The sequence below is a fragment of the Pleurodeles waltl genome, chromosome 5 (genome assembly GCF_031143425.1).
Source record: "Pleurodeles waltl isolate 20211129_DDA chromosome 5, aPleWal1.hap1.20221129, whole genome shotgun sequence".
NCBI lineage: Eukaryota > Metazoa > Chordata > Amphibia > Caudata > Salamandridae > Pleurodeles > Pleurodeles waltl.
The window spans coordinates 1,824,932,703-1,825,076,881 of NC_090444.1; positions in this window are offsets into that span (position 1 = coordinate 1,824,932,703).

Below are 144,179 nucleotides of genomic sequence, written 5' to 3' on the forward strand. Positions count from 1 at the left end.
CCTCTTTGTAGTCCAGTTGGAAAAATATATATGAAAAGACCACCTATATAACCCATGTCTGCCTTTGAAGGAGCTACATTGGGAATTCCACCTTGATATGGAAAGGTACTGAAGGGCTTAGATTGTTCCATGAATGGCTTATCAACACATTCAAGGACATCATGCTTACTCTGAACTCAGCCACTAGGCAGATTAACTTTTTTGATAATATACTCAAACATGATGAAAGCGTGGTCTGCAAATCACAATATTCCAAGGCAAGTGATAGGAACACTTTATTTTTTAGACCAAAAAAAGTCAATTCAACAACAGGAAAGGAGGCATTGTGATACCACATACAGAAAACAACTAGGTAAAGACAATCATTCAGAATACTTAAAAAACTTCTCTGTATGTAGGATTAATTTCCTTCTACAAAAGAACATCTAAAAAGATCAAGCAATAGTCACCAGAATAAGACACTATTAATCTGAAACATGTGTGCCATGCAATTAAATTCTGAATGGCACTAAATTAATTGGCAGAGGATTTAAGATCACAAACCAGATTTACAAACTGCAACACTAAAAATGTCATACGCATTCCCTCTGGAGTGATATTCTTTGGAACAGAACTACAGATCCAACAAGGAAAAGCAACAATGGGGTAAAGCCCATTGGAATGACAATGGCATGGAACTGTGATGGGGAGGAAACTGCATTTCCCATAACTTTGCTCAAGAGACCCGGCATGAAAAACTACCAAAATTCATACTATCAAAAGGGTTCAGGTTTGACTTATGGTGCAACAAAATGCCAACCAAGAAGCAATATTGAAATTGGAAGGACTCAATGGACAGGAGGCAAATATAAGTTCCATTTGCAAGGGAACATCTTAGCAAAGGTTGTCAGGATGTCACAAAGACACAACCTTAATGTAGATGAGAACAAACTTTCAATACTGCACCTAGGCATGCTACTTCACCAAAGGAGGGGAGATAAGATAAGAAATACCCGACCTGGCAGTTCAGGAAACAATAACTACACCACTTTTAAAACAATACGAGACAGCAAATCTCAAGACCGGTGCACAGCTTTTGAATGAAGAAAGGAAAGGCACGAGACATGCAGTGATATCCAGAGGTTAAAGCATATTTGCGGATTCACATTGGGAAAATATTAGGCTCTCCACAATTATCATAGGATAGCATTGCATCAATGTTTAGTAATAAACATGCAACTCAAAACTGGTCAGTCCAGAAAAACATACTTTGTTTTGCAGGCCCAACAAGACTGACAACCTGTTTACCCCCTTCGCTGCCAGGCCTTTTCCCCCTCCTGTGCCAGGCCTTTTTTTGCCTATTTGGGGCAGTTCGCGCTTAGGCCCTCATAACTTTTTGTCCACATAAGCTAACCAAGACAAATTTGCGTCCTTTTTTTCCAACATCCTAGGGATTCTAGAGGTACCCAGACTTTGTGGGTTCCCCTGAAGGAGGCCAAGAAATTGGCCAAAATACAGGGAAAATTTCGTTTTTTTCAAAAAATTGGAAAAAGTGGCTGCAGAAGAAGGCTTGTGGTTTTTCCCCTGAAAATGGGATCAACAAAGGGTTTGCGGTGCTAAACTCAGCAGCTTCCCAGCTTTAAGGAACAGGCAGACTTGAATCAGAAAACTCAATTTTTCAACACAATTTTGGCATTTTACTGGGACATACCCCATTTTTGCAATTTTGTGTGCTTTCAGACTCCTTCCAGTCAGTGACAGAAATGGGCATGAAACCAATACTGGATCCCAGAAACCTAAACATTTCTGAAAAGTAGACAGAATTCTGAATTCAGCAAGGGGTCATTTGTGTAGATCCTACAAGGGTTTCCTACAGAAAATAACAACTGAAAAAGAAAAATATTGAAATTGAGGTGAAAAAAACATAAATGTTTCTCTACGTTTTACTCTGTAACCTTTCCCTGCAATGTCAGATTATCGAAAGCAATATACCGTTACGTCTGCTGGACTCCTCTGGTTGCGGGGATATATAGGGCTTGTAGGTTCATCAAGAACCCAAGGAAACCAGAGCCAATAAATGAGCTGCACCCTGCAGTGCGTTTTCATTCTATACCGGGTACACAGCAATTCATTTGCTGAAATATAAATGGTAAAAAATTGCTATCAAGAAAACCTTTGTATTTCCAAAAAGGGCACAAGATAAGGTGTTGAGGAGCAGTGGTTATTTGCACATCTCTGAATTCCGGAGTGACCATACTAGCATGTGAATTACAGGGCATTTCTCAAATAGATGTCTTTTTTACACACTCTCCTATATTTGGAAGGAAAAAATGTAGAGAAAGACAAGGGGCAATAACACTTGCTTTGCTAATCTATTACAAGTGCCTACCTGTAGATTTTGGCCTCTAGCTCAGCCGGCACCTAGGGAAACCTACCAAACCTGTGCATTTCTGAAAACTAAAGACCTAGGGGAATCCAAGATGGGGTGACATGCGGGGCTCGGACCAGGATCTGTTACCCAGAATCCTTTGCAAACCTCAAAATTTGGCTAAAAAAAACACATGTTCCTCCCATTTCTGTGGCAGAAAGTTCTGGAATCTGAGAGGAGCCACAAATTTCCTTCCACCCAGCGTTCCCCCAAGTCTCCCGATAAAAATGATACCTCACTTGTGTGGGTAGGCCTAGCGCCCGCGACAGGAAACGCACCAAAGCCCAACGTGGACACATCCAAATTTTTGGAAGAAAACAGAGGTGTTTTTTGCGAAGTGCCTACCTGTAGATTTTGGCTTCTAGCTCAGCCGGCACCTAGGGAAACATACCAAACCTGTGCATTTCTGAAAACTAGAGACCTAGGGGAATTCAAGATGGGGTGACTTGCGGGGCTTGGACCAGGTTCTGTTACCCAGAATCCTTTGCAAACCTCAAAATTTGGCTAAAAAAACACATGTTCCTCACATTTCTGTGGCAGAAAGTTCTGGAATCTGAGAGGAGCCACAAATTTCCTTCCACCCAGCATTCCCCCAAGTCTCCCGATAAAAATGATACCTCACTTGTGTGGGTAGGCCTAGCGCCCGCGACAGGAAACGCCCCAAAGCGCAACGTGGACACATCCAAATTTTTGAAAGAAAACAGAGGTGTTTTTTGCGAAGTGCCTACCTGTAGATTTTGGCCTCTAGCTCAGCCGGCACCTAGGGAAACCTACCAAACCTGTGCATTTCTGAAAACTAGAGACCTAGGGGAATCCAAGATGGGGTGACTTGCAGGGCTCGGACCAGGTTCTGTTACCCAGAATCCTTTGCAAACTTCAAAATTTGGCTAAAAAAACACATGTTCCTCATATTTCTGTGGCAGAAAGTTCTGGAATCTGAGAGGAGCCACAAATTTCCTTCCACCCAGCGTTCCCCCAAGTCTCCCGATAAAAATGATACCTCACTTGTGTGGGTAGGCCTAGCGCCCGCGACAGGAAACACCCCAAAGCGCAACGTGGACACATCCAAATTTTTTAAAGAAAACAGAGGTGTTTTTTGCGAAGTGCCTACCTGTAGATTTTGGCCTCTAGCTCAGCCGGCACCTAGGGAAACCTACCAAACCTGTGCATTTCTGAAAACTAAAGACCTAGGGGAATCCAAGATGGGGTGACATGCGGGGCTCGGACCAGGTTCTGTTACCCAGAATCCTTTGCAAACCTCAAAATTTGGCTAAAAAAACACATGTTCCTCACATTTCTGTGGCAGAAAGTTCTGGAATCTGAGAGGAGCCACAAATTTCCTTCCACCCAGCGTTCCCCCAAGTCTCCCGATAAAAATGATACCTCACTTGTGTGGGTAGGCCTAGCGCCCGCGACAGGAAACGCCCCAAAGCGCAACGTGGACACATCCAAATTTTTTCAAGAAAACAGAGGTGTTTTTTGCGAAGTGCCTACCTGTAGATTTTGGCCTCTAGCTCAGCCGGCACCTAGGGAAACCTACCAAACCTGTGCATTTCTGAAAACTAGAGACCTAGGGGAATCCAAGATGGGGTGACTTGCGGGGCTCGGACCAGGTTCTGTTACCCAGAATCCTTTGCAAACCTCAAAATTTGGCTAAAAAAAAACACATGTTCCTCACATTTCTGTGGCAGAAAGTTCTGGAATCTGAGAGGAGCCACAAATTTCCTTCCACCTAGCGTTCCCCCAAGTCTCCCGATAAAAATGATACCTCACTTGTGTGGGTAGGCCTAGCGCCCGCGACAGGAAACGCCCCAAAGCCCAACGTGGACACATCCAAATTTTTGGAAGAAAACAGAGGTGTTTTTTGCGAAGTGCCTACCTGTAGATGTTGGCCTCTAGCTCAGCCGGCACCTAGGGAAACCTACCAAACCTGTGCATTTCTGAAAACTAGAGACCTAGGGGAATTCAAGATGGGGTGACTTGCGGGGCTCGGACCAGGTTCTGCTACCCAGAATCCTTTGCAAACCTCAAAATTTGGCTAAAAAAACACGTTCCTCACATTTCTGTGGCAGAAAGTTCTGGAATCTGAGAGGAGCCACAAATTTCCTTCCACCCAGCGTTCCCCCCAAGTCTCCCGATAAAAATGATCCCTCACTTGTGTGGGTAGGCCTAGCGCCCGCGACAGGAAACGCCCCAAAGCGCAACGTGGACACATCCAAATTTTTGGAAGAAAACAGAGGTGTTTTTTGCGAAGTGCCTACCTGTAGATTTTGGCCTCTAGCTCAGCCGGCACCTAGGGAAACCTAACAAACCTGTGCATTTCTGAAAACTAGAGACCTAGGGGAATCCAAGATGGGGTGACTTGAGGGGCTCGGACCAGGATCTGTTACCCAGAATCCTTTGCAAACCTCAAAATTTGGCTAAAAAAAACACATGTTCCTCCCATTTCTGTGGCAGAAAGTTCTGGAATCTGAGAGGAGCCACAAATTTCCTTCCACCCAGCGTTCCCCCAAGTCTCCCGATAAAAATGATACCTCACTTGTGTGGGTAGGCCTAGCGCCCGCGTCAGGAAACGCCCCAAAGCGCAACGTGGACACATCCAAATTTTTGGAAGAAAACAGAGGTGTTTTTTGCGAAGTGCCTACCTGTAGATTTTGGCCTTTAGCTCAGCCGGCACCTAGGAAAACCTAACAAACCTGTGCATTTCTGAAAACTAGAGACCTAGGGGAATCCAAGGAGGGGTGACTTGAGGGGCTCGGACCAGGTTCTGTTACCCAGAATCCTTTGCAAACCTCACAATTTGGCTAAAAAAACACATGTTCCTCACATTTCTGTGGTAGAAAGTTCTGGAATCTGAGAGGAGCCACTAATTTCCTTCCACCCAGCGTTCCCCAAGTCTCCCGATAAAAATGATACCTCACTTGTGTGGGTAGGCCTAGCGCCCGCGACAGGAAACGCCCCAAAGCGCAACGTGGATACATCCAAATTTTTGGAAGAAAACAGAGGTGTTTTTTGCGAAGTGCCTACCTGTAGATTTTGGCCTTTAGCTCAGCCGGCACCTAGGGAAACCTACCAAACCTGTGCATTTCTGAAAACTAGAGACCTAGGGGAATCCAAGATGGGGTGACTTGCGGGGCTCGGACCAGGTTCTGTTACCCAGAATCCTTTGCAAACCTCAAAATTTGGCTAAAAAAACACATGTTCCTCACATTTCTGTGGCAGAAAGTTCTGGAATCTGAGAGGAGCCACAAATTTCCTTCCACCCAGCGTTCCCCCAAGTCTCCCGATAAAAATGATACCTCACTTGTGTGGGTAGGCCTAGCGCCCGTGACAGGAAACGCCCCAAAGCGCAACGTGGACACATCCAAATTTTTGGAAGAAAACAGAGGTGTTTTTTGCGAAGTGCCTACCTGTAGATTTTGGCCTCTAGCTCAGCCGGCACCTAGGGAAACCTACCAAACCTGTGCATTTCTGAAAACTAGAGACCTAGGGGAATCCAAGGAGGGGTGACTTGCGGGGCTCGGACCAGGTTCTGTTACCCAGAATCCTTTGCAAACCTCAAAATTTGGCAAAAAAAAACACATGTTCCTCACATTTCTGTGGCAGAAAGTTCTGGAATCTGGGAGGAGCCACAAATTTCCTTCCACCCAGCGTTCCCCGAAGTCTCCCGATAAAAATTATACCTCACTTGTGTGGGTAGGCCTAGCGCCCGCGACAGGAAACGCCCCAAAGCGCAACGTGGACACATCCAAATTTTTGGAAGAAAACAGAGGTGTTTTTTGCGAAGTGCCTACCTGTAGATTTTGGCCTCTAGCTCAGCCGGCACCTAGGGAAACCTACCAAACCTGTGCATTTCTGAAAACTAGAGACCTAGGGGAATCCAAGATGGGGTGACTTGCGGGGCTCGGACCAGGTTCTGTTACCCAGAATCCTTTGCAAACCTCAAAATTTGGCTAAAAAAACACATGTTCCTCACATTTCTGTGGCAGAAAGTTCTAGAATCTGAGAGGAGCCACAAATTTCCTTCCACACAGCGTTCCCCTAAGTCTCTCGATAAAAATGGTACCTCACTTCTGTGGGTAGGCCTAGCGCCCACGAAAGGAAATGGCCCAAAACACAACGTGGACACAACATATTTTTTCACAGAAAACAGAGGTGTTTTTTGCAAAGTGCCTACCTGTGGAGTTTGGCCTCTAGCTCAGCCGGCCCCGGGAGTGGGGGGGGGGCTGAAATGCCCTAAAATAAATGTGACCCCCCCCCCAAACCCCCCTGCCCGGGAACGACCCTTGCCTACGGGGTCGCTCCCCGTGCGTGACATTGGCGCCAAAAAACAAATCCCCGGTGCCTAGTGGTTTCTGCCCCCTTGGGGGCAGATTGACCTAAAATTGGCCAATCTGCCCCCAGGGGGGCAGAAATGGCCTAAATACAATTTGCCCCCCAGGGGAGCGACCCTTGCCTGATGGGTCGCTCCCCATGCGTGACATTGGCGCCAAAAAACAAATCCCCGGTGCCTAGTGGTTTCTGCCCCCTTGGGGGCAGATTGACCTAAAATCAGCCAATCTGCCCCCAGGGGGGGCAGAAATGGCCTAAAAAAAATTTGCCCTGGCGCCTAGAGGGTTCTGCCCCCCCCCCTGGGGGCAGATCGGCCTAATAATAGTGGGGGCAGAAATGGCCTAAAATAAATTGCCCCCCCCCAGGGAGCGACCCTTGCCTAAGGGGTCGCTCCCCTTGCCTATAATTCACGCAAAGAAAAAACTCCATGGTGTCTAGTGGTTTCTACCCCCCTTGGGGGCAGATTGGCCTCATCAAAATAGAATGGCCTAAATATAATTTTCCCCCAAGGGGAGCGACCCTTGCCTAAAAAAAAAAAAAGAAAAAACCTTAAAAAAAAAAAAGATGTTTTTTTTATCCCTGGTGCCTGGGGGCAGATCGGCCTAGTAATAGGCCGATCTGCCCCCAGGGGGGGCAGAAAAGGCCTTACCTAAAACATGCCCCCCCTGGGAGCGTCCCTTGCCCAAGGGGTCGCTCCCTTTTGTCAATATCAGTGAAAAAAAAAAAAATCCCTGGTGTCTAGTGGGGTTTCAAAAGCCGGATTGCAAGCAATCCGGCTTTTGAAACCCTCGGAGAGACTTGAAAGGGAAGGAAATACATTTCCTTCCCTTTGAAGCCTCTCCGGGCCTCCCCCACGTGATTGAAAGAGAAATGCTTAGCATTTCTCTTTCAATCGCGCTGGAAGCTCTGCTTCCAGCGCGATGGGGGAGGCCCCTGTGACTAATCAGCGCGCGGTCGCGCGCTGACGTCACAGAGGGGGGGTGGGTGGGGGATCGGGGAAGGTCTTCCCCTTCCATCCCCGGCTTGGGGGGGAGGGGGGTGCACGGGGGGCGCGCTAGCGCTCCCCCAAGTTCCCCTGTGCCATGGACGAGATGATCTCGTCCAAGGCACAGGGGAACTGTAGCCTTGGACGAGATCATCTCATCCAAGGAACAGAACAGGTTAAGCTTGTACTAAAGGCTGTGGCAACAAACACCACACAGGTAGAACAATTATTAAGGTGATACTGCAGGATAAAGCATTCAGATGAATTTATAAATATTGTTTGAGACTAAGGGCCTGATTTTGATATTGGCAGATGTGTTACTCCGTCACAACGGTGACGGATATCACGTCCGCTGAAAATCTTAATCCCATAGGCTATAATAGGATGTATTTTGGTGGACAGGACATCCCTCACCACTGACACAGAGTAACTCTTCCACTGAAATCTAAATCAGGCCCCAAGACAGATTTTATCTTCCCAGTGCTTCAGATAAGATGTGAAGGGTAAGAAACATTTTAGTTTACGAAGGAGGTAGCACTCTGCATACGGACTCACCAATCCACAAGATACCAATGGATACTTTTTTTTTGTCTTTTATGAAACCTTTCAATTAAACCTTCCAATAAACACTTTAAGACAGATGTAATTACAGACTGTATGCCTAATGTTTTTTCTTGATTTGTAAGTAATAAGCAATTATAAAATAACTAAAATGCCCCTTTTCAGTAAAATGTAAAAAAACAATATCACCTCCAACAGATAGATTTTAGATTGCAGTCCTGATGAAGCACTTAGCAAATATTGTCCCATATGCTTAAGTCAAAGCGTGCCAAGATAATATTGCAATGAGGAGGGGAATAAAACAAATATACCTTAAACTGGAGGTTGGTGCAACAGTTTTAAAAGGAATAACAGCATGTAGTGCAACACAATATCCACTCATAGTGGATTACAACTTTTTATGCCATAATAGACAAGAATTCTGAAGCAGTAGACATATTCCAATATAAGATTCATGAAATATTGTAAATTTTGGACAAAGATTTTAAATTTCATTTTAATGAAAGATTTGTATATGGAGTATTGTTCACAGGAATTCAGACAGGTTTGAGCTGACAGGTAGAGGGCATGGCACAAATGAGTCTGAATGTTAAATGCATCACATTGAAAGTTGAAAAAGAACAATATTCAAAAACAGGACAGAAAGTAACAAAGAAGTACATCAATCAGGGGCTGATTTTATTGTGCTGAAAGAACTTAAGCACTCTGAAAGAAAACATTCTGAGGGTGATGGACTAAAGGCTCTTGCATCTTTTTGATAATTGGCTCTAGGACTTCTTGGTGCAAGGAGCACACTGGTGTATGCAGCCTGAATGTGAGCGATGGAGGTTTAGGAGCAAGAAGGTTTCAAACAGGAGTCAAGCATTACAGTTTGTCCAAAGAGCAGTCCATTTAAAATACTAAACATAATGCGCAAGGTCCACTTACAGATTCCCCAAAAGAAATATATAATAGAGAGCAGGAAGCTCTGTATTATAGAGCAGCACTCCGATTCCTTCTCAACGCATAAACTCTGAAGGTGCTTCAGAGTTCCAATAAACTCCAAGACAAAACTGGAGATGGCGTTTGAGTGAAAACTTTAGTAATGCTTTAAGTGACCCATCCGTCAGCATTAGGTGAGATTTATATTCATGTTTTAAAAGCTTAAAGTAGAGAAAAACTGCACTGACACATATTTTTAAAGTGCTCACATTTTATTTGTGGCAGACACCAATGTGCCTACCAGAACTGACAATGTGTAACAAGTCTAAAATAATGTTGAAATATATTATATACATTAGAACAACTGTAGTAGTGAAATGGATTTGATTTATAATGTGTAATGTGATTTATTAGTATAAATTCATGTGTGCAGAAAAATAAATGCACTTCTCTGTCAAATTGAATGTGATGTCTTAACAAAGATTGCAATTATTAATTAAATGTTTTTGCATATTCTGATGATACATTATTAATGTTGAATTTATAAGTTTGCATATTATGGGGGTTATTCTAACTTTGGAGGAGTGTTAATCCGTCCCAAAAGTGACGGTAAAGTGACGGATATACCACCAGCCGTATTACGAGTTCCATAGGATATAATGGACTCGTAATACGGCTGGTGGTAAATCCGTCACTTTTCCGTCACTTTTGGGACGGATTAACACCTCCTCCAAAGTTAGAATAACCCCCTATGTGTGTTCTATTAATAATGATATTAATGCATTATAGTTCTTCTGTTAGCATAACTAGGCCTGAAGGCTTTGTATTAACAGTCATGTAAAAGTGATGAATCATTTATTTTCCTAACATGAACTTTTCCATTAGACTGTTTCTCATGAATAGTAAAGGGTCCCATTGTTCAATGTACAATGTTTATTTTCCAATGACCTTGATTCTGGAACATTTAGGCTTGTGGACTAAACGTTAAAGCAGTTGATACTGTTAACCTGACCATTTGCATGAGAACTGTTGAAAGCCTCTCACACCTGTTGCAGTTTCGATTTTTGCTCAAATTCTAATTGGATGTTGCCCCTTTTGCATGATGTGGACTCATCGTACTGACCAATCAAGCTGTTTTGAGTATTTCTACTGTAGGAAGGTCTTTGTAAGTTTTCAGTCAGTCCCCCGTAGATTCTTCTTCTGGTCCTCGCCCCTTGGATGTTTACTGATTGTTTTCCCTGTGCAGCCCGTGTTCTGCACTTTCCCTGATGGTGCTTCTAACGGACTTTGCTGATGATCCACATGCTTTGCTGATGAAACTGTAATGGATACTGATCCTAGGAGAGGTATATTGTATTGCAAATGTTATTTTCCCTGACCTGCATTTCTTTAATAGAAGTTAGCATGCTGACACCTTTTATTTTTCTAGTTAGTCTAACTTGACCTGAGACAGATTTTTCAAATTTTATTTGTCTCTTTTTTTTACTTTTGTCCACACGTGTTAGCCTGTTCTCACACATGCTTGTCTTACTTTAGTTAGCAGTAGGGACAAACTACATCCAAATCCTGATTTCTAAATCTTTGTATTTTGATTTGACTAATGCCTTCACATTCTGATTTAAAGTATATGTCTGTTTCTCAAATGGTGTCATTAATGATATGCATTATTCTTCTTGAATGTTTAGTGGTGCAGATTTGAGTAGATTAAACGTGTTTTGTAGATGTGGTCAACAAATGATATTCATTTATCTTTACATTTTGCTCACTAAATACATGACTTTGGTTTTGCGATTATAAAATAAAGCTTTGAAACAAACTTTTATTGATTGAAGTTTTCTTTTTTGGCCATATGGGTCATGGTGTTTAAATTTGTTGTTGGATTTGAAAGGACTGTGTATGTTTAACCACACTCTTCACTGAGTCCAAAGATCCCTCAACCTCAGTGAGACGTTTTTGAATCCTGTGAAGGATGAGAAAATTGTGCAACCAGAAGTGCCATCTTCATAGGATCATTGGGTTAGGTTTCTTAGACAGACTGCTCTAGTCACTGCTCCTTGTGAGTGGACAAGTGTGTACCTCCCCTGCATACCTTCCCCTCTTCCCATGTAACTCAGTCCTGGAATTTTATTGAATTTTCTTGTTATATGTATGGGTGCTCAAATCTCAAAATGCTCAATGTAATTCAGTGAAAAAAGAACATGGATTTGTCTGGTTATTTTCCTTGTGTACCAGATTATAAACGTTTTATGTATGGCATGGTATTGTATAAAATGAAATAAATCCTTGTTCAAAAGATACTGTTAGTGCACCCAAGCATTCTTAAGTTTGCCTCTGTACAGTACAACCACATGGTGAAGGGTACCGGGTCTTCTCCACCATAGGAGTCATGGCAGACAACCAAGAGGCCATTCTTGATATGGTACCCATCCATTGTCATTCCGGCAGAGCCATTGGCAGCCTCTCAGAAAACCACCTTAACCCAAAGAAGGGAGTCCGATTGGAGGTTTAATGAGTAATCCACTATTTTTTGTAAAATGGTCCATTATTCCCTGCCTTTAAATTAGGCTGTCTGCGAAAACATCAGAAGATCTGGTTGAAGCGCACTATGTATACTGGGGGAGATTGTGTTCGGAAGTGGTGGCCTTGCATTTTTGTTGTATTTTTGTATACACCTGGAAAAATATACAATTTCTTTCTAAAGAAACTTCCTAAGCAAGATAGCAAAAATAGACAAAATGTTAATCCAAAAGTCACAAAAATGCAGAAAATCAGATGGAGCAATCAGCGATTGTAAATAACTCTATTGGAAAGCACAGACAATGAATGTAAAGTGATGCTGTAGGAAATGCACCAATTGTGAAAAAAGAAAACTTCTCTATATGTAGGTGGTAGACACCTGATGATTATAACTAGCAAGGGCTCAGTTAGACCCTACTTGTGAATATGGCTTATCAGCATCCCGGGGGTACCACTCATCTCTATCATTCTATGAGTGGTCCATTTTCTCTGGACCTAAAATTGACACATCCAAAAACATTTCACCCGGTTTTGTGGGTGCAGCTCTGTACTTGTAAAACCTGCGGCTGGAGAGTAGTAAGGATTGCAGGCAGAGACACAGCCTGGCTCCAACCTGCCCGCTCTAGTACCAATGGGCGAGCAAACAATGCTCCCGCAAGACAGGCCACAGCCTACCCTCAACCTGGACGCCCTCCTTGACCCGTGCCTCCACCCTCTGACCCTCAATCCCCCTGGATGACAATGTGGGTGGTAAATGTCAGTGGGTTAAAAATTGGGGCAAAGAGGATGAAAAGGAACCAAATATTCTAAGGTCAAATGGTTAGTCCCCATGCAGGGGACAAAAACATTACATGGGTGGATTTATGGGAAGGGTTACTGGCTGAAATAACAGATTTTAGGTCGCCAGTATCCCTGCCCCTAAATTCAGCCAACAAAAAATGAGTGCCTAGGTCGTATACACTGACAGGGTGCTTCCACTGTAGCCTTGAACTTCTGGTCGGAAAGATCAAGACCGGAAGTTGAGTTAGTGGGCATGCCTTTCTCTTTAAGCAAGCTAGCAAGTTGCCTCCTGCCCTCTAGAGCATGTTTTCCAAAAGGTCTGATCTTTTCTCACAGTATTGGTGTCAACGCCACCTCAATGACAAGTCCAAAAATCATCAGGATGGATGCATCATACTGTGGTTCAAATCACACAGTTGCAGGGGATACCAAGATCTAAGGGCCTGATTTTGACCTTGGAAGAGGGGAATACTCCGTCATAAGTGTGACAGATATCTTGTGCGCCATATTATGATCCCATTATATTCTATTGAGATCGTAATACAGCAGACGGACTATTCCATCTGCTGAGATCTAAATCACGCCCTAAGTTTCAAAGTCCACAAGTAAAGGCTCAGCTCTATCCCATATTTTCTATTTTGATATATCCATCTCCTGGCTTACCCCAATATCATGGCTTTGTTTTTTGATAGATTTGCCAAAGACATTCATTTCTTCCTGTGTGCTTGATCTCAGCGAATTCTTGTATGCACTATAAAAGATTCAAGCGGAGCAAACACAATACATGTATATTGTTAATCTTCCACAAAACACCGAATTGCAAAATGAGTTTAAGAATGTATAATTGAACAGCAATTTGGAAGGGGCACGTAAAAGACTTTCCTTCCAAACTGTGATTTGAAAGGTTCTGTATCAATAGTTTGTGACTGTAACTGTGATTGTAAACCACTGATGGATTATCGGCTCTTCCAAGAAGATAGCAAGCCATTCACAAAGGGAAGAGCGTGCTGCTGAGGAGTGGGCAAATCTTAAATAAACCTTTTATAAAAAATATTAATGTTTTTCCAGAGTCATTCCCTTAGGGAAAACAGGCTACATTTACAAAAAAAAACTCTTTACGTAAATGTGATCATAGGCATTGTGTTCAGCTGACCTTATGATGGCCACCAACCATAGTGAGTTGAAATTTATGACTTAGCTCATGAATTTTGATGAGGTAGGTCTGAATGTGACCCACAACAATTAGGAAATTTGTGAACCGACCTATTACTACATATTTTGGTTCTCAAAATTCCAGACTGGGTGCAAAAATACTAGTCATAATTTTCAACCAGTGTTTTGCAACCAGTGTTTCATACATCTAGTCACCAGGGGCCACATGTACTAACATTTGTGTTTGCAATTTCCAAATAATTGATTTTTGTGAATTGCTATTTGGTAATCGCAAACACCAATGTACAAATGAGTGTTTTACACATTTTGCAATTCCCAGTGGGTCGAAAATAGACCTATCTCATTAATATTAATGAGGTAAGTCTTGCTTTGCGACCCTTTGGGAATCTCAAAACGCACAGGGATGGTACCCTGCTAGGGTCAGCAGACCACTGTGTCTGTGATTGCTTTGCAATAAAGCTAACATTTTTTTTTTAAATGCAGCCCGTTTTACTCAAACGAGAATGGGATGCATTTCAAAAAGAAAAATGAACAGTTTTATTTTTTTATTTTTTAAGAGTAGGCAGAGGTCCTTAAAAATATTTTTACAACCATTCTCCAAGGGGAAGGGGTTCCTTTTGGACCCCTCCCCATTTGCAAACGGGTTCCCATCTACTTGAAGTTTGTGGTAAAATGTGAACATTTTGCAACCGCATTTCAGCTGCAAAACATTCAAACAAACTACTGTGATTTGGTATTAGGAGGGGATGCCCTAAAAACGCCTGGGAGAAATGCGGCTGCAAGCTGACTGGGGAGTGAGCCCTGGTCAAGCAACAGCCACAATCCCTTGCAAGGTGAACCACAAAAAGTCACTAATTTAACCTGTACTTAATCCTGGGTATCTTGGCACACAAAGCAGTCAGACTAAGCTTAGAGCCAATGTGTTAAGTATTTATGTAGTACACAAACAGCAACACAGTGAAAACACAACACAATAAAAATCCCAAACTAATTTAGAAACACAGAGAACATTTTAATGAATGATTTGACACCAAAACCATCAAATTCCAAGTAGCAGAATTGTTTAAGTTTAAGGTTCAAAATAGCAAGTCCTCAGTTTTGAAAAATGGCCACCTGGGCACCTTTACCACCACACCCAAGGGTGCAGGAATAGACGGAGACCTCTTGGGGGTTCAGGACTCACTCAGGCTGGATCCAGGTGCAGGTTCAAGATGGTGGAAGCCTGTCATGTCTCTGTAGCTCTTAAAAAGAGGCCAGCTAAACTAGCCCTTGGAGTCACTTCTAAAATCTTGGGTGCAGGTGAAGATGCAGGGCTCCCCAGCAAGGCTGGCCTCTGAAGGTTCAAAGCAGGTTCCAAGCAGCAAAGCAGTCCTTCTAGGTACAGCAGAAGTCTTGTAGAGTGCACAGCAGGTCACAGCAGCAAGCAGCTCTCTGGGAGTCCTTCCCCAGGTCCAGTGGTAAACTGAGACATAGGTCTGAGAGCCCTATTTTTATTCCCTGGTGCCCTGTTCCTAGAAGTTGGGAGAAGTTTCAAGAAGTGTTCTCTGAAGTTCCAGGAGTTTCATACCTCCCCTGCCCGGGGTCCTAGCTGGCTGCACTGACAACACAGGGCCAGTAAGCCTATTGTGTGGCAGCAGAGCCCAGCCTATTCAGGTGTAAGTGGGGCTGTCTTAGCTCCACCCCCCATCAAGTCAGTCAATAGCCCATTCAGGCTCTGCTAATCCCAATACTGTGTGACTTTCTGAGGGAATTAACAAAGTCTCAACTGTCAGTCACACCCAGTCATGTCACCTAAGGCAGGTTGCAGGTACAGAGGTCTACGGGCAGGATAATGCCAACTTCCAAAAAGTAAAAAAGAACAGATGATGGACAGAATGCTGAACAATACAAACATTCGCCCCCAGTCACAATGATCTGAGTTTAATCCATTGTTTTTTTGCCCACCACGCCACCTCAGTTTGGATGCAGCCATATGCAAATCAGTTTTGACCCTGCTCCCCATGGGAACAGTCCAGACTGAACAGCCAGGCCAGGTCCTCTCTGGACTGGAATAAAGCGTACTGGTATTGGGGGATCACCCCAGCTAGCTTCAATCCAGTGGTGCAATGAGCACGGAACCCATGTCTGGGCATACCATTCCCACTTAGGGCAACAAAGGCAGAAAGAACAGATGATGGACGGCATGATTAACAATGCAACATTCACCCCCGTCACAGATCTGGGTTTAATCCATAGTTTTTTTGCCCACCATGCCACCCCAGTTTGGATGCAGCCATTTGCAAATCAGTCTTGACCCTGCTCCCCATGGGTACAGCCAAGCCCGAAATGGCAAACCAGGTCCTCCTGGGAAAGGAATTAAGCATCCTGGGTCTGGTTTCTTGGTCTCACCCCTCATCAGCCAGGTTAGCTTCAATCCAGTGGTGCAGTGCGCAGGCAGCGCAGTTCCTACAAGTGACATCTTCAAACATGTAATGATAAATCCAACTTTACCATTAAAGAGGGTTTATGATTACAGGTTCAAAGATACCACACGACACGTACACCACCTCTGGTTTCAGAATTCAATGGAATCTCAATGTTTGTTAACCTATGGCAGTTGTTCCCAAACTGTGTGCCGTGGCACCCCTGTGTGCCGTCAGAACTAGTCAGGGGCGCCGTACCCCAAGCACAGAGTTCGGGGAACCACTGGATGATAGCAGGTGTCCGAAGGGGAAACATTTTCCACTGACACTGGTCAAAATCAGCAACGCTGACATTGTTCCCAAGATGGCTTTAACAATATAAAATGTTCACCTCTTTTACATATTTAATCCATTCTTAGCAACTCAACCTTGTCTAAAAAATTAATTTTATGGACACATACACTAGCACTTGAGGGTCAATGCGAAATCTGATGGAATGCCACATTCAAGGACATTCTTTCAGAAACTCGGGAGCTATAAACTGCAAACCAGAGGACTACTGTCGACCTTTCCATCTGTTGTGGTTTGTTTTCTTTTGGCATGTGGAACTCTTTCTCGATTTTGTACTTTAAAAAGCGAATGAGAATGTATAAGGAACCAGACACTTTAGTCCTTCTATGAAAAAAAACAACAGGAAAACGGCGTTGTTTTCCTGTGTCTTTTTTAATAGCATCTGGATGTGAAAAAGATGACTGACTAATCCCTTTTGGTTCAAAAGGCAATTAAACACACACAGCCACCTACACCCTATGGCCGGTGAGGAAACGATTTGTACCAACTACCTAGCCCCCCATTCCCTTACGGTCCCCCTCCCATCACATCTCGCCTTTCAAAGATTTAATATCAGGTCTGCCATGCATAGTTAGTGTCTTAAACTCCTCAATACGCTGTCCCCATTAATCATGATCCCTAAGTGTTTCAGCTAGTCCTTTTGCTTAACTACTGCCAGGTTTGCTGTGACTAGTCAAAACACTTCTATCTGTTACCCTTAATAGTGTAGTAGCGTGGCAGCTTTCATACGGAACACACGCCAACAATCCTGTTACTCTGGCAACTGCGAGAGGCTGCAATGTCACTTCCTCTGTGGAAACTCTTCCAGGGTTCTCGCGTTGTCACTACTGCTCCACATGGGGTTGCTGTGCATGACTTGCACTTGACAGGAGGCTGTGACGCAGGATGGCTGGGGAGGCAAGCGCGGATTATGGCCGCTGCCTCAGAGTGTCAGAGCAGTGCCATCGGCTGCCACGAGAATAGCCTGGGGTTGCTCACTACCAAGTTTGTCACCCTGTTGAAGGAAGCTAAAGACAGCGCGCTAGATGTTAAAGCGGTCATTTCGACTTATGTACACACTAGCGAGGCACTATATATGTGCAGGGTCTAGGAGCTCTGCCTTCCCAAATCGCATTTGTTTGCTGGTGGGTTGCAGTCCTAAGGAGCCAAACTTTTTTTTCACCTGTGGCACGGCTAGGAGAGGGTGGCAAAGAATGAGACACCTGGAAATTGCGGGTTCTCATCTCAAGTGTTGCTTTTAGACCACAGTAATTGTACATGACAGTCTTTCGTGGATCCACCCCTTTGCTGTCTCTGTGAGGTGCTCTTATTTTTTCAAGCTGCTTAGGCCCAGAGTTGGGCAAAGACATATGTTTTTGTGGGGTGCCCATGGGAGCCAGGTTGACCAAAATATAGGCAGTTCCATGGAGGCAAAATGCTGAGCTTGCCCCGCAGCATGCCCTTACTCCAATGTCAATGGAAAGGACCAGGAATTAAAGAAGTCACCAAAGCTCAAGAAAAATAAATAAGCAACTTATCTATCAATTTTGTGTGGTGCCTACCAATCAACCGGAGGCATGAGGGCACAGACAGGAGTCATGAAAAAAAAGACAGGAGGCAAAGACAAACAGACATTAGGCGAGAACACACAGACAGGAGGCAAGAACATAGACAGGAGTCATGGGGACACAGGAGGCAGGAACACACAGACAGTAGGCACGGACACAAATACAGCTTCACCCCCATTATTTTCAGAGAGCAAAATGGAAGTACTCCTGAGGCCGGGCTTACATCCCCCACATGCCAAACAAGAGTAACATAATGGGGAGCCAAACAAAAGTAACATAATGGGGAGCCGCGGTCAACGGCCAATACGTCAAGGGAGCCGTGGGCCGAAAAAGTTTGGGAATCACTGACCTATGGGAAAGGTAGGCCTCACAGAAGTGAAGAAACACATTTGGGAGTTTTTCACTACTAGGACATGTAAAACTAAAAAGTTCATATCCTACCTTTTAATTACACAGCACCCTGCCCTATGGGCTCCCTAGGGCCTAATTTAGGGGTGACATATGTAATACAAGGGAATTTATGGCTTGGCAATGAGTTTTAAATTTCAAGTCGACATGGCAGTGGGACACTGCCATCAGGCTGCAATGGCAGGCCTCAAACGTGTTTCGGTCCTACACAAGTGGGCGGCATAATAAGTGCTGCAGCCCCACTGGTAGCATTGAATTTACAGGCCCTGGGTATATGGGATACCACTCTACAAGGGACTTACATGTATAGTAAATATGCCAATCAGGTAATTGCCAAACAAGCCATGTTTAGATGAGGGAGCACAAACACTTTAGCACTGGTTAGCAGTGGTAAACTGCACATATTCCCAAGGCCAACAAGCAAAAATCCAGAGGAAAAGTAGGAGGAGGAAGGCAAAACGTTTGGGGGTGACCATGTAGAGAGGGCCATTTCCAATAACGTCCCTTCCTAAAACCGACTTCCATACCCAAACTGCTATTCTGTAACAGGTTACAGAATTGCAATTTGGGCTTGGTACATACTAAAATGCCTTTTTGCTTCGCGATTCTATGAATCGGGCAGTTTCAGAATGAACAAGGCATCATGCCTGTGGCCCAAAGTTTCTAACTAGTAGCTCAGACTAAGCTCCTTATTTCTGAATTGCAGCATCAGCAGCCTGCTGATCCTTGAGCAGGGCACTTACAAGCTGCTCTGCCAATGTACATTATAGCCTGTACCCCTATCTCTGGCATGTCAGTGTCGGACCATTACAAGCAGCTCTGACAATACGACTCACTCCAGCTCCGGCAAAGGTGAGTTTGCAGCTGTCCCTGCGTGTGTTTCTTGCATCCTGGAGGCTGGAAGTCTGCAGTTTTTTTCAACAAAGAATCATCACATCACCTTCCTTGCACTATCCGCACTCTTTTCCTTTCACAACTCTTCTTCTTATCATTCCCTCCTTTAAGCTGAATTAAAAAACACAACAAAATGGTGATTTGTGGTACCTGCCTGTTTTTGTAGTTGTATGGGTGAGTAAAGCAGCTGTTGATGCCTGATCTACAAAACGCCACCAGAGCCCTCACTATAGTCCCCTTGGCCAAGCCCAGCCCCTCCCCTCCCACCTTTCAGACAGCAACAAAATTACAAAATACAACACTAATACCAAAGCATGGTGAAAGCAGTATACTAGTTACTGCCCTTGCTACCATTCACAGAGGATTCATACCCAAGGCCCTCACCTCCTTAGTACCTAATATTCTGACCCAATGACAGAGAGAAAACAGAAGTGCACCAGAAGGAAAGGGGTTTTATGCATTCACAAAACTGAGAACTTCAAAAACAACAAGCTCACAACTCAGCTGCTTTCAGATGGCAATCTTGAGGGGGGTGGGGGGGGTCAATTCAAGCCTAAAAGAACATGTTGGGTTAGATGTACGAAAGGTTTCTGCACTCACAAATGGTGTGAATAGCTATTTGTGAATGCAAAAGCCCCATTCGTAATTTACAAAAGACACTTTGGCTGCTTCAAATTGTGATTCCTTCTTTCTGAAAATCGCTATTTGTGCTATTCCAAATAAGGAATTGCAAATAGGGATTTCCAAATTGTGAATTGCAATTTGTATGTATGAAGCATTTCCTAATTGCGACTAGCCACAAAAACAAGTTTTAGGAAATTAAATTACCTCCAATTTCACTCAAGTGCTAATCAGGTTGGAAAGGAGGATGAGGATTTTGGCCCGTATGCAGTGGAGGAGAAAGGAGAGGATTTTTAGGGTTGGGGTAATCCTGTTCAATCAATGTGAGGAGATATTTGATAAATACAGGCTCAGAAGTCAGGTCATTTTAGAATTGATTGCTAATTTACATCCACATCTACAAACCCCCACAGATAGAAGCAATGCTATTTCTCTGCATGTGCAGGTACTGTGTTACCTACACCTTTTAGCATCGGGAAGTTACCAGGGAGTAATACAGTAGCAGGGGGTATCCCAAAGTGCATTGCCATGTTTTCCATTGGTTTCTTGATTTTATGTTGTCTACAATTAATGAGTACAGTTATTGTCCTGCATCTCAACAGGACTTACAACATGCAAAAATATCATTTTATCATCTGGCACATTTCCCAACGTCATAGGGTGTGTTGATGGTAAACATATTGCTTCCTGTCCACAATTTGCTAATTAATTCATATTTAGGAACCACAAAAATAGTCACTCCCTCAATATACAGGTTGTGTGTGATGCATCCTGAATGATAACAGTGCAATTTCCAGGCAGCACTCATGACTCATATATGTTTCACCACAGCTTGATGGACAATAGGCTGTTGCAAGGTGATTTTGGCAACAATTTTCTACTGAATAAACCCATATAAATCTTTTACACAGTTTAACGTGCAAACTAAAAAGCCATACTAATTTCTTTTTCTTAATGTTTTAAGAGACAGTGCATATACATTACGGCCTTGAATCTTGATAACTTATTTAATACCAAATACGAGGAGTGAGTGGAGATGCAACTGTGCTCACAAAACTACAGCCTCGGTCATAGGGAGGACATTTTTAATCCTAAAAGGTCCTTTCAGGTGCCTGCACAGGGAGGTGAAGCCCTCCGGTACTGTCCAGAAACATGTTGCAAGATCATAGCTACGTGCCCAATGTTGCACAATCTTGCCATTAGGAAGGGTTCAGACAATGTGGAGATAAAATTGGATTCTGATCCTGAGGATGAAATACCACAAAAAGAACACCAACAGGACACCTCTCGTGCTGCAGAGGGTAGAGCATGTCATCCTGAGATTACTAATAATTATTTTTAGGGTAAGTAAAAAGGGAATACTGAAAATGAATACACTACCACATGTTTGATTATGGTTTGAAATCAACATGTTCCTTTTATTCAGGATGCATTCTCATCTTGTGTTGAAAGATCAAAAAATATACACCATGAACAACCTTTTTCACAATTGTTGAAAGCAAACATGATATGAAATGAAATGCATATGAACAGAAAATAAACAGATTAGTGCTTTCTTCTACCTCTGCTTACACTATGTTTCCTGGTAGTGTAAAACTCCTGAATTTGTTTTTACACTACTGTGAGGCCTGCTCCCTTCATAGGCTAGCATTGGGGCTGCCCTCATACATTGTTTGAGTGGTAGCAGCTGATCTGCAAGGAGTAGCAAAGGTCACATTTAGTATGGCCAGAATGGTGATATAAAATCCTGCTGACTGGTGAAGTTGGATTCAATATTACTATTTTAGAAATGCCACTTTTAGAAAGTGAGCATTTCTCTGTACTTAAATCTTTCTGTGCCTTACAATCCACGTCTGGCTGGGTTTAGTTGACAGCTCCTGGTGCATTCACTCAGATACACCCCAAATACAGGATACTCAGCCTCATTTGCATACATCTGCATTTTGAATGGGTTTTCCTGGGCTGGGAGGGTGGAGAGCCTGCTCACACCCAAAGGACTGCAACACCCCCTACTGGGACCCTGGCAGAAAGGATTCAACTGAAAGGGGACCTGGTGCACTTCTAAACCACTCTGAAGTCTCCTCCACTTCAAAGGCACATTTGGGTATTTAAGCAGGGCCTCTGCCCCTACCAACTCAAGACACTTCCTGGAGAAGAAACTTGTAACCAGAACCTGCCTCCTGCCAAGAAGAACTGCCTGGCTACCCAAGGACTCACCTGACTGTTTTCTGTGAAGGACTGGTGCCTTGCTGTTGCCCTGCTGCCTTGCTGCTCTCTGGCTGTGGTGAAGAAGTGCTCTCCAAGGGCTTGGATAGAGCTTGCCTCATGTTCCCTGAAGTCTGAGGACCAAAAAGACTTCATCTCTTCAAGAAGGACTCCTTGTACGGCGAAATTCGACGCACAGCCTGCCAGAGATGATGCACAACCTGCACCACGGTGAAAATGTCACCGCACGCTGACATGGAACGACGCAGCCTGACTTCACAATGAGAAGATCGACGCAGCGCCAGCGTAGAGACCGGAAAATCGACACACAGCCCACTGGATCGATGCTTGGCTGAGCCGGAACGACGCAGTCCGACTTCCAGAGAGGAATCGACGCAGCACCTGCCGTGTGGTAGAAAATTCAAAGCAACACCCACCGGATCGACACAGCTCCTGTGACTTCGTTCTGCCAGCGCAGGAAATCCATGCACCGTCCCTGGGGCGTCTAAAAACCCCACAACCCGAAGAGGCAGAAATTGACGCACAGCCGTCCCTGTGTGGAAACTAAACGCCGCATCGCCATGTGCGGCCCGAGAAATTGACACACACCCCGCTGTTTCCACGCTTCTCCTCCTCTGCGGCCCTTTGCGGAGATTTTTCACCCAAACCAGATACTTTGTGCTTGAAAGAGCCTTTGTTTGCTTTTAAAAGACTTAAGACACTTTGGGGGTCATTACAAGCTTGACGGGTGGCTACCGCCGCCCTCCAAGCGGTAACCGCCGTGCGGCCGCCAATGCGACCGCACTCCCGCGGACCCCATTACAATATCCCCGCTGGGCCGGCGGGCGCAAACCTAGTTTACGCCCGCCAACCCAGCGGGGATGCGGCCGCAACATAGGAGCCGGCTCCTAATGGAGCCGGTGGTGTTGCGGCCGTGCGACGGGTGCAGTAGCACCCGTCGCGCTTTTCACTGTCTGCTATGCAGACAGTGAAAAGCTGCATGGGGCCCTGTTAGGGAGCCCCTGCACTGCCCATGCCAGTGGTTTGCACCGCCAGGAAGAGTCTGGCGGTAAGGGGAGTCCCCGCCGGGGCTAAAACGGCGGAAAACCGCCGGCCCCGGAGGTCCAACTGCGGCGCTACCGCCGCGGTCGAAATACGGGTCTCGGTACCGCCAGCCTGTTGGCGGTACGGACGCCACATTACCCCTGGCGGTCGGAGACCACCAGGGTCGTAATGACCGCCTTTATATCACTTTTCAGTGATATCTCTATATTTACTTATTGCATCTTTGATCGTTTTGACCTGCATTTATCCAGATAAATATTATATATTTTTCTAAACAGTGTGTGTTATATTTTTGTGGTGTTATTGTATGATTTATTGTGCAACTACTTTACACATTGCCTTCTAAGTTAAGCCTGTCTGCTCAGTGCCAAGCTACCAGAGGGTGGGCACAGGATAATTTGGATTGTGTGTGACTTACCCTGACTAGAGTGATGGTCCTTGCTTGGACGGGGGTAACCTGACTGCCAACCAAAGACCCCATTTCTAACAGTTACCAAAAGCCACTTTTCCTATTTGCAATTTCCTAATACTGATTCACAGATTTTGCAAATCCCTTTTAGTAAATCGCGAAATAACAAGTGCTACTCTTTCTAAATCGCTTTTTGTGTAAGGTGTCCTTTCATACTTTTCCTAATAGTGATATGGATGGATTCACTATTTGGAAATCGCTAAGCAAAACATACTTACTTCTGCCTCTATATGTTCTGCTTGTGTCCTGACCTGTTCTGAGGAAAATCTTTGAGTATCATCTGGGGGCCCCTCCTACTGTCCAAAGATGCCTTCTCCAACCCGAACTGCCAGGCTCTGTCTCAAAGAGTAAGTCACAATTTGACACTTTATTTCTATTCAGAAAGAGCATGCTGCTGAAAGCATGTGAAATGGAGAAACAAACACAGTACAGTCCAGTTGAGGGGCCTCCCTACAGGGCTGGGAGACTGAGCCCCTCACCACCGATGGGGCTGCAGGGACCTGTATTAGGCCCCTGTCTGAGGTGTATGCCAGATCATCATGATGGGTCACATGCACTTTCACTCTGCCAACTGGGATCTCAAAGGAAGCACTACCCATGAAGGCCCTGTTGGATTAGGCAAAAGCAAAAGTAACAGATAATGGCCAGAATGCTGAACAATGCAAACATTCACCCCCAGTCACAGATCTGGGTTTAATTCATTGTTCTTTTGCTCACCAAGCCACCCCAGTTTGGCCCAGCTGTATGCAAATCAGTCTTGACCTTTCTTTTCATGAGAACAGTCCATCTCAAACTGCTAGCCCAGTTCCTCACTGGACCAGAAACAAGCATCCTGAGACCAGTTTTGGGGTATCACCCCTCATTAGCAAGGCTAGCTTGAATTCTGTTGCACATTGAGCACGGGACACACACCTCAGCATACCCTTCCCAGTTAGGGTGAGAAAAGCAAAAACAACAGATGATGAACAGAATGCTGAACAATGCAAACTTTCGCCCCCAGTCACAGATCTGGGTTTCATGCATCATCTTTTGCCCACCACGCTACCCCAGTTCAGACCGAGCCTTATGCAAATCAGTCCTGACCCTGCCCCCCATGGGAACAGTCCAGCCCGAACTGACAGGCCAAGTCCTCCCTGCACCGGAAACACGCATTATAGGAGACGTTTCAGGGTATCACCCTTCATCAGACAGGCTAGCTTGAATGCAGTGGCATAGCGAGCACGGGACCCACTTTTGGGCATACCCTTCCCACTTAGGGCGACAAAAGCAAAAATAACAGATAATGGACAGAATTGTGAAGAGGGCAAACATTCACCCCCAGTCAAGACTGATTTGTATATGGCTGGTTCCAAACTAGGGTGGCATGGTGAGCAAAGCAAACGAATGAACCCCAGATCAGAGACTGGGGTGAATGTTTGATTTGTTCTACAATCCGTCCATCATCTGTACTTTTTGCCTCTGTTGGATTGGCAAGAACAGTTTATGATGCATTGAAAATACACCCCCCAAAAAAGAGGCGAGAAAATAGTATTTCAATAAGAGTAAATATAATGATTGTGTTTTTTATCTGTTAAAATCAGAAGTACTTACAAGTATGTAAAAATGCAAGTGTGGTGTCAATGTATTAAATTGACACATCAGAATGCAGCGCATGTAAATTTGTTTTCCATGTAAAACTCTTTCCATGTGTGACATGTCCTTTTCGATTTCAGTGTTAAAATAAAATGGCAAACACTTAAAACATTTAGTAAAAATAACCACTGGCTGTGATACTGAAGTGCAATCCTTTTCAAGAGGCTGTGCGCATTTGATGGAACAATATGCCTTCCTTCACGCTTAGGGCTGCTACCTTCCAAAAAGAAAAATACTGCCTATTTGTCCATGTTTTAAGAGTCTGCAAAGGCCTGGGTATACTTAATAAATATAACTTCACATAAAATCATATGTATACATTTGTAACATGGCTTTTCTGATTTTGGTTACTTTACTTGTCAGTCAAGGATCATTAAGGTAGCTGTATGGTGCTTTCATTCTATATTTCCTGTTTTCAATATGTACTGATAAGAGGGAAAATATTGGCTTTTAGGTGATTTTTCTAATTTTTGTACCCATTGGGACTATATAATACTGACCGGGTGACAACCCTACTTGAACTGTAAGATAGTCAACTGGATGAAGTGGGATGGCCCATTGCCCCATTCTGCAGTGGGCGAAGAAAAATGTGAATGACGCTTGATCAGACCAATGGATGAAGAGAGGCTAAGGTTGTCCCTAAGCCAGACCTAAAAATGCATGGACCACAGGTTTTCTGGGAGTCCACCACTGGCAGTGTCAAACGCCGAGGTTGCCTCACACCAAGGCTGCATGGCTTAATCCCTGTCATGCCTCTCTCTTCCATCACTCTCCACTTCCTGTACCATTATCTCAGTAGACAGTTCTTTCTCATCCCTGCTTTCTCCCTTTGTTACTGTTTCCTATTGTTATAATCTTCCCTCTTCCTTCCTTCTCTTCATTTTACATTCTTGTCCCTGGTGCTTAATTTGTAAATAAAAATGTGCCAGTGCACAACGCTTTCCTTCTAAACTTGCGGCTTCTGCAATTAAATGTGCAAACATGGAATACTGAGGCAGCTTAATCCTGAAGCCATCTCGAGCGTCTTCAATCCATTTACAGTCACTCCCTGCCCCCTTAGCTCACTCTTGCAGCTTTCTGCTTTCTCACTTTCTGTTGCTTGTTTTTCTCTTCCTCCGTCTTTCCCATATGTGTCTTTTGCTCGCAGCAAATGACTGAAGCAGAAAAAAAAGTGCCAGCCCTCAAAAATAAGTGCCGGTACCCGGCACCGGAAACCACCGGCTCAAATTAAGCACTGATTAAGTCCTAGTGCCAAACAATGAGTGATTGTGCCCAGCTCCAGCCACCACCAGAACAAACTAAGGACTGGTTATAGGCACTGATAGGTAACTGGCACTGATGTAATCAATTAAGAAGCGAATACATTAATAACATGTAAAAGTTGTTGAACTGGTGAGCATCTTCCACCTAAGCCTGCTGAGCATGAGAAACAGACGCAAGGAAGATTAACAACGTCGCAGTGTGTAAATGCTGATTACCGCTCTGGTCTCCATCATTAATTACGTTCTCATTATTTAGGAGCGATGGCCTGCGTGGTCCCTATTAAGGAATGAAACGCGAAAGTTGATCAATGGTGGATTTGACGTACTCATTTGTATATTACACTCTGCAGTTCGGACTGCCCATTCTTGTTTTTTGCCTTTCGGACCCCCCCCACCCCCCCCCCCATCATTTTTTCCAGTGGGCCTGATTTCCGTGAGCCTATTATTAGTGCCTCTGATTGTGTGAGCGCTCCCCTAGCAAGGCACAGTACTCAGTCTCACGGGTGCGATGCTCGAAGTGCACCCCAGTCACAATGCACGGTGGGGTTTCTCCTCTGAAAAGACTTGGGGAGTCTGATTGTTGAATGTCTGAATTATTAAACTACTTGCACTACTTACCTCTAGCTACCCCTTAAAGTAACCATCATGTCCTTCAGTTCCTTTTCTGCATCGTGACATGTTCAGCAGGCGCTGTGTTTGTTATCACAACAATTCCAGCTGTGTGTGCCCAAAGCAGCGCACTCAGAACTAACCGTGGCTCTTCCCGGCTTGTGATTACTTACCTTTGCCCCCTCGACAACACATTCCTGTATCTCCCTGTTATCCCCTTGGGGGGATGCTGGGAGCGGCCTGGCAGGATGCGCCGGGCAGCTGAACTTTGCTTCTCAGGGTCACACAGAGACGCTGCACTGAAACCTCTCGAACATACCTGAGCAGAAGAGGAGAGTGCGGGGCCTCCTGGAAAGAGAAGCCTCGTCGCCAGCGGATCTACAAAGCTAAACACACGAAGAAAGGCAAGGATTTCATGTCCCTTTAAGCCACTGGAGTCTCGTGAGACTTGCAGAGTGTGGTAGCCATCTTTAAATGGTGAGAGCATAACTTCCTCGACTCAATAGTGCCCTTGCTAGCAATCATGACACGTGGTCGCTGCAGCTGGGACTTTGTTAGAAGTTGGAAGCCTCACATTCTGCTATTTCTTGGAAGTTGATGAAAGACAGAACTTGCATCATAGACGTATTCTACCACAACTCTTCAGTTGAAGAAAATAGACTTTATGTGTTGTAATTCCTTATTGACAATGCAGAATATGGATACACAAAGCCTCGCTCCAGGGCACTTAAAGAGTGAGTAAGGCGGGGGGGAGGTAGTACAGCGGGGGAGCGGGGGGGAGGCATGCTTGGTCTAAGGTGGCTGGCAGGGATCATGGGTGCAAACGGTGTCAGTGGCTGGGGGAGAAGAGTAGGGGCAACCCATTCGGTGGTATGGGGAAGGAGAGAGGTACTCCTGGCCAGCTGGCAGAGGGCGGGAATAGTTCACTTGGAGAGTGATGGGGATACCAGCCTAAAATGGAGTAGCGGAAAGACTGGGGACAGTGGGGAGGAGTAGATGGGGCGCGGAATCCCAAGATGGGGTCTGCAGTGGACACTCACCAGAGGTAGCCCGTCTGTCCTTGGTCAGTAGTTTGTGGGTGGTGGCGCAAGGGGAAAGGATGACAGCGCAGGTGGAGCAACGGGGTGGTGTGCATGAGTATGATAGGTCCAGAAGGTTGTGCAGAATCAGGGTGGATCCAAATGGGGGGTGGGGGGCAAGACAGGGGGTTAGAAGAGGGAGGGGAGTGTGGGAAAGGGAAAGAAGGGAATGAAAGAAGGTGGGGTTGGTAGGCGGTAGGGAAAGGTGGCAGAAGTATAAGCATCCTCAGGTCCTGGACAGGTAGAAAGTTAAGGGATGAAAGCGGAGAAAAAGGACAGGGAGGAGGAATAGCAGGAAGAGTGGGGGGGAGGGGTCAGAGACAGGGGGGTCATGGGAGAGGGGGGTAGGGTACCGGCAGACGGCAGCGTGGGTGGCGCTGGGTGTAGCGTGGCGGGGGTCGTCCGGAAGGAATGGTACCCATACCTGCGAAAATGTTGTAGATTGATCTAGTAGTTTGGAGAGGACACGCTTGTGGGACACTGTTGGAAGCATTGCCACCGTCCAGTCATCCGGCGAGGGTGGGGCTGGGCAGCGCCATTGGCAGAGAATGCAGATTTTGGTGATGGCTAGGGGCGTGTGCAAGAGGCACTTTTGTGGACAGGGGAGGTCCGGGGATTCTCCTGTGTCATAGAGAAGTATCAGGGTGTATGGAAGGGACATGTTTAGTGGCACTGTAGCCTCCAGACCAGCCCCCACTGCTCGCCAAACGGGTTGTACCGAAGGGCCTTCACAAAGTATGTGGGTTAGGTCACAACATGAGGTTGGGCAACGCCAGCAGTCCGCATGAGGCAGAAGGTCTGCTCTATGCAATTTAGCTGGAGTCCAGTGCTATTTATGGAGCGTCTTAAAAAGGCAAAATTTAATTCAGGCTTCTTGAGTGCCCCTGTCCAGAGCCTCCATGATATCGGGCCAATCATCCGTCTCTATGTCAGTCTGAAGCTGGGACTGCTATTGGTACGTAGACTGGAGAGGAGGGCCAATGAGTAAAGATGACATGTTATGAGTTCGTAAAAACCTGACATCGCGTCCTTGAACAACCCCAAGTCCTAAGGTGGGACAGCACTGGTGAGGTCTGCAGGGTCCACGGTCGGGCCCCTGGCATCACCGTGGGCAGTGTTGCAGCTGGAGACGCTGCCACTCATGGTTGGTCAACAGGCTAAAGTCCTCCTGCGATTGTCGAAATGATTTGAGATCGCCGGTGGATAGCGCTTGATCCAGACTGGTGATCCCCACCACGCACCACTGTTCCCAGTGGAGGGTCTTCCCCCAAACGCAGAGGCAGTCATCATCCCATAAGGGAGCGTGTTCGCGCAGGCGCAGGGGACACTGAGGCGTTGGTGGAAATACAGTTTAAACTTGAATATTATTTCAAGACTTCTTCATTAAAGACTGTGATCTCTTTTATGGTATTAAAAAAGGTATTGCCTTAGATGAGTATATCATCATTAGTTGTCTAAGAAGATTATATGATATTACTGAACATTTTTCATGTTACAGTTACAAACCAGTTGCACTGAAGATAAACAGAACTGCCAACCAGTATCACCTAACTTTGAAAGTATTTCTCTTTAGCAAAAACAAATGTTAGGTCGTAGTATTTTTTGCATATGTTATGTAACATTCAATTGTGTTTCAGCTGTAGGAAAACATAGAGCTTCATTTAACTATAGGGATTTGGAACTACAGAGATTGTCAAAAGGTATATTGTATGCAGCATCAGGCATTAGAGGCCATAGCCATAAGAATAACAATATTAAAAGTCTTCTTTTGTCCTTAGCTTTCATCATCCTCAGTGCTTAATTTGAGCCAGGGGTTTCCAGTGCTCAGCACCGGCACCTAATTGTTAACACTGGCAGGCTGCCACATGGTGGCGATGTTTGTCTAATTCAGAGATAAGCATGACAGCGGATGTTTATAAGTACAATATCCTTTAAAAATGACTAAAACCGCCACCTAAGCCATACCTATAAGTTTGGGGGCTCTGAATACTCTGAATTGTCACACTTGTGGGAGTGTAATGGTGAGTAGTTGTGTTGTCACTTTCATTGGCACCAGCGGCAGCTCCTCCGCTAAGGCAGAGGAGTGTCGACCCCCTGGTATGTGCAGTGAAGAAAAAGGAAAAATAAATTGATAATAACGCAGCGTTATTATCATTTTATTTTTCCTCTGGAGCCAGGTTAGGGCGGGCGGGTCTGGGCTGGAGGAGGAGTGCACATGACCGTTTGGCCGGCTGTGTTGAGCCGGCCAAACGGTCATGCACACTTAGCATTTCTCCACCCGGCTGTATTGCACAGCCAGGTGGAGAAAGTGCCCAGGCTCCCAATCCCTGTCCGAGTGCCAAACCAGGCCGCTCAGACCAATCACAATGCTGCTGTAATGCTGGTGACAGCCGCGTTGTGATTGGCTTGGGGGTTGGGGGGTCTGTGACCCTGTGTGCTTCCGGGAGTCAAGAAAGAGAAGAGGACGAAGAAGAAATGGAAAAAGCTAAGTGGTTTTTTTAAATTAAATTTTATTGTTTTATACCTCCTTGCCCACCACCCCTGTTGAGTAGTAGCCACCACTGATTGGCACTGAAGGTAGGAGCAATATGTGGTGCAAGCTGCAGTGGTCTCCTGACAAGGGCCCTCACACTTATTATTTTTTTTTCAAACTAAGCACTGATCATCCTGCAATGAGGATCAAGTCCAGCTGTGCAACAAAGCAGTTAGACAATTTACAGGTCTCTGTTTCTCCCATTCCTCTTCTCTTGGGTCTACTTCTAACCTACATATTGATAGTCTATGTCTGGCACTGGTTTTGGAGAAGTTGGAAGCATACATCGTTCCTGTTGGATATGTATTGCAAGGTTAGTGCATCTTGGCACTGGCTAGCTGAAGACATGTAAGCTGCGTCTCTTCACTGCAGTAAGTGAAGAAAGTCCTTGTAGATTGTTAGACCTGTCACTACTGGTGTTGTTTCCCCGTCTTTTTGTTTCTGGCCTCCTGTTGTGATCCTGTGATGAATTTCACTTTGGCTGGCTTTACGGCTATGGCCAAAGTGCAAGTGCTCTCTTTCTAAATTGTATTAGTGATTCTTTTATCCATGATTGGCCAATTCGATTTACTCATAAGTCCCTAGTATAGTGCATCATGTGTGCCAGGGCCTGTAAATCAGATGCTACCAGTGGGCCTGCAGCACTGATGGAGCCACCCTCATCAGTAGTCCTGTAAACATGTCTCAGACCTGCCACTGCAGTGTCTTTGTGTGTAGTTTTAAACTGCTATTTCGACCTGACAAGTGCACCCACTTGCTCGGCCCAAACTTTCCCTTTTACCACACATACGTCATCCTTAAGGTAGGCCCAAGGCAGCTCCAAAGGCAGGGTGCAGTGTGTTTAAAAGGTAGGACATGTACTGGTGTGGTGTACATGTCCTGATAGTGGAACAATGCTACATTCAGGTTTCACTATTGCAAGGACTATCTCTCCCATACAGTAACATGGGGATTGCCTTGCAATATCTTTTAAGTGTAATTTCCCATTTGGCGCAGGTAGAGATTTTAACTCACAATTTAAAAATACATCTTTTGGTGAAGTTGTTTTTTAAATTGTAAGTTTGAAAAAAACACTTTTAGAAAGTGGGCATTTTCTTGCTTAACCATTCTGTGCCTCTGCATGTATGTGGTATACACGTCTGTGTCAGGATGACAGATGGACTGTTTGTGAATTCACTCTAGACAGTCACACAAAGGGAACTGAGGTGTGCCCTGCATATCCTGCTGGGTCTTCCTGAGCTAGAGTGGTGGGAGGAGCTGACACTTGCACCAGGAGAGGGCTGTGTCTGTCCTTACACAAAGCAGGCTCCAACCCCCTGGAGTGTGTCTGGGGCCAGGACAGGAAAGGCAGGGTTTTGTGCACTACAGAGAGTTTTCTTCGAAGTTTGCCTACTTCAAAGGCAGAAATTGGTATAAGTACTGGACGTCTGACCCCACAAAGTCAGAACATTTCTGGACTGAGCATATTCTGCCAGGAAGAAGAGCTGGATCCTGTAGGAGGGACTGCCACTCTGCCTGTTGCTTTGTTGTGCTGGCCTGCTGCTTGCTACTTCTGTCCTGAGAGTGAAAGGACTGGACTTTCCTTTCTATATCCTGCTTTCCAAAGTTCTCAGAGGGCTTGAGTTGAGCTTGCCTCCTGTAAAGAAGTCTAAGGGACTTCAAAGACTTCACCTGCCCACACCTGGGCTCCTCTACTGTGAGCCCGGTCCTGCCAAGTGGTTTTTGGTGCTACAAGGAGAAAATCCACGCATCAACTAACTTTGTCACCAGAGAGGAGTCCCTGCTTGATGCAACAACCATGGTTTTCCAGTCAGGCCCCAGCTTTCCATTGCAGTGGTCAGAAGAACCACCACTGCATGAGTTTTGAAAAACGCATCACTGAACTCTGTGACACACTACCTTGACTCCAATGCACCACCTGCTTCATCGATGTGAGATCGATGCATCGCAACTTGACTTCCGATGCATCATTGACAAATCGTCCCTGGGTGCCATTTTCTTCATCGACACCGAAGTAAGGAACCATCGCTTTATGCTGCTAACGATGCATCACCTCCCATGTGGCAGTAGGAAGCTGACACATCACCTCCCCTGCATAGCAGTAAGGAACCAACGCATCACCTTCCCTGCAACAGTAAGGAACTGACGCATCTCTGGCTCCTTCAACGCATCACCTCCCCTGCAGCCCGCATTGTCCTTGTTTTTGATGCATCTGAGGTACTTTGCCTCAGTCAAACGCTTCATTGATTTCAAGGAACTACAATTACATTTAATCTTTTAAAAGTGATATCTTTCCTTGTGTACATTTGATTTTTGGCGTTATGGTCTTGTTTTACTCAGATAAATCTTGGGTATTTTCCTAAACGTGTGGAGTCCTTTTGTAGTGTTTTCACTGTGTTACTGTGTGTGTGTGTCTGTGTGTGTGTGTATATACACAAATACTTTAACACATTGCCTCTGAGATAAGCATGACTGCTTGCGACAGACTACCAAGGGGGTCAGCAGGGGTTATCTTAGCTGTGTGGCTCCCTTACCTTGACTAGAGTGAGGGTCCATACTTGGACAGGGTGCAAAAACACCACCTACTAGAGACTCCATTCCTACCATACATTATGATAATTCAATCTTGTTTAAGTTTTATTTATAATTCTTGCAATTAACATTTCTAAGAGCCACAGACATTTCCAGTGGCCATTATTTTTCAGCTGTATGTCACATTATCATGTACAGAAACATTATCTGCCTTATTGTGTGTTACATATCATGTGCTTTGCTAATGAGGCAATGTTTTGTAGACTGATTTTATTGCATGCAATTATGGTGTCATACTGTATCTGAATTCCAAACTTGCTCAACTTGCATACTGTAAGTGTGACAAGAGTTCAAAGGGAATATTCTGGTATCCAGCTGGAGTGCTGTGAAGCCTATAGCCTTGGTACACCGAAGTTAAGCAACAGTATCCCCTGGACACTTTTTGGTAACTACCGACATTCCATGACACAACTATAAGTCCTCACATTGATAGGCAAATAGTATGGATTTTGCTCCAAACTACCTATAGTCCAATTGAGCTCACACTGATGCTCCTAAACTGCTTCTTCTTTCTGTTGCAATGTCAGACTGTGACACAGTGCTACCCAGATCTTCTGCCTCTTGCTCCATTAGTAACCCTCCGTGTCCTTCTTTCCTGTCTCAGGGCCGCCTTGAGTGCCTGTCTCTTGTGACATCAAGTTCCTACTCAGCCCTGCACAAATCATATTTTGATTTATTGTGGCATTGCTTGGCTTTTACACCTCCCTCTTCTGCTTGGTTCACCCTGCAACTATACCAGTGCTGTACTATTGCAGGATGCTGTAGTCATGGACTCCATTGACTATGGGTTTCAAAACCAACTATGTAATCTGCTGTGAAAAGTCAACTGTTCCTAAACATTTCTGCAATGTCTCTCTTTGTTACACAAGAGGTTGCTATATAATGCCCATCAATAAGTATTTATTTCTTAACTCATGAGCTATATAAAGAGTTAAAGTTGCAATGGATAGGTCCCCTTGAGAAATCTCAAGGTTGATAGAATTCAGGGCTCAGAAAGGTACTTTGGTCTAATTATGAATGATCTAGACGTCCCTCTTTTTTCAAACTAGTGCATGCAATAATTGTCTGTAACACAGCTCTGTCTTCTCTACTTTTGTTTATTGAGGTTCTTTCTTTATCTCCTTATCCATTGACTTCTAGAACAAACAGCTCTCCTGAACCGAATATAACCTGTCTCCTCTCCACCACGTATTCCTTCCCTCCGGTGTACTTAGTGCTTAATTTGTAAAAGAGTGAGGGCTGGTGCCCAAAGCTCTGTCTCAAAAGCCCTCACCCATGTTAATACATGTCAGAGAATACCAACACAGTCTTGCATTCACCCCGGGCCTTGTGAGAAAAAAGGGCACTTTGCAGATGACCCCCACTTTTTGACCCCATTTGGACTCCTAGATGCTGGTTTTTCTACTTTGATAGTGCACTGAAACCTGCCAACCAGACCCCAGTGTATGTGTTATTTCCCTGAATTATTTGTCGACATGGTAAATTCCTAATTGGCAAGAATTTACCCCCATGCAAAACCTTAGTAAATGGTATCCAGGTCATAGGTGGTGAAGGGGTCCCCAGGGCTGCAGCACAACCTTGTGTCACCCCAGATAATCCATGCAAAATCTTGATGGCAGGCCTGCCTTTGCAGACTGCCAGAGTGGTGCAAACTGCTCGAGTTCAACTAGTTTCTATCGTATCTGTACTGTGTTTTGGTGTCTAATTTTATATAAAAATAAGCACTATTGTTATAAATTGATGTTCTTTTGAGTTGCATCAATTACTTATCATCCATGCTTGTGCTGTGAAATGCTTAACACATTCTCCTCTAAGAAAGCCTGGCTGCTCTTTTCCACGCGACCAGGACTGAGCTAAGGATTTACTGGTGTGGATCCAAGGACCATCTCTAGGGTATTGTAAGAGTATTACATGGTGAGGACTAACCCCCACACCACATAATACTTCACTTTCCTACAGGCCTCTTTAATCCACTGCCAGACACAGCTGTCCCTTTACCTCACTCTGCAGAGTCCTGTTTTCTCACTTTGTGACGGTTTTTGTCTTCTTTCTCCTCTGTGTGTTCTCAGTCTCTTGCTCTCAGGAAATGTCCGCTCAGGAAAAACAAGTGGCGGTCCCCAAAGGAGAGTGCTGATGGCCCTCACCAGCAACCACCCGCTCAAATTAAGAATTCAAAATAATCTTTCTCTTACCTTCTTGGGAAGTGCAGTGTGTATGGGGGGAGCTGAGAGAAAGTACCACTTTGTACTTTGAACATACAATACAGCCTACAACACAACTCAATAAAGTGATAGACCTATCTTGTCAGAAGTTTGGCACTGTGCATGTATTCACATGCACTGAGCCAAATGTCTGACACAATGCCCTTGCTGAGAAGGTGGTAAAGCCCCTGTCCACACATGAGCCCCGGAAGAAAGACAGGAATACTATTTATGCCAGCGCGGTCAAAGATGGCTGACAGAGGAGGGGCTGGTCTTCCGGATAAATAAGGATTTCACAGATGTATGGCTCAATGATAGTCAAGGCTCTCAAGCAGAGGACAACTACACACTCTACATTATCCTTTGCTACGGCACCTGCTCATAACACTTCTGCCTCCCCTCAGTCCCCTCTGTCTCGCTATCACTAACGCCACAACTCAAACTAAAAAGGTGCGACTTTGACACACGCAGACGGCCTGGAGAGGGTTTCAGCGACAAAAGCTCAGAGTGCAGCTAGAAAATGATGAAAGAGACGAGAAAGAGGCTTGTGACATGCTGCTAGGCAAGGAGAACTCAATAAGTTTGAGTTAGGATTTCAGGCAGTGAAGTCCACCACATTCACAATTTTAGCAATCGCCATGTCTTGTACAAGAAGTACGTGGAGTAACCAAGCTTCAAAACTGATGGAATGGAATGCAGATGGATGTTATCGTCAAGGCAGTTAAACTCACTCTGGTGCAGCAGTTTGAAAAGGAAAGGAGCCATTCTGTGATTTTTATCAGTTTCCTGTTCATTCCCATGAAACAAATGGGCTATGTAATGTAATTTGACGTGGATTAGTAGAGCGCAAAACATGTCACCTATGAGGGTATCCAGGTACTGAGAAGGTGCAGCTTCTGCAATCAGGATCAGTAAAAGACCCAGAGTTTTCACTTTCTTGTGGAAATCCGTAAGTGACACAACTGTCCTGATGTGCTGGGGGAGGTCGTTCCAGGATTTGGCTGTCACATAAGAGAAAGCCCTACTTCCTGTCTTGATTCTATGGATACAGGGGTTATAGCCAAGTGCGAGTGATGCAGAGCGAAGGTTCTTAGTTGGTTGGTGGAAGTGAAAACGGTGGTTGAGGTAGGTGGGACCCTGTTTGTAAAGTGCCTTGTATGAGTGGCTGAGCGACTTGAACTGGCAGCGCTCCTGAATGGGGAGCCAGTGTACTTTTCAGAGGTGAGATGTGCATGTGGCGAGGAAGGTTGTGAATTAATCTGGCGGTGGATGTTTGCAGCTTGTGTAGAAGGTGTGCAGAGATACCGTAGTAGAGGGTGCTGCCGTAATCCAGTCTGCTTGTGATGAGGTCCTGGGTGACGATCTTTCCGATGTCAGAAGGAAGCCATTTGAGGATTTTATGCTACAAAATGTTTGGATAGAATGTATCAGGAGTAATTACCGACTGTTCAGATTCATTCAGGCATCTATCTACATCTATCACTGTTTGTGTTGGCTGAGTGAGTTGACTTAGGTGGCGTGGGCTTGCTTGCTGTCCATAGAACCGAAACTGCAACACCCAATCTGATTTAGCACGGATGATCTGAATACAACGGGAATTAACATAATTAAAAGTATTCTAGATCAATTCCATGTGGAACATTATGGTGTCTAATGCAAAAGAATTTGACATTATTGAATACATGCTTTGCTGTTGTCTGTCCTTCAAATGTTTAGGGCCATACCTATTTCAGTGTTGCATAGAAATGCAGATGGGTGAAAACTCCAATTTGTGCAGTGGTCCACCTCCCAGCAGTGGTTGGACACTGAAGAAGAGCACAACACGGCAAGGACATCTCATGGCAACGTTAACATACTTGTTATTGTCTTCAGTGTCAAAAGCAACTCCCTGATCTGCGAGGGGTGTGATGGGTGTAGGAAAGTTCACACACAGCTTTAAAAGTTGTGCCCTTCTGCACAGGATATTCTACCAGCTAGATGTTTGATTCCTTAACAGTAAATGTGAGCAATATTGGCTGGCAAAGGTCTTCTGCTCATGCATGGCCAAACACTTACAAGTCTCTCAAGACCACAGTAACTGACTTACAGGCAGGGCCATCTCCCCTTTTGATTCGCTCTGGTGAAATTTTCTTGTGAAAAGTACTTAGGGACTGATTACAACTTTGGAGGAGGTGTTAATCTGTCCCCAATGTGACAGATATACCATCAGCCGTATTACGAGTTCCATAGGATATAATGGACTCGTGATACGGCTGGTGGTATATCCGTCACTTTACCGTCACTTTTGGGACGGATTAACACCTCCTCAAAAGTTGTAATCAGGCCCTTAGTTATTTATAGATAATCTAGGATTTCATGCGGTGTGTTGTACACTTCAATTTTACTAAATAAACCAAAATGAATAAGTAGTGGGTTTTGGCAATATGCTGACCTCTGCAGAGCAGTAGTTGTAGCAGTAACTTTCTTGATCATTGTAGGCTAACTTATATACTTTAAATCACTTTGGTGGTATAGGCACTAATGTCAATAATTCACTTGCACCAGCGTTAACCCCTTAACTGCTGGCCCTTTCCTCCCCCGTATTGCCTTTTTGGAGTGGTTGGCACTGAGGGCTTCAGAACTTGTTTCCACATAAGATATTCACGGTAAATTTCTGTCATTTTTTCCAACATCCTTGGGATTCTAAAGGTACCAAGGGCTTGACAATTCCCATGGAGAGGACACAGAAAATAGACAAAATATAGCAAAAGCTTGAGTTTTTCGAGAAAAATAGGACAAAAGTGCTCTGAATAAATGTGTCTGTTTTTTCCTAAAAATTGCATCAATAAACGGTTTGCTGTGCTAAAGTCACCCTCTTTCGAGCTTTCAGAAGCATGCAGAGCTGAATCAAAAACCTAATTTTGTACCACAGTTTTAGCACTTTTCCTATTTTTTGTGGTTGCAACGCACTTCCAGTTTATGGTAAAACCAGTGTGAAAACAATGAGCGATCCAAGAAGGCTACAGATTTGTGAAAAGTGGACCAAATTCCGAAATCAGCAAGAGGTCATATGTGTAGATTTCTCTAGTTTTTCTAAAGGAAAATGCCTGTTGAAATAAAGAAATATTGAAAATGAATAGGAAAAAACAGCCATTTGTGACAACATTTTTGTCTTTCACTTTTTGTCACAATGCCCAATTTACAACAGTAATATGCCATTACATCCTCTAGCCCCTTCTGGTTGTGCGGATATATGGATATATAGGGTTTGTAGGCTCAAGGTACCCAGAGCCAACATCTGCGTTGAACCGTACATTGATTTTCATTGAGTACCAGGTACAGACCAGGTCATATGGTGAAATATGTTGAATGAAAAATGGGTATAAAGGAAAACTATGTAGTTCCAAAATGGGCACAAGATATAGAGTTTAGGAGCAGTGGAAATTTGTATATATGTTTTATAGGGTATTTTCCAACATGTCTTCTTTCTTATACACTGGCTTACATTTGAAGGAACAAAGGCAGCAAAATCCAATTGGCAATACCAAATGTTCTACTGTTGTATGCTTCCACAAGTCTTCCGATACATATGGTACCTCACTTGTGAGTAGGCCTAATGCCCGCTAAAGTATACAGACCAAAACACAACATGAAATTGTCAATTTTTTCAGTGAAAACTGACCCTTTTTTTCTAATGTACGTTGCTGTAGATTTTGGACCCTAGTTCAGCCAGCATCTTGGGAAACCTAGAATACCTGTACTTTTTTTTAAACTAGACACCTAAGTGTATCCACGTGGGATGACCTGTGTGGATCTCCCATGTTAATTTTACCCAGAAGCCCTTGCAAATGCTAAACTTTGGTAATAAACACACATTTTCCTAACACTGTGTCAGAAACTTCTAGAATCTTTGGGGGGGACACAAGTTTCCTATCACCCCGAGTTCCCATATATCTCCCAATAAGAACAGTACCCCACTTGTGAGGGTGGGCCAGGAGACCACAAAACAAAAGGCCCCAAAGCACTACATTGAGAAATAAGGAATAGCGGTTGCTGCTGTATTTGGGGCCATGCCGTGGCACCACCAACGCAAACCTATGAACCAAAGACATTTTCATAACTCAGTATCAGAGTGAATGTGGCACCAACGGGTTTAAAACTGTAGGTGAAAATGAAGTGATGACCTGTGTATCTGTACTACCTTGACTATCTGCTTTCTACCTATGGAATAACCCTATGAAAGCACACATATCCTAAGCTTTTTCTACCCCTTAATGACTCTGTTCTCATCAAAGTCCTGACTTATCTCATATACTTGCCAAGTGAACCCATACTAACGCCTTCCATCGCTAGCTAATTCAAGCCCAAGAAAATGTGCCATTCATGTGCCTTCAGCACACTCACTGTATTAAATCCAACTCCTTTCAGTTTGTGGATAAAAGTTGGGGGTGTCCGAGAATGCCTCTGAGGCCTACATTTCTCGAACTGAGTGAACATATTTACCTTTGAAACGAAGGCAAACATGCTAGGGAATACTGCCTAAGTTCCCTAAAGTAATAAGCCAAACAAATGTCCTGTAGGACTTATTCACAAGACATCTACTTTTTCTTTGAATGTGTGAAAACTCAATTAGTAACTTGTATCTTAACCAATGTCATTGTGTTCAGGACACAATATCTTGTACAATGATTGTTTTCACATTTTTAGTATAAGGGCAGTGTGCATTTCATTATGTATCCAAGTTAGTGCAGAGGACACAGTGGTAACACAGCGAACAAGTATATATACAACAACATAGAACAAGACACTGAACAGATTCAAAGGTTGCACAGGATTTTATATCAAACAAACAAAAGCTGAGATCCATTCTGTTTATATATGAATCATAACATTGAAAGCTACCAAGGAAGGGGATTGGTAAGTCTTCCTAGATCACAAAGTTGCCACACAAGGTTAGTTTCTGTAGTTTTATTGTATCCTGGTGGCACCAACTCCCAACGTTTCCTCCTACTTTCAATAGTCCAAATTCTACTACCCAACACATTGTATGCTTGTGTATTCACTTCTAGAAGGTTGAAATACATTCCAACATGAATGACAGAGAAGGTCATAACACAACCCCCTTACACTGACAATAAAAGCAATAGAAATGGAACTGGCATAAGGATTCATAATGATCCCAGAAATTCAAAAGAGAAGAATAAATCAAATAACTCTAAAAATAAAACGATAAAACTGTGAGTTAAAACATAGTTACATTTGTTAACCTGATATTACATATGATAGATAACTCTGTATCATCTTACCCTGTAACATACACAAGTCTTCAAAAGAAAAAGGTTTAAGATTAAATCTGGTGAAACCTAGAAAACAAAGTCAGCTTACTCCCACTTAGACCTTTCCAATTACATAGTCCTTCCCCCACTTAGGTCTGTGTGCATATCTAACTTTTCTGCCATCATAAAACATTGCTGGAGTCTGGCTGGGGTTATCAATGACCAGTGAATGATTGCTTCAGGAATTCTTTTCTCACTTTACTAATCTGGACATGCTCCATACATCATCATTCTCAAATTCCACCATATTTTCCTTACCCTTTTAATGACAAAGGGTCTCGTGAATTTCAAAAATCCTTTCTTCACAAACCCTAGCTTCTTCACCAAAGCTAACACACCAACACACCAAGGTACTGTTTTCACACATATGATTTGTTCATATCTTTCCATATATTTGCTCTGGTAATAACTCTTTCTCAAGACCTTACCTTAAGCTTTTCAACTTCTTAAATAAGTGTCATCATACAATCGTACTGAATCATGAATACCATCATTCTTCCTAGCAGGATTCAAGTTAATATTTCCCACTCTTCCTCTCATCCAAAAGAAAGGAGATTTGAGAGTTATTTAGTTGGGAGCATTGTGGCCTGCCTGCCACAACACATCCAAAGCTTTGGTTAAGGGCATTTTGAAATAAACAGCTTTTCGCACACTTGACCTGACCAACCTGCTCATTCGTTCTGCCAAGCCTTTGGCTTGTGGTGAGTATAGTGCTGTTTTAAGATGTACAATGGATAGCCCTTTTAAAAATGATTGTATTTCCTACAGGCATTGTTTCTAAACTGACATATATTTTCCGTCCTTCTACACCCAAATTGTGCAACAGTACATCTTGTTATCTTGCTGCAGAGAACTTTTCACCCCAACAGCAAATAGGTATGAGTCAAAAAGCCTCTTCTATCTTTTCCAGATGAATAGAGGTTCCCTCTTTTCAGATACAAAAACAGGGGGTGGAGGCGGATTGGCAGATCCCACTATCTATATTCAAGGTTGAGTGGTATGGCTACTGACAAATTACCAAATAGAACTCTGCGCAACACGTATAAAATGATACTAAAAAACTAAAAAAAAAAGTTCAGCAACCAGCAGGAAAGGGTGCTTCCTTATCTCCGTGCCGTCTGAACAGCGTTGATGGAGATATAAGAGAACTAGTACAGATACCGGGCAGAGTAACTGCTTGAGAATACCTTAATAATAATTATAAATAGTACCCAGAACACAATTCTGTGAACACACAACTGTCAAAGTACTTGTTAATTCAGGAAATATATTTTCTTATTTCTCATGAGATATCCGTACGTCAGATTCCAGATTTGTCCTTTTATTTAACATTGTGTTGCTGCATAAAGATGTGCAACATCGATATGGGGATGTTGCTCTAGATCCTGGGGGCATAGATGGAAAAGGCCTGCAGCCTCAATTTTCCTTTCTTACACCTCTTAGTCTGCTAAGGGCCTCGCTGCAGGTATGTTAAGAACCACAAAAAATTGTGAGGTTGTCTGAAAAATATGCATGGGTGCTAGTCCTGAAGGCTTTGTAAATGATGCAGCTGCTTCAGAAGATGTTGTTGGCCGGCAAGGGGAGACAATGGAGTTCTTTCGGGATAGATGTGATGTGATCATATTCCTCAGGCCCTAGATTAGACATGCTGTGGTACGTTGGATGCCCTTTAGGAATGCCAATATGGAGTTTGGGAGGCCATGGAGCAGCATCCAGATGAAAGAGTTTGATAGTTTGAACATCAGTTCTCAAATTACCTTCTAGAAGAAATGGTTTAACTTTCTTTAGAAGAGATTGCTTGTTGGGGGTATGTGAACACGACCCAGAGGCAATGGCCACATCCTTAGCAGAAGAATGGATTCTCCACATTGCAGGTACTTTCTTGCAGCAGAATGCTTCCAGAATGAGAAACAAGTGGAGAGCGAGTCTGATATCGGGCCAGCCTATAGAATTTTTGGGAAGTCCTTGATCAGGCGAGATGCTTGCTGAACGTGGCGGTTCTCGGGGAAACAGCTTGCTGATGCGAGGACTCCCATTTTGAAGAAGCCGACTCACTATCGGGAGTCTCAACTCCACATAAGTGCTCTAATTAATGCTACTATATGCTGTTGTATACAACAATACTAATCATAATTAGATATTTTCTGCCACTTTTTTGAACCCAATGGTGATGTTGGGCTACACTTGGTAGGATTCCTACTGAAGTTGTTCTATCCATTGAAATGGTATTTTATCAGTTCCCATCACTAAATAAGTTTAGTTTTGCATTACACCAACACAGTATTGACTTTCTTTGGTAGTATATTTTACTTTAAAGGATTTTGATTGGGTTTTGTTCTCCAGCAGTGATTGGGCTACGTTTTTGGTAAGATCCAACCAACAGTGAGGTTCTCTCCTCCTACTTCATGTTACTTGCTTCTTCCATTAAATCCTACCAACAACTTACTGTTGTAGCATTCATACTGATAATAAGAATCCCTACTGCACTTTGGTTCTAAGTTATACTCATTAAGCACCAACCTCAGCAGTAATGGTTCTACCTCTATGGAAGAATTGTGTTACTAATTGTCTCCATCTAACAACATCTCATTGTAGTCACATAATGTTGTGTGCTGACTATCCAAGGTGCTGCATGGGATAAACACCCATCTGCTCGACTGGTAACTACATTCCCCAATACTGCTGTATTGAAAGTTGACATCTGAAGAATCCCAAACCTTCTGGTAACTGAGTCAATAGTGTTCAAAGCAATATGGCTGAAAAAGACCCAAAGGTGAAATCTGAACATTCTAAAGTGGAACCACCATTCCCAGGATCGCCTATCAAAGCTAAACAGGATGACTCATCTTCAGAAGACATGATCCTTAACAAACAAGAGGAAGTCCATGAACTGGCAAAATCAACTAAAATGCATACTAGTGCGATGCAATCAGACCCCAGCACTATGAAACAGGAGATTCAACAAATAAATAGCGGAATCACGGACAGCTAAAATAGAATTAGTAACTTGGAAGATAGAGAAATATCTCAGATCAAAGAATTCTCTCTTCAAAAAGCAGTATTGAATTTGGAGACTGGAACAGATGCGGTAATCTATGAATTTTTGGTATCCGAGAAGGATCGGAAGGAAAAGAACATGATGCCTGCATAAGGTTTTCGGAAGCTTAGATATTGAAAATGACTGTAATCTCCTTCGAAAAAAATACTTGCAGTTGGAAAGAGCCCATATTCCACCTCAGTTACCATCACAAGGGAAATGACTAAGACCCATAATATGCAAACCTCTCAGATATCAACAAAAAGATTTAATTCTCCAATATGTAAAGAAAAGCAATCACACCCTCCGGGAGATGAGTAGATGGGTCTTTGGCCCATGTAGCACAAGACTATTCCAAAGCTACTGTAGATCGGAGAAAGAGATTTTTAGCTCTGAGGCCCAAAATAACAGGCAGACAGATTATATTACCTTTTGCAGGTCCGTCACAATTTAAGATCTCTCTGCATGGCCCATCACGTACTTTTCAATCGGATTCGGAGCTTTAAAAAGTTTCTCAATGACTTGGATGGTTCTGAAATGGATACTCATGCCACGGGGAGCTCTCCTAAATAATTCAATATTTACCCATCTGCTATGCAAACCTACATATGGGATATATGTTTAGAATCTTCATTCAGCTCTTTACGGTATTTTGCACACTATTCTTCTGTTGTTAGAGTAAAAATGAAGTTACTCAGTTTCAATGTCTTCTTGACACCCACCTATAGTTGTGAATGTGACAAATGTTCTGTTCTAAGGTATTCAGATGTCTAGCGGTATACTAGTTAAATGGCTTTATAATGATGCACTAATAGTACTTTTCTTAGAGATGTTAGTTTTTATAGTTAACAACAATGTTTGATATTAGTGTTCACTGACGGAGCCTTTTTCGTCTTTCCCCACATTACCAATTGTTGTGACAGGTAATGGGAGGGGAAGGTGGGATTGCAAATGGGAGATATTTTAGTTTATGTTTCATGAAATAAAGATTTTAAATTAAAAAAGAAGAGATAGTTTGTTTTGGCTGTGCTCCTTGAGAGTGAGGTTAGTGTTGGTATCCAGTGTGAATCAAAGTGACATGGCATTGTATGAAAGCTGGGATTCAAAGCTTGTGAAAGTTCATATCATTGAGCCAGTTAGTATTGTTTCTTGTCTGCTGTTCTTGGCAAATAATAGAAATTCTGTCTTCTGATTCTTCAGATGAATTTTGGGAGAGTGATGGGCCACTAGCTGGCGAGGTCATCAGGGTCTAGTGTAGGTTTAGTTAGAAGTGATAGGGTCGGGCATCATAGTGAAATCGTAAGTCCACCACTTCAGGGCACAGAAATGCACCTGATACAGCTTGGAAAAACGTTGCCTTATGCCAGTGGTAGCACTGACTATTATACATAAGAAAAGCAAGGCACATATTTCTTCCTTAGCTATACAAATTCACAAGCTAATTAGTTTAAAGTACAGCAACACTTGAAAGTCTGAGTTGATAAAATACTACTTTAAATATATAAATTCTTCTTCTTATACATGTATATTCTCTCTATATACTTATGTATCTGTATATTTATTAACCTACTCCTACTGTAGAAGAAAAAAAAAGTTTGACTCTATCCGATACACTATTCTACATCTCACGCTATACCTCTCTCAATATATCCTCTGCCTCCATTCTCTGACTCATCTCAAACCTTATTTTACTACTATGATCTCCAAAATAACCCTTCCTAGACTCTTAGTACTTGTATCACTCTAAACCTGATTTTATTACTGTGATGTCTCAAACAACCCTTTCTAAAATTTCCCTAATGTATCCCTCCTTTGACTCATCCTGAACCTCATTTTACTAGTATTATCACCCTGATTTATTTTAGAGACTCTTCCCTTCTCCATCTCTACTTTTTACTCATCACAAACCTCATTTAAATACTATGATCTCCTAAAAAAACACTTTCTAGATTTTTCCCTCTTCTATCCCTACATTATCTGATTCAATCTAACTAACAGACACCTCTCAAATCAACTCATGTTTCCCTCTACTAATCCAATACTAATCCTTTTTAGGTCCCACAGTACTGTCCTACTTGACTCTTACTACCCCTCGTCAGGAGTAGTAAGCGCTTAAAAACTTAAACTTTGCACTCGTATAGCACACTTCTCACCCGTTAGGGTCCCAAGGCACTGTACACATACCACTGTGGAACCCCTCCTGGCTTTTCCCTGTGAGGCACCCACTCCTGGGCAATCCCCAGGGGGAAGCCAGGCATCCAAGTGCTGTCAAGGCTGTTGTGGAGATTAAGCAAGCTATTGCCCAGAGTTACAGAGGGGGACCCATTAATTAGATTATGCACTGAGGTGAGAATTACCTGGTCCAAGGGGATTGAGCCCAAGACCCACCAAGGTGGGAATTGAACCCTGGCCCCAGGCCAGATCTCTGCATCAGGGTCTTCCACTCTAACCATTGTGCCACACTTCTTTACTGCTGCACTGTATAAATACTATTACAACTACAAAAGTATTCACACAGCTTTCGGAAATTAGGCAACTTGTTGTTTGTAAATAGTGTCTTACTGCTGGCAAGATACGGCCAAAGAAAAATGGCGTTACATTGCAGCAGAATGGCGTAGTGAAGGTGGCGCCCAGAAAATACAAGGAACCTCTAATGACACCATCTGCTGCTTTAGTTGTTACCACAGCAACACCCAATCATCATAGCTGCAATTGTTGCTGATGTCACTTGTCGTGTGAGCCAGTGGTAGGAATGAACGTTTGGTACCCTCAGGTCTGCTTGCCACAACCGATTCTTACCATGACGATGTCCAAGTGCAGCCACTATCAGAGCCAAATGCTGGTCATCTCAATATCAAGTACTCACCGCTTCCGCATCAATATAATGGAACTGTCTCCTGAAGTTACAGTACACCCCCACTGCACGTCATGTACTGATAATGATGGCGGTAATAAGGGCTCAGGAGAGGTCGGTGATCAGCATGTCTGTACCCTCCCAGGTAATTTGTCAATCTTCTTAGGATCACAAAGTCACCTCAGGAGGCACGTTTCTGTAGTTTTATTGTATCCTGCTGACACCAACTGACAGGAGCAGTTCCTCCCTCAGTGTTTTTCCTCCAACTGTCAACAGCCCGAGTTCTACCACCCACCACATTCTATAACTGTGTATTCACTTCTAGAAAGTTGAAATACATTCCAACATGAATGGCACAGAAAATCATAAGCGGGATGCTGACATTTCGACCTGTAGTTAGACTTTAGGTCTCATTAGAACCAAAGTCGCCTGACAAAAGTTCCCTAAAAATCATGGAATTTTGGGGCCTTCAATTAGGCATCCTGCAAGCAATTCGTGCAAGGAAACCTTCAGACAGAGTCTGTAATGCATACTGGGCCGCTCGGTTAGTTGGACAGTTCTGGTGGGGTGAACAAATTATTCAGGAGAAGTACAACTTTGTAGAAAGTGGTCACACCTACACATACAGGAGTATTCCTAGGCAAAGCCAACAACGCAAAGGGGGCTGCTTGGTTCATTAGACCGTCCCATGGAGATAAATGGATTACTCAGGAATCGCAGATTGTATCAACCGACCTTAGCTGCAGGGGGAGTTTGTTACATGCAGAAGGCCCCAAAAGGAGAAAGACCTTCCCCCAGCTCAGGTGCAGCAAATCTGAGTGGTTCTGGCCAGGAGGGTGTTGGCTGATCACACATTTCTTGGGTAGACATAGAAACTAATTCTTGTCCTAGGGTAGCCTGCACCTGTATGGTGGAGTGCCTTGTGGACCAGAGCAAGTGTTTTAAATAAAATGATTTTCTTTATTGGTAGCCAGTGAAGAGCACACAAATGTGGGGACCTGTGCGCTCTCAGAGGAAGGCCCAAAAGCCATGATTTCTGGACCATCTGTAATCTATGAACAATGTGGGTGAGAAGACCCAGGTATAGGGCATTTATGTTGTCCAACCTCGAGGTATTCATTGCCTGGACTGCCAAATTCCTTGCAGGGAATATAAAAGCTTCCTTAAAATATCCAGCACCTCGAAACATATACCTACAACTGCTCTGTCCTACTAATCTGTGGTTGAAAGGACAGACAGTCATCGAATTTGACCCCAAAATGCTTTGCTGTAGCTCCCTAAGGACCTGGGGGGAGTATCATCTAACCAGAAGATCTGCCACGACTCTGGGGCGTTAAGACCTTAGAATAGTGACCCGGTCTTGTCAGCATTGCATTTAAGATGATGGGAGGTTAAACAGTGAAAGGCAGCTGTTACGTAGGATCAGATGGATCACCTCAGGATCTCTGCTTCCCTGTCCCAGGAGAACAACAACTGACTATCATCTGCATAAGAGATCACTTTTGCTCCCAAGGCTTCAGCCAGCTGAGCGAATGGGGTAAAATATATACTGAATAAAGTAGGGATCAAGGTCAAACCCTGTTGCACTCCCACTAACATTTCACAGGACTCAGAAGAGAAGAAAGAGATCCATAACTCTTGTCCTCTGCCCTCCAAAAAGGAGACCAGACAGTCCAAGGCTTGACATACTATTCCAATGGATTGGAGACACATTGGGAGTTTGGCATGGAGGACTGTATCAAAGGCAGCTGACAGAGCTAATAGGTTGGGAGGGCAGTACTCAGCAGGAGATCCTGATTTGAGACTACACAGTGCTGCTAATGGCCCTCCCAAGGAGATGTGTTCGAAACTAATGAGAGACGCTGTGGTTGTGGTAGCTATGTTTGGTTGCATAACATGCAACAAAACCACTTCAGACTGACAGCAGGAGGAAAAGCTAGCTTGGATGAGCGAGATCTTATTACAGAAAGAGGAATCCAGCTGCTCGTACCACTCAGCTGAAGGCTGTTGAAGTCTTGAACAAGCCTCAGTGGACATAAAGGGGGTGATTCTAACCTTGGCGGACGACGGAGGCCGTCCGCCAAGGTACCGCCGTGAAATGACCGCACCGCGGTCAAAAGACGCGGCGGCCATTTAAACATTTCCTCTGGGCCGGCGGGCGCTCTCCGAAAGAGCGCCCGCCGGCCCAGAGGAAATGCCCCTGCAACGAGGACGCCGGCTCAGAATTGAGCCGGCGTAGTTGCAGGGGTACAACGGGTGCAGTTGCACCCGTCGCGTATTTCAGTGTCTGCAAGGCAGACACTGAAATACTTTGCGGGGCCCTCTTACGGGGGCCCCTGCCGTGCCCATGCCATTGGCATGGGCACGGCAGGGGCCCCCAGGGGCCCCGCGGCACCTCCTACCGCCATCCTGTTCATGGCGGGTTTCCCGCCATGAACAGGATGGCGGTAGGGGCTGTCAGAATCCTCATAGCGGCGGAGCGCGCTCCGCCGCCATGAAGGATTCCCCCGAGCAGCGGTAAGTCGGCGGGAGCCCGCCGACTTGCCGCTTCTGACCGCGGCTGAACCGCCGCGGTCAGAATGCTCGTGGGAGCACCGCCAGCCTGTTGGCGGTGCTCCCGTGGTCGGTGGCCCTGGCGGCCACCGGCCGCCAGGGTCAGAATGACCCCCAAAGTGTTTAACAACTTTAAAATGTCCCTGTATTTATTTCAGGCTCTCTCTAGTCTATCTTCCAGGTGAGCCTTCTTGGCTTCACTATAATATAGCTTCACTATAATATTTTTTAGAGCTTCCTTGTATATTGCCTTGGCATTTGGGTTATAATGTTTCCACCATTGTCTCTCTAAGGTTTTTCATCGTTTCTTTTCTTCTCTGAGACTATCTGTGTACCATGAGCTGGACAGCTTAGTTCTGCACATGTGTAATGTATAACTGGTGCAAGGCTATAGATAGTGTCGCGGATCCAGCTGTCCAGAAGACAAGCACTCTCTTTCCCTACACCCGAAAAAGATGGAAAGCTTGCTTCCAGGGACCTACTGAACTCCACAGGCTGGACTCTATGAAATGCTCTGGAAGCACATAGGGTTTTACCTGTTGCGGGTCGCGCTTTTACTGAAACCGGCCAGGCAAACTTAACCAGGGAGTGGTCTGTCCAGACTTGCGGAACAGGTCCATCCATTACCAATGTAACGCTCGAGAAGATTTAGTCCAGCACATGACCTGCTGGATGTGTAGGGCTGAATGCATGTTGAGTAAGTTCCAGGGAATGCATGACTTCAAGTACTGCAGCTACCTCACTATCTGTTGATGTGAAGTTTAAAATTCCCCAGTGTTATGAAATGAGCATATCTCAGTGTCAGATGTGCTAAGGCTTTGCTTAGGGAATGGAGGAAGGGACCCGCAGTGCGCAGAGGTCTTTATATTAGTACGCTAGCCATCAATTGATGGGGAGACAGGATGAGGCAGAAACCAAGAGCCTTAGCTCCTTCCAGATCATCAATAAGGAGTGTTAGGCAGTCATACTTTCCTCTGTATACCATGGCTACCCCTTGCACTCAGTCAGTCATTTTGTGTATGTTGTAACCCTTTGAAATGGCTGAGGCGATTCCGAGGTTGGGTATCTCAAATAATCATGTTTCTATCACGAAGAGCATGTCTGGAATTTCCTCACTCAGAAAATCATAAGTATTGGGCCTTTGTTTCTACAGTGAGCGAACATTGATCAGGGCTGCAGAGAACCATGTATTCCTACTTATCCCAATCTTTGGAGCGAGTGTGAGTGCCTTGTCCTGTATTGAAGGTTTTACTTGAAGCCCACTTTGCAAACAAGAGTAACCCTCGCTTAGTGCGAGAGATGGAGGTTGTAAAGTGCATTCCAGTGCAGAGGCTAGACTGAGCCTCTTATTATAGCAGATATGATGTTTACCTTCTGGCAAGGCTCTGGCATAGTGGCTGGCGCTGTTCACTTCCGGGATGCTAACGGCAGGGCTTTAAGTGGGATGAAAAAACTGGGGGGGAGGGCCTCAAAGGGGCGTGGTCGATGTAATTAAGGGCGTAGCATAAAACACATAAGCTAAAAATCTGTGCTTATCATAGTATGCCGTCTGACTGGTATTTTGCTGCTTCTTTCTGACTTTCCATCTAGATATATCATACAACAAATAACATTACACCTACAACATGTCAGGACCATTGGCTTTGTCAATGGCTATAAGTTCCATAAGATAAATAAGCAACGACAGTGGCTTCTTTGAATAAAATATTTTAAATGCTTCAGTTCTAAAATAATGAGACTGTGAAGGAACTATAACAAGTCTCTTTGAAGTTACATCAAAGACAGCTTATGGTGGTACTTCTGCCGCGTTAAGGTTTTTTTGTTCACTCTGAACGTACAGGAAAAACAGAAAGCCCGATAGGGACCCGGTTCGGTCCCTGCTTTTCAGAACTGCCGGTGCTGAGCACCAGCAGGACCCAGCCCAATTAAAGCCTTGGCTAATGGTGCAGATGTGCTTGCATTAGGCACCTTCAGCGTCCGTGCAGCGTCCCCCGTTAAATACATATGGCCTTCAAAAAATCTAGGTCACGCACTGCCCAAAAATGGCGGTTAGAGCCGATGCTTAATTGGGAATATGGTAAAAACATAGGGGCAGGTAATTTTAGCTGCACCCAACCTCCCTCGTAACCACTCCGTAAATGTGAAAAAGTAGATCAATGTGCAACAGCTCAATTCGATACAAATTAAAACAGCTGTTAAAAAAAAACAAGTCAAAACAGATTTAGTATGAGCAGGACCATGTAGTGCAGCCGCGTCCGCGCAGAATTCTGTCAGGACCGGAGGCTCAGATTATGCTTTTCTTTCTATGCTTTTTTTTCAGCAGCCAATAACAATAAAGTTTAAGAAGCACTACATTTCCCAATGAACCTTCTCAGTCACATGATCAACCATAGAGCTGACCCTATGTATCCTCCTGCCTTTAGGAACTCCTCCTTTTTCTTTGCTGCTTCGCAACCAGTTAAGTGTCTCTTTATTACTTGATGTGTTTTCTCGTTCATTATGTCTGCAAAAGAATGTTGATCTTGCATAAAGCACAGCGCGTTTTGTTTTTCCTGTAATTTCTCAACTCGTATGTCAGAAGCGCGCGCCCACCTGGCCAGTTTATATGTGCGCCTCCCTTTCAGCACGCAATACTCGCTGATAACTTATCTTGGAGATGGAACCTCCTCCGAGCGAGGTGCTGAGCCGCCTTTGCTCTAACATCTGTGGAGTGGGAATTACTGGGAGCCAGGACGACGCAACCGTAGGCCACATTGACCTCTTTCGACTGCCACGTTCGGGACCAGCCCGCGCAAGGATGACCTGATCCGCAGCCATTGCAAGTTTTTTCAAACGCACAAATGCATCTTCAAGCAACCGTTGAGGTGGAAAGCTCCGGAGAGGCCCTGACGAGACAGAGTTCTGCATGGTTGTAGTAGAAATTTTGAGAGGCTCTGCCCAGAGTGTTTTCAGGCCTTCCCTTCACTATCTAAAACTATTAAACCTGGCCTCACTTAGGGTACAAGAATTTTCTAATTTCAGCTGCAGTGCTCCCCATGAATACTCCTCTTGGGGTTATAATATATAGATTTTTTGCCCTTTATTAAGAGGGCTATCTTTTAATCCACTACAGTAACTCTGGTCCTATAAAGCAGTGTGAACAAATAACGATGTTTGAAGATTATCAAGAAGGGGATGATAATTATAATTTTGAGAAGGACCTTGCTGGGTCATTTGAAGAAAACCTGGCCCACACCCTGGAAGCAGGAGTACGCCAAACTGTTAATGACGGCTTATGAAGGCCATTGCTCCCTTAAAACACCATCTTTATGGTTTCGCTCAGCAACAAGGCTGGTTGCCCTCTCCCCGGACATGCTCCAGGACATGGAGAAAATACCAAAACCTAAGCAAGATAAAGCACTCCACATGCATTTGAGAAACTAGCAGCATCCCTTGCAAGTGAACACGCAAATAGAGCCCCTTCAGGCTCCCAGGTTGATATGTGCACAGAGGACTCCAACTCCTTGTTTCGGAGCTCAGATCATAAGGACAACCCAAAGCCAGGTAAAGGTAAGAGCAAGACGCACCACCTGACATCACGTAAGCAACCTAAGGTTCTTACCTTTGAGCTTGCGGACATCATTAACCCCAGATCTACTACTTGGGTCCCACCGTAGGAAGTGGTGGATTATGTTACAGCACACATTTGCCAAGATTTCGATAAGGAAGTACGTGCCCGACCATGGTTGGAGTGCCCCAAACCCGATTTACAGGACAAGATGGTGGATACCCCAGAGATGGATCCCACCATTGTCACTTACCGTAGGAAATACGCTTAGGACCCAAAGAAAGGGCTGGGCCAGGAATTGTGCCAAGACCAATTCTTAGACATGACAGGCCCCCTAACTAAGATCCTAGAGATGGCCTATCACGCAGAGGACTTGAAGACCCCCATCGATGCAGAGGTTTTAGTAGTATGGGCCCAATGGGCGATTTGTCAATTAGGAAATACCAGCTGAGCCATATGTAGTGAATGGCACAGGTCCATTCTGATGAAGCTAGACCCTAAACATACAGATCTAGCCTCTCTGGAGGCAGGTTCGGCTGCTCAAGGCCTCCTCTTTAGAGCCTGAAGGACCTCCCAAAGTTTGTGGCGACATACTCCAATCTGGAGAAAGCACAAGGATCCATTAAGAAAGTCTTCCACCCACTTTTTGGCAGGGCAGGACGCTTTAGGGGGTGAGCGTTCAGCTGGGAGTACCTGCAAGGCCCATAAAGAGACTACTCCCAACGAGAGTACTACCAAAGAGGCAGAGGTGGTTATCAAGACCGGTCCACCACCTTCTACCTATTCAGAACTCGCAGCTTCAGAGGGCGCTTCCAAGAAGGGTGAGCCAGGGGTGCCCAAAACTCCTTCCAAGACTCTGGCGAGAATCATTCCTTTATCAGAGGTATTGTTGGGGGGAAGAACAAAGCTGTTTGTACACAACTGGTGGAGAATTTCACAGGACCTGTGGGTTCTAGAGATTATTCAGGGTTTCAAACTGGAGTTCTACAAGACTCCAGTACAACTCAATCCCCCAGAAGCAATGTATTTTTCCCATCTAGACCAGAACTTTATAAACTCAGAAATTCAGTCACTAATTCACTAAGATGCCACGGAAATGACAATGTTACATCCTTGCGGCTTCATAAGCTGCATATTTTTAGTTGAAAAGAAGGGAGGAGGAGCAAGATTGGTACTCAGTCTTTGAGATTTCAAACAATGGATTGTTTTCCGTCATTTCAAGATGGAAGGGATCCATCTTTTAAGGGATATTCTCCAAGAGGGAGATTGGATGGTTCGGTTAGATCCAAAAGATGCTTATATGACCATTCCTAATTTTCCTCCCCACGTCGTTTCCTGCAGTTTCAGTAGAACAAAGTGTGTAGCGAGTTCAAAGTCCTTGCCTTGGGACTCTCCTTCGCACCTTGGTGCTTCACAAAGATCATGAAGCTGGTGGTGGAGTTTCTAAGGTCCCAAGGGATTTGCCTCATCATTTACATGGACAACATTATCATCATGTACCAGTGTCTGCAGAGGACCATGACTCACCTGGAGTGGACTATCATTCTGCTCCAGGACCTAGGATTTGTTATCAATGTCCAGAAATTGATACTGAATCCATCCCAATGTCTGGACTTACTGGGTTTCCAGACAAACTCTAGATCCACTCAATTGATTCTTCCACCTCGGAAGGTGAAGAATATCAAGAGAGAGTTCAGATCAGTTTTGTCCAGGAAGACCACATCCTTGAGGTCGATAGCCCGCCTAATAAGACTCCTGGCATCATCAATATAGGCGATAATATCGGGCCCTCCAGCACCTAAAACAGCATTTGAAAAAGGCCTTTCCTATGCTCAACAGGTTTCTCTATCAGTGGATGCCAGGACAAAGAGCTCTTGCCGGCTAGACTACATGGAGGCTTGGAATGGCAGAGTAATCTTTGGCTCCACTCCGGAGTTGATTATAGAAGCGGATGCCAGCCGCTGGGCCTGGGAGTCTGCTGTGGACAGATCTCCACGGGCAGGCAGTGGTCCTCGACAGAACTGGACCTGCATATCAACTGCCTAGAAACCGTGGCGGGTTAATTTGCGGTTCAGAGTTTTTCAGTGGGGAAAACAAAGTGTTGCATTCTACTCAGCATAGACAACATCTCAGCGGCCCACTGCGTGAACAAACTGGGTGGGACCAGGTCCAAACTTTTGACAGAGATAGTCGAAGATTTTTGCCACTTCTGCCTGCAGAATCACATCTCTGTGACAGCGGAGTACCTTCTGGGTCAGCTCAATGTAATAGCAGATGGGGAGTCTTGCAACCTTCGAGACTTCAGCAACTGGAGACTTCATCTGAAAGTCTTTCAAGTGCTGCTCCACAGATGGGGACCCTGTGAGATAGATCTGTTTGCTTCTTGCCTAAACTGCCAGCTTCCAACGTACTTTGGCACCCAGATCCAAAGGCTCGAGTGACGGACGCTTTTCTCCTGGATTGGCGTCTGTTCCGGGCCTATGCCGTTCCCTGGTTTAGGATGATACCCAGGGTATTGGCTCAGCTGAGACGGCAGGAAGTGGAGATGATTCTAGTGACTCCACTATGGAGGGCACAGGCCTTGTTTCCGAATGTAGAAGAGCTAACGTGTTCCCCTCCACATCTCCTCCCATGGCACTGGATACTTTTGTTAGATTGGGGGGGGGTCTTCCTCATCCATTGATCCAGACAGGTCAACTGTCATTGGTAGCCTGACAAGTTTCGGGAAAAGATGGAGTATCCCAGGCCTTTCGCGAGAGGCTCAGAAATACATTAATCAGGCATGGTCTTCAGGGACCCACAAGAGATACGCATCTGCATGGAGAGGTTGGTGTGATTCATGCAGTAAACGGGGTGCAGGTCCTGTTACAACAGATTGCAGATAATTTTAAATCTTCTTTCTTCGCTAGCAGCGTCAGACATGACCTATAGATCGGTGAACAATTTCCAGTCAGCTATTTCAGCTGGGCACTCCTTTATAGATGGTAGTCCTATTAGACAATTGCCCATTGTATGCAAATTACTAAAAGTTATCAGGATGTTAAACCCCCCCCAGCCAAAGTATTTAACTTTATGTGACTATAGTCCTCAGATTTTTAGATTCTTGTCCTAGCAATAAATACCCATCTAGGACACAGTTATCAGCCTAGTTAACCATGTTGTCTCATCTCTTGTAAGAGAGTGTCGGATGTGAGAGCACTGGATCTGGCGGGAAGGCAGTTTTCCCCTGAAGGGGTCACTTTTATAATCTCCAGGCGAACAAAGAGCAATTCCTGATTAGTATCCTATCTGGCCTTTCCAGAGAACCCTAAATTATGTGTGGTTCAATGCCTGAAAGCATATGAGGTAAGTATCGCTGAGTTCAGGACTGACATGAAAGGTCAATTATTGATTGCACTACAGAAGCCTTTTCGTCCAGTGACATCAGCTACTTTGGCAAGATGGTTGAAATGGGTACTGGCTGAAGCAGGTATCGATATTTCTAAATTCGGGGCGCACTCGACAAGAGTGGCATCCACATTTTTTTCCTTGGGATCATGATTAGAGGACATTTTGAAAGCTGCTGACCGATCCTCTGAATCTACCTTTAATACTTTTTATTACAAACCTATAATAGATGTAGCTTCAGTAGTAATGAGTCAGCTTTAAGCAAGCATAATCCAAGCCTCTGGTTCTGACATAGTATATAACACTTTCTAGCATTTGCGACAAAGAATTTTCAACTTTATGAAGGACACAGAGGCAAGCATTAGCCCACCCAGATACAATGAAAACTTATTGCATATTTTATACTACAATGTACAATGGGTTGAAATGTATTGATGTTTCATGGTTTGCCCTCCCTAATCCTGTAAAATTGATAAATGGTTTTGAGGAGTAAAAAACAATGTTTATGGCACAGTATATCTCTTCCTTATAGGACAAGATGGCAAATGATCGGAGCATCTTCCGCTTGCCCTGGTTTGTAGGAATTGATTGGGACCTGATGACTTTGGTCTTCCTCTCAGGAGGAGTCTGCATTCAAGAACTGGAGACTCATTGCTCTTAAAGTTGGAGGGGAGTTGTCCCCGTCTCAAGTTCTAGACTTGTATGCTTTTGGTGGTTACTGTCTCTCGCATGGAGCAAAGAAAGAGAAGGGGTTCCTACAGTCAGGCGGTTATATAGGGTCAGCCCTATGTTTGATCATGTGACTGAGAAAGTTTATTGGTAAATATTGTGTTCATTAAACTTTATTGTTATTGGCTGCTGAAAAATTAAAGCAGAGAAAGAGAAGCATAATCTGAGACTCTGTGTCCTTAATAGAATTGAAAATTCTTTGTCACAAATGCTAGATTTTTTTTATATCCCACATTAAATACATATGGACTTGGAAAAAGCTAGAGCGCGCACTGCCCAAATGTGGCACCCCTAGCTGTCCCCGAAAATGGCCGAAAGATACAGAAAGGTATTTTTAGCTGCTCCTAACCTCTCCGGTAAACTGCCCGGAAATGTGAAAAGAAGTACAAAGTACAACAGTTCAACACAAATTTAATTAAACTAATGGCTATAAAAACAAGTAAAAACATATTTTGTGCAAACTGACCAGGACCGTTTAGTGCAGGCCCATCCGTGCAGCATTCCCCTTTAAATACGCATGGCCTTCAATGGGGCCTCGGGGGGTAAGAGGAGGAACGAGGATTTTCCCCCCCCGGGGTTTTTGGGACAGGTGGCACGACCCGGGACGTGGTTGGGCGTCCGGGGTGCCAATTAAGGTGGGTGGGCTAAGGTATTTAGCCGGACATTTTGTGGCCACAGGCACCATTTTGGGAAAGGTGACCTGGTGGCCAGGACGTAGGCAGTGGGCTCCGAGTTTTCTTTCACGTGGTTGTTATTGTGCGTAGTGTGTTGATAGCGAAGTACAGTGTTAGGTGGAAAAGGTTGAGGAAGGATTAGCGAAGTACAGTGTTAGGTGGAAAAGGTTGAGGAAGGATTAGTTGTAGCTTACCTGGTGTTGTGGGAGTAGTCCGGTCGTGCCGTGAAATGGATGCTGACGCGAAAGTTCTGGAGACCGTGGCGCTGCTAAGGCAGGCCGGCCGCATGGACTTACTGAGAGAGGAGGCCCTGGCGCCGGGCCGCCCGGCGCGCAGGGCCTCGGCGGGAGTCACCGCGGCGGTTGCGGCCTACTCCCCGCCACGTGCTATCGGAGGACTCCAGGTAAGAAGTGGGTCCCGCGGGGCGGTGTTGAAGGCTGGTAAGGGTGTGTCCGGGGCGGGAAAGGGGAGGGCCGGGAGGCGGGAGTGTGGGCCGGGATCCCCGAGGGTTTCCCCTGAGGCGGGGCCTCGGGCCATTAGCGCGAGCTAAGAGCCAGCTCGGCAAGGCGGGGCCGCGGAGTGTAGCGCGGCCCCAGGGGAAAAGAATGAAGAAAGCCGGAGTGCTACAGGTGCGCGCTGCCAGCAAAGGCAATGGGCCGAAGGCGGAAAAAAGAAGGGTGGGGCCTTGTCAGGCCAAAAAGGATTGGGGTTTTCGGCACGGGGTCGGCCAATAGTGTCGGTGTGCCCCGGACGGCGGAGGGAGGGGCACAGAGGCCGCGTGAGGGGTTCGGGGAGGGGGCCCAGGAGGGGACGCCTGGAAGGGAAATAAAACGGGACCCTAGGGTCCCCGTTTCTGAAAAATGGCCAACCATGCTCCAGTGGAGCAGTGATGACGAAGGTGAAGGTCCTGTGGGGGGCGAGTGCTCTGATGGGGAGGGCCCCTCAGCGAATAGGTCTCTGGGGGCCCCCAAGAGGGTATATGGGGCTTATAAAGCAGGGAGTAATGTGCTGGCTGAGGAAGGTGGATTTGAGGAAGACGTAGCAGATGGGGAGGGGGGCGTAGGGCTCACAGGGCAGTGGGGAGTTTGTTCTTCTCCTGCCACACCAGACCTTGTTTGGCAGGGGCTTTTGGATTATGAAGAAGACGACCCAGGCGAGCAGGACGCGGCTCAGACACCCTGGTAAGAAGCGAAGGCGGGACCCAGGGCGGCTAGCCGGATGCCATCAACAGGACGGCACGGAAGACGACAGGGGGCTGCGGACGCTTCTGCTGGGCTGTGTGGAGGTGTGGGTTTTGCGCCCCCCGGCGCCGCGGCCTGGGAGGAGCAACGTCCGGGCCTGTCCAGGATGAGGTCGAAGGACAGAGGGGAGTATTCGGGTTGTGCGAGGTGTGGTGGCTCCGGTCAGCATGCAGATGAGGGTATGATTGCGCGAGAAGAAGTGGCGTCAGATGGGAGTTTGGAAGAGGGCGAGTTGCGCAATAGTGGTAGTGAGGCTGAGTGGTGGGAAAGGAAAGGGCGGGGGGCTTCTAACCCTGTCCGTCAGTCGTTACAGGTGAAGCTTGCGGTTCCGCTACCGGGGGGAAGTCGCAAGGAGCGTACGGGAGGAGAGGCGCAGACGGTACAGGAGTGGCCCCCGCTGCTATCGCCAGGTAAGGTTTCATCCTGCTCGATGGTATCAGTGGCGTCGGAAGCGAGAGAGGAGTCGGTGCGATTGGTGAAAGGGGTGTACATGCACGACACGGGGGTGTCCACAGAGAGCGGGGCAGGCGAAAAAAGTGGCAAAGGTGGGGCAGACTTCGAGTTTGGGTAAAGAGGGAGCGGAAGGTACAGAGGTCAAAGGGGCAGAAAAAGGGGTGAAGGAAGAAAAGGAAGGGGAGCCGGCGTCAAAGAGGGTGAAGTTGCCCTATATGGGCACGGCAAAGCCTCTCGGGCGCATTTAATGGCAGCGACGAAAGAAAAGATTTGGAAAGGGTAATATGTGGATATATTAAAATTGTTACATCGGGAAGTCAGAGCAAAAGAAGGCTCCAAAGAAGAAGAATGGGAGCTTTCTAAGCAGCCAAAAGTGCCAGTAACAATAGAAAATTGGACGGTGGCATTTTTGATATTCGCTAGCGTTTATTGCGAGCGATTCCCAGAGAGGTCCGTATCGTTGTTTAAATATATGGACATCATAAGGAAGGCTCAGCTCAAATATGGCGGTTATGCGTGGCGCCAATATGACGAAGAATTCCGGGCGCGCATGGCCGCGGATTCCAAGGTGCAATGGGGGGAAATCGATACGGACCTGTGGCAACACACTATGGGGCCAGCAAAGTTTGACAAAACGGTTTTCACGGCCAGTGGGTTGCCCATAATATATCGGCCCTTTCGGGAGTGCCCCACCCAAGGGGTGGGGTCCGGGGGCTCCAGCCCCAGTAGATCTACCAGTGCGGGGCCGGACGATCAGGGCCTGCTGGGACTATAATAAAGGATTGAGTACCAGAGATTACTGTAAGTTCCGCCATGAATGTTCTAAGTGCGCGGGACGACATCCGGTCACAGTGTGTAGCGGGCAGCAGAACGCAGCCGGCGCGGGGGGAGCTACGAGTGGGAGTCAGGGTGCTAACTATGGAGGAAAGGAAGGACAGCGCCAGCGGCAAGGAGTTACAGGTAAAGGCTATTACGCCGGTTAAGGTCGACCGTCTAGAATTGTGTCTGGAAGGTTATGACAGACCAGACGAGGCAGAGTTGTTGGTCCGGGGCTTTCGGGGCGTTTTTCGTTTGGGGTACCAGGGCCCGCGGGTGCGACGGTGGGCGGAGAATCTTCGGTCAGTGCGCGGGAAAGAGGAATTGGTTCAAGGGAAATTGATGAAGGAGGTACGGGAGGGTCACATGGTGGGTCCTTTTTTGTTTTGGCCCTTGCGAAACCTCATCGTGTCGCCTATTGGCGTTGTACCAAAAAAAGAGGAAGGGCAGTTCCGGTTAATTCAGCACTTGTCTTGGCTGGAGGGAGTGTCGGTCAACGATTTCATCCCAGAGGAATTCACAAAGGTGTCTTATGCGTCGGTGGATGTAGCGGTACAGATGGTGGATCAGCTGGGCCCTGGGGCCTTGATGGCAAAGACTGACATTAAGTCAGCATTTCGGCTACTTCCGGTGCACCTGGACGACTTTGAGTTGTTGGGCATCCAGTTTCAAGGGAGCTGGTATGTGGACAAAGCATTGCCTATGGGGTGCTCCAGCTCGTGTGCGCTGTTTGAGCGATTTAGTACGGCTCTGCAGTGGATTTTCGGAAGAATTACGGGTCACCAATGGGTAACACACTACTTGGATGACTTTTTCTTTGCGGGGCCGGCGGGCAGCCCACGTTGTGCGGCGGTGCTGAGCTGGTTTATGGATATCATGGGAGACCTGGGTGTGCCCCTGGCTCCTGAGAAGACAGTGGGGCCAGCTACAGCGCTGTCATTTTTGGGGATCAAACTGGATACAGTGGCAGGTATAGCCAGGTTGCCAGCCGACAAAAAAGTGGACATGGTCAGCCGGATTTACGGAATGTTGAACATGCACAAGGTCACTGTGCGGGATGTTCAAGTGCTGCTGGGGCATTTGAATTTTGCGTGTAGAGTGGTGCGAGTGGGAAGGACTTTCTGCAGAAGACTTTCTTTAGCGCTGTCGGGGCACGCGCTCCCACATCATCACGTGCGGTTGAAGGTGGGAGTGTGGGAGGATTTGCACATCTGGGCAAAATTCTTGGAATCATTTAATGACATCCCCCTGAAGGTCTGGCGGGAGTGTGAATGGGACACACAGCTGTTTTCCGATGCAGCAGGGTTGGCTGGTTTCGGTCTGTACTGGGAAGGGCGTTGGTGCGCTGAAGAATGGCCGGGGATTGGAAGCATGGGGGTCGCAGCATCGCGTTTTTGGAATTTTTCTGCTGATAATAGCGGTGTGCTTGTGGGGCGCGGAGCTGAGGCACTCGCGGGTGCTTTTTCGGGTAGACAATTTGGCGGTGGTTCAGATGGTTAACCAGCAGTCCGCGCGCGAGGCCGGATTATTACAGCTGCTGCGCGTTTTTGTCTTCCAATGCTTGAGGAATGACATACATTTTAGAGCAAGGCACGTGCCGGGGGTGAATAATGACATTGCTGATGCTTTGTCTCGTTCTCAGTGGGAGCGGTTTCATGGATTAACCACGGGCGTGGCACTGAGAAGCATTCACGTGCCGGAAGCGCTGTGGAGAATAGGCAAAGCCGGATGCTTCGACTGGTTATGAACTCTTTGGCACCGTCTACGCGGCGGGCATATGCGAAAGCATGGGAAGAGTTCCTGGGATCCGGGGCTCGGCGACGGGTGAGGCAGGAGGAAGTTGTGGAGGATGTGGTACAGTTCATTATGGATTTGATTGGTAAGGGGCAGTCTAGAGTCACGATTTCGGGTAAGTTGTCGGCATTGGGGTTTATGGGCAAGTTTTTCTGGGGTTACCCTCCCTCGGCGGGGAAATTGGGGATGAGGATACTGCAGGGCTGGGAAAAATCGTTGGGGGTAAAAGGTCGGGCGCGCCACCCAATATCTTTGGCAATCTTAAAGCGTTTGCTACCGGCACTAGGAGATATTTGCTATGATGGGCATGAGACCCTTCTTTTCAGGACATTAATGTCGTGGTTGTTTTTCGGGGCTTTTCGAGTATCGGAGTTGCTGGGCTTGGCGGGCAGTCGGGCATTCTATGGAGGGAGGTTCAGGCGGGGATGGAAGGGTTGGCGCTGCGGGTTCGGCGATCTAAAACTGACCAAAAAGGTGTGGGGGTCACGGTAGTGCTTCGGCGTTATCCTTTCAGGGCCATTTGCCCAGTGTTTTTGGGGGACCAATTGCGGTCGGGATCGAGGTCTTCGGCGGGACCGGTTTTCTGTCATGCGGACGGTCGGGAGGTATCTGCGGCGCAGCTTTTGGCGGTCCTGCGAAAAGGGTTGGCGGGTATCGGTTTGGATGCTGCGAGTTTTGGGACACACTCTTTTCGGATCGGGGTGGCTACAGAAGCAGGGAACAAGGGATGGGGTAGAGAGGAGCTGATGGCTTTGGGGAGATGGAGATCTGATTGCTTTAGGCGTTACGTGCGGGGTGGGGATTTTTAAGGCGGGGAAAAGAAGAAGAGAGTTGGGTGTGTTTTCATGTCTTTTTTCTTTTTCAGGTGTGGTCCTAGGGCCAGAAGCGGACTACCTGGCAATATGGGTGATCGGTCACTCGTTTGTCAAATGGGCTCAACGACAGGCTCGACGGACTGCCGTACGGGAGAACCTGAGTCTTGATCCAGCGCATTACCGGGTTACGGGGATCAGAAAAGGGGGAATGAAGTGGGAAGAGCTTGTGCCTCGCCTCCAGAGCACGTTGGGGAAGGGGCATTGTCCAGATTTACTTTGCATTCATTTGGGGGAGAATCACTTAGTAAGATCCACAGGGTTGAATTTGCTGAAGGTAATGAAGAGGGACTTACAGCTTGTGATCGATCAGTGGAGGGGCTGCCATGTTATTTTTACGGCGTTTGTTCCGCGTTGGGTGTGGAGAGGAGCCAGGAAGCCGGGGGCTATTAAGAGGGCCAGGCGTAAGATCAATAAGGAAACTAAAGGATTTTGCGTGGGGCGTGGGATATCCTTTTTGGAACATGCAGATATAAGGTTCGAGGATGTGGAGTTTTTCAGGGACAACGGGGTGCATTTGTCTTTCGTAGGGATGGAATTATACCTATTGCAGTTGAGGGAACAGATGAGAGGGTTACTACGGGAGCCCTAGAGGGGGGTGCAGAAAAAGTCAGGGCCTTTTTCTGGTGGCGGGGACAGCTGCAGGGCAGCTATTAAAAGCTCAGGGGAGGACGGAGTTGGCAGGGCAAGTCAGGTATTAGGACGGGGAGGAGCATTAATTAGACAAGGACAGGCAGGAGACTGCTCATTAGCGGACAGGTTCAAAGAAGCGGGTAGGACGGGAGAAAGTAAAGGAGACAAGAGGAAGGAAAAGACAGGACGAGAGTAAGGGGGGGAGGGATCAGGGTAAGGGAGGGGGAGGGGCGGGGACAGGTGATTCGATGTCTAGTGAGGTTTTAGTTTTGTAAGGCAAAGGCCAGGGGGGTAGGCTTAAGGGCACCTGTTCCAATAAAGCGGCCTTTTACACACAATAAACGAGTCACGGTTTGGTCACTCTGTCCCAATGGGGCCTCGGGGGGGGAAGAGGAGGAACGAGGATTTCCCACCCCCGGGGTTTTTGGGACAGGTGGCATGACCCGGGACATGGTTGGGAGTCCGGGGTGCGAATTAAGGTGGGTGGGCTAAGGTATTTGGCAGGACATTTTGTGGCCACAGGCACCATTTTGGGAAAGGTGACCTGGTGGCCAGGACGTAGGCAGTGGGCTCCGAGTTTTCTTTCCCCTCCCACCCTCCCTCACAATAGGTTTTGGGGTTTCTTGGAGCAGGTGTTCCTTTTTTATAGGTTTAGGTGTCGCTTTGGACAGGTGCGTGCCGCGGCGGGGACAGCTGCAGGGCAGCTATTAAAAGCTCGGGGGGAGGACGGAGTTGGCAGGGCAAGTCAGGTATTAGGACGGGGAGGAGCATTAATTAGACAAGGACAGGCAGGAGACTGCTCATTAGCGGACAGGTTCAAAGAAGCGGATAGGATGGGAGAAAGTAAAGGAGACAAGAGGAAGGAAAAGACAGGACGAGAGTAAGGGGGGGAGGGACCAGGGTAAGGGAGGGGGAGGGGCGGGGACAGGTGATTCGATGTATAGTGAGGTTTTAGTTTTGTAAGGCAAAGGCCAGGGTGGTAGGTTTAAGGGCAACTGTTCCAATAAAGCAGCCTTTTACACACAATAAACGAGTCACGGTTTGGTCACTCTGTCCCAAAAAAGCTAGAGCGCGCGCTGCCCAAGGTTTTACATGCCTTCATATTTTGCAAGATATCTGTTGTGATATTTGATCAAGGACTAGCTTTGAATGTGCCACATAAATGGACTTGTCGCACTGATGCATTGCAAGGAAAGGAGGTGTGAAGATGTCTCTAAACTCTTCCCTGTGAAGGGCCTCGTTAGTTTGCAGATAACTGTAGGCGTCTAAGCCCAACATCCTCATGCCGCATACATCTAGTATTCTTTACTTGCTGCCTGGCACGAGCCGCATAGGAAACCACTGCGTTACTGAATATCAACCCCTCACACAGGTGATAATTCAAAAACTTTCCAACGCAAACAGGTGTAACAACGTGAAATAACAAAAAGGCAGGTGTGCACGATTAACATGCATGTTTCCGGTTAGACAACGTTTTTGTTTTTAGTTAGAAACATTTCTTGTTTTAATTTTTTGATTCTTTTTACTTTTCTTCAAAAACTATCCCGCGTGAATTGTGCTTTCTCAGTCCTGTGAAGACACCAATTTGCAGATACCGCCCGTAGAGCGACATCGTTAACCTAACTACATGACACGCAACACTGAATCTATTCCACACCCTCATGTGTTAAACATGAATAACCACAGGCCCATTAGTGCACAAGAGAGAACACGCAAAACAAGGCACTGGGAAGTGGCAACCGACAGCCATTGGCAGTAAGCCTAGGTTTCGCATTCACCTGTCAATAAACGCAACAAAAAACTGCCTGTGATGAGACCGTGTGGAGGACCGCCAACAGGATCCTAGCTAATGCGGTTTATTACGTGATCGAATGTCACTGGTGATGTCATCTAAAATCGTCATCAGGAAAATACATGGATTGGTGCTTTGACATGCATTGTAGGACAACTCAGTGTCTAGGAGAAAAAAAAAACTCACATGAGAGATTGTAAAGAATTATACTCTTCCATTACAAGTGGTACATTTACAAACATTTTGTGCTGGGTTTGTGTCAGAAACGTGACGCAAAACAGCACAAAATGACTTTTTCTAATTTACTTACCAGCGCAAATGTTGTTTTGCCCTGAAAAGTACTCTACAAGTAACGTAAAATTACTTAGTACCACAGGTGCGTTACATATGGGAGGTACATGGGCATTTCCATACAACCACCCATGCCTTTCGATGCAAAACCCTAAATACTAACAATAGTAAACAGGGATTTGCACCAAAAATTAATGCCATTTGAAAGGAGGCCTTAAAAGGAGAAACGTTTTTATTTCTCCTTTCTTTTCTGACTTTGCACGTGCGCTGCACTGTACAGAGCACATACAAAGTAGAAAAAGTTTAAAGTATGTCTAAGCACAGTACTTGTTCTGGAAGCGTACCCTTCCCGTACAAAACCTGTGCTAGACTCACTCACGCCGTTGCACTATCGGGCAAAGGTGTGTGCGTGGCTGCTGGGGAGGAGAAAGCCACATCTTTGTAAATATGGCACTCTCCTGTTCTCTCCCTGTCACTCAACGCAGCGCAGCATCAGGAGGGTAACAAAGGCCCCCATGGCGCAGGGGGGAGCTGAGCTCCAGGGAGCCCCCCCAGCACAGGACACTGTCCTGAGACCCTCTGTGTGAGTCCGCAGAGTGGGCCCCTCCATGTACTGTGCGGGAGGGGGGTAAGTTTCACTACCCCCTGCGAAGCATTTTGGCTGCTTGTAAATCTGGGCACCAGTGTTGTATGGATAACCTTGGATGTACCATAGTACAGTCTTTTTATTTTTTAATCAACATTATTTTAGGGATAACACAACCTCCTTACTTCTCTTTTAAGGCCTATTTTCCTCTAAGTGTTCTGCTCTGTACCATGTTATGTTACACATCCAGCCCAGCCTCAGCATCACCCCAGGACATATTAAAGCCGAGTCAGTGTCTGTAAAGAGCATCAGGGTTTGATTCGTGAGCAGGCAGGTGGAGGGCTGATGAAGAGGTCTGTGTGATCATAAGATGTACATCTGTGGCACACACACATGCAACACCCTCCAGCATGTACCAGCCTTTGTACCAATGCATACACACCGGGGTCACAACTAATCAATCTCCTTTTTATGGCTCATTTATAATGTCTTCTTTAAAAAGTCAAGAGGTATAATTGATCTGGACTGGGCAGAAAGTGAGATTGGAAGGTAATGGAGAGCCAGGTCTGTCAGGCTGGCTCCATTAGTCACTCTGCATGCCAAGCAATCAGAGCTGAGCGCAGACCCAGGAATACATTAGGCGATGGAGCGCGCGCCCTGCTGGCAGCGGCCAGTGCCAGGGGTTCTCTGCCGCGCGCTGGGTGGATCCAGTCCAGAGTCAGGATCGCGACTTGATTTTAGCTGTCAGGCTTCAGCATCTTGAAGACTTTGCTGTTTACTGTAGTGTTTAACTGCAGTGGTGGCTGCCAGATTGTCTACAAGGCAGCAGCAAACCATGGCCTTAGAAAATTGCTGATCAGGACCGGATGTTCATGACCATGCTTTCTGCAGGACCTGTACAATGACGGACAAGGCAGGAGAAAACAGGAAAATAAATTAATAAGCCAGTTTAATTCCTACGTATTCAATGAACTCTTGCACAGACAATGCATGCTCGATGCCTACACTGTTCTGAATATTTTGATGGATTACACATTTCTACATATACTGAAACCACTACACTCTACCATCAAATAAGATATAACCTCAAGGTCCTCCATGCAGCTGCACCCCATACAAACCAACCACTCCTCTTCATCTTACCCTCAACCAGCCACTCCCTGCATTACACCCCACTCACAAAGCCGAAGCGCTTCTAATAACACAGGACTGCCTAGCATCATATGACCTTACAGCTCAACACACCTTCCACTCACTGTGGTGCAGTCAATTCACGGAGACAACAGTATCAGTGCAACATTCTGCCTTCCTAGTTCCTAGTAAATAAGACATTACATGCTTTCACTCAGCTTCAAATGAGAGCACACGTTCTCCTACAACCCTGCATCAAAATAGCACACACACACACACACACACACATATCTGCATCCACTGCTCACAACACACACCTAAAAACCTCAGCTCCAAACCTCCCATCTGAACAAGTCATATCCTCAACACAGATCCACAACCCAGTGGTTAGATGTGTGAATTTCCCAACTCCAGAACTCTCTTTGGCATCAAGGACATGTATGACAGACACCTGCAGAAGCAGACAGGAATCCATATCAGCCATGGCCCAGGAACATTAAAAATGGTCACTGCACCATAATCTGTTGTACTTCAAAAGTAACCAAGGGCCAGATTTAAGAGGGCCTAGCGCCATCTAACGACACATTAGAGGCATTTTTTTACAGTAATGTGGCGTTAGATGGCCAAAAACGCCACACCATATTTAAAAAGTGGTGCAATGCTTGCATTGCACCACTTTGTAATCCCTTGCACCACATTATGCCTGCACCAGGCATAATGTATGCAAGGGGGTGTTCCGGCATTATGGGAGGGCCCAAAAAAAGGGCGCAAAAAAAATTAACAGATTTATTTGAGTAATTGTTTTCAGCATTTTTAACTCCTGCATTAAAAAGAGGCTCCCATTGGTTTCAAAGGGCCTCTGGGTGCTTTGCAGGATTAGAGTCAAAACAAATTATGCTAATCATGCAAAGCGACGAAATAGCATAAAAAATTACGATGCTAGTTCCCTAACTACCACCATGGTGCGCCATATATTAAATACGGTGCACACATGGTAGTGTTTGGGGGGGGGGTGCTAGAAAAGTGGTGCTGCGCTAGGTGCAACGCCACTCTTCATAAATCTGCCCCCAAATTTTCAAGCACATTAACCTGCTATGACAATATGATGCCAAGAGGGAGATACCATAATGAGGGATGCATAATCAGGACGCTGGAGAAATGCACCACTAATGGCCTGATGTAGAGTTTGGCAGACGGGTTACTCCATCACAAATGTGACAGCTATCCCGTCCACCATATGATGATTCCAATAGGATATAATGAGATTGTAATACAGCCGATGGGATATCTGTCATGTTTGTGAGGGAGTAACTCCATCCGCCAAACTCTGTAGGCTTGAGAGAAACACAGAAATGGGGGAGTTCAATGGATAGGAGTCCACTCTATTAGGGTATATCAAATCCTGGGAATGGAGATATTTCAATATTTCAAGATTTAACATGCCCTGGTTTCTTGGTTCCTAGAGGCATTATGATGGAAGTCACCACCCCTTAGAAGCCAGAATCCTATCCGAACCCCTTCTTCAAAAAGTGACATCCTTCATATACAAAAAACACAATCAACAACTTTCAAAACTAACAAAACTTAGGGTAAAATGGGGGAGAAATTTGCAGAACTCAGCAACAAGGAATGGGCTGATGGAGTTCTATGCCTTGGAGAGGTTGCAATTAGGGCAGGGATTCAACATATACAACTGAGAATCCTTCAGAGAAGCTTTTATAAAAAGATTCACATACTGAGGTTTAGAAGGCACAACTCAGATGCACGATGTATGGACTGGAACCAGGCTGGCCTTAGGACTGTGCTTTGCTGAAGTATTACTGTGAGGAAATATCCTCTTGCATAAGAACATGCTGAGTGCATGAAGTCCGACTCTAGACAACTAGAGGCAAAAGTGTTTATTCTAGGAATTTGAAAGATGTAACACCAGCAAAGTACCAAAAACTATTTGACCAACTTGGACTGATGGTAGCTAACTAGGCACAGGGTGGTCAGGCTGTGGGGAGCCAAGAGCCCACCTACACACAAACAGTGGTACAAAGACATGGGCTAGTGTATGGGGTGGGAAACAACCTTTACTACATGGCCGGAGTCACACAGACCGTGACCACACAAGTGTTACCACGCTTGCCCTGAACCACACAGGTGCCTAAACTACGCATATGTGTGGTTAGGGCACCATGCAAATGCATGGTTCAGGCACCCCTCGGGGGAGGAACATGGTAGCCGGGTAAGTGGGGTGGGGCGGGTAAGGGAGAGTATAATGACAGGGTGGGGTTGGAGGGCTGGGGGGGAAGGGCTAGTTTTAGAGGGGAGTTTTTTTTTTTTTTTTTTTAAGGGGTCGGTGTTAGAGCTGAGGACTGGGGTGTCAAGCAGTTTTGGGGGCAGTTTAAGGCCTCAGGGTGGGCGGGGGGTCGGATGCTTTAGTTTTTAGGAGTGGGGGAAGGTTTTAGGTCTCAGGGCAGGAAGGGTCTGTGGCCAGATTTTGTTTGGGGGAGGTGATATTTCATGGTGGGGGAATGTTTTAGGGCTTAGGACTGATGGGGTTATTTTGCTTAAGGGTGGGTGGGGGGGAGTTCGGGGTAGTTTTTTTTTTTAACAAGGCCCAGGGTTTTTGGGAGGGGTACTTTTTTTTGCAGGGTCTTAGGGTTTCGAGAGGGGCTTAGGCTTTGGTTTGGGGGTGGAGGTTTTTAGGGATGGGGATAGTTGTAGGCCTGAGGGCGGTTGGGGTGGGTCTAGGTACTTTTTTACATTAAGGTGGAGGGCTTTCTGGTTGAACCACGCATCTGTTTAAAACACATACCTTTACTAGCTATGATTTTACAACAAAATTAGTTGTAAAGGCATGTGTGGTGAAGATGTGGTCGTGATTCCGACCATGTTGTTGAGCCACAAGTGGTTCTACCATGCGTGGTTCCGTCATTCAACCATTTGGGGTGGAGGAAATAATACACAAAGGCTGAGGTTTTCTAGAAAATATGTAATTGTGTGGGGGCTTGAAAAGCATTTTGAGGACATCAATGAAGCCTCCTCCGGGAATACGGCAGACAGCAAACCACATTTGAGTGAGGTGGCCTAGTAAGAATGTGAAGGAACTAAATACTTTTATAACCGAAACTGTGTTCAACAAAATGTCAAGATGGGAGGGATGGGGACAGCATTTTTTTGAGTGATTTCTGCAGTTTTTTTATTCTCATTTCATGGCTGACATCTTTGTAGTGTTTGATTCAGTGTGGTGCTATGCTTGACTCTGATGATCAGAAAACCAATAAAAAGAATGTAAAAATATAACCCTGTCAGGCTAGCCCCTTCCACGTACTAAGGAGCATATTTATGAGCCCTGTTGTGTTGCACCTGCACCATGCAACGTGGTACAAGTACGGCACAACTTAAAATGCAATTTATGAAGCCACGCAATGCCACTTTGGTGGCTTTGAGTGACACTATAAATCTGGATTAAAGCAATGCAGCGCAAATCACTGTGTTGTCTTACTCTGCCCTGGGAAGGCTTCCACTGGCATTGTGTGAGTGTCCAAACAACTCCCATACGTTTTGACACAATCCCAAATTTACCAGAAGTGGTAGACCTGGGAATACGCCAAAAAGATACTCCTTCTCAGGACAGGCATAACAAGGACAAATATCTTTGATTTCACCTTGTTACTTCTGCAATCTGCAGCACACATAGAAAGAGGAATATGCCTCTCAGGATTGTTTTTGTGCAGGAAAGTGCCCCTTCCTGTACAAACACAATCCTGCATGCGATGCAGGCACCCTTGCACCTCCTTAGGCTTTCTGTCTTTAGCACAGGAGGTGCAGTGGCACTGGGGTTGGGGGAAATAAGGGATGCCCTGCACCACATAATGGCTAATTTTCACTACTTAACTAGGAGGCAGGAAGCCCAATTTCTTTATCTGCCTGAAGGACCACAGGACCAGCCACTAAAACCACTCTCCAACTCCCAACATGGCTGTGGACTGAACACCCCTCATATGAATCCTCCCTAGGAAGAACCTCTATTGGAGAACATGGAACAGACACATTCTGTACTACACAAACACACAGGCCCTCATTACAACTTTGACGGGTGGCGGAGGCCGCCCGCCAAAGTTGCGCCGCAGGAATACCGCACCGCGGTCTGAAGACCGCGACCGGCATTCTGAGTTTCCCGCTGGGCGGGCGGGCGGCCGCCTTAAGGCCGCCCGCCAGCCCAGCGGGAAACAACCTTCCCACGAGGACGCCGGCTTGGAATCGAGCCGGCGGAGTGGGAAGGTGCGACGGGTGCAGTGGCACCCGTCGCGTATTTCACTGTCTGCAATGCAGACAGTGAAATACAAAGTGGGGCCCTCTTACGGGGGCCCCTGCAGTGCCCATGCCATTGGCATGGGCACTGCAGGGGCCCCCAGGGGCCCCGCGACACCCCCTACCGCCATCCTGTTCCTGGCGGGCGAACCGCCAGGAACAGGATGGCGGTAGGGGGTGTCAGAATCCCCTCGGCGGCGCAGCGAGCTGCGCCGCCTTGGAGGATTCAAAGGGGCAGCGGGAAACTGGCGGGAGACCGCCAGTTTCCCCTTTCTGACCGCGGCCAAACCGCCGCGGTCAGAATGCCCTGCGGGGCACCGCCGGCCTGTCGGCGGTGCCTCCGCGTCCAGCGGCCCTGGCGGTTACAAACCGCCAGGGTCGTAATGAGGGCCACAGTAACATAACACAGCGAAAACTATAGGCGACTGCAAAGGGGTTGGAGTAGGTGAATTTTCTAGGGTAATTCTCATAGTGAGTTATACATTATAATATAATAGTGGCAGAGTTTAGATGATGACATAACATTTGAAAGATATTGGACTTTTTCCCTTTTGCAGGGTCATCCCCAATCTTTTTGCTTCCTTCCTCCTATTTTTTCTGACCAGTTTTTGTTGACTTTAGAACTGGGAGCACTTTACCACTGCCAAGCAGTGCTAAAGTGCACATGCTCTCTGTGTAAATTGTATTGTTGATTGGCTTTCCATGATTGCCATATTTTATTTACTAGTAAGTCCCTAGTAAAGTGTACTAGAGGTGCCGAGGGCCTGTAAATCAAATACTACTAGTGGGCATGCAGCACTGGTTGTGACACCCACATAAGTAGCTCTGTAATCACGCCTCAGACCTGCCACTACAGTGTCTGTGTGGGCCAATTCGACTTGGCAAGTGTACCCACTTCCAGGCGTAAACCTTCCCTTTTTATTTATACATGTTAGGCACCTCTAAGGTAGGCCCTAGGTATCCCCATGGGTAGGGTGCAATGTATGTTAAAGATGGGATATGTCCTGATGTGTTTTACATGTCCTGATAGTGAAATACTGCTACATTCGTTTTTCACTGTTGCAAGGCCCATCTCTCTCATAGGTTAAAATGGGGGCTGCCTTTAAATGTTATTAAATAGTAGATTCCCTTTGGGAGCAGATAGACAGATGGAGTTTAGGGTCTCTGAGCTCATAATTCAAAAATACATCTTTTAGTGAAGTTGGTATTTACATTGTGTGTTTTATAAATGCTACTTTTAGAAAGTAGGCATTTTCTTGCTTAAACAATTCTGTGACTCTGCCTGTTTGTGGATGCCCTGTCTGAGTCAGTTTGACAGTTGGGCTGGTTGCACCTCTCTCTAGACAGTGACACAAAGGGAGCTGGGGTGTAGCCTGCATATCCTGATGAGCCATCTGTGCTGGAGGGAAAGGAAGGAGTGGTCATTCACACCTAGCTCGGCTGTGCCTGCCCTCTCACAATGCAGTCTCCAACCTCCTGGTGTGTGGCTGGGGCCCGGCCTGTACAAGAAAGGATCTCACAGACACTTGAGACTACTTCAAAGGCAGAAAGGGGTATAAAAAGAGAACACCAGACTTTGGATCACTTCTGGAATCAAGAGAAACCTCTGCCAAGGAGAAGAGCTGAAGAGCTGAGAACTGTTGCCCTGCCTGTGACTGTGCTTTGTAGAGCTATCTTGCAGTTGCTGCTTCTGCCTGTGTAAGGGGACAAAGACTGGACTTTGTGGTATATTCCTGCTTGAGAAGAATCTCCAAGGGCTTGGACTGAGCTTGCCCCCTGTTCTGAAGTCTCAGGGCCATCAAAGTCTTCCCCTACCAGCACCTGGACTCTCTGCTGAGACTCCTGCCCTGACAAGTGGTGCTCTATCCAGTCCCTGGGCCCTTGAAAGGAGAAGCTGGTGAAAATAAAAAAAAAACGATATCGGACGACTCCGGACCGATGCCGCTGCCGAATCCCATGACGCCACCTGCAACCGACTCTGTGGTCCTTGCTGGAGTGCGATGATCCTCGCAGGCCCAACACCGCTGCATCCCCGCCGAGGTCCCCGACACCGTGGAAGTCACCGCACCATGTCGTGACCGATGCCGTCTGAAGTGCGCAGATTCAACGCTTCGAACCGACACCGCCTCACCTCCACCGGTCCGCAGCAAGGACTCGACACCTCTTCGTGACGCCTCCGCTCCTTCGCCCTGCAGCACCGGAACCAATGCCGCTTCGGATCCAGCAACGTTGCGATCCCGACTTCGTGCACCGACTTGTTCTCACAGTTTACTAAGGTACTGTACCTGGGGGTCTGCCTGACTCCTTACCCAGTGCCATTGGCATCGGATTGTTGGGAACGATTCCGTCACAACTCCGTGTTACCACCTCATCAAACCATTTTGTGTTTCTAAGCGCTATTTTTTTGTTTAATCTCTAAAAATTAATAACTTGACTTTTGTATGTAAGATTTTTGTCATTTTGGTCTTGTTTTGTTTAGATAAATATTGGCTATTTTACTAAACTTGTGTTGAGTCATTTTGTGGTGTTTTTACTGTATTACTGTGTGTGTTGGTACAAATACTTTACACCTGGTCTCTAAAGTTAAGCCTACCTGCTCGTGTCAAGCTACCAAGGGGGTGAGCGGGGGTTAACTGAGTGTGATTCTCCTTTACCCTGACTAAAGTGAGGGTCCTTTCTTGGACAGGGGTAACCTGACTGCCAACCAAAGACACCATTTCTAACATAAAAGATTAAGTTACATTTAATTATGAAAAACAAGGCAGTACACTTGGATTGTTTGAAAAAGTGCTTCCCTTCTACCTCTCAGAAAAAGTGAAGGAAATGAACACAAGAAGGCAGAGCATCACAAGACAGGAAGAGGAGAAGCAAAAGATGAGGAATTGTATTTGGAAAAGCAATTTCTTGCTTTGCCCGATGCTTCTTCAAAAACCCTAGCATTGAGAGAGAGAGAGAGAGAGAGAGAGAGAGAGAGAAAGAGAAAGAGAAAGAGAGAGAGAGCACAACCATAAGTACACAAAGAGAGGAAAACATGGCGAGCTCAGCGGTAGGGGTGGGGAGAGGCTGCGAGAGCTCAGCAGACAGGGGACAGTCAAGAACAGCAGTGGCGTTACAAAGGCCCCAGCAGCTCCCGTGGAGCATTGGGGGGAGGGAACCGCGGGGGCCCCTCAGCATGGTACACGGTGCACAGAAGGCAGGCCCCTGACTTGGTCCAGGGGGAGGTGGCCCCCTTAAGGTTATTGCAGGGGGTGCCCCCTCAAGTTTTGCTATGCCACTGGAGAACACCAATTATAGAGGACAACGCAAAGGGGGACCGAGAGCACAACAGAGGGGGAAAGAGAGAGAGCAGAGCAGAGGTGGATGGAATAAGGGCAGCTAGGGATGTAGTCAGTAACCAGGGTCAGGTTTGGAAGGAGTAAGTGACTGGCGGAGCGTTTCTCTTGAGACAGCAAACTAAGTGCAAACTGTACCTGGGCACCCTCAGCAACCCATGGACATCCTTTTACCTCCCACACTGTGGTCTGAGGGGCTGGCAAACATGGGAAAGGCTGAGGGGATAGTCGAGGAGAGGAAGTTGTATAGGAGATAGTTACTGCATTATGATGCAGTGTTGTTTAAAGAGGTAAGTCTTCAACTCTTTCCTAAATTGGGGCAGCTTTTGGGTGGTCCTAATGAATATGGGAATGGTGTTTTAAATCCTGGGAGCATAAATGGAAAAGGCCTGCTGTCTTTACACTTCTTAATCTGCAGTCTCATGGTTTCCTTGCTGCGGGTGTGCCGAGACCCACCAGAGATGGTGAGCTGGTCTGCAGGATAAGCAGTGGTGCTGGTTGTGATTGCTTTGTAAATGATGCAGCTTGTTTTAGGGATGGTACAATCCAACTTCTCCTCTTACTCGTTGGCGTTATGCTTGTTTTTGATCATGTACAGTGCTTTGCTGCCTTTTGACTAGGTTTGCACCCTAGAAATACCATGTCCTTCCATCGATACAGCCATACAGACATACGTACTGACATACAGGCCCTCATTACAACCCTGGCGGTCAAAGACCACGAGGGCTGTTTTGGAGGTTGTACCGCCCACAGGCTGGCAGTACAAACTCGCATATTACGACCGCGGCGGTTTTCCGCCACAGTGGTCCCGGCGGTTTTATTCCTCCAGGGCAGCGCTGCTTGCAGCACTGCCCAGGGGATTGCGAGTCCCCTTCCTGCCAGCCTTTCCATGGCGGTAAGAACTGCCATTGAAAGGCTGGTCGAAAGGGGAGTTGCGGGGCCCGTGGGGGCCCCTGGCACAGCCCCACAAAGCTTTTCACTGTCTGCACAGCAGAAGGAGTAGAAATGAGCTAATGTCACCCCCTTCTCAAAAAGGCCAATACAGACCCATAATCTCTGGTGAATTTTAGACGTGCCTCCCTACTCCCAGTGGCGGATAAGGTCCTTGAAAAGCTGGGAAATCAACAGCTTACCACTTTCTTGGATAAGTACAATCTGCTTCACCCCTTTCAATCGGGGTTAGGAACCTTACACAGCATTGAGGTGGCTTTACTTGAGATTTCGGAGTCCAACAGATGCAGTCTGGACTTGGGCCTCAATGTTGCCCTGGTGATACTAGACCTGTTGGCAGAATTTGACACAGGCAATAATAACATCTTGCTTCACAAGCTTGAGCACCTGGGTGTGACTGAAGTGGCCCTTGCCTGGCGGAGGTTCTTTCTGGGTTTGTGCTAGCCGGCAGATGGATGAAGCCCTTTGCATCTGATGTGAAGGGCCTAAGTTGGGAAGTACCTCCCTCAGCCCTACTCTTTTCAATATCTATATGGCGCCTTTGGCATTGATGGTGGAATCATAAAATATCGGCCATCTCGTATGCAGATGACACTTCTGTTCACATGTGATGGAGACTCTGCATTGGCTAAAGATGCTTTTGCAGGCTGTATGGTGGCTGTGTTGGGTTGGCTGAAAGTTAATAAACTGTAATGCACTCCAGATAAGATGGGTGTTCTACTATTTGGTCATGACCGATCTCCAGGATGGGCTAGAGCCTGGCGTAAAATGGCTCCTCCCCCACCTCCACCCACGATGGTGGCTAGACATTTATGGGTGATCTTTGACTCCCAACTCTCATTTGGGACTCAGGTATCAGCTATAGTTAAGTCGTGCTGCTAGATTTTACACATGTTAAAAAACTTCTTACACTATCTTCTACATTCAGCCTGTGTGACTGTAGTGAGATAACTGATTCTTTCTAGGCTGGACTATGCTAATGCCCTCTATTTGGGGTAGCCAGATTACCTGATGAAACATTTACAAGTGATGCAGAATATGGCGGATCACCTGTAGTTTAAATTCCCTAAGCATGTCAGGGTGTCTCCTTTTCGAGAAAAACAGCATTGGTTGCCAGTGCAGCAACACATGATCTTTAAAGCTTTGACATTGGTCCACCAAAGTCTTTACAATAGGGGGCCAAGCTACCTCAATGAGAGGATGAGATGAGCAGATGAGGATGGTTAAATATGGTCCGGCGCACCCACTTCAGTCCAGTACTGGCATTCCAATGGTGGTTCCCCGTTTCAAACGGCAGCTCTGTGGAGGTTCTCCCTTCACTATGGTAGCCGCCAAGGCATGGAATCAGCTTCCCATTCATATAAGATCCGTCAATGCAATTGATAAATTTAGGAAAGAACTGAAGACATTTTTGTTTAAACTTTAGCAAGTTAAGCCCTTGTTGCCTTAGCTTTTTCCCTTTGCAAGTACCTCAGCGCCAGCACACTCTTCTGAGAAACTGTGCGCTATATTAGCAAACTTCATTCATTCATTTAAGACCACCGAGATCGAAATCTCTAGGTTTCACGGATATCCCCATTGTAAAAGTTGTAGACATCACACCATTCACTCTCACCACTACCATGGCTGCCCTGTAGAGCAGAGGCACCCATAAGCGGAATTTGGACCCAAAGCCAAACCTTTTTCAGGGTCAGATGGAGGTAACCCCGGTCAATGGAGTCAAACACGTTTTTTGTGTCTAAGGACAATATGGCCCTGGGATCCTGATCGTCGTTAGCTTTCTCTCCTTTTATACCAAAGATGTTTCTTGTTTGAAAATATTGCAAGCACTAGGTAATAGCCTTGCACATTTCCATCTTCCTAATGTGTGCTGGAACTGTACATTTGCACTGATATACAGACCGACAGGTGTTCCACCAATGGAGGTATGCCTGGGTGGATATTAAGGATGGTTTGTAGATACGCCATGTGCCATGATAGCACGCAATACCTTCAGATCGGATAACTCAATGGTGAGGATCTGGTCGCAGTAACACGATTGATCATAGACTTGTGAATAACACCCTCCTCCTGCGTCTGGATGTTACAGCTCTTTGCTGCTTTTCTTGCTGGTACATGAAATCAGAAATATGATTTTGTACTATATGACACGGAAATGTGTTACTACACCCTGATTATTGTAGACTGTGCAAGGTGTAGCGGAAGTTGCCAAAGTGCTAACGGGCGGTGGCAATGAGGTGCTAATGATATTTCCTCCAGACAGTTATTAAAATGTTGAATCATCCTGAGTCATAGCGACTGCACACATTTGATACAAGTGTATTTCCAGCATTTGGTAATATTACAGAACAAGCACATGCAGTCATGCTTTCCTTTATTCCCATGCCACACTGCTCTAAATGTGAATTTTCGACCTCTTGAAGACTAGCTGCATCCCTTTTCTACATTTTATTTATATTCTCTGCTTAGATAAACGCTGAAGCCCACAGGCACCCATATGGAAATTCAATGTTTATGTAAAGCCCTGGAGGAAGGAGAAAGCACCTCAAAGAGTGATGGATCACTTCTGCTCTGAAGTTTAAGAGATGGATCAAGCAGAAAAGGAAGATTTGAAGCTGCTGGCTGAGCAAACAATGTTCAAGGAACAGTGGCTAAGGGAGGAATTGGTAACTTGCCACTTTCAACAACAGGGCAAATGACCTTCAGGATCCACCGTAGTAAGAAAGCGTTAAGGTCAATTGCAACCAGAAAGCAGTAGTTTGTGAGGGAGTCAATAATAAAAAAAACACTTACCTGCCGCCTTGCCTCCGCCGCTCCTGCCGCCTCCGTGCTTCTGAGCTTGGCTTGCTCCCTCCCCCACCCAATCCAGACGCTTCTTTCATGCTGTTACACAGCATGACAGAAGTGCTGGGATTGGCCTGAGCGGGCTGAAATGCCGCTCAGTTAGGGAGGGGGCCCCTGCACTTGGTCTCCAACCGGCTGTGAAACACAGCTCTGGTGGAGAGTTCTAAGTGCACATGTTAGTTTAACTGGCATGCACACTTAGGGCCTGACCCAGTGCAGCACCACGTTCGTTGTGCCCCTTAACGCCCCCCTAACGCCACCATGTGTGCGCTGTTTCTAAGATACGGTGCACCATGGTAGTAGTTAGGGGAACTAGCATCAATATTTTTTACACAAGTTAGGAGTTTTGCAGGATTAGCGTAAAAAATGTTGACGCTAATCCTGCAAAGCCCATTGAGGCCCATTGTAATCAATGGTGTGCCTCCTTTTTATCTCCTGCTCTGAGCAGGCGTTAAAAGTGCTGAGAAAAAAAACGATGCAAAGAAATCTTTTTGATTTCTTTGCCCCATTTTTTCAGCCCCCCCTAATGGGGTAACGCCCCCTTTACATACATTATGCCTGGCGTAGGTATATTGTAGTGCAGAGGGTTACAAAGTGGCGCAATGCGCCACATTGTAAATTTGGTGTGGTGATTTAGGCTTAATTAGGCCACATTAGCATAAACAAATGACGTTAATGTGGCACAAGGAAGTGCTAGGGCCTCCTAAATTAGGCCCTTGGAGTGCACCTAGCACTCCTTCTCCCTGCTGACATGGAGGATGCTAGCCCCGCCCCACCCTAGCTAAGCAAAAAAATACAATTATAATAAAATACTTCTAGCATTTTATTTTTCTGCTGCCTTTCAGCAATGGGGCGAAGCTCTTCCACCATAGCGGAGGGGCCGCTCCTGCCCACTTTGCTCTTGCCAGCTTCTGAAAAGGACCTGCTGTAGTCCTTTATGTTTCTATTGAGCATTTTTTATGACCCGCTGAAGAAAGACCTAAGATTTGTTCTCCTAATATCGCCAGAGGAGTTGGGATGAGGCACCCAGGATGGCTGATCCTCCCAGCTCCCTTAAGACTGGAGCCTCTCTCAAGACTTGATGTTGTTGTGTGAGCAGCTCTTGTTGAACACTGAAGATGACCTCCTGGAAGGGAACAAGCCCATGCAAACTGAGGGTCTGATTTAGAGTTTGGCAGAGGGGTTAGTCCATCACAGCGGTGACGGATATCCTGTCCGCCGCAATCTAGATCCCATTATGTTCTTTGGGATTTAGACTTCTGCGGACGGGATATCTGTCACCGCTGTGACAGAGTAACCCCTCTGTCAAACTCTAAGTCAGGCCCTAAGACTTTCTTCTTGAGTAATACTGATTTCTGTTTGGTGGGTTTTTTCCTTGGTCCTTGGCATTGTCTGCTGTTATTTGTTCCTCTATGCTGGTGGCCTAGAAACGCGGATGGCTAAGACTATTTTGGGTAAGCATGATTCTGAAGGAAACAAGGAAGGAACAAACATACATTTAGTACCCACAAATGTCATCTCCTAGACCTCGGCCTTCACAACTCTGTCCTCTATGTGTATCCTGACTCCTGACAACCCGACTAGTACACTAATCACATCACCTGAGCAGAGTTAAAATCCATCTCCAGTACATATAAAAATAATTAGATCACTTTATAAGCAAAATCCCCTGCAGCTGTCCGAGGCTGCAGGGGATGGCTGGAGCTTCCCCCCACAACCACCACCACCAGCAGCAGCACCACCACCACCAGCAGTGGGCAGCCGTCCGAATCTGCAGGGGATGGGCTGGTGCTTCCCCCCACAACCACAAGCAGCAGCAGCACCAACACCAGCAGTGGGCAGCCGTCTGAGGCTGCAGGGGATGGGCTGGAGCATCCCCCACCACCAGCAGCAGCACCACCACCACCAGCAGTGGGCAGCCGTCCGAATCTGCAGGGGATGGGCTGGAGCTTCCCCCCACAACCACCAGCAGCAGCAGCACCACCACCAGCAGTGGGCAGCCGTCCGAGGCTGCAGGGGAAGGGCTGGAGCTTCCCTCCACCAGCGGCTGCAGCAGCACCATTACCACCAATGAACAGCTGTCACCGCCGGCGGACGGTCTGTAGACCTGTCTCCATGGGCTGTTGTGCGGCCTGCCCCCTGCAAATCCTGTGGGTATGACACCCACCTGAGAGACTGTGACCTTGCGATCCCCAGGATCAGAAGCAGAGGGCACAATGCCCCCTCCAGAACAATTGGGTATGAAACTCACTCACCCCATCCTCCCCAGGATCAGAAGCACAGGGCACAATGCCCCCTCCAGAACCCATGGGTATGATACCCACTCACCCAATCATCCCCAGGATCTGAAGAACAGGGCACGATGCCCCATCCAGAACCAGTGGGTATGACACCCACTCACCCCATCCTCCCCAGCATCAAGAGCATAGGGCATGTTGGCCCCTCCAGAGCATGTGGGCAAGTCCCCCACTAGAGAGATTGTGGCCTTGCACTCCCCGGGACCAAGCACAGGGCATGTTGCCCCTTCCAGAGCATGTGGGCAAGTCACCCACTTGAGAGACTGTGGCCTTGCACTCCCCAGGACCGAGCACAGGGCATGTTGCCCCCTCCAGAGCTTGTGGGCAAGTCACACACGTGAGAGACTGTGGCCTTGCACTCCCCAGGACCAAGCACAGGGCATGTTGCCCCCTCCAGAGCATGTGGGCAAGTCACCCACTTGAGAGACTGTGGCCTTGCACTCTCCAGGACCAAGCACAGGGCATGTTGCCCCCTTCAGGACCAGTGGTGTTGTTCCATCTGCCGGCTGAGGTGCCCACCATTTCCTGTCCCCCTGAAGTGCCTGCCTATTTTCCAACTGATGCCCCTGCAGTGTTCTCTCCGTGTTGGTGCAAGAGACAAGTGGGGCCTTGGACTTTGTCATGTGGCCCTGTGGCCCACGCACATTGAGGACTGGCAGTGTCCCTTGAACTGTACATATGTATATACTTTTAGATTGAATGTTCATTTTTTTAACTGTATTTATATTATTACACTCACTTTCATCTATTTGTGTTGTCCTTGCATTATTCTTGAGGGGTACGGGATCAATATGTTTTCTTACTGCATCTGATTGTGTGTATGGTGTTTGGGGTGGGTGTGTGTGTTGTGCATGTGTGTGTCACTCTCTTTTTCCTCCCCCCTCCTCTGTGTGCTAGGCGGCTGTACTCACCGTGGTCGTCTTCGCCATCATTGGTGTTCGTGGTGGAGCAGGACATAAAATATCATAGAAAAGATTTGCAGCTCGGGCTCCATGGCATAGCGGTTGTTCCCTGTGTCTCAAAAGGTGAGTCATTTCCCTTCTGTGCAGTGTTTCCACCTGGCTTTTGCTGTCATTGGTACCGCCCCGGAAAAGGTGGCCGTTTGAAGGGTCTTAACATGGTGGGCGGAACATTGACTTCCGTCTGGCTGTAGGTGGCTACCGCCGTGGTGCCTGTTGTTTCCGCCCTGGCGGTCGGTGTGGTAAAGTGGCTGTCTACCTGAGATCTTTCCGCCATGGTCATAATTTGGGGATAGTTACCGCCAGCCTGTTGGCGGTATTATCGCCACTTTATCACCGACCGCCAGGGTTGTCATGAGGGCCTATGTCTCCCAAGGTTTCTATCCGGATTCATTCCCACTGTCGAAAGTCTGTCAGTTTCCCTACTTGTTTAAATATTGTCCCCTTCCATAATGCTATGGCCAAGGTCAGTACCCCCTGCCAACTCACAGCCTTTGTTGTATCGTTCCATCCTTTCAGTGTTGCTTGAGTTGGGGTAGGCAGGTGTGCCCTACATTTTCCACGTACATGTAGTGGGTGTGCATGGCCACCATCATCTCTGCTCTTGGTTGGAGGCTTACTGTGGGAGGTGAATCCCATTCGTTAATAGTTTGAAGCTGAAGCTCTACAGTAGACCAATACATCGGCAAGCACAAGGCCTCCATTATCATCTGAAGGGTACAATGTTTTCAAGGCTACGCTTGGCGAGCCTCCATCCCAAAGCAGCCCTCGCAGTGTTTTATCTATTTATCAAAGTAAATTTATCAATTTATATGGTGAGCGCCCGGTATTGGGAAGGGGGTATTCTGTAACATATAAAGCGGTTGGGCAGTGTAATCATTTTGAAATGGAAGCCCTTCCCATTAGTGAGAGGGGTAGTGCGCCCCATCGCGACACATCCTCTCGGAATTTCCCTACAAGTCTGCCTTATATTAAAGGCCCCAGTCTGCTGAATTAAACCTTCCCAATCTCCCATCCGATTGAGGGTGGATTTTTTCCAATTAATGCAGTAGGCGGAGTAAGTTTTGAAGTTGAGAAAGACTTCCGGTATCGAAATCTCTGGGTTTGCTAGAGATAATAGCACATTGTCGGCTTATGCTCCTCCCAGTATAAAGGTTGTGGACGTTACACTGTTCACCCTCACCACCACCATGGCTGCACTGTAGAGCAGCGCCCCCATGCATGGAATTTGGACCCAAAGCCAAATCTTTTCATGGTCAGATGGAGGTAACCCCAGTCAAGGGAGTCAAACACCTTTCCCTGTCTAACGTCAATATGGCCCTGCGTTCCCTACCCTCTTTAGCTTTCTCTCTTGTTATACCAAAGATGTTTCTGGTTTGAAAATATTGCGAGCATCAGGCTATAGCTTTGCATATTTAAATTGTCCCATTGTGTATCTTATTTAGAACAGCTGAGGTATAAACAGTGTAATTAAACAAACAATAAACAATCTATTTCAGAAGGCCACAACCTCTTCCCATATATGCTTATCTGAACAGTAAGGCAACTATTTATAAAACAGAAAACTGTTACTGTGTACCCGTTTTCACACATTAGGGACACTGTTAACATATTTAAATAAGTCAATGGAAAGGTAAAGAATGGGTGACTCCTCTACTTCTAGAACTCTTAGCAGCAGATATGAGACCATTTTTCATGCTAATATTAAGCCTCCTCCTGCACAGAAAGGTGAATGATGCTAAAGCTCTCTTGTCCATCAGCATGTTCCCAAAGTGCAGGCACCACCAGTGAGTTATGTTAGTAGTCCAGTTCTTTATTGGAGCTCCTTAATCTTGACAGGCAGCTGATGAGACAACAGGGCACAGTGCTGTGTGGATTGTGACCGTGATGAGGCTGGTGTCAGCTTCAGTAGGGGAAGCAATCAAAAAGCAGCATTTGGGAGGTGTAGGGCAAATTAAAAACAATATTATCCAAGGGAATAGACACTCCTATGTAGTTATTGGCCATCGTAAAGTAAGAAGACCTACGACTTCCTTTTACTCTATTTGGCCAGTAACTATGTGGGACTTCCCTTCCTCCTGGGTGATGTTGTTGTCAATCAGAACCTTGATCCTTTGTTTATCATTCACAGTATTTGTGTCAGGTGTTCTGTTATTTCTATGGTAGCATGAAAGTGGATGGTCCCATGAAGGACAGCTGCTTCTTTTTTTTAGTGAAAAGGATGTAATTTGTTTTTCTAACAGCAACATGGGCTTTTTATCACTATGCTCTAGTAAAACACCAAGCACCATTTCAAAGAATAACTATTTAGGAAAGAAAACTATTTCTATGATTGTTTCATGTAAATCATGAATCTCTATACACAAAACTAAATTCAGAGTCTGTTTTCCCGAATTCCAGTGCTGAGTGAAGCATATGCATTCTACAGCGGTAGATAGTGAGTTGATGACACAGTGTCCTTCAGCAGCTGATCCACAGTTTTAATGAACAACTGGAGCGCTGACGTTCTGCACTGATGGCAAAGAAGAGGCCCCCATTGGTGCAATGTTGCTGAAGCAGGACCTGATCAATTCACACTCTTTGCTGTGAAGCAGGGTGCAGAAAATTAGCAAAATACAGGATTCAATTGGGCCTGACTGATGGTGGGTGAAAGACGGGTCCACCGCTAGCACCACCATGCCAGAAGTACTTCCCCCGCCATATTATGAGCAGTAATATGGCACGGCGGTAGAACCGCTGGCATCTATCCCCTCCCGTAGGACCACCTCGACGTGAGCTGGTGTGTGGCGCAGACAGGTAGGTGGACTAACCGGAAGGTGGGGGTTGTGTGTCTGGTAGGTGCATGTGTGGGGTGTGTGCGTGTATGTGTCCGAGAATGTGTGTGTGTGTCGGAATGGGTGTGCGTAGGTGCATGTGTGTCTGACTGTATGCGTGCATGGCAGTGTGTGTGTGAATGTATGAGGAGCATGGGGTTAGGGGTGTGTATGAATGCAAATGGGTGTGTGTGTGTGAATGTATGCGGAGTGTGGGGATGTGCATGAATGCAGAGGGGGTGCGTATGAGTGCGAGCGAGTGGGGGTGTGTGTCAGTGTGCGGGCGAGTGGGATGTCTGGGTCTATGCGTGTGGTTGGGTGGGGGTGTCTGTATGTATGTGTTCGGTTTGGTGGGGGTGTCTGAATGTATGCATGCGGTTGGGTGGGGATGTGTGGATGTATGCGGTCGGGTGAGGGTGTGTGTCTGCAAGTGTGGGGGTGTGTGTCCGCAAGTGTGTGGAAGTGTGGGGATGTGTGTGCTCACGACAGGAATGGGTATTCCTGTCGCCGGATGCGTTACCGCCAGGGTTTTCGTGGCGGGGCAACTGCTGAGAAAAGCCTGGCGGTTTGCTGCTTCCTGATACGGCTGGCTGTCATAGACATGCTGCCGGCCCAGAGGAGCTCACCGCCAGCCACGCCAGTCCGACTGTACTGGCGGGACTGGTGGAGTTGTGGTGGTCTGGCTTTGGCCAAACCGCCAAACTTGTAATGCGGCGGTCTTTACCGCCGAAATCGTGCCGGTAAGACCGTCCCTGCGAGTGTGCTGCACAGAAACAAGGAGGAAGCTGTTTTGGAGTATGTCTCCCAGAGCAGGCACACTCTGGAGCTATGCAGCACTTGAGTTCCGTATTCAAACTCTGTGACCCTAAAATACTGGTGTTATGAACACAGAGGCCCTCATTTTGACTTTGGCGGTCTTTTACCAAGACCGCCGTCGAACCGTTGGCACTGTATTACCAGGCACCAATGGATTTCCACCCATTAACAGGTGCAAATACGACATTATCGGCCTGGCCATCAGCGGGTGAAAGGTGGGTCCACCACCAGCACCACCACACTGGAAATACTCCACCTGGCATATTACGAGCAGTAATATGGCACGGCGGTCCTTGCATGGTGGTTCGGCATTAGCGGTGGAACCACTGACATCCACCCCCTCCCGGACGACCACCTGGACTTGGGCTGTTGTGCAGCCCAGACAGGTAGGTGGACCAACCGGAAGGGGGTGTGTGTGTGTTGTAGGTGCATGTGTGTGCGTGCATGTGTGTGTGTCGGAATGGGTGTGCGTGCATGTGTGTGTGACTGTATGTGTGCGTGGTGGTGTGTGTGTGTGAATGTATGTGGTGCATGGGGGTGGGGTGTGTATGAATGCAGAAGAGGTGTGTGTGAATGTATGTGGAGCGTGGGGGTGTGTATGAATGCGGAGGGGGATGCGTATGCGTGCAAGCGTGAGCGGATGTGTGTCTGTGTTTGGTTGGATTGGGGTGCGTGTCTGTGTGCGAGCGAGTGGGGGTGTCTGGATGTATGCGTGCGGTTGGGTGGGGGTGTCTGGATGTATGCGTGCAGTTGGGTGGGGGCGCTTGGATGTAGGGGTTCAGGTGGGGTTGTGTGTCTGCAAGTGTAGGTGTGTGTGTCTGCAAGTGTGTGGACGTGAGGGGATGTGTGTGCCGGCGACAGGAATGGGGGTTCCTGTTGCCAGGTGCGTTACTGCCAAGGTTTTCATGGCGGGGCTACAGCCAAGAAAAGCCTGGCAGTTTGCTGCCTCCTAATACGGCTGGTGGTCTTAAGCATGCTGCCAACCCGGAGGAGCTCACCGCCAGCAGCGCCGGTCTGACAGCCCCAGCAGGACTGATGGTGTTGTGTCGGTTTTGCTTAGGCCAAACCGCCAAACTTGAATTGCGCCGGTTTGGACCGCCACACCCGTAAAAAGGGCCAAAGTGTGATGTTATGTGTGTAGTTGTCATAATGAAGCAACATCATCTGGCTATAAAACTCCCTAAGATATATCGACAGAAATAACAGGCAATTAAAATACAGCATTATGGTACCACAATGTCAGATTTATAATTAGCATTATTTACCAATAGAAAATGCATGATGCATATTAATAGATGCTGACTCATGAGGCTACATTATAACCAGAGTATTGAACAAAAATCGTAGTGTTATTCTACTGTCTTCAGTCAATAAAATAAAAATAGTTAGAATAAACAATAATGACCATACCAGAAAAGAGAGTTTACATTACTGATGTTTGTTACAACTGGGCAAATGAGCAACCTTATTACTAAACTGGATTTGTGTTCCTCCTGTTCTAGGGTGAAAGTGAACTGATTTAGATTGTTCCCTGGCCAATGCTTTCTTGTTCTAGGCTCTAGAACGCGCATCCCAGTTTGCTGCTGTCAGAGGGAGTGCTCAAGAACTATGCTTTGCTGCAATGTTTGTTAACTGAACTTAATATTCTGTGTTATGTCTCATGTAGCGAATGAGAAGGTGTTACACAACGTGTGGGATGTGTGATCAGGCTTTGTCGCAGTCCTAAACGTTTGCATTTAGAAGGAACAATGAACATCAGGAGTGTTACGTGTAATTGTTAATTTAGCACACGTATGTCTTTAATGTGCGTTGTGTACATTTAATACACCTCTTTTCACATTATGCAATCCTGCAATTAGCTGGTTTGGTAACTTATTATAGCATGAGTAAGGACGGTGCACCTGGGCCTTGTTTGAGGCTGTTCACCCTCAAGTACTAGGGCTGCCCAACCTTGATCCCTGGGGGCCCTTTATGTGAGATTTTTAGAAAAACCACTGAAATGATTCCATAATAGTTGAATTGTATGCACATTTATCTCACAGGGGAATCCCAAAGGTGGGGCCTGGATAGCCCCAGCCACCCTTAGACCAATGTTGGTTAATCTTCTCTAATAGGATGCTGTGATGTATTTCTCTACTAACACCCACCACTTTTTTTTACCGAAGTATGTTTCCTGGGGCAGGGCTCATGATGTTAAAATCTGCTTCACTTTTCAGATCGTGCACACTCATTTATTTGTTTTCTCTTCCCTTCTGAAAAGGCTCACTTTGGTCTCATTGAAAATGTGCAAGACTGTGTGCAAATCATGCAGCAGAAGCATCTTTACTGCGCATGTGTACGCCCCGCGCATTGGATTTTCATTATTGCATCAAACCTCAGTCAACGTAAACATGTGCATTACCACATCTCCAGAACTTGCAGTTTTGCAAGACATGGAACTAAAACACAGCAGAAACTTTATGACTGCTTTCTGCCTTGCCTCCATTTTTTGCAACAGTGTGAAGTGTCAGTATTTTTATGATGGCCTCCACGGGCCGTATTACACACGTTGCCCCAGGGGCACTTTGGTATTACAGAGGTGCGGCCTCTTCTGTAATACCGATAGCGCTGACACACATGTACCGCTGTCATTAGAGAGCATTCCCTCATTTGCATTAAACAGCTGCTCCGTATTTCTCTTGAATGCGCTGTCCTGGGAGCAGCACGAGTGTGTGGCTGCCCCCTGGACAGCGCATTCTGCCTAAAAGGGCACACTTTCCCGGTTTGCACCCGGCGCACCTGCTTTAAGGTGTGCCGGAGCCCAAACAGGGAAAGTGCCCCAAAAGTCAATACAGGCCCATGTAGATTATTTTAAGTATACCCGCTGGGAACTATTCATAAACTACATCTTTACTAAGTTTTGTACGACTAAACATACTATAATATGCTATTCTCAAATGAACCACCATCTCCGCCACTCATATAATTTCTACGCAAAGATTTCTGACCTGGTGTTTTAGTAGAGAGTGGCGGGGAGTGCCTTGGAACTGGAGTATGCTTACTACTAAATGGGAAAGGTTTAAGAGACAAATTAGGATTTTGGGGAGGGTTAAAGTGGGGGTTAGGAAGGGACAGACACCCACAAAAGAGTGAACCCATGCTATTCACAAATTGTACTTCTAAAACTAATACAGACGAAAAGGTGCCAGAACTGCAGTAAATGTACACCAGCTCAGATCTGGAGGAAGTCCACCACCGCACGAGGCAACCACTGGAACTGCCACAGAGTTCCATAGAAAATAATAGAAGCCGGGACTTGTTTTTTGGATATCCAGGAACATCCCTGGACCACTGACAGTAGTCCTGGAAATGTATGACAGTCAAAGATTTCTATAAGTAAATCTAGTGGCATAAGTCACGCTGATATAGGCATTGCACATAAAACGTTGGTTGCTATTTTTGTACACAGAGAAAATATGGTCCTTTTGTAGGGTTACCTCTGTCTGTACCTTTTGAAGAAAAAGGTCCATTTTGGAAACAATAACCCTAACGTTTTAAAATTAATTTTAGTTATAGAATTGAGGTGGACCTCTCCATTAGAAAGGTTTGTGACTTGAGGGTGGCTAGCAAGCTTCATTCATGCTTTCTGCATTTCAAATTTTTACACTTCTCTTCCCTCCTCTGGAAAGACCCATGTTCTCTCCCTAAAAACAAAATTCTCGCCTTCTTGGTAGTGTTTTCCTTCTCTTTCTCTCAGACAAGTTTGCTTTTGTTGGGTATTTCATTCTCTGGACTGGGTGAGTTATTTAACACAGGATTGACAATTGCATGTGCTGAATGTCTTCACATGATCACGAGCACACAGAGCCACATGTACCCTTGGCCGAATTGCATGCAGCGTCATGTTTGCAACGAATCAGCAATTCAATGGGGCCAAGTTCTTGAACTGTACCTGATGTACATCACAGTGCAAGAAGCTATTTCCAAACATTCTCTGAAATATTGCCACAAAATATTCATGAATCTATCTGGATGGCTATGAATGCTGAGATGGAGGTCTACAACAGACGTCAAGCCTCTGTCAGTTCATTTGTATTTGGAAGCTACCTTTATTGCGGATGTGGCCCCCTTAAGGGCCTATGCATGGGCTCAGTGACAAAGTATCCGAAACACACATATCATGTGGACAGATTATCCTGTCCGAAATATCAAAGAGAAGAACATTGAGAAAGTAAATGCAAATAGATAAGCATAAATTTAATATATATATATATATATATATCATCAAGGTACATATATGTGGAGTTATATATAGTAAAACTTTACTTACCCATAGAAAATGGCCTTCACAATATTCTGGTCCCTGATAATTTTGGCGCAATATTCTGTCCCACGATATTTCTGTTTCTGATATTTTGTCCAATTCTCCGATGCATGCGGTACCATAAAGGGATAACAGAAGGAGCATTCCGTGGTACTTTGGACCACTCTCTGCCACAGTTCAAGTCAGAAGCTGCCACTGGCACAGAAGAGGTTGTCCATCGTGGGCTGCATCCACTTTAAAAATCAGCACCAATCTCGTGGAAAGATGGGGATGTCCCTTTGCCGGGTATCTTGCTCTGTGACTCTGCAAGGAGTGATGATGTTGTGCAAGCCACAAAGCCATTCGGCTCTCAGTGTGACCCTAGTCCACTGCAAATTGGAAGTATGCAATGTGAATTCTGTCATTTGCACAGCACAGAGACCTGGGAGATTGGGCCCATTGTCACATTTCAATTGGTTATTTTGGGCTTCACTTCCAAAACAAATACACATTGATACAGATTACAAATTTCATTTTGATTATGGTAACTAGATAATGCAGATTCGGTACAAACTATATACAAGCAACTCAAAAATAAAGGGAACCAGCAACTCAAAAAATCAAAGGAACAAGGGAAATAAATGGAGCTCGCATGGGTGTAAACAAAGAAGTCAGAATTAATCTAATAAACCAGGATACAGATAATAAATGTAGTGATTTCACAGTAATTACGACTAATAATGTGCTGTTAACATGTAAAGCTTTTGAAGGAAATGCAAAGTGTTAGGATAGCCCTTTCAGACAGTTTCCACTTCAAACAGGCCCTGGTCTATTTTGCACACTGAGTTGAACTAGAGGAAAAATACATAATATATGTACTGTAAGAGCATCTCACTGAGAATTAATTGCAAGAAATGTTCACACCTCTCTTTAAATTTCAGCTGGTGCTAAAGAGAACAAAATAACAAGTGCTAAATTATTTCTTCACTCTGAGAGTTACAGAAAATTACTGAAATGACTGCAATTGAAGAACCAGCAGACCATTATTAATATGATTTCTACATTGTGAGAGCACCTAATCAGAATTCAAAATATAGTTTATTAATATTCAATATTCAAATATGTATCCTATCAAATGTTCCTTCATTCTAGTATCTTAAGCAAACTCCCACCTTATGCATCCGATCTGAGCAGTCATATTGTCTTTGTTTGAATAATATTTCTTTCTCTCATGTATTAATCTTACTTTGAGCTAATCTTAGTTCAATATATATTGAGTGAAAAAATAAAGGTTGAAGTAATGGTATAGTTAGGTGAATATGTCAGTGATAACTTTAAAGTTTTGAACTAAAAAAACATAGAAATTCACCAGTTATAGTTAGCAGTATTAGCTATAACGTGTGCCCCCTCCATTATCTGCTAACAACCTCACATATGACATCACTCATGACATGTTCTAGGACATCATTTATGACATCAGTGATAGCGGTAAAGCGTAACACGGAGAAATATCTTTATTTCCCCTCGTTACTTCCTCTTTTTATATGTATTGTATTCTACAGCCACGTAGAAAGAGAAATATGCCTCAGGAATATTTTTGTGCAGGAAGGTGTACAATCCTGCATGCAATGCAGGCACCCATGCACCATGGTGCAATGGTGCCTGCATTGCTGCTAGGCTGTCAAAAGGATGCCAGTGTAGAGGAAAAGACAGGAAAGTGCCATACTGCCTTTTACGGCGCATTCCTGCCCTTTCCCTGTCATGCAGTGCAGCGCAGTGGGGTGACTTGCTGCGCTGCGTGACATTCTCGTAGATAGGCGCCTTAGTTTGGGAAAGTTCCCAGCAAGCCTATTGGCGTCGACCATTCCAACCTCATTTATTGCAGCCAGCAAGTGCGGGAGGGCTGGGATCTTTCGCAGCGGGCTCGGGTCACCCGATGGTAAGGGTCTGCAGCCATTAGTAGTCTTTTCCTCAATGGCCACTGTCAATGTCAGACGTCCTTCTCAGTGGTTCCTCCCTATTGTCAATTGTTCCTCACCTCAGCCTGGTTATGATGAGACCAGGAAACGGTCCAGCTTCCATGGAGCCCCCTCCTAGTGCATGGGTGTCGCTGGTTGACTGTGCACAGGTGACAACCCTCACTTCACTTTGGCTCCCAACTGGCATACAGGGGTCACCAACTGGTGTTGCACAAGGGTGACAACCCTCACTTCACAATGGCCACCGGGTTTCCGACTGACAGGCACAGGGCAGTGACCCTTACTTGACAGTGGTCCTGGTGCTGCAGAAGGGCAGCGGCTCTTATTACATGGTGGCCTCTTTGTTGCGTTTGGGAGTTACTGAATGACACTGTAGAAGGGTGATTGATGGCCCTTTCTTTACGGTAAACCCCACCTGCCATACAAGGGTCATCATTTGGTGCTCCAGAAATGATCACGACTGGACCTGGTGCATAACACTTGCTCATCAGGATGCACTCGGCAGGGTTTTCACTTGGCCTCGCTCTCTCCAGGCTCTTTCCTCCTCCTCACAGGGTCCACTGGTCTTGTCGGATAGGCAGGCAGAAGGCTGGTGCCTAGTCCTGGGTCCATCGGGTAGAAATCTTGGTGATCTTCTCCTCTGAATGAACAGTGATGTTGAATAGAGGGACGCATACTCCCAGCATTATAGCGCAAGTCCAGACACCAATGTGATTGAATCTTTGGTCCTTTCTGGGTATGGTTGTCCGCTCCTTTGATGCACTCTCTCCTATGCACTCTCCTTTGTTAAAGGGCCAGTCTGCAATGGCAGAAGTGGCCCCACGCTTGTATGACAAAACACTGTGCACAAAAATATTGAGGCGCAAAAATATTGTGCCACACATGTTGTTTACCCTTATAGCAACTTCCCATGCTTATAATAAGAAATGCAAAAATATTGTGTCAAGAACATTGTGGAAAGGAATATTCTCCAAAACAAGGAAAGCATATCATTTTTCTAATAAATATAGATTGCAAAATAAAATAATATATTTATAATAATATAATATTTAATTGTACTATAATGTCATTAAAATTATGTTAATCAATTTATTTATTTAGTTAGCTATTCGAGAGTTCGATAAAGCGCAAACATAACCCTCAGGTATCAGAACGCTGTACATCGCTAGTTTATACCCATTACGTGATCCATATAAATAAAAGACAACTGATAAAAGCAAAATACATACATATAGAAACAGTACCCTGTTACATGAGACTTAAAGACAATTGTCTGCTGATGGTATCAAAAACATATAGATTACACTCTAATTTCCAACTCTCCAAGTCTCTTAATGAAGTGAGACCAGTTATATCTGTGTCTCGATGAGACAAATTGCAGGAGTCTTATTGGTCCGTGGTGATATAAAACAACAATGAAAAACATTTACATAATTAATAATAAATTACATAATTAAAAATTAAAAATGAATTACTACTAATAGAAAATTATTTATAATGTAATTAGCTTCCCACACTTTTCCCCTACGACCCCAACAAGTCAATAGTAAAACAACATAATGAAATAAACAGTTAAAATTTAAATATACATTTACAAAAGCAAATTAAATTTAAATACGTAAAATTACTTTTAAGGAAAAAAACAATTTAGATAACTATCAATCAATAAAATATTTAGTTTACAATGAAAAATAATTAGCAATATAAAAAAATACATTATGGTTCAATTTACTTTTTGCCCTATTCCCTAACAAACCCAACACCCCACTCCTACATTATAAATTACTAATTAAATTTACAAAAAATAGATTAAACATTTTTAAATTACAAACTAAACTATACTAATAACAATAATATTAACAATAGTAATGCCTGCAATTAACATTGTATCTAATATATATTAAATCAAGAAAAAATTATATATTTTTACAACTATGTTTGATCAATCAGCATTAAATAAAACAATGCTATTTAAAACAATATTATTTAGCAACAAATGATATTCTAGATAACAACATTCTATGAGACAATATTTTTGTACTAACAATATTCTTGACACAATATTTAGGTATCACAATATTAATCCTTCATCTGCTTCAGTGCTGATTAACCCACAACATAGGCCAAGAAAGTTACTGAACATCACCTCTGCCTGCATGCCTCAACTGAAATATACCTCTTAAAGGTTCAAGGTCATGAACTGCCTTCCCTATCAAGATGCGATGGTCCACAGTGCCAAGTTTATCAGCCTCACCATCTCTCAGAAAATGACCTCAGGCCCTACTGAGCTATAGCTCTACTCCCATTGAGTGAGTGAGTGAGAGAGAGAGAGAGAGACAGAAAGAGAGTGTGTGTGTGTGTGTGTGTGTGTGTGTGTGTGAGCAATCCACATCTCTTGTTTGGAGGTTGCAGTCCTGACCTCCATTAGCCTCTCCAGACTCTGGGTTTCTAAAATGGAACCAGAGGCCTCCATGTAATGTATCATACACACACATGCATCCACGCACACTTATGCAAGTATCACATGCTGTCTGGCTTCACACGCAGTTCATGCAGGCCAAGGCTGAGTCAGGTGCACAGCCACAGAACTTTACATGAGTGATCCGTTAGGCACCACTCTAGTAAAAAAGGTAAAAAGGCCTGTTCACGCTACTGAACGCAGAACGGGTATGCTGCCACCACTGGGCTCATGTTACTTAACTCCTGTTAGGGTCAGTAGCCTTCTACCTTCATAAGGGTATCACTTGCTGCGTCCCTCCCGGTCCAACAAGAGCGCACTACCATGAGACAGGCCTAGGTCATGGCGCACATGCATTACCTGTGTTCACACATGACCAAAAATCACTACCAAGCGTCCACATATCCATGCAGCTGGGGCACACAGGGCAGAGGGACACATCCATCATCATGCAGCAAATTGTATTTCCCAACACATGCACCTTTACAACTAAACCTGCTGGGTTTCTCTCACCAACTCCTACTGTACCTCCGGAGTCCTTCTCCCACTCATAGTGCTCCAAAAAGAGAGCTCCATATCCACGGCTCCAACAACTGAAACTGCTGTCTACAACTCGCCCACCTCTTCACATTAAATTCAGCATGTGTTTCAATATCAGTGCACCAACCAAAACAGACACTATAAAGGTAACTAACATATATTCCTATCATCAAGATGTTCATCTTCACTCTGAAGTGCATTCTACAAAAAATTCTGTCTGCATACACAACGAGCTTTGTCAACTATCATGCCATAACAAACAAAACCTTGACTTTTTACAGAAGTGTCCTACACCTTTACCCTGAAACATATGTCACACTCGCCTGATCCATGCCAACTGCCCACTCCATATCCTGCAACTGAACCCATAGTCAAATGCCTTGACTCTGGAAAAGGAACATCCCTTCCCCTGAAGCATCCTCCAGCCTTGGCACCAATGCCAACCCTGCATGGCTTCCTCTCTCTAGGCTGGGAAAATTCTATAATTAATGTTGTCGTCTGCAAGCCTCAACCTAGCAATGCAAAAAAACAAGTCCGTCGTCAATCTTCTGAGATCTTCCTATTGATCTTCTCTATTGAGACTGTACTCAATATCCTCATAAAATCTGAAGCCAGTTGGAAAATGAGCTCACATTACTCATTAAAGTATTTGCCTCCTTTTTCAGTACAACCATGAAAAAACAATATGCTAGCTTCCTGATGGACATGGAAGTCCGACAGAAGAGCTGAAAAGGGCCTGTGTTGATTAATACAGAGAGCTCCATCATTTAAGCAACAGCCACTAAGTTCCAAACCATCAATATGCTCCCCTAGAGAGTCATCCCCAACTATAGGGAACGATGCATAGAAATCGACCTATCATACACAAAATCCCAATTGCCGCTCCATTGCCATTGCCTGCAAAGAGTACCTTTCCTCTAGGAGCCTAAAACTGCTGCAAAGAGAACCTCCTTTACTTACAAACCAGACCCAAAAAGCATGAAATAAACAAAACCCACACACTTCATAATTGATACCAATGAGGAACCCAGAAATCTTCTGTTTACTACGGCGCAAAATGATCTATTAATCCCTAACCCAACAAAATACAGTTGAAACAAGTACTATTAAAACACTAAAGACCCAATAGACTTTGCAGTAACAAGCAAATCAACAATGGATTTTTAAACTGAATCAATTGGAAATAAATACATTTCTCCTTCTACAAATACAAACAAACATACAAATAGGTTGACAATTTATAATCAGGCAGCTTTCAAGACTAGTTCAACTTTGAACCCACCACCCTCCATAAAAAAAATATACTTTACATTCTAAACAAATCACACCTTTAGCCATAAGCAAGACTTTCGACCACAAAGCCCCACCATAGATTCTTTGCATGTGCAAGGAATTTTGCAGACAGGGATCAGAATGATTCTTTCTTCATATGTGCATGCAGACAACACCCAGGCTCATGCTTGGTGGGCTTCCTAACTCCTTAACGGCTGGGCTTTTTCCACCTCAAATCTGGTCCTTTTTTTGGTGTTATGGGATACTTCATGCTTAGGCTTCCATAACTTTTCCCACATAAGGTGTCCACAACAAATTTATGTCCTTTTTGCAACCATAAACATCCTTGAGATTCTAACGGTTTGTGGATTCCTTTGGAGGGGACCAAGAACATAGCGAAAAAATATAGCTACATTTTGTTTTTGCGTTTTTGGGGAAAAAATGGGAAAATAGTGCCATTCAAGAATGTGTCTGTTTTTTTCCTAAAAATGGCATCAACTAATGGTTTGCAGTTCTACAATCACCATCTTCCCGGCTATCAGGAAAAAGCAGAGCTGAATCAAAAAAAACATTTTTCCCATAGTTTTGACAGTTTTCCCATTTTGTCTTAATTTTTGTGCTATCAACCTACTTCTGGTTTGTGGTGGAAACAGGTGTGAAACTCGTGTGCAATCCCAGACTGCTATACATTTCTGAAAGGTAGAAAAAATTCTGAATTCAGCAAGTGTGTCATTGTGTAGTTCCTTCAAGGATTTCCCAAAATACTAAATAAAAAATTGAATGAACGCTTTCATCTGTACCTTCTTGTCACAATGGCTGATTTACAAAAGAAATACACCGTTACACATGACAGACCTTTCTGGTTTCTGCAATCTATATTGTTGTAGGTTTTCCAAAAACACGTGATACCCAGACCCAGCAACTGAGCTGCATCATACCAATGATTTTTCATTGTCTACTGACTATGCAGCAATTCATATGGCGAAGTATAAAGAATGAAAAGTGGGTATGAAGGAAAGCTATGTATTTCTGAAATATGCACAAGATATGGAGATTAGTAACAGTGGTTATTTGTACACCTCTGTATTTGGGATTGCCCATCCTACTGTGATTCAGAATGCATTTTTTAAAATGTATTCTTTCTTGCACACTAGCTCACATTTGAAAACCACAAATGCAAAGAAATCCAATTACTAGTAACAAATGTTCTACTATACAGTGTTCTCACATGTCTCCCAATAAAAACGGTACCCCCCCTTGTGTGGCTGGGCATAGCTCCTGCAGTACAAAACACCCCAAAACGCAACTTGGAGTCATCCTACTTTACCTATCAGAATCAATGCTTTTTTGCAATTTGGCTAATTGTGGATTTTGGCCCTAGCAGCTCAGCTGACACCTGTACATTTAAAAAAACACTAGACACCCGAGGCATTCCAGGGTCGTATGACTTGTGTGGCTCTCACCAGGTTTTCTTACTCAGAAGCCCTTGGAAACCTCAAGCATTGACTAAAAACACACATTTTCCCACACATTCATGTCGGAAACTTCAATCATCTGTAGGAAGCCACTAATTTCCTTCTTTTGATAAAAATGGCACCTCACTACTGTAGGTGGACCTCGCTCAAGTGACAAGAATGGGATGAAAATGCAACACGGACACATCACATTTTTCCTCTGAAAACTAGCCCAATTTGGGTAGCTGTGGATTTTAGTCCCTAGCTCAGCTGGCACCTAGAAAAACTGCGTGGACTCCCATAGAACCTAGTTAGATCTGTCCTGTTGCAGGCACTAGGCCCAGACACACAAGCAGGGTTGTGTTTTTTTCATGGGTGAAGGTGGGAAGGTAGGAATTTTGGGGATCCCTGGTGATTCCAAAAGTTAACGACACAGAAAAGCAAGGAAAATGTATGATTTTAGGCATGGTTTGAAGGGTGTGGTGGTAAGAAAATATCATGGAATCCACTCGAGGCACACCGCTTTTTACTCTTTTGGGTGTATAGATTTCAGAAAAGTTAGAGTTTGGTAAGTTTTCCTTGGTGCTGGCCAGGCCTGGGACTACTTAACATGGCTACCCATATTGCCAAATTAGTTCAGTTTGGTGACAGGAAATGTTGATGTCTCCACATTACATTTTGAGGCTCTTCCTGTTTAAGACGCTAGGCCCACTCATACAAGAAGGGTAGTGTTTTTATCAGAACACCTGGGGGAACACTGGGTAGTAGGAATGTTGTGGATCCCTTCGTATTCTTGATGTTTACATACTGTAGCAAAAGTATACTTTTAGGAGAGCATGACCCTCAGCTATCACCAAATATTAAAGCTGTCACTATAGGTGCATTCTTTCCCAAATATGTGTAGGTGAAAAGATACAGTATGCAAAATTTTAAAGGACCCAATGGTTTATAGTGCTTTTTTATTATTGGTATTGCTAGACCTGACAGCCTTAGGGTGGTCATCCCCCAGCTTTTTGCCTGCCTCTCTCCACTTTTCTCACACAGTTTTTGCTGGTTTTAGGACTCTGCGCACTTTAGCACTGCTAACCAGTGTTAGAGTGCAAATGTTCTCTCCCTTAAACATAGTAACATTGGTTCATCCCTAATTGGCATATTTAATTTACTTATAACTCCTTAGTAAAGTTCACTACATGTGCTCTGGGGACCTGTAAATCAAATGCTACTAGTGAGTCATCAGCACTGATTGTGCCACTCACATAAGTAGCCCCTTAACCATGTCTCAGGCCTGCCATTGCAATGCCTGTGTGAAGTTTCACTGCCACTTCGACTTGGCATTTAAAAGTACTTGCCAAGCCTAAAGCTCCCCTTTTTCTACATATAAGTCACCCCTAAGGTAGGCTCTAAATAACCCATAGGGCAGGGTGCTATGTAGGTAAAAGGCAGGACATGTACCGATGTGTATTATATGTCCTGTAGTGAAAAACTCCTAAATTCATTTTCCATTACTGTGAGGCCTGCTCCTTTCATAGACTAGCATTCGGACTGCCCTCATATACATTTTGAGTGGTAGATTATGATCTGAAAGGGGCAACCAGGTCATATTTAGTATGGCAGGAATGGTAATGGGAAATCATGCTTATTGGTGAGTTTGGATTTTATTTTACTATTTTAGAAATGCTACTTTCAGAAAGTGGGCATTTCTCTGCACTTACAGCCTGTCTCCAATGAATGCCTGGTCTGTGCTGGTTGACAGGTACTTGTGCATTTCACCCAGACAACCACAAACACAGGACACTCAGCCACACCTGCATTCACCTGCATATTGAATGGGTCTTCCTGGGCTGGAAGGGTGGATGGCCTGACACTTACATTTTACAGACTAGTGGCCTGTCCTCACACAATGGACTGCTAAACCCTGAACTGTGACCCTGGTAGACAGGTCTGAACTGAAAGGGGAACTTGTGCACTCTAAAACCACTCTTTCAAGTCTCCCCCACTTCAAAGGCATTTTTGGGTATTTAAACTGGGTCTCTGACCTCACCAAACCAGACACTTCTGGGCCTACACCTGCACCCTGTCAGAGGAGCTGCTTGGCTGCCCAAAGGACTCATTGGGACTGCTTTGCTAAGAAGGACTGCTGCCCTGCTGTTGCCCTGCTTCTCTGCTGGCCTCTGACTTTGCTGAAAAGGACTCTGCCTTCCCCAAAAGTGCTCTCCAAGGGCTTAGATTGAGTTTTCTGAACTCTCAGCTCCAAAAATACTTAATCTCTTCAGGAAACTCCTTGTGCATCAAAAATTTGACACAACACTTGCCAAAATTGTTGTGAAGCCTGCATTGCGACCGAGAAATCGCCACACAGCCAACCGGAATGACGCAGCCCCGACTTCCTGACTGGAAATTTTATGCAGTGCCTGCCTTGTGATGGAAAATTTGATGCATCGCCTACCGGATAGATGCATCACCCATGCCTTCTTCCAGTGCTTACAGGATTTTCCCCACATCATCCCTGGGAATCAAAATATCCCGGCTTCGCAGTGAGGAACCAATAATGTGCATCAAAAAAATGATGCAAACCCCTTGCAGCGTGGAAAGAAACGAGGGCAGAAGACATCCACCACACTACTTTCACAGTGCAGTCTACTTCAATGGTTTGTTCACAGTACTGGAAAAAAAAATTCTGGTAAAAACATGAGAAATATTTTCTTTTCCAAAATCAAAGTCCACTGCAAGTGAAATGCTTCTCTCGAATCCCAAGTTTGTGTTTTTTTATTTTGCTGTATTGCATAGCACACTGTGCATGCTGTAGTCAAAGAAAAACCAAAGTGAAAATCTATTGGAATCTGAGGCAATCCCCAAATGTCCTCCCACACAGTATTCCTACTTTTCTCTTAGTAACAATAGAACCCCACTTGTGTAGCTGGGCTATCACCCCTGAAAGGAAAGGCCCCAAACTCAGCAAGGAAATATCATGATTTTGCAAAATGAGCTGCTCAGGCAATGTAGTAAACTGTGGTATTTAGGCCAGGGCTTGATCGACACCCAGGAAGCCAGCCATGCCCAGATATAAAAGAAAAATGGCATCTAGGGTAGTCCGGGAGTGTGGCTTACATAGTTCTCAATACTTTTTATAACCCAGAATGCCCTGCAAACACCAAACCTTGACTAAAGGACAGGTTTTCCTCACATTTCTTTATGAGGAAATTCTGGGATCTGTGTGGATCCATAAAGTTCATACCACCCAGTGTTCTCAAACTTCTTCCACTAAACACACTACCCCAAATATTCATTAAGCATTATGCATTTAGCAGCACATTAATTACACAGGACATCCTAACAACAATTTATTTGCTATAACCATAAATTAAATAAAGCAGAATTTCAAAGGGGTCAATAAATTTGAAAAAAGCAGATTACCACTACACAGGTCTAAGATCACAGTATACAAAGATTGGAAAACGTTAGTTGATGCTGTGGGGACATGTCTATAGAGGTCATTTATAATACAGATGCTGTCAGCCTCAGATGACCTGACTATGGTTTCCACGATATTTGGTCCAAGGAGATGAGTCCTCAGCGTGTTGACCTGGTGTTACCTAGATATTAAATTATTTTTGAAAGATAGACAGTATTTTGCTATAGCAGCCATTTGTGACATGACAGACTATATTGCATCATTTCAGATTTACAGTTCTACTAATTGGGGTATTTGCAGCCCACTGCAGCAGGTGCATTAACCTAACAACCTATCTTACTCCTGCAAACAAAATAAAGATCTGTAGAACAAATACATTATCTCACAGAGCTGTATTCAGGGTCACTGGAATTATGTGGCAGGGTTTAATAAATTATACTTCAAGTAAAGGCAAATTATGCAGCATACTGCGGCACATTTTGTAATATATTTAAACTTGGTGACATTGTCTTGGCTTTAATCAGAACACTCAAATATATCAATAAGCACCAGAAAGGTGACTAGCCCATCTTTGGAAAGGTCCTTTCACTGGGTGGCAACATGGGTCACTGCATTTATAGTAACTTTAGAACCGTTTGAGATAGAAACTATTTTCTTTGTTAAAATCTGGAGATTATGTGACAGATGATGACTTATGTGCCAATGCAGCAAACGTATAATTATGCCAAAATCACCACAGCTGAACAAAAGCATAATTACAGTAGCCCTGCCTTTATTTCACAACAGGCCAGTGAACCTAGAAAGGCTGTAAGTTGAAGCAATGTCACTCAACTGTAAGTCGCATCTGACTTGTGATGACTCTGCCCCATACCAATAGGGTAATCACTATGGGCCTGATTACAACTTTGGAGGAGGGTGTTAATCCGTCCCAAATGTGACGGATATACCACCTGCCGTATTACAAGTTCCATAGGATATAATTGACTCGTTATACAGCGGTGATATATCTGTCACATTTGGGACGGATTAACCCCCTCCTCCAAAGTTGTAATCAGGCCCTATGTCATATTGAAATCTGGTCATTTATTGATTAGACATTCAATAAATGATCAACTCCTCACATAATATCCCCTCTTTTATTCAACATCTACCAAACCCCCTTCCCAAACCTGATTAAATCATTCAATCTGACTTGTTATGACTATGCTAATGACACCCAAATCGTTATAAAATAGATGGCCCAAAACACCCCTACAATTTAAAACTTGATGATTACCTTTGGGGCATAAACACATGAATGATGAACAATCATTTAAAGCTCAATACTGCAAAGGCAAAGATTATAACCCACTGACAATGAAACAATACCATCCCCTACTGGACATGAGACTCCTCCACCAATATCAAGAGAAGCTGAGAGCTGAGGGTAACCATGGCTTCAGACCGATACTTGATGCCACATCTTAACGTCTCACAGAGTGCTTCTACACAATGAAAGCACTACATTGCACCTTCCCATACCTTGGGTACCAACAGAAACGGCGAGCCATCCTCACACTCATAGGGCCTGATTACAACTTTGGAGGACGGTGTTAATCCGTCCCAAATGTAACGGATATACCACCTACCGTATTACGAGTCCATTATATCATATGGAACTCGTAATACGGTGGGCAGGATATCCATCACATTTGGGACGTATTAACACCGTCCTCCAAAGTTGTAATCAGGCCCATAATGTCCAAACTTGACTATGTGAACTGTCTATACCTTGGCACACTTGCACTCATTATACACAATGTACAACTCATCCAAAATGCTTCTGAAAGACTTCTTCTACACAATCAACCAGTCTTGCAATCACTGCACTGGCTACATACAGCTAGAAGAGCAATGTTCACAGCACTTTGCATTGTCCACAAAACCTCCTAATGAGAACGACAGCTTCACTACCATGAAAAATTCAAGCAATACAAAGAAAACAGGACACAGTGTTCCAGGCCTGCACCATGTATCACCATACCATCTTACCAGAAGAAATATGTAGGAGACACTGCTTTCGCTAAGCTCTGGAACTCACTACCAGCGAGCATTAAAAGCATCCAGGAGCTTATACACTTCAAAAAATTGTTTAAAAGATGGATATTTTCAAGACAACTACACAACCCCACATCCCAACAACAGAGCCTGAAGAGACAGTCACATCCTCAGACTCAGTCTTCAGCTTGCAATCCACAGGTTGGAAACAACCCAACCAGCAACTACTCACAAAAGCAAGTAACTTAAGGAGGCTTGAAATATGGTTCACCAGGATACTATATAGTTATGTAATTTCATTGATATCATTTCTGGCCTGCCCTAACACTCAGTGGTTGGCAATCAACTGTAACTTACACCTCCTACATTCACATAAGACATATCTGTTACAAGGGTTGTCAATCACCAGCACTGTACAGCCAAGAAACCAGCCATCACCAAATTAACAGGCATGGAATAACTGAAGAGATCGGCCAGTGTACTGAAAAACCATATACAGCACATCTGTGTCTCTCACACCTCATCATCCACCACATAGCTCGTGCTGCGTCCTAGAACACGAACACCACACCTCGGGGGTCATCACTCAAGACATGAAAACACTTCCCACATAGGAGCACAAAACATACACATCACCCTTCCATCCACACACCTTACATGGCATAGTTTACTGCCCATGTAGGTAAGGGTTTCAGTGCCCCACTTAGGGGTAGTAAGTTCTACACAAACGCTGCAATACAATACAACACAATACAATATTTATCATTTGTGCATCACAAATATACGTTTTGATCCTATTAATATCTTTCTTTCCATTCCACTTCATAACTGCATAACAAAATGTGCGTTATTTGCTCTTTCATAACTGCTGATATATTTAGAAATATTAGCACAGTTCATTTACAGGTAATTACATTTTGTGCATTAGAAAAAAAGATACCCTACAGTCTTCCTTTTCGCGCGACCTGTACTTCAGCAATATTGTCATTTAGCTCACTTTACAAAATTGTCTCACTTTGCAGTCAGACAACATTTCCAAATTAAAATAATAGGCAGCAATTTGTCAGAAGACATTGCCTGACTTGTGACATCTGCCTTTGAATCGAAACAAATGTGACAAGATAAAAACAAAATTTTAAGCCATTTTTATTGCTCGTTCTCCTTCCCAACTCCAGCACCTCCACTTCCAGCTCCTAGGCTTTTTTCCTGATTACATTGTAAACATTCAATTGTAAATACGGTCTGTTTGTATAAGCCGATTTCTTGTTAAATGCTGCGCTCATAACCATGAGCTGACCTGGCCTTCCAAAGCCTTCCCATGTCTACAGCCCTCTTTCCATAACAGAAATGCAAGAAAAATGTGTCATTTTAGGCACAGTATGAGGTATTCCGAGCACTGTAGGTAAGATAACTTCATGGAATCCATGCGAGGCATGCCATCAGGACTCCCCTCATTGTCTAGTTTTCAGAAATGTATAGGTCTGGTAGTTTTTGCCATGTGGTAGCCTATCCAAGCCCAAAATGTGCAGCCATTCATCATGGCAAGACACTATTGTCTCTTCTGGGGTGAGGGTATGGATGGATACCAGGGAAGGCACTCCCCTCCTTTTGTTTGTCATGCCGCCATTTTGAAATCCCCGGTGTTTAGTGGGCTTTCTGCCCCCGGTGCAAATTGGGGCCAAGACCTCGGGTGGAGGGGAGCAGAAAGGCTGGTTTCTCCCTTTTGGTGTTGGGTGTGGCCAGTGCCAAAGGTGATGTCCGCACTACTTTCTTTTGCCCAACAAGTAACATCCCTGGTGTCTAGTGGGATTTCTGTCCCTTGGTGGGGGTCAGATTGGGAGCAAACCTCCACTCTGACACTCAGAGGAGGCAAAAAGACTGTTGCATCCTTTTTGGGGGATGGGGACATGGCCATGCCTATGGTGGCCAGACTTCCACCTTAGAGTTATTTTTTGTTTTGAGTCTCTGGTGTCTAGTGGGCTTTCTCGCCTCCCCAGGTGGTAAATTAAGGAAAATCTCCTAATCTGCCACCTTGGGGGAGAAAGACTGTCCGGCCTTTTTCTAAGGAGGGGGCATGGCCCTTTGCATGGTGGGCGGCACCCACTTCTTTGTTTTATCTTTTATGAAAACATTTTATTGGACACAGGGTTTTGTGATAGTAGTGATTCTCCCCCTTTGTAAAAATGCTACATTTCATGGCTTTTCTTTCAATTATGCCAACAGAATGCTTGTTGTTTTCTAGCACCACAACAGAAAGCAGTTACATCCCTAAATAAAAAAAGCCTCAGTGAACCATTTTTATGAAAATGAATGTCTCCTACTGGCACTTCATTCCATGCAGAGCAAAGTGCAAACTTTTATCTAAACCCCAGTGGATTATGTAATTAGAAAATGGAAACAAAATCCAATGTTGTGTAGAAGAACCTTTAGTTCAGGTCTTGTTTTTTCAATTCATGATTAAGGTGAAATCATTTGTGCAACAAACATAAAATGCTAACTCTCACTTGCATGGGCTTGCTGGTGATACAGTTGAACTACTGCAGACTCATGGCATTTCTTTAATTTGTCCTTCCAGGACTCTCTGTGATTTGGGAATTTATTTCCTTTTTATGTTTGGAAAGAGACACCTCAGACTGTCTCCCACAGTTTATAACACCAATACACAACGTAGATAGAAACCACTCAGAAGTAAAATGTCCTATTCAGACTCCCTAAGGAGTTATAAAGATCTGTAATGCTTTACTCTAAACTCATGAAGGGCCATAGGAGTTTTTAAGGCTCTTATAGTCTTAATTAAAAGGAACATTATACTGATTTTGGAGGCTACTAAATTCATTTACACCCTTTTTGGGATTTCTTTTAGAGAAACAGACATTTTTAAATTAATTACAAAGGCAACTCCCCAGCCCATAATGGTTTATCTATTAACTAAGCATATCCTACAATTTACAGGGAGAATCATATTATTACTGATATTGTTGTGCTCCATCAACCAGGTGTCCAGCAAGACAAGAACATAAGATTTGTCACCCACCAGCAGCATGAGAATATCTACGTCATGTGCAACAGCCAATGTAACAAGCAAGTATCACACCCTGAGCCAGCTTACTACATGTTTTTCCACTAACTCTCACTCACTTTATTTACTTCCTCTTTTAATTTTTTTTTAGGAGGTATCATCTTGTGGAGGAATTTCAGCAACAACATTGACAACACTTTCATGACATTATCACTACTTCTCTCTGAGGCCTAGACCTGTATGATTTGAGTGCCCCGACTGTTTTAGGTTTCTCTAATCCTTCTATGTGAGAGTGAATTATCTGTATAGCTCAGCTTTGTCCACCGTCCATATGTGGTACCTGTGTAATATTTAGTTTTGACACCATACCCCTTCCAAGTAAATTATTACTCATACAAATTGACTGAAATCCTACATGGGTATGAAGGAGTGGGTGCAGAGAATGCCTAATAATTTTCCTTCTATAGTGCCTGAGGTCAATGGGGCTCCTCCCGGTAGCCGTGGTGCCACCCAGCACTTTCATGTGCACATGAAAGGTGTCATACATCATTTTAACAGGGTCTTGAATAGGAGTAATAACTACAGGGTTAAACATCCTTCTTTGTAATCTGGTAATTCTTAATTGAAGATGGAGATTGCTGCAACATTTCTCACCCTCACGAGTGATTATGGCTACAGAAGGCCAACAAACCTTTTTTGCTGATCGGGAGGCAAGAGGCAGTTAGGGGACAACAAAACGTTTCACAAAACTACAAACAACATTATTCAATACAGTATGACCAATGTAGCCAGACAAGGAAAATCAAGTTGGAATAAAAGTTCAATGGGCTTTATTACAAATTATTGAATAGGTTAATGTAGACAATCCTCAAGAACAAACTATAAAGTTATAAAATCACTAAAATGTGACTAAAATGCTGTAATATCTCATTAACATCAATCAGACCAAACATTCTATGCAAATGATACACAATAACCACAATAGAACTAGGTGACTACTGAATATGCGTACTTCATCACTCAACATGGAAACAATTTCAAATACACACGTTAGTTACAAAGTTGGGAAAGAACTACAAAGATTGTCACTAGCTGACATTACTAAGCAAGTCAAATTTGTGGACAAAAAGCAAAAAGAGGACAAACATAATGTAACATCTGGGCCAACCTAAAGCTAACTAGAATTGGCAAAAAGTAAGTAAAAAGAGATGTCATCATTTGAAGTTCTGCCAAGAGTCTTCACACAGGGTCAGAAAAATCCTAAATCTAAGCTTTAGCATAAGGATGGTTTAGGAAAAATCTAACATATCAAAACAAATCTATACCTAGGAAAACCATTTGGAAATTTAGTCCATGCAGAAAAGACTCACCAGCAATAGCGACAAGGGTCAAAATCAGCAAAAACTTTGGTAATCAGCATTAGGGAAAAGTGACCATGTTTCTGGAGCAATAGCTTGAAGATTCAAGGTGGGCAAAAAGAAAAAGGGATCTTCTCTCTAGCAGGTCCAAGTAAAGAGCACAACTGCAAAGTCAGCATACAAAGTGCTCAAAGTTCATCAGGAGGCGATAAATTAAAAGCCACAATGTGTTCTGATTTGTTCTCAACTTTTGGATTGAACCATTCCATTATCCAATCAAAAACATCACATGGTGGGCATCTGATACTCTGCGAAAGTCTCCCATCCTTGTCATTGGAAAGGGGGTCCATCTTCCATTCGAATACATAGCTTGCAACAAATTATAGGACAATGTTTGTGATACAAGACATCTGCTGTGGAGTTAAATAACAGAATACAATGGGACATTTCCAATCCACAATTTAGTTGGTGAGAACGGACATATATGAAACATTATTAACAGCTTGTATGCTTTTTTCATTTTTGCAATTTGGATAGCTGCGAATTCTGGGCCCTAGCTCAGTTGGCACTTAGAGAAACTCGTACATTTAAAAAAAAAAAAGACACCCGAAGGAGTCCAGGATGCTATGGCTTGTGTGGCTGTCACCAAGGTTTCTTATCCAGAAGCCATTGCAAACCTCTAACTTTAGGAAACTTCTCGAATCTGTAGGGAGCCACACTTTTCCTACCAGCCAGTGTCCCCTATGTCTACCAATAAAAAGAATACTTTGTTTGTCTAGGTAGGACTAATGCCCGTTAAAGGAAGAGCCTAAAATAACATGGACAGATCAGATTTTTCCACTGAAAAATAACTCTTTAATAGCAACTTGGCTAGCTGTAGATTTTGGGCCCTAGCCAGCACCTAGGGAAATCTAACAAGTCCACACATTTCTAAAAACTAGAAACCTGGGGAGTCCAGGATGACATGACTTGTGTGGCTCTCACCAGATATTCTTACCCTGAAGCCCTTAAAAACCCCAAACATTGGCTAAAAACACATTTTCATCACATTTATGTGAGGGAAATTTCTGGAATTTCCTACTACACAATATTCAAAATTCACTCACATCTCCTTATGAAAATGGCACCTCACTGGTGTGGGTGGACCTCGCTCCCGTGACAGAAAAGTGCCCAAAACACAACGTTACACATCAGATATTTCCAATGAAAACTGACCTTTTTGCTGCACTTTGGGCAGCTGCGGGGTTCGGGCTATTGCTCAGCTGGCTCCAAGGTAAACTGTTCTCTTGCACTAGGCCCAGCCAGACAAGCAGGTAGCGTTTTTAAAGCAGGGGGACACTGTGTGGTAGGAATATTGTGGATCCTTGGTGATTAATGTTAATATAATGGAAATGCAAGGAAAATGTCAGATTTTAGGCAAAGTTTGAGGTTTGAGGGGCATTGTAGGTAAGAAAATGTCATGGGATTCACACAAGGCACACCACTCTTTACCTCTCCAGGTGTCTAATTTCAGAAATTTCAAGGTTTGGTGGGTTTCTCTAAGTGCTGGCTAAACCCGGACCTTGTTAACACAGTTACTCCATTGATTAATTATATCCGTTTTTTTACAGTTAATGTTGATGTCTCCACATGACATTTTTTGGCTCTTCCTGTTGCGGACACTAGGCCCATCCATACAAGATGGGTAGTGTTTTCATCAGAACAAGTGGGGAAATGCTGGGCAGTGGGAATTTTGTGGATCCCTGTGTATTCAGGAAGTGTACATACAAGACTGTAGCCAAAGTATATTTTTAGGGAAGCATGGCCCACAGGATTACCCAAACATTAAATCATTATTCCCAAATACCTGTAGGGAAAAAGTCAGTATGCAAGGTTCTGAAGCACACAATGCTTTTTGGTCTTTTCTTTTGTGTTATTGTGGTGGTTGGATATACAACTGAATATCGACCCCCCAGAATATTGTGGTACAAGAATATCGAGGGCACAATATTGAAAGATAAGTGTATATGGGAAAGTATAGATGTACTATCCCTAACTCCACATCTATGTACCATGAATAAATAAATATATATACATAGGTACATATATGTGGATTAAAGTAACGCAAATTTATAGTTACCTACCTGTTGATATTTTGGATTCAATATTCTGCCCTCATCAGTCTGTGAAATCTATATATTCTGGTTTCGATAGTCAGGGTCCACATCATGTGATTCTTTGAGAAGAAATAAGTGCATATTTATAAGGTACATACTAAAGCAAAATTAATCAACTGCCCACAATCCAATTTTAAATTCTGTCAATTCAATGGGATTTAAAGTAAAGTGGTGTAAAGCTGTAAAGTCAACTGACTTGCAGTTTTATGCATTTTCCAAAGGGTTCAATCTTTGTAAAATGCAAAACTTATGACATTCATTTTTTTAAATAAGGTGCCTGGGCGGAGCCAAGATGGTGGACGGATGGGCCGCACGATAGTGCCTCTCTCCGTCCCACCACCCGGGAAAACCCCCGCCTGTTGTCCCTGGGGGGCACTATCAGCACACCCACGGTGTCCCCGAAGCTCGGGTCACACCTCGCCGACTACAGGGGTGCATGAAGAGTGCTTCGCCTGCCCCGGGACCTTGAAGAGCGCGGGCCGCGGCCTCGTGTTGCTGCAAGATGGCGGCGCCCAGATAGCAGAGCGAGGAGGCCCCTGGAAGTGAGGGCCGGCTGATGGAGGTCGGCGGTCGGCCTGAGAGGCTGTGGGAGCGAGCCGCGCTACTGGTGCACCAGCCCAATCACGCGCAGAGCCGAAGAAGGCAGGCACCGGGACCAGGGCGCGGACGGCGGCTGGAGCGGGGCCTGCTGACGGACCAGACAGCGGCAGCAGCGGACGGTGAGGCTTGCACCCGGTGGCCGGTGCGGCGGGGGGCTCGGCCTGGCGGAGTGAAGGAGAGGGGCCCTGAGACGCTTGACACCTTAGAGGCACTGGAGGAGACCGGATGGGGGCTGCGTGCCTGCGGAGGAGACCTGAACCCTGCTGTTGATTCCCGCTGGGCAGCCGTGTCTTGGAGTGAGGGCCCGGAGTGGTGCCGGTATGGATTGAAGGCCGGGAGCCCACTTGGGGAGACCCCTTGCGCGCGGCCGATCTGACGAGGCACAGCCGTGTGGCCCTGGGTGTCGACCGTGGTCGGTTCAGGGCCTGTGGAGCTGGGAGGAAGATGCCCAGTGGGACGGGCTTGCCCCCTGCCCGGAGGAGAACTGCGCGAGGCCTAACGAGCAAATGCCTGCGGGGTACATGACAATGGCAACAATGCGAGGAAAAAAGGACAGATCCGTCAAGGACATGCTAACCAAGCCACCGGGTGGCAGGGCGGAGGGGGAGACCCCTGGACCTGGCCAGCATTTAGACAAGGAGGCAGGGGAGGACGAGAGGACTCCTGTTACTAGGGGCTTTCTGGAAGGCCTCCTTGCATCGCTCCGAGACGACATTCAAACTGTGAAGAAGGACCTTTTGCAGGATTTGAAGGTAATGCGCTGGGAGCTAGAGGAGGTAGGCGAAAGAGTGGCGTCTCTGGAGGAACACGAAAACACCAGAGGGGAGGAGGTCGAACAGCTACATCAGGAAATTCTCCGGCTTCAAGCCCCACAAATAGAGCTCCAGGCACACGCAGAAGATTTTGAGAACCGGTCGAGGAGGAACAATATCCGTATCTGGGGGGCACCCACCGGGACCGAAGAGGGGGACATACATTCATTTGTGCAGGCTCTATTCCATCAAATTCTGGGAGAGTCCACTGAGAGGGAGGTATGCATCTATAGGGTCCATAGGGTGGGCCCGCCAAGGCCATCTCAGCCTTCGCCTGCCGTCATTTTGGCCTGTATCCACGACTTCCCTCTGAAGGAACGCATCCTCCAAGCAGCAAGGGAGCAACACCCTTTGAATTTTCGTGGGCACGCTTTCCTCCTTTGCCCTCTATCACCCTCCAGAAGTGGAGAGACTTCCAACCGATAACCTCCCACCTACGAGAACATAAAGGTCCCTACTCCTGGGGACATCCCTTCCGGCTCATATTCCGATGGGAGAGTAAACTGCACCAATTGCACTCACTGAAAAAGCATACAAAGTCCTCCAGCTCAATGATCTCCAGGGCAGAGGTCGGGGCTCGCCCACTACTGACTGCAGGAGTAAGAGGCGCGCAAGGTGGCAGATGGTTCGGTATGGCGGATCCAGACCAGACAAGAAGACTTTGGAGTCTGAAAGGAGAGCAGGCCTGGAATCACTAGGCGGGGACAAGAAGATGGCCACTAAGGACATGGGGTGATGACCGTGGGCCTACCAGCTGGAGTCTTACTTTCAGGCAGGGGAGGGAGGTGGGGGGCGCCCACAGTACACTAACCTGATTAGGGCGCAGGCTCCCTGGACTGAGGCTCGACCTCCGGACTATGCCGGTTTATCCGGCTCCCCTTTCTGGGGTTGTTTGATCATGCTGATTCACTATGTTTTGTTTTTCCTAGGGGGGGTGGGAGCACAATGCTTATGTTCAGTGGTAGGTACTATACAAACGGGACTCATACACAGACTACGTTTCACCAGCGACAGGCTGGACACAGCGGGACTCACTCCGGGGACATTCCGCCTGACATTGCTTCCCTCCTACCTTCCCCATGTCAGTGAAACTAATCACAATTAATGTCAAGGGGTTGAACAATCCGATCAAGTGCAGAGTGATCATCTCATACCTTGAGAACTCAGACGAGGACATATGTCTCCTTCAGGAGACCCGACTAGTTCCTCCGGACCAACATAGGAGGCGGTCTAGGGCCTTTCCCATACAACACTTCTCCTCCGGTGGGAGAAAAATAACAGGGGTCGCGATCCTGGTGTCGCGTTCTTTCAAGGGGAAGGTGGGTGACAAGGTTGCTGAGATGCAGGGAAGTCTTCTGGCCTACAGGATCCACACTGGGGTGGCCCAGATGGTGGTGGCGCCTCTCTATGCTTCCAGTGAGGGTCAGGAAAAGTTCATCCTCGGGGCCATCGCAGAGTTAATGACTACCCAAGATAGACAGGTGCTTATTGGGGGCGACTTCAATATAGTTCTACATCAGCGGGACAGGGACCATGCACGCCTGGAGGGTTTAGAGGGGTGGGGGCTTAGAGATCTGTGGAGGGAAAAACACCCCAATACCAGGGACTACACCTTTCACTCATACGCTCATAAGACCTACGCACGTATATACTTTTTCCTGGGCACCAAGAAAATCGAACAGAGGGTGGGGGACATAGAAATAGTCCCATGTGCACTATCGGACTATGCAGTGGTTACCCTCACTCTTAATGCCCCCCCGGACGTACCGGGCCCCACCCTTGGTGCCTGCGACCCACACTCCTGATGAGACCGGAGGTAGTCGCCCGGATCTCCAAAGCTATTTCCACTTATTTGGAAATTAATGATACGGCCAACACCCTGCTGCCCCTTCTGTGGGATGCACTGAAGGCAGTGCCTAGAGGAGAGTTCATATGAATATCTGCAGCAGATAACAAACTCAGACCTGAGAAAAGAGCTCACCTGCAGCAGCAGGTGACGGAGCTCGAAACAGTACACAAGAGGACGGGGGCCCGAGGGTCTGGAGACAACTTAACACAGCTCGGCTACAGCTTGCGGGGATCGACATGGACAGGGCGGAATACGCGGCTCTACGTTTGTGACACTCCTAATATGGCCAATAGACTTAGGGCTGAGCACCAGAGGGCGGTGGTGACATCAATTAGACTCCCGGGGGGACCGGTGGTCACGAGCGATGCACAGATTGCCTCGGCCTTCCGTGACTTTTACCGGGACCTGTACTCGGCACAGCAGGTTGACTCGGGGCCCTCGCTCCACTATCTGGAATAGGCCCGCACGGCTAAACTGACGCCGGATGAGGATGCCCCTCTTGAGGATCCCATCTGCCTGGAGGAGGTAATTTTGGCAATAGCCCGACTTGAGGCCTCGAAGTCCCCTGGGCCGGATGGATTTTCCAGAGCCTTCTACAAGGCGTTTTGTTCTAGCTTGACTCGCATCTTGACCCGACTCTTTAACAACATCAGGGGGCCGGGGGACATGCCGCCATCTATGTTGGACCCCGCCATAGTGGTCATCCCGAAACCCGGGAAGGACCCGGAGGAGCGTGCCTCCTACTGGCCTATATCGCTACTAAATGTCAATTTCAAGCTCCTGAGGGTCATCCTTGCGGCCCGTCTGAACCCGCTGATGCCTGGCTTAGTGGACCCCGACCAGGTGGGCTTTATTCTTGGCCGACAATGTGGAGACAACATGAAACGTCTTCTACACACGGTGGACAAGGCACAACATGTGGGGCCGCACTCAATGTTGCTCAGCATAGACGCCGAGAAGGCATTCGACCATGTCCAGTGGTCACACCTCCACACAACGCTTGGACACTTTGGTCTGGGGCCTCGATTTCGGGCCTGGATAGAGGGGGCCTACAGCAAGCCAAGGGCCTCAGTCAGGGTCAACGGGGTGTCGTCTGCCCCCTTCTCGGCAGGCCACAGGACCCGTCAGGGCTTGCTGTCTCCCCTGCTCTTCGCTCTATATTTGGAACCTTTTGCGCAGAGAGTGAGGGATAGACCGGAGGTTACTGGGGTCAGTTTTAGAGGGGAAGCGTACACGATTGCGCTTTACGCGGATGACGTTGTGGTGACACTTGACGACCCGGTGAAGGCTCTTCCGGTCTTTCTAGAGGATGTGGAGGCTTTCGGAGTGGTGTAGGGCTTCCGGGTAAATCTGTCGAAGTCTCGGGCACTTGACCTTGTGCTGCTGGGGGGAGACGCTGAATGGGCTGACGCAGCATTATCCCTTTAGATGGGAGGAGAGCTCCGTCCCTTACCTGGGTCTGCGGGTAGCCCGAACGGTGTCAGAGACTGCCTCTATCAATTACCGGCTCCTACTGCGGGGGATCAGAACCGACCTCATGGAGTGGAGACGCTACCCCATCTTGTGGACTGGCAGAGTAACAGCCGTCAAAATGTTGATCCTCCCCAGGACCCTCTTCCTTTTTCCGACACTGCTGGCTGAGCCCCCGCCCGGCTCCCTTCACTGCAGAGAGAAATTAATCGCTTTATATGGGGGGTAAGAGGCCCAGAATGGCTGGCGCCCTGGCAAGTCAGGCCCCGGTGAGGGGGGCCTGGGAATTCCAGATGTGCAACAGTATTATAGGGCCACACAGCTCAAATACTTGGTGGAGTGGTCCAGATCGGAATCGGACAAGCGCTGGCTATTCATGGATCGGGCGGTGGCGGGTGCTCCTTTGTGGGGAATCCCGTTTCTCCCTCGCCGTCACAGGCCAGGGGGTTTATACTTGTCCCCTGTCACCAGAGTCACAATGAAGGTGTGAGACCATGCAAATCGTTCAGGCGGCCTGACCTTCTTCCCGTACCCCTTGGCGCCCATAGTGGGGAACCCGGACTTCTTCCCGGGCCTGGACTGTCGCGTCTACCAGGACTGGACAACCTCTGACCGACGTTCTGTCGGTCATCTGTTCAATGAGTGGGGCATACTTTCTTTCGAAGACCTTAGAATGTCCCAGTCTCTCCTGGAGACGGAGAGAATGCGTTACCCTCAGATTAGGCACTGGGTGATGCACCCCTCCTTTAGGGAGAAGGCCTACTGCCCCCTCACACAGTACGAAAAATGGTTGTTGACCAGGAAAACAGACAAACACATTATATCGGATCTGTATGATCTACTACAGCGCGCAGTCCCAATTCCTAGCATCCAGTGCCGGACTCGTTGGGAGGCTGAGCAGGGGTGATCCCTGACGCCGGAGGAGTGGGAGGCGATTAACTACAGGGGACACCACACATCGCGCTGTGTCACGAGCATGGAGACTGCGATAAAGACAGCCACTTATTGGTTTCTTCCCCGGCTAGACTCCACCAAATTGACGGCACACGGTCACCTCTCTGCTGGAGGGGATGCAACACTATGTGCACCTTGACCCACTTACTATGGGACTATCCGAGGCTGGCTGGGTACTGCGAGGGGGTCCTACATGACATCGACACTCACATGAACACCCAACTTCCATGCTTTCTGGCCTATATTCTATTGGGTCTTCCGAACCCCCTAACATTCCTGCTCAAGTCTATACGGGGCTGACAGATAGGTCTGGCGTTGGGGGCAGCTCTCCAAAATATACTGACTCACTGGGTAACGTCTCGGATTCCTACGCAGCTGGGGTAGTTACAGAGACTTTGGCTGATCCTGGGATGGAGAGCATCACCTTATCCCTTTTATCGCAGGGGGACTCCTATAGAGAGCTATTGCATCCATTTCTGACTTTGCTTTCTGGCGAGTTTAGGGAACTGACATGCCCCAGGTTCTTGCGACTCCTTCGACTACAAGAACAGGGGTCTCTTTGACGCGTGAGCGGAGGGGATGGGGATCTTCGTGACTCCAATATCTATCCGACGGCCACAACTGCAGGCTAGCGCTCCCGTGGGGGTGGGGGGAGGATAAAGGGGGGAACCGGCCTGTTGCCTGGTTCTTGTTGGGGATTGTTGGGTGCTGCGACACCCTCCTGTGCCTTTATCCTTTTTTCCCCTTTTCCGTTTCTTTAAGTCTCAATTTTCAAAAAAGAAATTTGAACACTAAGGTGGTCATTATGAACACGGTGGTAAACACCACCGACCGCCGTGGCGGCGGTGAACAGAAGACCGCCATTGGCGGTGAATAGAAACCCGCCATATAATGAACCAAAATCCCGAACCCACCAAAAATCACCAGTCCACCAGTCGCCGCCAGGACCCTGTTGGCGGAAATGCTGGGCCTTCCACCCCGCCACCGCCGAGCACACCCACATCCCACCCTCCAAATAATGATGCATAAATCACTTTGGTGGTCAGTGGAAGTCAAACGACCATTGGCGGTCCCAACAGCAAGAAGTGCACACATTGGATAAGCTAGAAACCCACACACCTGACACACATCCACAACACCATAAAACACTCACAGACACACCCCACAATCCTTTGCATCAAAACTAGGCCAACGAAGACAGAGAGCACCAGAAGCAGAAACCGAACGCCACTATACACGAGACTCACACCGACCCACAGAAGAGCACCCTCACCGCGATTCCAGCCCCGGCACCATTCACCACACCCACCATGTCACCCCCAAACATCCACGCTTCACAGAAAGGGAGCTAAGGACCATGGTGGGCGAGATCCTGAAGGTGGAGCCACAAATATTCGGGGCTCAGGTGCAGCACACACCCATCGCCAGGAAGATGGAGCTATGGCAGACCATTGTCAACAGGGTCAATGCAGTGGGACACCATCCACGCACCAGGGACGACATCCGCAAGAGATGGAATGACCTGCAGGGGAAGGTCAGGGCCATGGCATCAGGCACCACATTGCAGTCCAGAAGACTGGGGGAGGACCAACACCAACACCACCTGAATACACAGACTGGGAGGAAAAGGTACTGGCCATCCTGCACCCTGGACTCACTCACTGGACTTACCGGAGGAATGGACTTGGGTAAGTTATTTACATTTACCCCAAATACATCACACCTGAAATGCATGCACCACCCCACCCCTCCAATACCCACCAGGACCACTACCCCACCCAGGCCACAATCACCACATCCAGTCCCCCTGCATGCCCACCAACCCACTAACAGGGCAACATCCCTCCCCCTGTGCACAGCCACCTACCCCTGCAAGGATTCACAATGGCACTACACCACCCACAATGCAACTCCACATCCAAAGCAAAATGCAGTGCAAACCTCACAAAGGCACCCTGCATGCCCCCAAAATGTAATACATGCACAAAACAGCCCAGCCCTGTGCACCCCATCCGATCATGCACTTGTAACAGACATGTCCATTTCCCCCAGCAAGCACCACCACCCATGCCACCCTGATGGACAGGACAAGGAGTGGCAGTGCCCCCCAGGGAGACAGAGGCACCTCACAGGACACTGGGGATGGATCCCTGGACACTGATGAGCAGGTTTGCCCCTCACACAGTCCTGGACTGTCACCATCCAGCAGCTCCGCCCAGGATACCACTGACACCCCTACCACCCAGGCAAGAACATCAGCCCAGGGCAACTGTCCCCACACCAGTGTATCCAGGCCACAGACTGGTGTAACACAGGTACAGAGGCCACAGTCACCCCCTACCAACAGGCAGGAAGACAATGGCCCCAGTACAAGTGGGAGCGCCACGCCTGTGCAGGGGACAAATGCACAGGGGGCTAGGCCCAGTGGGAGGACATCACTGGCCCAGGGGGGAGGACACAGGATGCATGCTGTAGCCCAGGACGTGATCTCTGAGGTTCTGGGGGCCTACCACCATATCCATGACAGATTGGCCCAGATAGTATCCACCCTGGAGCATAGTGAGAGGATGCAGCAGGAACGCCACCAAGAGGCCATAGAGCAGTGGAAACTGCACAACGCCACAATGGCCAGCATAGCAGGAGCACTGCTGCAGCTGGTACAAACCCAGTCTGAGACCCACACAGGACAGGAGGCCCCCACTACAGCACAGGAGACAGACCGGACAATGACAGCATCAGCAGCAACATTCTATGAACTACCCTCAGAGGAAACACAAGGAACAAGCTCTAGGTCAACAGCAGGCGCCCAAACGGACCCTCAGGCCAAGATATGGGCCTGGGACCCCTGCCAAAAACAAGGCCCTCTCAAAGAAGTGACTCTGCAACAATCTGCCCACCAACCATCCCACACAATCAACCACCAAACAGTGCTAATAATCAATAAGAACTCATGTAAGCATTGACGGACCCATCAATACTTACAACAAGGCTGCCACCATGTTGGCATTGAGGACAACCACCCATGACCAATTGCCATCACTGTAATTTGCACTATTCAATCACTGCCCCAAATAAAACACATATCACACCTGTAACACTGTCCCCTGTCATAATGTGTGAACAAAGTGAAGTATGGATACAACTGGCTGATAACTACTTTATTTGTAATGTGTAGCATGAAAGTACACCTGTGTGCCTAAATGTTGTCAAAAAATGAACCACTAAATTTTATTTGGTACCATGCAGACCTGGACCCAGTTGCAAATAGTAGAATCAATCCCCCCCCTCAGATGACAAACCACACTGACAGTATGTTTCACAAACACCAATGTCAGCCCTTAGTCCCACATAGTTACTGGAAGTAGAGTTGTATCAGTTAGGTCCTGGAATTGACATCTTCCCCTTCCTCATCATCACCATCACTCTCCTCCCCTCTCTGAGGAAGCTGGTCAGGATATACAGCACCATCCACCTCCAAGAGGGGGATAGAATTTCTCACTGCCACATTGTGCAGCATGCAGCAGGCCACCACTATTCTACACACCTTTTTCAGGCCCATAGGCCAGGGAAACCCCAGAGATATGTAGACAATGAAATCTAGCCTTCAGGAGACCTATTGTGCGCTCTATCACCCTCCTAGTACGTCCATGGGCCTCATTGTAATTCCTCTCTGCATCTGTCCCAGGATTCCTCACTGGTGTCAGGAGCCAACGCAAGTTGGGATAGCCAGAATCACCTGGAAAAATGAGCAAAACACAGCAGTCATTGTCAAGCCTCTAAGTCAGACAACCTGGCCGTCTGCTAGGTGGTAGTTACTGACAGAAATACCCACCTATGATCCACCCTCTGTCCTCTTGTAGTTGTTCCATCTTGTGTGGCACACTACTGTTCCTCAGCACAAAGGAATCATGGACTGAATCGGGGAACATGGCATTCACATGTGAGATGTACTGGTCTGCAGTACATACTAATTGGATGTTCATGGACTGAAAGTTCTTTCTGTTTCTGTACACCTGTTCACTGACTCTTGGGGGTATTATAGGTATGTGGGTGCCATCAATGGCACCTATCATATGGGGTATGTTTGCAAACACATAGAAGTCAGTTTTGATGGCAGCAAAGTCAGTACTTTGGGGAAACCTCACATAGGACTGCAGGTGTTGTTCAAATGTATTCAGAAATCTTGTCAGTATCATGCTGAACATTGGCTGTGAAAATCCTGCACCCATGCCCACTGTCACTTGAAAGGAGCCCGTGGCCAGGAAATGGAGTGCAGAGAGCACCTGCACTTCAGTAGGGATGGCATGCTGATTACGATTTGCCAGAGTCAGTGCAGGATCCAGTAATGCACAAAGTTCGACAATAGTTGCACGGGTGAGTCTGTGATTGATTATGATGTGACGCTCCACTATGGTCCGCATATCAACAAGTGGTCTGTACACCGATGGGGCCCTTCTACGCCACAAGGGTCGGTACCTAGGAGGGATTTGAAACACGTGTGAGGAACACACATACATAGGCACACATTGTCATTCATTGTGCACTGCTGACTTGATTGTAGGGACTCAAAAGTAAAATCTGTTTGATAGAATTTCATCTATATCATAATGAGTGAACAGGGTTTGTTATGTGTGGTATTGTTAATGGTTACATGCATGTGTGTTAGGTGAACAATAGGGCCTGCATTGTGCAGATATCATTTTTATTAATCCGTCGTTAAGGCCAAAATGTCTTCCCCCTGTAATCCAGAACTGTCGTTGTGGAAGTGACCTCATACTGCTAGCGGTTGACATAACAGCGTAAGGCGGTGTTTACCGCCGTTCGCACAGTCATTGGTTAACATGGATGCCAATGGGGAGTCCTGGCGTATCATGATCGCTGCCGGCGGTGACGGTGCACACCGCCGCATCACGAACGCAAATTTGTCACCACAACTTCACTTGACTCCCTGATCTCTTGAGAGCAGGTACTCCACTGAATGTACTGCTGTGTCCTGCCTCTGGTCATGGAAGTGGCTCGTGTTGCAGGGGAAAGGATCCCCGGCCTTCACCCAGGAGAAATTGGAGAGGCTAGTGGACGGGGTCCTGCCCCTGTATGGCAAGCTCTACGGACGGCCAGAGGTACAGGTGAGTGGGGGGCTTGGGGGCAATGGTTGTTTGTAATGGATGGTAATGGAAGTACATATGTGTGCACCTCTGACCCTGCATGGGCCATGATTCATGTCATGCTGCGTGCGTATGTCCTGTAATTCTGTTAGTACTGTCCGTCCCATAGTGGATGTATAGCCAGCTGTACATAATTTCCAAGTGCCTGACCTCTGTGTTACATTTCTGTGTCTCCCTTTTAGGTCAGCGCCCACCAGAAGAGGGCACTTTGGCATGCCATCGCCAAGGAGGTGCGGACCCTGGGGGTCTACAACCGGCAGAGCACCCACTACAGGAAGAGGTGGGAGGACCTGCGGCGCTGGGCGCAAACAATCTGTGAGGCCCAGCTGTGGAAGTCCTCCCAACATGGAAGGGGTGCCCGTCGGGCACTGACCCCCCTCATGCTACGCATCCTGGTGGTGGCGTACCCAGACCTGATGTGTGCTTGAAGGCTGCACAGCAGTCACAAGGTGGTGAGTACACATATCACAATCTTGACACCTGATGGATGTCTGCGTGTGCATTAGGGTTTATGCTGCTTAGTTGCAGGGGCTGGAGTCCATCTACATGATGGCCCCCGTTGGGTTGTTTGGGTCAGGTCTCCTACACGTTGGGTCCTTAGGTAGTTCAGGGGATGGGTGTAGAGCAGGGTTATGGTCACTGGTCAGGGGCATGGCCATGGGCATAGTGGAAGGGGCTGCCTGTTGGGGGGGTCTTCTCTGTGGGTGTATGTCTAGCCGCTATGTTCACTCCTTTCAACTATTTACAAGTGTCTCTCCTGTTTTGTCTCCCCATCCCTGTTCTCTTGTGTTGTTTGTGTACATCAGCATCATCTGGCGAGGGAGCTGAGGCACCGGCGAGTGGGGATGCAGCGGCCCAGGGATCCTCGGAGGCAGAGTCATCCGATGCGAAGAGGACCAGTGGGTTGGAGGGTGAGGGGAGTACCACGGGGGAGGCAACTACCACTGGAGGTAGTGGCTCTGATACCTCCTCCGATGGGGGCTCCCTGGGCGTGGCGGACCCTAGTGGGCACACCCCTACAGTATCATCTTCCGCCACCCCCATGACATCACCTCCCTCCCATTTGCTCCCCACCGAGTTGCCTGTGCCTGCTCACCCAGAAGGGTGGGCGTCTCCTTAGCCCCAGGCACCTCCTCCCCTGCCCCAGTCAGCCCTGCTGCCCTCACAGAGGAGGCTATTGACCTCCTTAGAACCATCTCTGTAGGGCAGACAACCATTGTCAATGCCATCCAGGGGCTAGCATCAGAGATGCAGCAGACCAATGCCTATCTGGATGGCATTCACAGTGCTGTGTCTGGCTTACAGAGATCTTTTCAGGCTCTGGCTTCCTCTTGGATGGCAGCCAGTTTCCCTGGTCACCGTCCCCCCTCCCACCTCCTCTACCCCTTCCAGCACCCCACTTCCTTCACCCGTCCAAAGCACACAATCTGACACGCAGTCTAGCACCTCAACACACAAAAAGCACACTTTTAAACACAAGCACCACAACTCCCACCACAAGCATTCACACAGCCAACATACACATGCACACACAGCAACATCCACTTCCCCTAGTGTGCCCACCTCTTCCGCACCTTGTCTGTCCCCTCTACATGCACATCCCCAGGCACTGCACCTTCAGTCACTGTTGCTGAGCCTATTCCTGCACCCACCACAATAGCAGACATCCATACATGCACCCCAGACACAACACCTGCACTCACCACAGCTACGGCAGTTGACACATGCAGCACACTCACCAGACTTGCAGACACCCACACAACATACATCTACACTGGCAGCCTGTCTTCTTCCACTGTGTCCACCCCCCCTCCAAAAACACACAAACGCACCAAGACACCCACCCATCACAGATCTACCACACCTCAGCATACTCTCCAGTCACCTGCACCCACAACACGCACCCCTACACCACTTACGTCCACACCCTCTGCCTCCACTGCTACACCCTCCTCCAGGCCCAACCCAATTGCTCAGAAAAAACGTTTCCTCTTTCGTGCTGACCTCTTCCAACCCACGGGCCCACCACGTCTTGTCCTTAAGCGTGCGCACCTCCTTGCCCTTTCCACTCCTTCCACTTCTCAGCCCGCCCCTGTCCGCCCTTCACATTCCCGTGCCCCTTCCCCAGAGAGGAAGAACCCCTGTGCAGAGCCAAGTCCATCTGGCTCCACCCGGTCGAAGCACACACCCCCACCTTCCAAGGCCAAACCCCCTCCACCTTCCGAACGCAAGTCCAAGTCCCATCCCCGTCGCAAATCTCCACCCCCACTGCCCCCTGCCCCTGTTCCCGGAGGTGCCTGGATGCCCCATTGTTGCTCCATTAGGTGGAGTACGGTGCACTTTTGGGAGCCAGGTTGGGGCCATTGTAGCCCAAACACGTCTGGCACTATGGACTGGCCATTGGCCTTGCTGTGAATAGTTAGCTCTGTGAGCTGCAATAAAAATTTATGTGTGGCCTGTGTTTTAGCGGCACACTCTTGAACCCTGGTCTCTTGTTTCATTGTTTGTGGGTGTGGGGCATTTGTATGTACTATGATTTGCCTTGTGTCGGGTAAGTACCTCTTGCTCTGGGGTGTATGGGTTGTGATGCTGTGAAGGGTTGTGGGAGCTTTGCAGGGTGGGTGGAGTGGCTGACTATCTAACTGTGACATTTCCTCCCTTGTGTCGTAGATGAGGTACTCACCGTCTTCGTCTTCGTCGGCGGTCTCAGTTGTGGAGGTATATGGCAAGGAGCAGGGCTGGCATGATCTGCAGCTCTCTATCCATGTCTGCTTTTTGTGGGCCCCGGAACTGACGGTGGTCTAGTGGTTCATTATTTGATGGGCGGGTTGGGCCTTTCCGTCGGCCTGTGGGCGGACTCTGCCGTCGTCATCGGCACTCCACTACTGGTGGTGGGTGGTTTTCAGGATGCCTGTGTTTCAGTTGGTTCATTATTTGGCGGTCCGGACCGCTCCTCTGTTGGCGGTTTTTACCGCCACCGCCGGCGGCGTGGTTTGGACCGTTGTGTTCATAATGAGGGCCTAAATAAGCTGGCCTTAGCTTAGAGCCCTCTGTGGCACACTTCTTAAAATGAGGTGTGGGACGTCTGGCCTCCATACTCAACATTTATTTGCTGAAGGATGTCCTGTCTGGGTCATTCTGCATCAGTAAATCATCACACCTAGAAGTCCCTGCTTTGTAAAGTGTGCAGTTTCCTAATTCCACCCAACTTCAAAGAAAAGGTTTTATTTTTACTTGCCACTAATCTAAAATAACTTTTACAGACAAATGTTGTTTTACAGGGGAAGTTGGGAAGGTGCCACAATGAATTTCTCTATATAAGGTTGTGGCAAGAGATTAATAGTTCAATTGCATTTGATCAAAAGCTCCAGTTACTACTGCATGGACTTGAAGAAGGTTTTGACATTGGCATACAAACCCTCACAGTTACAGGCAGGTTGTAGGAAAGGTGCTGCAAAGGAGACCTTTGTCAGACATTGACCTGCTAGATAAGTAGGCATGGTAAAGGATAAGGGATTGTGTGAGCCTGGATGGATCAAGTTGAGGCCTGCGGCCTGGCTGAGGACACTTGTTCCATCTCCAGTTAGAGGAGCTGCAGCTCCGCCTCTAAGGCTCTGATTGGTGAATTTACGTTTTGCATCTACGACCCTGCTTTATTATAATGTTTCTTGTTAATGCTATTTGCGTGGCACCTTCCACTTAGATGCTACAGAGTGCTCCTTTTCTGGTATTATGAGCATTCTCCTCTCCTTCAAATGCAGCAGCGTCCTTCAATAGAATCCTGAAAAGGTCACCTCCCTTGTGCCTAAAATTGCTTGGATAAGCATACACTTTTCTGAATGGCGAATTGTAGAAAGCATGGAATCCTGCCATGTGTGCTAGAAATGGAAAATATTTACTTGCAGAAGGATTGCTCAGCGTTACTACAGGTGCAGATAAAAGTCAAGCTTCATGTTATCAAGCAGTTAAAAGTCTGCCTTATTTAAATGTACAATATGAAATCATCTCCATAATAGAACTTGGATTTCTCAGCAAGTAGGTTCTAATTTCCAGTGACTATACCAAAAAATGTGGACATGGCTGATATGAATTAAAAGGGAAGAGGTCAGCACTTCTGAACAAGAGCAGGTAGTAATAAGTAACAAGGGGATGCCATTATTAAGCAATTTGTAAAAAGCAATGTTCCAGGTAACAATATTTAGACTGTAAAAGTACTTCAAATACCACTATGGAGGGCCCGTGAGAGCAGGCACAGTCTAGTCTCTCCACTGGAGTCTTCAGGAAGGAAGTAGGACAGGAGGGATAGGATTGGTGGGGAGGTACGTGGGGGTGGGATAAAAGGGAGGGTATAAATAAAGGTTTAGGGGAGGGATCAGCCTCTTCCTTGCTGGCTCCTTCGTGCAGTGGGAAGTTTTGGGTGGCTAGGGTGAGTTTTTCGTAGGGCGGGTTTAATTTTTCATGGTGAGTGGCCCTGATGTTTGGCGGTGAGGGCCACACTTTGCGTCCTTGGCTAAGCAGGCCGGGCTGACCTTCTCAGGCCTGGTGTCCTCGACTAGGGATGGGTCGGAATGGTGCGCCCTGTGCGCGCTGCGGCGGGAGGCTTGGCGGGCATGGTTGCGATGTGCCATTCGCCAGACCGCGCTCATCGTTGGAAGTCAGCAGGGGGGACGGGCCTGCATGTGGCCAAGTGGAGGCCTGTAATGAAGCTGGAGGGGTGGGGCAGGGGATTATGCACCAGGAGGGGGAGGCAGGCCCTTGGAAAGGGGTTTCAGAGCCCCGAGGCACCAGTAGGCAAAGTAGCCCACGAGGTGGTAGGGGGACAAGGCCCCTGGGCAGAGAAAGGGCAGGGTCAAACAAGGTAGAGGGCCCAGTCAGCCGAGACAACAGCCTGGGGGCAAACAGGAGGCTAGCATGGCCAGGTATGGTCAGAGGCAGGCAGCTAAGGGCAGTGCAGGCGACACAGGGGGGACCTTTTGGTTTGAAGGGAATTTTCGGGTACAGGATGAGGGCACATTGGAGCCCTGCATTTTGCCTTTTGTGTTGTTTCTGATATAGAAAGGTTTCTCGCCAGCCACCATTGGTGGTAAGTTGGCAGGTGTGTCTTTTTATGGGCAACTGTTTTTTGTCAGTGATCCGGCCAAGGATGATATTTTGGGACGGATGTTAAAGGGTTGGGGCAAGGTCAGACGAGGTACTGACGGGGTGGGGAGGGAAGCAATTACTTTTGAATTGTTAGTGGAACTATTGCGTGTTTTGCCGGCTTGTTGTGTGGATTCGCATGAGCTGGCATTGTTCAGGTTGTGTATTGTGTGGATGTTTTTTGGGGCATTTTGGGTGTCAGAGCATTTAGGAGAAGGAAAGGCTGTGGGCGTGAGAGTAGAAGAGGTGTGCTTGCAAGGGGAGCGTTTAGGTATCTGGCTAGAAAGGTCCACTACTGACCAGACGGGGAGGGGGAAATGGGTGTGGTTGTGCAAGAAAGGTGATCCTGCTGCATGCCCGTTTTTGGAATGTTTTGGGTTTCGGTCCCGGGGGTGGGCCATCAGGGTAGGAGTATTTACTCATGCGGATGGGAGAAAGCTCACTGCATTTCAGTTGTTGTCAGTGCTGCTCATGGCATCACGGCAGATTGGGAGACAGGCAGAGTGCTTTGGTACTCATTCTTTTCGAATAGGGGCAGCAACAGGAGCAGCTCATTTGGGGTGGGATTGGGTGCAGATGAAGCGTATTGGAAGGTGGCGATCTAAGTGTGCAAGCGATGCGTGCCGGCGTGATTGTGGGATGCGGTCTCAGTGGTAGGCTGCTTGGTGGGGTGGTTTCTTTTAGGAGTGGGGGAATGGGGTTGATGGGTTTTTGTATTAACATGTGTTCTCTTTACAAGTTGCGTGAATGGCCCCAGGAGTTTGAAAATGGTCACGTGGTTGGTCGGTCATTCATTTATACACTGGACAGCAAAGTATGCTGAGCAGCAGATTTACGGATGTTCCTTAGGACTGTCGAGTAGCCATCACAAGGTGTTGTGGTGGGGGAAGAGCAGCATGAGGTGAGGTGCGTTGCTTTCTTTCTTAATATCTATGATGCCAAACTGGGGATGTCTGGATCTTTTAATATTGCACCTTGGGGACAATGATCTGGTGCGGCTCTCTGGGTTCACCCTACTGCAACATATGCAATGAGATTTGGAGTTGCTTCATCAAAAGATGCATGGCAAGTGCATAGTTTGGACTGAGTTTGTGCCCAGGAGAAAATGAAAAGGGGCACTGAAGCATGGGGCTATGGAAAGGGCTTGAAGGAAGCTCAATCCGACACTGCTGTTTTTTTGTTAGGCACATGACATCAAAGCGCTGAAGCATGAACAGACTGTGGAGGAAGAAGCTGGGGTATTCAGGGATGACGGTGTGCACCTGTCTGAGCTGGGTACTACATATTATCTACAGAGCTTCGATTGATCGTGGGGAATTTGTGGGGCGAAAAGATGTGGCTAAGAGAGTACGTGCTATGTTGCAGTGGGTTCGCTGGTGGGGCAGGAAAACGCCTAAAGGGTTTATGCTGGGTGGCAATAGATGGGGGAAGGTGGAGAGTCAGATGCGGGCCTGCCCACCCTTCCAGGGGAGAAAAAGAAGTAGGTCAAGGATGGCAGCGTGAGGGATGCCCGAAGCAGGATGGAGACGAAAGGAAAAGGAGGATGTGTGGGGGTATGAAGTGGAAGATGGGTGAACGAAGGAAAAGTGAAGGGAATGAGTGAAAAGAAGATTGGGGAAATGTTTCAGAGGATGGGGTTTAAAAGTTGAATCTTGATATGTTCATGTTAAAATGTCATGTGGCTAAATGGCAATTCTGTCCTAAATAAATGGTCTTTTACACTATGGAAACCTGTGTCACTGACTGTGTCTCGATGGAGGGCCCTGTGGAGAGCAGACGCAGTATAGTCTCTTCACAGGACTCTTTGGGAAGGAAGTAGGACAGGAGGGATAGGATTGGTGGGGAGGTTCGTGGGGGTGGGATAAAAGGGAGGGTATGAATAAAGGTTTAGGGGAGGGATCAGCCTCTTCCTTGCTGGCTCCTTCGTGCAGTGGGAAGTTTTGGAAAATCCACCTGCCCTGCAGTATAACAAATGAAGAAGGGGTATGGATTGATGTGTGTGGTACAAGTGAGGGCTAAGGGTATGCCAGTTAGGGCAGGTTGCTATGGGGTTCAGGACGCATTAGATGGGGGAGGGTGGAGAGTCAGATGCAGGCCTGTCCATCCTTCCAAGGGGGAAAAAGAAGTAGGTCAAGGATGGCAGCGTGAGGAATGCCCGAAGCAGGATGGGGATGAAAGGAAAAGGAGGATGTGTGGGGGTATGAAGTGGAAGATGGGTGAACGAAGGAAATGTGAAGGGAATGAGTGGAAAGAAGATGGGGAAAAGTTTAATAAGATAATGGCAATCCTCTCTAAATAAATGCCTTTTACACCATGGAAACCTGTGTCACTGACTGTGTCCCGATGCAGAGTGATTTTGGGATCTTATGCTAAGATACTTTCTTGGAACATAAGTGGAAAATTGTGCATTGAGATCACCTTGAGCCAGCTGTATTGGCAAAACATGATCAGCTATAAATTCCACTTAAAATCTCCGATCACCTTTTCACTATGTGTATCCAGCTCTCATTCTTCTCTATTTTACTTTCTCTCTTCACTCCACTTCTCCTAATCTCTGTCTCCGTTGCCTCTCTCACCCTTTTTCCCACTTCCCCTTTCTCCTTGCCGCTAAATATGTCTATCTTCCCCTTCATGTCTATCATGCCTTCTCTCTTGCTTTTTCTATTTACTCTCCTTTCTTTCTCTCCTTCTCCTTTTCTAGATCCTTTTCTCTCTATCTTCTCTGTACTTCCCAAAATGTTTTATTCTCTCACTATCCCTCTTCTTCATAAATCATGTGAAGCAACTAAAACTTTCTCTTAGCTGTGTATGGCCACGAGCAGCCACAACCACTTTTCTTTGGCCACTGTGCTTTTGACTGGTCTCCAGCCCTGAAAGCCTCCCATCTTTGGGGCCTTGCGGTCTGCAGAAGTCCCCTGCCACCTTGGAAAAAAGAAGTTAGTGCTGTGTGGCTATCATATCCCTGCAGCTTGTTGACCATTCTTGCTGCACAGGACATCATGTTGCATGGATTTGGTGGGTTGTAACTGCTTTGGGCAGAGGACATCAACCACACTAACGATCACAGTGCGGTGCACTTCAACAGGTTGTCCACAGTACTGGGCAAAAATGTTTCTGGTAAAAACACAAGAAATATTTTCTTCCCCAAAATCAAAGTCGGACACAAGGGAATTATTTATTTTTGCTGTACTGCGTAGCATGCTGTACATGCTGTTGTTACAGAAACACAAAAATGAAAGTGGATTGTGCTAATGGATCCACAAATGTCCTACCGCACATCATTCTTACTCTTCTCCCAATCACTATAAAAGGCCCCAAGCTCAACAAGGAAACATCAAGATTTTGCAAATTTAGCTGTTCTGGCAATGTGGATAGCTGTTGTATTTAGGTCACGTCTCGGTCGACACCCAGGAAGCCTGCGAGGCCCAGATTTTTTTTAAAAAAAGGCACCTAGGGTAGCTCCACCGGTGTGGCTTGCATGAATCCCAATACATTTTCTTATCCAGAATACCCTGCAATTACCAAACCTTGACTAAATCACATATTTTCCTCATATTTCTGTGTAGGAAAACTCCGGGATCTTTGTGGATCCATAAAATACTTATCACCCAGTGCTCCCACACTTCTCCCAATAAAACAATACCCTGAAAGTTCATCATGTATTATGCATTTAGCACATTAATTACATAGGCCCTCATAACACTAATTTATTTGCTATAATCATAAATTAGATAAAGCCAAATTTCAAAGGGGTCGATGCATTTCAAGAAGCAGATTCATACTACATGGAGTTAAGATCAAAAAATATAAAAATCAGAAAATGTTATTGATGTGCTTTCAGCCTCAGATGCCCTGATTATGGTTTCCATGATATTCAGGAACGTAGTTTTGGGGACTTACACCTCCCTAATAGTGCAGGTGCAGGTGCTCTCATTGGGGTATGGTGAGGTCTCTGTTGGATTTCACAAGACTTTTTTTACAGACACAGACAAAAACGCACACACTCTCTCTCCCTCTCTGTTTTGAAAAGCTTCAATAATGTTGGTTATTTCACAAAATAATGTGTTTTCTCTCATTTCCCATCTCCACCAATCCCCATTCCTCTCCCTTTCCACTGCCCCTTAAACCTCTTGTCGTATGATGTATTTTAACAGTATTTGCCAGAGTGATTGTTGGGAAATCTGAAGCCCACAATCTTACTGACCAATCTACTCCCCTGATGATATTTGTTTCAAGGTGGTGGGTCCTCCACGTGTTGACCCTGGCAGGATTATCTAGATAAACCATTTTTAAGAGATAGATAACTAGTTTGTTACAGCAGACGTTTATGACATGCAGGATCATTTCAGATTTACACTAATGCTAGTTGGGGTAATTGCAGCCCTCTACAGCAGGCACATTAACCTAACAAACTGTCTGGCTCCAGCAAACAAAATGAAAATCTCTAGAGCAGGTACATTATCTCAATGGCTATGTTTCACAACAGGCCAGTGAACCTAGAAAGGCTGCAGGTTGAAGCACTGTGAGTCAAATATAAGCCGTATTTGACTTGGGATGACTCTGCCCCAGCCCAATAGGCTAATCGAAGCACAATGCCATATTGAAATCTGGTAATTTATTTATTGGACATTGTTTCTGAATGGCTGGTACACTTAAGTAGCGACAACTACTTCGCTACCAGGAAAAACGATGAAAGTTGCTGGCTTAAGAACAACATGACTCAATGTTCCGCAGAGTTGTGCAATCTTTTCACGCAGCAAATTTTTGTTTGACATACCATATGGGATAGAATGAAGGAAGTTCAGCTAATGGCCATTGAATTCTTGGCCTCTCAGTTGTGATTGTGACCTAGTGTTGGTATCACCTTTCACATCAACCTCTCACATACAACACCCTGGTGTCACTCAGGAGTCCATCATATCCCCTCTGTTGTTCAACATCTACCTAACACCCTTACCAAACCTGATTAAATCATTCAACCTCACTTGTTACTACTATGCTAATAAAACCCAAATAATTTTAAAATAGATGGCCTGAGAGACCTCTACAACTTAAAACGTGACTACTGACTTTGGGGCATAAACATATGAATGATGAACAACCATCTGAAGCTCAATACTGCAAAGACAAGGATTATAACCCACTGACAATTACAGAAATACTATCCTACCAACATATGGCCTAAGGAACATGAGACTCCTCCAACAATATCAAGAGAGGGCAGGGAGCCAAGGGTAACTGTTAGAACTGGCATCCTTGGCGTAGTCTCCCCTGTCTTTTTGCCTCTGCTTCCAGTGCTTTGACTGGGTACTGGACTTTGTTTTTGCTGGTTGTGGTACTCCGGGCACTTTACTACTGCTGACCAGTGCTAAAGTGCAAGTGTTCTCTGTGTAAACTGTATGTTTCATTGGGTTTTTCATGATTGGCATATTTGATTTCCTAGTAAGCCCCTAGTAAAGCGCACTAGAGGTGCCCAGGGCCTGTAAATCAAATGCTACTAGTGGGCCTGCAGCACTGGTTGTGCCACCCACATGAGAAGCCCTGTAAACATGGCTCAGACCTGCCACTGCAGTGTCTGTGTGTGCAGTTTTAAACTGCTATTTTGACATGGCAAGTGCACTCACTTGCTATGCCCAAATCTTCCCTTTTTGTACATATAAGGCACCCTAAAGTAGGACCTAGATAGCCCCATGGGCAGGGTGCAGTGTATGTTAAATGTAGGACATGTACTGATGTGTTATACATGTCCTGACAGTGAAATACTGTCAAATTCAATTGTCACTGTTGCAAGGCCTATCTCTCTCATAGGTTAAGATGGGGACTGCCTTTAAATATCGTTTATGTGCAGTTTCCCATTGGGAGCAGATAGAGATTTGGAGTTTGGGGTCTCTGAACTCACAATTTAAAAAACTGATTTCGGTTAAGTTGGTTTTTAGATTGTTAGTTTTAAAATGCCACTTTTAGAAAGTGGGCATTTTCTGGCTTAACCATTCTGTGCCACTGCCTGCTTGTGTATTCCATGTCTGGTTCAGACTGACAGTTGGGATGTTGTGAATGCCTTCTAGACAGTGACACAAAGGGAGCTGGGGTGTAGCCTGCATATCCTGATGGGTCTCCTGGGCTAGAGTGGGGAAAGAGGATCTGACACTTACAACTGAAAGGGCTGTGCCTGTGCTCATACAATGCAGTCTCCTACCCTCTGACGTGTGTCTGGGGCCAGACCTGAACAAAGCAGGATCTTGTGAACAACAGAGACTTTCCTTTGAAGTTTGCCTTCTTCAAAGGCAGAAAGGGACTCAAAACCCCAGACTTTTAGAACACTTCTGGATCAAGAGGAACCTCTACCAAGAAGAAGAGCTGAAGAGCTGGAGGAGGAGTACTGCCCCTTTGCTGTATGTGCTTTGCTGGGTTGGCCTGCAGTTGCTGCTTCTGCCTTAGCGGGGACAAAGACTGGACTCTGCTGTGTATCCTGCTTGTGAAGTCTCTCCAAGGGCTTGGACTGAGCTTGCCCCTTGTTCTGAAGTCTCAGGGCCATCAAAGACTTTCTTTGCCAGCACCTGGATTCTCTTGCTGAGACCCCTTCCTTGCCAAGTGATGCCTAATCCAGTCCCAGGGCCCTTGGTAAAAAAACAAGAAAAAACAAGTGCACCGACTTCGGACATCCCCCGGACTGCTGCCACTGCCAGATCCCGCGACACCGCCTGCAACTGAGGCTGTGGTCCCCACTGGAGTGAGATGACCCCAACCGACTCGGCAGGCCGGATACCGCCACAGCCTCGATGAAGTCCACGACTCCGTGAGTTCTGAAGTGCTGTGTCACCGACGTCCTTGACACCCAACTCTGCTGTGTTGCCTGGAGCCTCGTGACGTGACCGCACCCCCGTGAGGTTGCCCCACCATATCTTGACTGCCGTCCATCAACCCCGCCAGAAGTGTGAGGAACCGATGCTTCACCCCGACGCCACCTCATCTCCACAGCCCCGCAGCAAGTACCTGACACCTCACACTGATGCCTCCACTCCTCTGCTCCGCAGAACCGGAACCCAGGCCGCACCGGATCCAATGATGCCCTCATCCCCCACTGTGCACCTGCTTGTTTACTCATTTTCACAAGGTACTGTACCTGGGGGCGACTCTGTGACTGGTGTCATTGTCGTCAGATTGTTAGCAACAACTCCTTCACAATGCTGTGATATCAATAAATTGAAGCATTTGTGTTTCTAAGCGCTATATTGAAGTTTAATCTTTGAAAATGCATAACTTTGTTTGTGTATGTTGGATTTTTGTCGTTCTGTTCTTGTTTTACTCAGATAAATATTGGCTATTCTTCTAAACTGATGATGAGTCCTTTTGTGGTGTTTTCACTGTGTTATTGTGTGATTGTACAAATACTTTACACATTATCTCTGAGATAAGCCTGACTGCTTGTGCCAAGCTACCCAGGGGGTGAGCAGGGGTTATCTGAGCTGGGTATCTCCCTTGCCCTTACTAGAGTGAGGTTCCCTGCTTGGACAGAGTGCACACTGACTGCCAACCAGAGACCTTATTCCTAACAGTAACCATGGTTTTAGACCTATCCTTGATACCATATCTGAACATCTTACAGAGTGCTTCTATACAATGAAAACAGTACGTCACACCTTCCCATACCTTGGGTACCAACAGAAACTGCGTGCCATCCTCACACTCATAATCTGCAAGCTTAACTATGTGTACTGCCTATACCTTGGCACACCTGCACTCATCATACGCAAAATACAAGTCATCCAAAATGCTGCTGAGAGGCTTCTCAACAATCAACCAGTCTTGCAATCACTGCACTGGCTACATATAGCTAGAAGAGCAATGTTTAAGGCACTTAAGCAACAGCTTCCCCTACAAGCAAAACAAAGAAAAGAGGACACTATGCTCCAGGTTTGCACCACGTATCACCATACCACCTTACCATAACAGATATGTAGGAGACACTGCTTTCTCAGTACAAGTCGCCACACTCTGGAAGTCCCCACCAGCAGGCATTAAAAACATCCAGGAGCATATACACTGCAGAAGACTGTTAAAAAGTTTGATATTTTCAAGACAACTTCACAACCCCACATTCAACACCAGAGCCTGGAGAAGCAGTCTCACCCTCAGACTCAGTCTCCAGATTGTAATCCACAGGTTGAAAACAACCCAATCAGCAACTACTTTCAATAGCAGATAGGTTAAGGAGGCTTGACCAGGATACTATATAGTTATGTAATTTCATACATATAATTTCTGGCCCGCCCTATTACTAATACCATGACACTCAGCGGTTGGCAATCAACTGTAACTTACACCTCAAACATTCACATAAGACAAAGTCAGGAAACCAAGTGCTAAAAGTTCATCAGGAGATAAGTTAATAGCCACATAGGCCCTCATTCCGACCGCGGGCAACGGAAGCACCGCCAACAGACTGGCGGTGCTTCAGTGCCCATTCTGACCGCAGCGGTAAAGCTGCGGTCAGAAAAGGGGATCCGGTGGTTTCCCGCCGGATTTCCCCTAGCTGGGCTGAACCTCCATGGTGGCGGATTCCGACCCCCTTCCCGCCAGCCTGTTTCTGGCGGTTTTGACCGCCAGGAACAGGATGGCGGGAATGGGTGTCGTGGGGCCCCTCGGGGCCCCTGCACTGCCCATGCATGGGGCATGGCATGGGCAGTGCAGGGGCCCCCTAACAGGGCCCCTGCATGATTTTCACTGTCTGCATAGCAGACAGTGAAAATCACGACGGGTGCAACTGCACCCGTGGAACCCCTGCAACACCGCCGGCTCCATTCGGAGCCGGCCTCTGTGTTGCAGGGCCTTTCCCGCTGGGCCGGCGGGCGCTCCTCTGGCGGGCGCCCGCCGGCCCAGCGGGAAAGTCAGAATGGCCTCCGCGGTCTTCTGACCGCGGAGCGGCCATTTGGCGGTTCCCGCCAGGCGGGCGGCGTCCGCCGCCCGCCCGGGTCAGAATGACCCCCATAGTGTTATGATTTGTTGAAAGTTCTCAATTTGTGGATTGAACGATTTCATTATCCAATCAAAAACATCACATGGCGCGCATGTGATACTCTGCAAAAGTCTCCCATCATTGTCACGCGGAAGGGGGCCCATCTTCCATTCGAATACATAGCTTGCAACAAGTTACAGGACAAAGTTCCTGATACAAGGACATCAGTTTTAGAGTCGCAGGACAGAATACGCTGGGACATTTACAATCCGCAATGTCATTGTTGAGAACGGACGCAAATAAAACATTATTAACAGTTTCATCCTGAAAGAACTGTCAAGATAGCAAGTTTAAAGGACATATTCCCACAGAAACTGCACATTCATTGGGCCTAGCGAGCTACTGTAGCTAAGCTAAGCATTAAATCAAATGTGCCATTTTAATGATTCTAATAACTTCATTTAGCATGTAATTCATTTACTTTGTCATTTATTAAGAATAAAACAAAACATTTTAAATGCGTAAAGAAGGAAAAATCCACCTTTAAATTCATGTTGGTCACTATAAGGCAGAACTGCAATTATGCAAAAAACTCATACATGACAACAATGAGTTAACTTTATAGAAACACATTTGTTTAAAGAAAATCTATTCATTTACATACTAGAGGATAATAATATAGCATTTATTGGCATACTTGTCCTCATTATGACACACGCGTAAAATAAACGATCACATTTGTGAATAGACATTACTAAGTTCTCAAGCGTCCCTTTACTACTGAACTGATAGACATTAGGACACATAAATGAATATATGGTCACGTTTCAGACTATCCCGTGCCAAATAGGTGCAGTCATTACCTCGGCTGCATCAAGATTAATGTAGCAGCAGGTAAACAAGGCATATATTCTCCTCGAGTAGTTAAGCCATATCATCTACAAGAAGTTTAAAAATGAAACCTACTCAAGGAAAAAAGAGAGACAAAAACAAAAGCACCTGGACAATGAAGTCTATGAAAAATAGGAACTGGAGGTGTTGTGATGCATTTTCCACTTCGTATTGCTTTCTTTATATGTGATCCAAACAGGAATTGGCATCACATGAAAAACTCAAACTTCATCTTAGTTTGGGAACCCCTGGAAGAGTTCTATGGACAGACCCTCATCTTGGAAAGGGTTCTTCAAACCTAAACAATGCTGCCTTCCCTAGAATCATGGCATCAGCTTGAAACTTGAAGAAGCCCAGGGATCACGTTCTTTGTCAGACTCCATGGTGCTGCCCCCACCTTTCCTGACGGCCAATCAATCAATCAACTTGGATCTATATAGCGCAGCTAACCACCCAGGAGGGTGTTGCCAGGACCAGTGGTTACCAGCTGTCAATGGACACCCCTCTGGGTGGAATTGCCAGGGAAGTGGCAAGCACTGAGCGTGGCATCCAACAACACGCCGCCTGAGAGTGTGATAGATGCACAATATTCCTCCTTCACAGACAGGGGCAGGGTGGTAAAAAGAAAGGTGGCGTAGTGGAGAAGTGAAGAAGCATGCTATATACATAGTGAATTCTCATATGTCATGTGGAACGGCAGACCCAACTTTTTTATTGATGGAGGCTAAGTGCAGAAATGCCTCATTTCTTTGGGATGATGAACCTTGACCAGACAGTAGGGGTTCTGGCTTACTAGGTTCATTATCCTGCCTTCATAACCTTTTTCTTTCAGTTATTGTACATAAAAACAGCATTCTAAAATGTCTAGAATGCATCATTCCACCCCACTTTCAATGTTCTTCTCAGAGAAAACGCATCGAAACATCTCTGGGTTCACCTGGGCTTACTTACTCGCCTGGTGCAATTTGAGGTAAATATCTATGTCCCTCTCCTTTCAAAGCCCACACATTGTCACTAGCAGAACTGCTGTAGATATGCTGCCTTTCTTGAAGTCATAAGAACTTTATATGCACCTCCTCCTACCTCAATTAATGGAATTAAGGAGAAGTGGAAACTTGAAGAATTCAGGGTTTCATTCCATTGATTTTCATTGCGACATATATTGGTCACTCAGTAAAAAGATACCATTGCATCTAGAAGCAAAGGTCAATGCACACATTGTGGTGTCATGGCAGTGCTGATAAGAGATGCTCATCACAGCATCTCAACAGGCACGGGGCGTACGTCAACGCATGCCAAGTCTATCCAGAGATACAGCTAGGACTGCCGTCAAGACCTGATGGTAGTGTCTTAGTTTTACTGACTGTCTATCTACTCTATGAAGAGGGATCTGGTGCTAGTATTACAGGCTACAGAAAAACTAAGTATGGTTGGACATATGTACTAACTATTGGCTTGCCGATAGATTTACTCAGACACCCCGTGGGCCTTAGGAAGAAAATAAATGGTGGCCAATATAGGTTAACCAAGCCTAATATAAATCCATCCTTCTGAAGCCATCTAGGAGGACCATATTTAAAGCTTCTCTGGAACTGCATCTTCTGTATGGCAGTGTCTCTGTTTCTAGCACAATGTATTACTTTATTTCCCACTTCTGATAGGGCACCTTCATGAGCAAATTTTGATCCCATAATCTACTGCTATGTATTGCATAGCCATGCACTGATATAAATATTATCTTAACGTGATTCACGTTGCAAACCAATGATTCTTGAGACAGCAGGTTTTACCCACCAGGATTCGTGGCATCTGCCTGTATAAAAACACTGTTGCTAATTGCACACATCTTCTTTTGAGCAGAGGAGACATCTTCCCAAACTCTCAGTAGTCAGTTTACTGGGGGCTGTAAAATCCTCTCTCTTATGACCCTGCTTAGCTAGTGTTTGCATTTCAGGAGTTACCATCCCAGATGTATAGCGATGAGACTCACCTTCATTCCTGCTTGAACCATGGACCAAGGAGGCATGGCAGCATCTTCTCTGGACTTATACACAGGAATACATGTCTAATGTGTAACACCCGGATTTTTTCTGGTGGATATGCTCTGAAGAACACCCAGTTGCAAATGCCCTCATGAGCCTATCTCCACGACTCCCCAAAAAAGGTGGGCAGCCTCATCTGCCAGAGGGCAGACTTGCAGCAGTCCATCGTAGACCAGTGGCCCTTAACATGTGGTCCAGGGACCTCTGGGGGTCCACAAAGCCTACTCAGAATGTCAACCACTGCTTATAAAATTGGATATTATTAGCAAATTAATAAAGTGTGTAGAAATAAAAAAGCTAAATTGTAAATTGAAAAATTTACAAAGTTCTGTAAATGTGAAGGAATTTCAGAGTGGTGGCTAAAATTAAGTTAGTATCCTCAGACTGATTGTGAAGGGATGAAAAAGATGGAGGGACAGAGGAAGGAAAAGTCAGTGCAACGGTGCAGCTTCACCTTAGTGCAATATTTACAAGCCTGGCATTCATTGTTGCTATCAAGGAACGCTTGACCTGAAGTGTGTAGCATCCATTTTTCACCAATAGAAGCTTTTATGCATAATCGCAAGGATCCTGCTCTCTCTGACTCATTTTTATGAGCTCCATCTCATTTGTACTAACAAATGCTTTTGTTGTTTCAAGGAATGCATTCTTGAAGCATTAAGCTAATATTTTCTGTAATGCGCCTGCCACTATCCTTCAATTTCAGGGTTCATTAAGCCAATATTATTCCTGGAAGCAATCATTATATTTAATGTCTGTATAATTTTAAATACTTTTGCCACTCAAATTCCTCTGACTTCCTGGACCTTAACACATTCATAAAATTATACGTGCGGTTTCTCGCTCAACAAAGTCCTTCCTGGACAGGAGAAACAGCCTTTACAAGACAGGCATTACCATGCAATGCTTTGAACACGCATATACCTTTACCATGCATGTCTTTACAAAGTAAGGTACGTGTTTTTAACATATGTATGTGTGAATATAAATATGTATATATATATATATATATATACATATATATGCATACATACATATATATTTTTTTACTAAAAAAAACAAAGGTTACAGGGACGTTATAGTTAGGTTGACGTTTTACCCATACAAACCATAGAAATTCAGCAGTTATAGTTATACCTATAGTGTCGGAAGCTGGCTCTGTGTATACTAAATCAAAATGAGATATAGGCCCTCATTATGAATCTAGCGGTCCATGGACCGCCAGACTCAAGGTGGCGGGCGGACCGCCGCGGTAGTGGTGGTCCACCCGCCATATTATGACCGTGGCGAAAACCCCACAGTGGAAACGTCGCCACAGCAAGGCTCCCACCACCAGGCAGCCTGGCTGTGGCGGCCTTTCAGATCCGACAAGGCACTGCTGCAAGCAGCGGTGCCCTGAGGATTATGACTCCCATTCCGCCAGCCTTTTGCTGGCGGTTTACACCACCAGGGAAAGGCTGGCGGAACGGGTGAGTCGGGGCCCCCTTGCACAGCCCCGTCATGCATTTCACTGCCCGAATTACAGACAGTGAAATGCACTACGGGTGCTGCTGCACCCGCCGCACTGTCACGTTGGCACCGGCTCCATTTGGAGCCGGCGTCAATGTAAAGGCCCTGTTTCCCGCTGGGCCGGCGGGCAGAAGCACTGTTTTCACCCGCCGGTCCAGCTGGAACATCATTATAGGGCTGGTGGGGGCTTTGTCGTGCTGGTGGTCTTCCGTCAACCGTCAGCGCGGCTGACGGCAGGTTATCCTACCGTCAACATAATGACGGCCATAGTGTGCAGAATTACAGGGGTTCACCAGAGGCTTAACAGAGGCTAAAGTAGATAATATTAATGCTCTCTTTTGTGGCAGTGTGGTCGAGCAGTTAGCCTTATCAGAGGGTAGTGCAAAGCATTTGTTGTACACACACAGACAATAGAGGAAGCACACACTCAATGACAAACTCCAGGCCAATGATTTTTATATAGAAAACAAATATTTTGTTACCTTATTTCTAGAACCAAAAGATTCAAGTTGCAGGTAAGCACATGTGCAAGTATGTATCCAACATATGTATCAGTACCACTTTGTTTAGAATCAGCAAGTTATAAGGTTTTCGAATAAACAGCAATAATCTCTTTTAAAATTTGACACTGCAATTTTCAGAAACAGTTCCTGGGGGAAAGAAAAATGTGTATGACATGAAGGTAGGCACAAGACTTACAGTTCCAGTCTCTGGGGGTTAGGATGTCCACAGTTTGGGGTTCAAGTTAACCCCAAACACTCATCACCAGCACACGGGGCCGGCCGGGTGCAGAAGTCCAAGATGAGGCAAATTTAGCATGGGCTCCTATGGAGACTGAGGGCACTCGGAATCAGGCCGGCTTGTAGGTAAGTACCCGCATCTTCGGAGGGCAGACCTTGGCAGTTTATAGGATCATCGAGGGGGGGCCACAGGACAGCACCAAACACACACCCTCAGCGGCACGGGGTACAAACACAGCATCGGGCTCCCAATGCTTTCCTATAGGCGGCCACCGGGGTCCACAAAGATGCTGCAGGTGAAGTCCAGGTGTTCGGTTCTGGGAACCAAAGGCTTGACCAGGAGGGGGGCCACCTGCTGGATGTTACGGAACTGAAAGTCAGGTTTCCCAAGGCCAGGGGGCTGCGGGTGCAGGGTTACCTTTTGGAGTCTGGACTCTTCATCGGGTTATGTCTCGCTCAGGGGGGTCCTTCGCATTCATGCTGCAGGCGTCATCGTGGTGGACTGGAGGGGTCAACCCAGGATGGGCACTTGCTCAGAATCACCTGGGGACCAGCTCTATTCAGTTGGCCAACCTGGACTCGGGCAGTGGGTGTCAGGTGCAGAGGGGTCAGGACTTGCAGATCCGGGGAAGTTCTGAGGCACTTAGATGGAGTTTCTTCTTGGACAGGGCTGCTGTCTATGGGAGTTCTTGGTCCTCTGTGATGCAGGTAGTCCTCTGAAGGCTTTTCAGGGCTGCTGGACCTGCAGGATGCATCGCTTTCTTTTGCAGGGCTTTTGAAGCTGGAGACAGGCCGTTTTTTGTCTTCCATCTTCTCTGCTGGGGTTTCAGCTTAGCAGTCCTTCTTCTTTCCTCTTTCTTCTTGTGAGGTCACCAGGAATCTTATAAGCTAGGTTCAGGGGAGCCCTTAAACCCTGGATTAAGGGACATTACAGGGGTCAGAGGACAGTAGCTAATGGCTACTGACCCTGAGGTGGCTACACCCTTCTGGTGTCCACTCCCTTTGGGGAGGGGGACACAGACCTAACCCTATTGGTCCCTGTCCTCCAAACTAAGATGGAGGATTTTGCGAGGGGGTCACTCATCTCTGTACACCTTAAGGGTAATCCCAGCTGAGGTGGTCACTCCTCCTTGTTTTTCCTAAGTTTCCAGCCGAACTTGCCGCCAAAAGTGGGGCTTTGTCCAGGGGGCTGGCATCTCCACTAGCTGGAGTGCCCTGGGATACTGTACCAAGAGGCCTAAGCCTTTGAGGCTCACTGTGAGGTATTGTAGTTCCTGCAGGGGGGAAGTGTGAAGCCCCTCCACCCAGTGCAGGTTTTGTTTCTGGCCACCGAGAGCACAAAGGCTCTCACCCCATGTGGTCAGAAACTCATCTCCTAGTGGCAGGCTGGCACGGACCACTCCGTCCTGCACTAAAGGATTGGGTAAAATACAAGGGACATCTCTAAGATGCCCTCTGGGTGCATTGTTCAATAAATCCAACAAAGGCATCCGTGCAGGTTTATTGTGCTGAGAATTTTGATACCAAACTTCCTAGTATTCAGTGAGGCCATTATGGAGTTGTGGAGTTCGTAATGACAAACTCCCAGACCATATACTCAATATGGCCACACTGCACTTACAATGTCTAAGAACGGACTTAGACAGTGTAGGGGCACATTTCTCATGCAGCTATGCCCTCACCTTTGGTATAGTGCACCCTGCCTTAGGGCTGTGAGGCCTGCTAGCGGGGTGACTTACCTATTTCACAGGCAGAGGTTTGTGGGCATGGCACCCTGAGAGGGGTGCCATGTCGACTCTGTCTTTTTATCCCGAGAAGCACACACAAGATGCAGTGGCAGTGTGCAGGGGCTTAGTGAGGGGTCCCCCAGGGTGGCATAATACATGCTGCAGCTCTTGGGGACCTTCCTTGGCCACAAGGCCCTGGGTACCATGGGTACCTTTTACAAGGGACTTAACTGTGTGCCATGGTGTGCCAATTGTGGAAACAATGGTACAATTTTTGGGAAAGTACACTGGTGCTGGGGCCTGGTTATCAGGATACCAGCACACTGTCAGTCAGGTTGGCTTCAATATCAGGCAAAACGTGGGGGGTAACCATGCCAACAAGGGCACTTTCCTACATATAGTTATACATATGTTAAGAAACTATAATTTGTTGCCCAAAGTTACTTTGCAGCACAAGGTATAGTTTCTTCAGATAGGTATATCTATAAGTATAAGTATAACTGCTGAATTTCGATGGTTTTGTATGGGTGAAACATAAACCTAATTATAACGTCCCTGTAACCTTTGATTTTTTCAGTGAATTTTTATGTTTTTTTAATACACATGTTAATATTTCTGTCAGGTTGTGGCCAACCAATCAGGGCAATGATTTTCCACTAGATTCGAGGAGGGTCCGAGGAGGATTTGAGGATCCAGGGATCACCCCCCCAAAAAAAGGCAATTTATTTGACTATGAAAGGTCCCTAAGGGACCCCTCCATGTGCCTTGTCGGGTAAGGATACCTGTATCCTGACTCCTGATATGTTTTCCCCACCCCCTAGGCAATGTGAGAAACAAATTAATGGCCGCAACATTTCTGTCTGTTTGAGGCCAGCCAATCAGGGCCTTTCTTTTTCTCCAAATCCGTGGAGGATCCGAGGAGGATAGGCGTCCCTACAAACACAAATTTGGTTTTCTTTAATTAACTAAAAAATCTACTGTATGAATTTACACCAAATCACAAAAAGGAAATTTTCTGAACCAAGAGCTAGCTTTTTGCCAAATTTGGTGTAAATCCATCCAGCGGTTCGGGCTGTAGTCATATTCAAAATCCCTACGGAAAGTAACATGGGGAAAACACATTTGGGAACCCCACTTTTCTCACCCCAAAAACTTCAAGACAGCAACTGAAGTGAGTGTCAATTATTTTGGGAATATTTTGTGAAGATTCATCAACCGGCACCAAATAAATAGGCAAGTCAACCAGGTCAAAAAACGATTTTTTTATGAAAACTAGGTCCTAACTATAACTACCTACTGGTGACTGCCAGACGGTCAGATAGATAGATAGATAGATAGATAGATAGATAGATAGATAGATAGATAGATAGATAAATAGATAGATAGATAGATAGATAGATAGATAGATAGATAGATAGATAGATAGATAGATAGATAGATAGATTTTCACATATGATGCACCTTTTAGAACTACAGCAATGAACTCCTGCATTTGTTACAGCTTGCTTAAGTTCAGCTCTCACAATAAAGCTCACAATAAGCAATTGTAAATTGGGAGCTCTGCGGTAAGCAATGGCTGTCGGTTTTGGAAAAAGCTTTTGCAATTTTTCGCAAGTGGATAGCAAGGGAAAAGTTGTTTGCATTATGTTTCCCAAAAATTGCCAATTAATTTGTAATAAAACTCATTTATTTTACTTATAATCTTTTGGTCCCTAATGTGTGACTGTAGGAAAGTACCATCTTGCCTGGCATGTTACCCCCATTTTTCACTGTATATATGTTGTTTTAGTTGTATGTGTCACTGGGACCCTGCCAGCCAGGGCCCCAGTGCTCATAAGTGTGCCTGAATGTGTTACCTGTGTTATGACTAACTGTCTCACTGAGGCTCTGCTAATAAGAACCTCAGTGGTTATGCTCTCTCATTTCTTTCAAATTGTCACTAACAGGCTAGTGACCAATTTTACCAATTTATATTGGCTTACTGGAACACCCTTATAATTCCCTAGTATATGGTACTAAGGTACCGAGGGTATTGGGGTTCCAGGAGATCCCTATGGGCTGCAGCATTTCTTTTGCCACCCATAGGGAGCTCTGACAATTCTTACACAGGCCTGCCACTGCAGCCTGAGTGAAATAACGTCCACGTTATTTCACAGCCATTTTACACTGCACTTAAGTAACTTATAAGTCACTTATATGTCTAACCTTTACCTGGTAAAGGTTGGGTGCTAAGTTACTTAGTGTGAGGGCACCCTGGCACTATCCAAGGTGCCCCCACATTGTTCAGGGCCAATTCCTCGGACTTTGTGAGTGCAGGGACACCATTACACGCATGCACTACATATAGGTCACTACCTATATGTGGCTTCACAAGGGTAACTCCGAATATGGCCATGTAATATGTCTATGATCATGGAATTGCCCCCTCTATACCATCCTGGCATAGTTGGCACAATCCCATGATCCCAGTGGCCTGTAGCACAGACCCTGGTACTGCCAAACTGCCTTTCCCGGGGTTTCACTGCAGCTGCTGCCAACCCCTCAGACAGGCTTCTGCCCTCCTGGGGTCCAGCCAGGCCTGGCCCAGGATGTTAGAACAAAGGACTTCCTCTGAGAGAGGGTGTTACACACTCTCCCTTTGGAAAATGGTGTGAAGGCAGGGGAAGAGTAGCTTCCCCCAGCCTCTGGAAATGCTTTCATGGGCACACATGGTGCCCATTTCTGCATAAGCCAGTCTACACCGGTTCAGGGACCCCTTAGCCCTGCCCTGGCGCGAAACTGGACAAAGGAAAG